This window comes from Macrotis lagotis, chromosome 5, assembly GCF_037893015.1.
Source record: "Macrotis lagotis isolate mMagLag1 chromosome 5, bilby.v1.9.chrom.fasta, whole genome shotgun sequence".
Lineage (NCBI taxonomy): Eukaryota > Metazoa > Chordata > Mammalia > Peramelemorphia > Peramelidae > Macrotis > Macrotis lagotis.
In genome coordinates, this window is record NC_133662.1 from 222,138,500 (window position 1) to 222,247,360 (window position 108,861).

The window sequence follows — 108,861 nt, forward strand, 5'->3', positions numbered from 1 at the left end:
AAAAACAACAGTAATCTGACCTTCAGGAGGGGAAAAAAGCATGAACTTAAAACATTTAAAACAAATATATACAAAATGAGCAGCTAGATAGTACCATAGTACATAGAGAACCAAACCTAGAGTCAGAAAGGTCAAAACCAATTTTAGACACTTGCTAGCTGTGTGACCCTGGGCTTCATTTCACACTGCCTGCCTCAGTTTCCTCATCTGTAAAATAATTTGGAGAAGAAAATGGCAAACCACTCCAGTTTCTTTGCCAAGAAAGTCTCCAATAGGATCATGAAGAATTGGGCATGATTGGGAGGCTAGGTGGCACAATGGATAGAGCACCGGCCCTGGAGTCAGGAGTACCTGAGTTCAAATCAGACCTTAGACACTTAATAATTACCTAGCTTTGTGCCCTTGCAAGGGCAAGCCACTTAACCCCATTGCCTTGCAAAAAAAAAAAAAACCCTAAAAACTAAAAAAAAAAAGAATTGGTCATGACTAAACAATGACAATATACAAAGAAAATAAAAAGGGATTTCTAAGAGAAGTTATAAGCAATCTATAGGCTTCTTGGAGGAGGAAGGACTTCTTGAACTGAGAGCTTGCAAATCTCAACATCTCTTATTAAGAAGTGAACACAACTTTCTATACTCACACAGGAAAAGAAGTGAAATAGGTTGAGAATGATTTAAGCTTAATAGTTCTCTCTACCAGACCACAGTGGTAGTAAGTTATTTTTGCTCTCAGACATCTGCCTGCCTTTCCCCCACAATCCATTTTCCTATCTCTTCCCTTCAGGAGATATTTTCAGCCTTAGACGCCAATGTTTTTGTGAAGTACTCTATGGGATCTCTCATACTCCTCTCAATTACCTACTTTCCTTTTAACTCTCTTTGCTCTTTTAGCATCCATCTTCTTGTCACTTTGCAGAAATTAATGAGTGTTATAACATTAAATTAGACCATAAGCACCATTAAGGCTGCAGTCCTGTCTGCTCTTCTATAGAACAACAGTCCCTAGTTTTGGTTGAGTATTTAAACTTTTAGGAACAAATTTTACAATTTTTTAAATCTTATTGTCTCTTCATGGTAACTTATTATGCCAGCGTTCTCTGCCCTGTGGAGGCTCCGTCAATATTTGTTGACTGGCAAAAGACAATTTTTGGCAGGTTTTATTTTGAGGAAGTTTTTTTGGTTGGTCTCCAGTTTCATGAAATCCTGGGGCTAGAAGCCTTCTAGAGAAGCCATCCGGTCCATCCTACACTCAAGAAGAATCACACGTGACACACAGATGATGTTCCTTCCTATTTTTAAAGCTTTTCTGAAGGGAATTCTATGACTTCTTTAATCATCTGTGCCAATATTGAATAACCCACTTAACAAGAAAGTTTTTTCTTTTTTTGTTTTTAATTCTTCTGTCATTCCAATCTTGAATTTTAGTTCATAAAGTTTGATTTAACTTGTGCAGCAATAATATACACTATTAAAGTGATTTCTGAGAGATTCAGAAGCATTTTTGTTTTTTTCCAATTACATGTAAAGATAAATTTTAACATTCATTTAAAAATTTTTGAGTTCCAAATTTTCTCCCTCTTTCCCTTATCTCCCCCTTCCCTAATAAGGAGTAATTTGATATTGGTTATATATGTACAATTCTGTAAAACATATTTCCATACTGGTTGTATTGTAAAAGAAGAAACAGATCAAAGGGGAAAAAAGCACGAAAAAGGTAAAAATACTATGCTTCAATCTGCATTCAGATTCCGTCAGTATTGTTCTCTAGAGGTGGATAGCATTTTCCATCATGTGTCCTTTGTTCATTGTATTACTCAGAATAGCTAACTCATTCACAATTCTTCAAACAATATTGTGTTACTGTGTACAATGTTCTAGTTCTGCCCACTTCACTTTGTATCAGTTTGGATAAGTCTGAAGAATATCTCATAACAGGGCGTCTAGGTGGCCCAGTGGATAGTGCACCGGCCCTGGAGTCAGGAGTACCTGAGTTCAAATCTAGCCTCAGACATTTAATAATTACCTAATTGTGTGGCCTTGGGCAAGCCACTTAACCTCATTTGCCTTGCAAAAACCTAAAAAAAATATCTCATAATAGTCAGAAAAGTATAAAGATGAATAAATACTTGATATTAAATAGATTTCTAGTCCTCCTCTTTCCCCACCCCCAGTTTCACTGTTCTAATATTAATTGTGCAAGGGAGCTTGGTTCTCCCGATCAACCTCCCCAGTGTTTCTGTTTATAGAAAGGAAAGTCTTATTTTGGCAGGGGGAGTCTTTGTAGTCAGGAAGATCTAAGTTCAAATCCTACCTCTGACACTTAAGGTACGACTATGGGCATCACTTAAACTCTCTGTGCCTTAGTTTCTATAAATTTGATAATAAATGTAAAGCATTTGCCAATGTAAAGTTAAATAAAGGTTAGCTGTTAGGTAGCTATAAAAAGAGAGGTAGCCATGGGGTGTAGTAGATAGGACATGGAAGATCTGAATTCAAATCATGTTTTGGTCACTAACCACCTGAATATCCTTGGGCAAGGCACTTAACTCAAGTGCCTCAGTTTCTTCATTTGTAAAATAAGGATAATATACTCACTTGCCTCCCAGATTGTTGTGAGACTAAAATGAGATAATATTTATAAAATGCTTTGCAAACCCCTAAATCACTATATAAATTCTAAGTACTATTTTTGTTAGCTATCATCTCTAAAAGAGCAGATAATTATCTTTGTTTTTAAGATGCCAATGTGAAAATGTATAAAGTATGCTATCAATGTCACTTGCTACTGTGGCAGTAACATTTTTAATCTGCCTTGCATTTTCTTGGCACAAATGTGTCCTGAATATTATGGGAAGCTGCTCTGGGTAGTCTGAATGACCCCACATGTTTGGCTCCAAAGAGAAACAGGAATTGGAGGGACAATAGGAAGAATATTGGATATTTTGTCAAACTTCATGACCTGTTTAGAAGTGATGAAGCAAACAGGAAATACCCTGAGCTGGGCCAGAATGATAGTCATTTTAAGATTAGAGGGGCAGGTGAACTCAAGATATCAGAGATTGGCAGAATCCATAGCTCAAAAGGAGTATCTAGGTGGTAAAGTGAATTTAGTGCTGTCCCTGGAGACAGAAAGATTCATCTTCAAATCAGATTACTTAGTAGCGGTGCAACCCTGGGCAAGTCACTTACGCTTTTTGCCTCAGTTTCTTCATTCGTAAAATGAGCTAGAGAAGACTATGTACAATATCAGTACAATATCTTTGCCAAAAATATCTGAAATGGGGTCATGACTGAAATGACTGAACAGCAATAAATAGAAACAAGGGGGCTTCTGTGTGGAAATACTCTGGTTTACAGGGAGAATCTATGTTTTGTCCAGTGATAGGGAAACTCCCAAGTTTATTAAAAAAGATGTACCTGAAGCTGTGTTGGAAGAAAGGTAAAAGTCTGGAGAAGGAATCAGCATCACCTGAGGGGGATCTAGGGAAATTTTCAGGAGGTATGACAGAGGAGACCATCTTTTAGAATTGACAAGATGCACCTTTTTGGCTACTAGCTAGTGATGGAGGTTCTTCTGACGGTGTCCAAATTGGGGGGGGGGGGCAGGTGTTGACATTCTAAGCTCTGTTATAAATTCTTATTAACTTCATATCATCCTTTTCATACTAGAACTGGCAAATTGTGTGCTTGCTGGGATAATTGGTGGCAATACATTGGGCAGTATCATATCATGAAGTTCCCAGATTTTCTGGCTATGGGGGATACACCAGAAAGATTGTGTTGGAATAGATCAGCAATATGTAACCCAGGCCTTCTGTTCCTGAAGCACTGAGTCAAGTTAAGTTTGTTTTCATGTGCATGTTTATAAACATTCTAATAATTTCGAAGCAAGAAAAATACCTAGGTCCTTTAGAAATTGCCTGGAAAGCTGATCATATTTAAGGGGTAAAAAAGGATTTTTATATATTACAAAGGATTTTTGTATATTAATAAGGACAGCCCTACCTAATCACCCTGTTTTACTAAGCTTTTCCATGGTTGAAATACCTGAAGAAAATTTGCATTCCCAGGTGCTAGTTGCCAGGAAGGTCTTAGCAGTCAGGGAAAGACACAAACTAAGAGTATTGATTAGATATGTTCTAGACTATAGGGCAGAAATTCTTAACCTATGGGGTAATGAATTTTTCTCTCTCTCTATCTTTCTATCTATATTCATATCTATATCTATACATACATATGTGTGTTTTGATAACTCTATTTCAATATAATTGGTTTTCCTTGCAATCCTATTTATTTTGTTTTATGTATGTATAAGCATTCTTCTGTCTGCCAAAGGGGTCCATGCCCCCAAAAGATTAAGGGTTCCTGCTGTAGGGAAGAGAAAAAGATAAAAAGAAAACCTTCAACTTAAACCAATTGGAAATGAGGACTGGGGACTCCAAGGGAAACACCAGGTGAAGCAGTGAGCAGAGGAAAAGAATAGATCTGGGACAGCTAGATGGCACGGTGGATAGAGCACCAGCCCTGGAATCAGGATGACCTGAGTTCAAATTTGCCCTCAGACACTTAATAATTGTCTGGCTGTGTGACCTTGGGTAAGCCACTTAACCCCATTGCCTCAAATAATAAAAAATTTTTAAAAGTTATTTAATAAAAACTTTGTGCTTTACACTGTCTCCACTTGATTTATAGTTCGTAGATTCTAGAGGTGGTGTGACCTCTGAGGTTATCGATTCTACTCAACATCATTTTACATATAAGGAAACTGAGTCCCACAAAACATAAGTGACTTGTCCAAGGTTCATATAGGTAGGCTGCAAGGGCTAAGCCCCAATATACCTAAAGTCAAAGAAGTGCTAGTAAGTGGCATGAGCTTTGATTGATGGTGGAGGAGAAGCCTCTTTTAGAACTGTGGAAGAGAAATGACTTCAGGTTAGACACTGTTGCTCAGGTAGAGTTGCCATGACTGACAGCTGTGGGGGTGGCGTTGGCACAGAAGCAGTTTCAGGATGCAGACGTAGAAGAAGGTGGAACTTCTGTGATTGACACTGAACCGAAGCAACTGAGATCCAAGCCAGGAGCTTCCTGGAAAGGGATTCAGTAACAGCAAAGCAGAGGAATTTGTTCTTTTTCCCTACTGGAGGCAGGAGCAGTGATTGTTTCTGTTTCATTTGTTAATGAGTTGAGAATGATTTTATTGTATAAATTTTCTTATTACTCATCTGAAAAAAAAAGCAGTTCAAATCACATCCCTGCCCTTTATAATCAATCTGTGTGACCTTGGGTAAATCACTCAACCTTTCAGTTGTGGAATTGAGAGACTGGATTTAGGTAACCTTTTCAATCCCTTTCAACTCTAAATCTATGATCCTATGACACCAATTTTTCCTGCTTATGACTTGCCTGGTCCATTAGTAGATTCTGAGTCAAATGTTTTCTAATATTCTTTTTTCCCATCGAATTCAATGTGTGGGATGCCCTGTTACCCATGTATTCAATTTATTCATTCCTTAAATATCTCTTAAGTGTCTCTACTAGCCAGTGGAGAAGACACCAAGCCTAATAAAACATATACAAATCGTAATAATATGGATTAATTCAAGGTAAGTTCATAAGAAGAGTGCAGGCTAAGTTCTCTGGTGAGTCATGGAGGAAGAGGAAAGAAGATGATTGCCAACTGGGGGGGGGGGTCAGGGTGATTTCATGGAGGAAGTAGCTTTTGAACTGAGCTTTAAAGACAGTGGACAGAGCACCAGCCCCGGAGTCGGGAAGACCTGAGTTCAAATTTGGCCTCAGACCACTTAATAATTGCCTAGCTGTGTGACCTTGGGCAAGTCACATAACCCCATTGCCTAACATTTTTTTTAAACTGAATAGAATTTTATAAGGCAGAGGAGGACTTTTGAAGCAGACTGCTCAAGTCAAGAACAAAGAAATGGGAAAGTGTGAGTTACATATTGAGGTCAGCAAGTAGTCCAGGTTGACTGAAGTTGAATGAAAGAGAACAGTGTGAGATAGAACTGCAAAGGTTGGAGGAACGTCATTGGCAGGTCAATGGGCAATAAGAGGCCACTGAAGGATCCTGAATGAAGGGGTGACATAACCATGCTTATACACACACACACACACACACACACACACACACACACACACAAAAAGATTAATATAGGAAAAGTGTGAAGAAAAATATTGGAGGGGGAAGAGAGTAGAGGGACGAAGAGAAGCTAAGAAGTATTAGCCACAGTCTAAGAGGATGATGATGGGGATCTGTATAAGTATGATAATAGTGAAAATGAAAAGGAGGGAAAAGAGGTAAAGTACCATAGCTAGAACTTGGCAACTGATTGGTTATATGGGAGAGGATGAGGTGATAACTCCAGTCCTTACATGGGAAAAGGGTGAATGATGTAATAAGAATAAGAAAAATAAGAAGGAAGACTCAGTTTTGAAGAAAAGATGGTTAAGATTCAGTTTGAAAAATACTAAGTTTGATATGATGTTGGAACAACCAGATAGTATTGGCCTATCTCCTATGGGGGTGATATGGGACTGCAAGTGGAGAAAAAAGGTCCGTGATGGAGATATGTATTTGGGCATCATCTCATGAAGAAGAAAATTGAAATGCCATATAAATACCGCCACAGGAGAAACCATAGAGAGAAAATGGGAAAGGATCAAAGCTGAAAGAATTCTGTTCTCATTGGTGTTGTTCTCCAAGGACAGTGCAGTGGATAGAGCATTGGCCTGGCAATCAGGAGGACGGGAGTTTGAATCCAGCCCCTGACACTAGCTGTGTGACCTTGGGCAGAAAGTGAGGTTGGTGACTTAGCACAGCTTCCCCTCACTCAAATCCAATTCATGTGCTTGTCATGGCATCACCTCCCTGATGCCATGGTCTTTTGGAAAATGAAGGCCAAATAATAATTGCCTGGCTGTGTGACTTTGGGCAAGTTACCTAATCCCATTGCTTCAATAAAAATTAAATTAATTTTAAAAAGAAATCTAATTACTACAAACATAAAAAATTATTTAAAAAAAGAAAGTGAAGGCCAAAGCATTATTGTTGCTCTCTAAGAAGACCACTACATCAAGTAAATGATGTCCTGATGTGCATGTAATTTTGGATTCAAGCGAGGGGGTATTTGTTATCAAACACCAGCATCAAGGGATAGGGAGGAGGAAGAGGAATTGGTGATAAAAATGGAAAAGGAACAGTTTAAGGATTATGAAGAGAACCAGAACAATGCAGTGCTTTGGAAATTAGAGAAGGAAAGAGTCCGGGAGGAGGGGGCTTTCAAATGTGTCAAATATGCAGAGATGTCAATAAAAAGGAACTGAAAAATATCACTGGATCTGGTAATGAAGAGCTCATTGTGGACTCTGGAAGAGCAATTACAATGATGGGAATAGAAGTCAAAAGACAAAGAACTTGCTCACTGAATAATCTCAGTTTTCTCATCTGTAAAATGGACTCCAAAGTCCCTTACAACTCTCCATCTGTGACCTTATGATTTTTTTCAAACATGTTTATTAGCATACCTACTGTGTGCCAACCATTCAACTTAGCTGCCCTTTCAAATATTACCTCATTTAATCCTCCCAACAACCTTCCAACCCTGGGAGGTAGGTGATTTTATTATTTCCATTTTACAGATAAAGAAGAAAGAGATTAAAATAACTTATCCAGAATCACACAACTAATAAGTGTTTTGAAGCCAGTTTTGAACTCAAGTTTTCTTGATTCCAAGTCCAGGGATATAATCATTGTGCTCCATAACTAATATCCAAATCTATGACTCATTGAATATATGGTGAAGAAAAAAAGGCATCTGGTCAAAGAATACTTTGAAAACATTTTTCTTTTTTATTGTTATGGATTTGACAACCATCCTCAAATAATCATTTCCATGTAAAAAAAAACAACAGCGGATTGTATATAGAAACAATAAATCTTGAGTACAGAGATTTAAGTTTTTTAAAAGGATGTATAATACATTTAACACAGCAGTTCCAAACTGCCTTATTTATCTGTCTTTTTTCTGAACTTTCTTTTGTTCTCATCTCAGTATTTTTAAAATGTCTCATTGATATTTTTTTCTTTTCTTTCTGTAGCACCACAATTACTTCCTCTAGTCTCCAATAATTCTCCCTTTCCCTCACCCCAAAGTGAATGTATGACTCCTTCTCTACCTCTAGTCTGTCACCTCTCTGTCAGGAGGTAGGAGTCTGATTCATCACAGCTAATGATGAATCATGCTTCTATGATGGCTACTTTTCCAAGGCAAAAAATGAAAGGAGAGATAGGTTAGTACCTTGATAGGATCCCATTATTGGATAATATTTTGTAGAAGGACTGAGGAAAAAAGTTTTTAAAATTTAGGATTAGGTAGATTTAAGGATGATATTTGAAAGGAGATTAGAAGAATTCAATGGAAATGGAATGATTAAAAATGCAGAAGAGAAAGGCAATGTCTAAAGGATTTCTTTTTTTTGTTGTTATTAAGTAAGATATTTTGCCTTCATTGAAGGCATTCTTAAACTTCAGTAAACAACACATTTAAATTTTCACATGCTTTTATTTCACAAGATTTTCAGGGATGACACTTTCCAGTCCTGACACCAATAATCTGGGTACAGTCAATCCTAATAGGGAAGCATTTCTGAGTGTCCCTACAAACAACTCAATGATGAGTAACAACAGCTGGCAGGGAGAGGCCTTCCATTACAGTATTGAGCAGGAAGAATCTTTTTTTGGGAGGTGGTGGTTGGGGGGGGTAGGGAACAATTATGTCAGATGGGATTGCTAAAGTAGTCTTCCTGCCCTGGAAAGGCCTTCGAATCAATGAGATGCAATAAAAAGGACTACTGAATAGGGTCTTACTTAAGCTAGTAAAAGATTGATTATCCTGCACAAAGAAGGAATAAACAAATACCCAATTCATGAATTAGCAAGTTGCTTTTTCCTGCTGGGGCCATTGGCCATAGCTCTCTTTAGTTGGTGATATATTTTATGCTGCAGTGGTCAGGGTCCAGCAAAAGGTGTGGCAGATGGGGCTAATAATTTGGAGGCATTTTTGTCCTGTTTATAGGAACCTATAAAAAAAAATCAGATTGCCTTTGATACGCAAGGATCACTCTGCAGACCTACAAGAAGTAGGACTTTCAGTTCCATTCAAGCCAATAAATATTTCATATGACTGTAGATTTAGATTTGGAAGCGATCTCAGAGATCAACTGATATAGGAGTTCTTAATATATATGCGTATGTGAGATTTTGTGTGTGTGTGTGTGACATTTTTGATAGGCTGAAAGGAACCTATAAATCCCTTCTTAGAAAAATATTTCTAAGTGCATAAAACACATAGGATTACAACCAATTATATTGAAAAGCTTATTCAGTGGTATCCGACAGTTTATGACACCATTTGGGTTTGGGTTTTTTTTTTCTTTGGCGAAGATACTGGAATAGTTTAACATTTCATTCTCCCGCTCATTTTTTTTTTTACAGATGAAGAAACTGAAGCAAACAGGGTGAAATGACTTGCCCAGGGGCACATTGCTAGTATCTGAGACTAGATCTGAACTCAGAAAAATGAGTCTTTCTGATTCCAGGCTTAATCCTCAATCCTCTATGCCCCCAGCAGCTCATATTGAAACCCAGCTATCAGAAATAGATATCTATATGTAGACACATATGTATATGCATATCTATATAGATATGTATGTAGATATATGTGTCTATAGACATGTATATACATACCTCTATCTAGATATGTATACAGATATGTTTGTATTTAATTTCACAAACCCCAGGTTAAGAATTCCTGATCTGTGGACTTTAGAGAAGCATTGAATAATGCTAGTGAAGTGAGCAGAATCAAGAGAACATTGTACACATTAACAATAACATTGTGAGGGGTGGCTAGATGGCTCAGTGGATAGTGCACAGACCCTAGAGTCAGGAGAACCTGAGTTCCAATCCGACCTCAGACACTTAATAATTACCTAGCTGTGTGGGCTTAACCCCATTACCTTGCAAAAAGTAAAACAAAACAAAACAATAACATTGCAAAATGATCGACTCTGATGGATGCAGAGCCTCATAGAAGTTCAGAGATCAAAGATAACCCTCCTATGCACAATGCCATCCACAGCCAGAGGAAAAAACTATAGCATCTGAACATATACTATGTTTACTTTTTAAAAACTTCTTTTATGTTTTTCTTTCCTTTCTCATGGTTTTTTTCTTTCCCCTTAGCTCTACTTCCTCTTTCACAACATGACTAATATGTAAATACGTTAAACACTAATGTCCATTGTGCAACTTTTACCAGACTATTCTCAACCATGGTGAGAGGGGAGGGAAGGGAGGATGATAGAAAAACGTGGAACTCAGAAATCTGCAAATGGATGAATGTTGAAAAACTATCATTCCATGTGATTGTAAAATTAAAATAACATTTCAATTAAAAAAAGACAAAAAAAAAAAGAATTCCTGACCTAGTCCAACCCCTTCATCTGAAATTCAGGAGGGTCAATGATTTGCTTAGGGTTACCAAAATAATAATTGTCTGAGGCAGATTTTGAATACAAGTCCTCCTACTTCTAAGTCCAACTTTCTATCCATCATCTTCCACAGTGTTTCTTGACTTTTTTTTTAGGTTTTTGCAAGGCAAATGGGGTTAAGTAGCTTGCCCGAGGCCACACAGCTAGGTAATTTTTAAGTGCCTCTGGTCGGATTGGAACTCAGGTCCTCCTGACTCCAGGATCAGTGCTCTATCCACTGAACCACCTAGCTGCTTCTTTCCACAGTGTTTCTTGTTCTTTCTAGGAAGCCTACATAGCAGTTTCTTTTACATCTTTGCTAACCTAATCATGAATTATTATAGAACTTTTGTGTATCTTATTCCCTTGCTGGACTGCAAGCTCCAAGAGACCAGGGATAGTGTCTTATCTAAAAATTGTCACTCTAGTTAATTGTATATTTCTCACATAATAGATGCTCAATGTTGGCTGAAATGTGTTCAGAATTATGAAGGGTTGCTGCAGATGCAAGAGAAGGTTATCTAGTAAGCAAAATTCTGTTCAACAAACATTTAATAACAAAAGCAAGCTATTCTTACCCTCACGCAACTTCCATCTTGCACTGACATTGGAGTCAGGAGGATGGGAGTTCGAATCCAGCTTCAGACATTTGCTAGCTGTGTGACCCTGGGCAAGTCACTTAAACCTGATTGTCTCACATCCAGGGTCATCTCCAGTCCTAATTCAGATCTAGTCACTGGATCCAGATGACTCTGGAGGAGAAAGTGAGGCTGCTGACTTAGCACCGCCCCCTCTCCCTCAAATTCAATTTACTTGCTTATCATGGCATCACCTCCCTGATGTCATGGTCTTCTTTGAGAAGGAAGGACAAACATCATCATCAGGATCTGGTGAGGCGAATCACAGAAGTCAGTCAAGAAGCATTTCTAAAAGGGGAGAGGGAATACTCAGAAAGACCATTGGGACTGGGTTCAAGAAAATGTATGTATAATAAAATGCTATATTACATGCAATCAAGTGACATAAGGGGGAGAAGGCTTGTATGAAATTACTCAGAAGGCTTAGCTGTAGAAGTGGATTTGAGGTGGGTAGAGGAGGATAAGAGATAGAAATGAGTTTTGAACTATCTTTTCAGCAACAACTATGAATTTGTATTAAACCACCCATGCTCATAACAGAAGTGGGAAAAGCTTAGGGATGATTACTAGACTTGGCTCAACATAATCTTTTTTTGTCTTTTTCCAATCAGTCACTTAGTCTATCATCAAGCATTCGAGTCTTTGTTTTGAGCTAGGCAGGACACTAAAGTTGGGATACAAAAGCAATAAAAAAGGTAAAAACAATGAACTCATTCTAATAGGAGCAAAACCATGCAAAGGGCTACGTACAAAGGAGACTTACTTGTCCTTCCTTTTAGAAGAAGACCATGACATCAGGGAGATGATGCTCATGCATTGGATTTGAGTGAAGGGTTTGTTCAGAAGGAAGGAATACAGTGATTTTTTTCCCTATTGTATTAATGAGGTATGGGGTTGGGTGGGCTCAGGCAATTTCCTTGATTCCATAAGTTTGACTCATCTATGAATTATTCAGACAACGAAAACTAAATTCCCCACCCTTCCCCAAGTGCTGGGCTTTTATATTATAATGGAAAGAATGCTGACCTAGAAGTCAAAATCTGTTACAGTCCACTGTCCCTCTTTTCTTGACACTGATCATTCTCTGGTTGTTATTATCAAAGGAAATCCCAGACCTATATTTTCTCTCATTTTAACCCTCTAATTTTAAGGTTTACAGTTTTAAGGTTCATACATGTATTGTGACCTTGGACAAGTTGTTTAATGTCTCTGGGGCCTTGATTTCCTTATCAGTAAAAATAGGCAATCTAAAGAAAACTTTTCCAGACTTCCCTTAGATTTAATACTCTACTATCTGAGATCATTCCATAGAATGTAAGCTTCTTGAGGACAGGGACTGTTTATGATTTTTGACTTTATATTCCCACTGCCTAGAACTGGATTTTGCACTAAAATCTTAAAACTGTACATCCAAAACATTGGTTTAAAATAAAAATGACAGAAAATATAGGTTAGGTATGAAGTTTTATTCTCTTGAATGGATTGTAAAGCTAGAGGTGAAGGCCATTATGGTGATGACTATTCCAAGTGAGGGAGATCTGGATACTTACTCAGTAGCAAGGATAAAGATAGGCAAAAGGTAAACCTTCCTGGAAGTCATTCTATTAAGTTATTCACCTTGGCTGAGGGAGGACTCATTCTCTCCTGAATTAAAGTACAAGGAAAGCAGGAGAAGTATGCCTTCCTAAGTCTAGAGGAGGACACATTCCATTCCTCGCAATAACTAAAAAAATCAGTCTTTGAATATAGTTGTAAAAAAACCTATACTCTGACAGTATATAGTAAGGGGTTTTTTTTAGGTGTTTTTTTTTTTGCAAGGCAATGGGGTTAAAGTGGCCTGCCCAAGGCCACACAGCTAGGTCATTATTACGTGTCTGAGGTCGGATTTGAACTCAGGTACTCCTGGACTCCAGGGCCGATGCTCTATCCACTGCACCACCTAGTCACCCCATAGTCAGTTCTTAATGACTGATGAAGTTTGTCCTTCATTCTGGAAGTGATGCCATGACAAACACATGAATTGGATTTCAGTGGGGGGGGGGGGGGCCGTGTTGGTCTCATTTTCTCCTCCAAACCATCTGGGTCCAGTGGCCAGATAGGAATCAGGAAGACTAGAGACGGTCCTGGATTTGAGACAATCAGGGTAAAGTGACTTGCCACACAGCTAGTGTCTGAGGCCACATTTGAACTCCTGTCCTCCTACTCCAGTATCTTTGACAAGAAAATCCTAAATGGGGTCATGAAGAGAGTCAGACTCCACTGAAAAATACTCATTGACAACAATCTTAGGTCTAATAGAGGTTAAGTGACTTGTCCAAGGTCACACAGCTAGTAAGTGTAAGTATAGTTAGATGTGGGGGTGAGCTGAAATTACTGAGTGGATCAAAGGAAACATTTCTGCTTTGGAGTAGGGGGCCAGGGCTAAGGGGTGGGGGTGGGGGATGTTCAAAGTGAAGGAAGCAGCCCCCTAGCATATGGGGTTGGATTCGAACTCAGGTTCTCCTGGATCTGTAGTCTCTGGATCTGTGAAGTAATCTATAGTGATGATGATATTTTCCTTTTTTTTTCCAAAGAAGACCATGACATCAAGGAGGTGAGGCCGTCACAAGTACATGAATTATGTCTGAGTTGGATTTGAATGCAGGTCCTCTTACCTCCAGGGCTGGTGCTTTGCCCACACACAGCACCACCTAACTGCCCTCTATTGCTCTTCCTCATATGACTTTACACTGCCAATTTGTGACAAGTGTCTGAGGCAGTAATTTAGAAATCAGAATTTTTGTTAACAAATTAATTTCAAAAATCCGATTTTCGGACAGAAAGCATATTTAGAACTCAAAATTTCATTTCTGAAATGGATTTTTGAACTCAGGATCGAAAAACTTGTTGGATGGGATTAGAAAAAGTACAAGAAAACCGCTCTATCCAACCCCGGAAAGTTCAAGGGAAATAATGATTACAAAAGAACTATACAAAAATAAGTCAGGAAAAAAGTAATTACAGAAAAAGTACTATCCAAAGGTGGTGCAGCGGATAGAGCAGTGCCCTTGGAGTCAGGACAGGAGGTCGCATCTGACCTCAGACACTTGACTCTTTTACTGGCTGTGTGACCTTGGGCAAGTCACTTCATCTTGCTTGCCATCTCCAAATGTCCCCATTCCTATCTGGCCACCGGACCCAGATGGCTCTGGAGGAGAAAGTGAGGCAGGTGACTTAGGCCAGGATCCCCTGACTCAAATCCCATTCATGTGCTTGTCATGGCCTCACCTCCCTGAAGTCCGGATCGTCTTCACAAGGGGAACACAAAACCTTGTCTTTAGGGAGAGGAAAGCCTGGCCGTCCTTGGCTCCTCTGCTGCGGCCGCGTGTGTCAGCTGTCCACGCCGGCCCTGGCCGGAGCCCGGAGTTCTGGGCTGCTGTGCCTGGATTTGGGATCCGAGGCTCCGGGAGCGTGGAGGGCGCGGGCGGGGATGCAGTCCTGCCCAAGGATCCGACCCAGCGGGCATGGCCCGGCTTGGAGAGCCCGAAAGTGGAAAGCGAGGCTGTGCGGATTTGGGGGGCACATGCGGAATCTCGGGAGGAGGCGAGGCTGGGGTCGTTCCGGGAAAGAGCTGGTGGCGCTTCCCAACTTCCAAAGGTCGGAGGAGGCTTGGCCCGGGGGCTGGGGGGGGGGGCGGCGGGTCTCCTCCCCTTTAAGCCCGCGCTTCCTCCCCGTTACCTGCGGTGGGGAGGGGCTTGGGAAAGTTTGTGTTTGGTGCTGGCCCAGCGCCGGCTGGGAGGCGCGGGCGGGCGGGCAGGGCTGCGGCTCTGTGTCGGGAAGCGGTCGGGGCTGCACACTGGAGCCGGGGCCAGCCCTGCCGCCGGGCGCCCCCAGCCTGGGAAGGAAGGAGGGAGGGAGGGAGAGGTGAAAGAGGGAGGCGGAGAGAGAGGAGGAGGAGGAGGAGGAGGAGGAGGAAGAGGAGGAGGAGGAGGAGGAGGAGGAGGAGGAGGAGGAGGACGCCCCGGCCGCTCCTGCGCGCCAACTGAAGGCTGTGGGTCGGGGGAGCCCTCGAGCGGGAGCCGGAGCCCGAGCCGGAGCCCAGGCGGCCCGGGCCGGCCGCGCCGCCCCTTCCCCGGCTGCAGGAGCGCCGAGCCGAGAGCAGGAGGCGGAGGAGAGGAGCCGCGGAGCAGGACGAGGAAGAGGAGGAGGAGGAGGAGGAGGAGGAGGAAGGAGAGGGAAGGGGAGTCGCTCCCGCGCCGCCAGCCAGCATGGGCCACTCCGGGGAGAGGCCGCTGCTGCTGGCGCTTCTGATCCTCGGTGAGTCCGGCCCCCGGGCCCGGGCCGACGCGGCGAGGAAGAGGGGCGCGATCCCGGGCGCCCCAGGTTGGGGGGGGGGCTGGCCCAGGCTCCGGCTCTCGGGGCGAGCTGACGCTGGGGGCTCGCCTGGCCGGCTTTGGGGGGCGCCCGCCGCGATCCTGGGGGGACCCAGGGGAACCTTTGGGTTGGGGGCGGGGAAGGCAGGAAGAGGCTGGGGTAATCCCCCTGCCCCCAGCCCAGCCCAGCCCAGCCCCTCCGGGGCTTGGATCCTCTGATCCCCCGCCAGAAGGCCGAGCCTTCGCCTGGTGCCCTCCGCTGGTGCCCGGCTCCAGAGCCGTGGGGGGAGTGGCAGCCGCCCGCCGCGGCCGCTCCCGCTCTACCTGTTGGCAGGCGGGGGAGCCCTGGGGGGGGGGCTGCTTCCTTCACCTTGAACACCCCCACCCCCACCCCTGGAGAGCCCTGGCCCCCTACTCCAAAGCAGAAAGGTCTCCTTTGATCCGCTCCCCCTACAGACTCCCCCCATCTAACCCCCCCATCACGTCCTACCCACCGCACAAAGCCGGGGTTCCTTCCTGGAAAGAGCCACCCCACAAACTTTCCCCTTTAGAGGTGACCGATGGGGTGTGCCGGAGCTGCAGTTTCACCACTTTCTCCTTGCTTTGTTCAAGTGCTGGGAGACTGGCTCTCCTGCCTGAGTCTTCCCTTAACTTTTCCTTATTCCTGGAGCTGCTGCCACCTCTGCACCGAAGGGCCACAGAAGGAGTCTGAGGCCCCTGGTTTCTCAACTAGTTCCCCCCAACCCTCTCCCAGCTCTCCCCAGCCCCCTTCTACCCTCAACCATTTCCACCCCAATCGCTTCCGGCTCCAAGTCCAGTCTTCAAGCTCCTGCAGTTTCTTTCTCTAATTTGCATACATCCTAGGCATGGCCACATGGGCATGGGCTACTGCCAAAGTCTGAGGCTGTCAGATGCTTGGGGACTCCTAGACAAGTCATGAGCATTTATTATGGGCTTCCCGTGTACAAGGTCACTTTGCTAGGGATCCAAACAAAGGCAAACATGGAAAATTAGTCTTGGGGACTGATAATTGGACAACTGGCTTCTCTCCTGAGTTTGGGAAAGAATATTTGATTTGATATCTCAAAACCTAGGTTGAAATTCTATATATATTTTTTTACCCTTTATCAAGTACCCTTCTCCAGATCTTAATTGCTTATCTGTAAAATGAAAGGGTTGGACTCCAAAGCTCTTTTAAGGCCCATTATATCTATTAAAACCTCTGGTCCCACAAACAGGGCTGCCACAGGATTGTTCAGATGGGGCCTGGACCAACCTAGCCCCAGATGCATCCCTGCTTGTCACACTTCTAGAAGGTTTAAAAGCCAGAGACTCCCTATGGATTCCCCTCCTGACACATGTAGCCTGTTTTTAACACCCACTACTAAAGCTGACTGTCCCTCCCTTCTCACCAGCATAGCCCTGCTGCCAGAGTAAGGTTCAAATGAGAGGGTAAGAGTGGTACCACTGGAGCTACAGCACAATATTTTCCCCATTTCACATCTGCTTGAGCCTTCTGGGGCCTTCCCTAAGGGAATTCATCCAATCACATGGTTTCAATTAGCCCTTATAGGTAGTTTGCCCCCCCCCCCTCTAGATTTCTTCCCTCTCTCTCTTTCAAACCTCTATCTCCATAGAAACCTCATTCAACTTTCTTGATTCAGTTTGATATTTGTTACCTAGTGGTACTAATTGTTGTGGATACAGCTTTATGGAGTCCTTGTCCTCAGGAAGTTGCTATTCTCTTAGGGGTGGAAGTGAAGGATATGTACAGTATATAGGAACTGAAGGCTTGAAGAATGTTTACAGTATATAGGAAACAAAGTAAAAGAAAATAACTTCAAGAAAGATTGCTAAATGTTGGGGTCATTGGGAAAGGCCTCATAGAAGAGGAGGTTCCTCAGGTTTCTTTGAAGTTTATGACTTGGGGCTACTTGAACGGACACAAGACAGGAAATGGATTGTCATTTAGAGGGAACATTAAAGGGATACTTTTAAGTAAAGGGATACGTTTGAGTAAAGGATGTGAGGTAGTAATATGAAATATGAAATAAAACTGGAAAGGTAGGAGGGAGCCAGTTCATATGGATGCTAGCCAATGGAAAGTCAGGGAAGATGTTTGATGGGGGAGTACCATAGTCACTTTAGATTGATGGTGGGGGAGACTAGAAACAGGAAGACTAGTTAGGAGATCATTATTATGAAGGGCACCACCATCAACCTAGTCACCAAGCCTAGCTGTTCAATCTCTTCTCACCTTCAGTATTCAATCAGCGGCCAAACTCTGTCAATTCTTGCTTCATACCATCTCTCATATGCTCCCTTCTTTCCTCTGATAGTCTCATTACCTCTATACAGGCCCTTATCACCTCATGTGTGGACTACTGCTCTACGCCAACTACTGCTCATGTCTTTTCCCTACTCCAATTCATTGTCCTTTCATTTATTAAAGTGATCTTCCTAGAGTACATATCTAACCATATCACTTCCCCTATTCAATAAACGACTACAGTCTCTTACAGGATCAAATATAAAGTTTTCTTGTCATTCAAAATCCTTCATAACCTGCCCCTCTCCTCCTTTTTCAGTCCTCTTGCACCTTTTGCCACTTCACACACTCTATGATCCAGTAATAATGAAGCCATTTCTGTTCCTTGAACAAGATATTCCATTTACCCACTCTGTTTTCATTTGTTGGTGTTCTTTAGTGATTTCACTTGTATCTGACTCTTCACAACCCCATTTAGGGTTTTCTTGGCAAAAATACTGGACTGGTTTGCCATTTCCCTCCCTGGCTCATTTTACAAATGAAGAAACTAAGACAAACAGGGTGAAGTGACTTGCTCAGGCTCACTCACCTCCTCACTCCAGGCCTACCACTCTTATCCACTTTGATACCTGACTTCTCCATGCATTTTTGTTTTTGTTTTTTGTTTTTTTAGATTTTTTTCAAGGCAATGGGGTTAAGTGGCTTGCCCAAGGCCACACGCTAGGTAATTATTAAGTGTCTGAGGTTGGATTTGAACCCAGGTACTCCTGACTCCAAGGCCGGTGCTCTATCCACTGCACCACCTAGCCGCCCCTTCTCCATGCATTTTCATTGACTGTCCCAAAAACCTAGAATTTTCTCTCCTTACCTTCTACCTTCCCTGACTTCTTGGAAGTTCCAGGTAAAACTCTACCTTCTGAAAGAAGTTTATCCTTTGTTAGTGGCTCCTTTCTATTAGTTATCCATAATTTACACTGGTATATGTCTTGTGTTCATAGGTTGTCTCCCCCATTAGATGTGAAATTTATCTTTTATCATTTTTTGTAACTTCGGAATTAATCAAATGCCTGGTCCACCATTCCTGGTGGTTGATGACTAGATCAGGGTGGTGAGGACCTGAACTACACTAATGAATATAAGGTAGCAAGTTTATAAATTTAGTATACATTTGAATCACTTTTCTCTCTGACCCCACAGTCAAGAGGACCAGAGTTCAAATATGGTCTCAGATACTTAATACTAACTAGCTGTGTGATCTTGGGCAAGGCATTTAATCCTATTGCCTTGCCTAAATAAATAGGAAGGATTTTGAAGTATTTAGGGCAGACCTTTGCAAAAAATGTTCTAGACTCTGGCAATGGAGAAAATGCCAGAGGAAAGAAGTTCACATTTGGTTTCTATAAGTCAAGGATTAGAAAAGAAGGTGAAACTTAAGTTTTCTATGACCTTCATGAAGCTCAACAATATCATAAGAGTGGGTTGGAAGTTCTGCTTAATCTACATTTGGCCTTTCAAACATTCTTTCCCCTCTTGCATGCTTCTCACAAAGATATCTGAGAACCTAGAATCCCAATGATAGTATCCTTTGTACCTCTGCTCCCCTAACATGCTCATGCTCATGTTCTCTCTCTCTCTCTCTCTCTCTCTCTCTCTCTCTCTCTCTCTCACACACACACACACACACACACACACACACACACACACACACATACACAGAGTGATAGATATGGTGTGAAACTCCTAATCAGATTATAGCTTTGTGACTCTGGCAATTTATTAACCCTTTCTGACTTCATTTTCCTCATCAGTAAAATGGGAATAATAATAATCACAGCGACCTGGCAGAGTTGTTACTAGGTTCAAAGATAATGGATGTTAGGCAGCATTGCTTAAAAGTGAGTTGCTATAATTATTGCTGTACTGCTCCTTGAAATTTAATTTTTTTAAAAAACCCTTTCATTAAGGTTGATGTCATTTAAATAGAGCTTTGAACTTAAGAGTGAATTTGAGAATCAACTTCATCATTTACCGGTTGGTGTCACATTGGTTAAGGCACTCCCTCAAATGGCTTCTCAGATTCTGTGGTTTCAGTTGAGATTGTTTCCTCATCTGTAAAAAGATGTTGATGGTGACAGTGTTGTCTGTCTCATGGGATTGTTGTGAGAATCAATTAAGGTAATATATGTAAAAGACTTTAACCCTAAGGCTCCATAGACAGGTAAGCTGTAAGTTCTTCCTCTCTTCCACCCCCCACCCCAATTCTCTAGTACTCCATTCTTCAATTGGGCTCAATCGAAGCTCCTGACTTTTCTGAGCACTTACTATGTTCAGAATAGTTTAGAGAGGTTGCAAAGATGAATAAAATATAGTCACTGCAATGAAGGAACATACAGTCTAGTCGAGGGGGATAAAACAGGAGTACATTTTAACACCCATCACTGTATAAACTCCATGAGAGGTGGAAATAAAATTCTCCAGTAGCTCAGAGAAAGCAATAATCCTAATCGTTCAATTCATAGCAGGCTTTTGGGTTTGCATAATATCTCGAATTCATTCTTTCATTTGAGCCTTAAGAGGCAGGTGCTATGAGTTTCATTATTTTATGTATGACCAAAGGGAGGGTTTGAGAAATGAAATGACTTGCCTATGGCCAGTGAGGATTTTTGATGACATTTGAATCCAGTTCATAAGCAGAGAAACCAACTGGTCCAATTTTGTCTTTTTAATGGTGAGGAAACTGAGTCCCAAAGAGATAAAATGACTTATTTAAGGTCACAAAAATATTAAGAAACAACTGGAATCTGAAGTCAGATTTCTCTAATTCCAAGTAAAGGCCATTTGGGAAGATAGTTCAATACTGATCTTTTCCCTCTGGCTTTCTCTTTGAAATCAGTTCACCATATTCCTTAAATCTCCCTCTTTCCTTTTATTTCCAGCAGCTTTTACCCAAAGGCAAGTCTGAGGCCACACTAGCTAGCATCCTGAAACTTCCTTCTGGTTCACTTACTCCTTCTAACCTCTCTTCTAAGTTTTTTTCATCCTTCCCAACAGGTAGCATGTTCTCTAACCATCATTTTGATAGCATCTTTGTTTTGTGGCTTTCAAGCTCTCCAACCCTATTTAAATACCTCACAATGTTGCTTTGGAGCCAACAATAACTTTCCCTTCTTTCTATTCACAGTCAACCCATCTCAACAAACCCCCAAGTTTAGGCTTCCTTCCCCCTTATGTCAGACAAGCCTACTTGCCATCCCTTGAATGTGCATTATTCTAACCTACAATTTCCCCCGAGTCACTTAATCTCTCTGTGTCTTAATTTCTTCATCTTTAAAATGGGGGAATAGATTGGACTCAGTAATGTTAATGCCAGCTCTAAATCTATGATTCTAATATCCATTGCTTTTTCTTCTCCACCAATCTATGTTCAAAATTCATCACCAAAAAGCCTTTTCTAACACTGTCAGGACAGAATAACATGGTCATAAGAGCATAGAATTAGAGCTGGAAAGATGCTTAAAGTTCATCTAGCCCAACCTCTTCATTTTACAGATGACAAATGGAGGCATAGAGAGGTTAAGATCAAGGTCATACAGACAGTAAGTAAAAGAGCTGGGATTCAAATTCAAGTCCTTTTGATAACAAATTCATTACTTTTCCCACTATATGGGAATTTCAGTGTCTCCTTTGCTCATCTATAGTTTCCTGTGGTATGATTGCCCAAGTTTGTGGCATTGTCTATTTCTGTCATCTCCCATTATATTATTGGCTTTTTGTGGACAAAGGTCATTCTTTATCCTTTTTTTTTAGGTTTTTTTTTTTGCAAGGCAAATTGGGTTAAGTGGCTTGCCCAAGGCCACACAGCTAGGTAATTATTAAGTGTCTGAGACCGGATTTGAACCCAGGTACTCCTGACTCCAAGGCCGGTGCTTTATCCACTATGCCACCTAGCTGCCCCTATTCTTTATCCTTCTTACATAACTTCCTGTTATGGGCACTGACAAAATGAACATTGCAGCCATTGCCTCTGTACTGCACTCTTGTTTGACAGGAGTTTGAATCCCACCTCAGATATAGCAGTGTGACTTTGGGCAAATCACTTAACCCTGATTGCCTCATATCTGGCCACTGCTTCTGGAGGAGAAGTGAGGCTGGTGACTCAGCACAGCCCCCCCTCACTCAAATCCAATTCATGTGCTTGTCATGACATCATCCCCCTGATATCATGGTTTTCTTTGAGAATGAAGGACAAACATTTTATTATTATTATTACTGCACTCTTGCTATTTGAAGTTAGGTGTGGGATGAAGGTGCTAGTCAGAAAATGATTGAGTAGGGCAAAGGCCTGGCTCAATCTCTGGCACACAGTAAGTGTTCAATCAATGCTTATTAACCAACTAGATAAGACTAGAATCAGGAGTTTATCCTCTTGAGTGGCAGCATAGAGACAGCATGGCATCCCTCCAACCACACAATGGGTTCCCAAACACCTGCTTTGAGAAACATGGGGTTTGGTGTGTTAACCAAAATGTAACTTCCAAAAAAAGCAGGAGTGGGGACAAGGGGGGAAACTTGTTTGAGAGCCAATGGTGAATCCATTCAGCTTATCTGTCTTTGAAGTGCTATGGCCTTCAGAGGTTCCCCGTTGCTAATTTTAGCCTCATTATCAGAACTCCTGTATCTGCCAAACTGATTAATGCCTCGTCTAACTATAATTATTCTTATTAGAGCCTGCTGAATAGGAATTCTGGATGTCAGTGATCATTCTTTTTAGAAGGCAGCTGTATGGTCCACATTCATTTGGCCATTTTAAAAAAAGTTGAACAGCAAAGCTGATTATTTGTCATAGATTTCCTGTGCTTTTCATATTGTTTTTGTGTAGTGTCAATGAAGATATGTGAGTATTTCACATTTCAGTTCTTTAAAAAGGGGCTTTGGTGCAAGGTAGAGAGGTAGAATGGGGGGAATTAAAAATGACTTGACTAATTCATGTATATAGCATTTAATTGTACTCATTTCCTAAAGATAAGGTAGAATCCAGTAATTTAGTCCAACAAATACTCATTAAATGCCTGCTATGAGCAAGGCAATGGGAATAAAATATATAATAAAAGGTAATACCAGCCTTCCAGGACTTTTACATTCTGCTAAGGGTTGGGGTGGGGGGGGCAATGTTATGTTTACACGTACTTATAAACATGATAATTTGAGGAGTTGCAGAGAATACTCACTCCTCATTAGCTCCTTGGTTTGTTGAACTAAAGTAACATGCTAAAATTCTTCCAAATTTATCTTACAGTAGATACTGTGCCCTAGTTGGCCAATGGACTGTGTTAATATTTGGAATTTTCCTCTTGCTTACTGATGGAGATCTTTTACAGGAACTTATAGATTAGAAGAATGTCAAGAGATGATGACTTTGTTTATACATGTGTGTTCTTAAAGTGTTGGTTTTTCAACAATTCTCCCAAAATGCCCCTCATTGGGTCAAGTGCTAACTTCAAGTTTAAGGACATTATTTGAGTATTTTAACCAGATCTATTTTATAAATTTGAAAGTAACTGGAAAGCAAGAGAACTTATTTTAGTTAGGCTTGACGTAGGTACACAATTTGCTTTAGATAGTACACTGTATCTATCCAGTCCCTGCCATGCTTCATTTTATGCCCCAGCCATCTTGACATCCCTCCTGATGGATGTGGTTGACCTTTTCTTAATTTCTGCTCCCCACCCTCCTCCCTGATCCTTTCCAGGTCTGGGAGCAAAATAAAATCCATACTGCCATTTCTAGGGGAGAAGGTGTATCAGTCTGCCCCCCCTTAAAGATCTACAGACTATTCCTGTGACTTTTTAAAAACCAAACACTCTTCTTGGCCATCACTCCATTTTAAAATGCTGCTTTCCCAATGGAATGTAAGTATGGAATATCTCACTTTTATTTTGGTAGCCCTAGTCCTTAACATTTACTAAATATGTTTTTGTTCCTTCATTTGAAGGTAAATGACTAGTTAATTGTGCAAAGATAAATTTTCATTGGAGTTGTTTTTATTATTAAAGCCCATTGAAATTGAAATGTTGCTTTCTCCTTGAAGCCCTTCTCTGACCCCTGGTCAGTAATAAAAATCTTCCCTCCTTCTACTTCCCAGAGTACCCTTTAATTCATTAATCATGCATTATCATGTATTATAGTTATCCATGCTTGTGTCTTAAATCTACTAGACTGTCAGCCCCATAAAATAAGCATGAAACTTTGAATCTGGCCATAGATGACCAGTCATTTATGCTGTATGGACTGACATTTGGTGAGTAATAGTGGGGGAAGTCAGGCTTGGATGTACTATGTTGTCTTAGTCTGATATCTCACTGATATGAGAGGGAAACCACATTCAAAAAGCCAAGGACTCCTGTAGCCAGACCATCATCAGAAGTCTTGTTTCCTATCAAAGCAGGTCAAAGGATGAAATGTTCTGGAAACGTCAGTGAGAAGGATGTCTTCCTATAACACTCCCCTCACTTTAATAAACAAAGTGCAATCATGCCATCATATATATGATGACATGGTCTGCTTTGATTACAAAGGAGAACTATTATTACTAAAATGAAAGCATCCTTGAATGCTAGTCAGCATACAAATTGCTACAAAAGATATGGACAGTCTTCTGGCTTAGGGGAGGTAGTTCACACTTATATAATACTTTAATAATATTAACAGTTCCCAGTGCTCTGTACTTTGTAGGTCACTAAGAAATTTCTGAATACTTTTGGACCTCTTTCTAGCTCTTGGGGGGGGGGGGGCTGAGAAGGTAGGGCATCTAAATCTTTCACTTTCCATTTCTCCTTCTCTACATTTAGAGCAGAAAGAAACCTAGAAACTCTAGAATTCAACTAGTCAGCCCCCTAATTTTACAGATAAAGAAACTGAGAACTAGAGAGATTTTATGATTTTTTGAAAAATATTAAATGAGAGAAGCAGAGTTAGAGTAAGGGTCCTTTATCTCATTGTTCTCCCACTGTGTCTTACCATCTGATTTATGGTAATTCCTGGCTAGATAACTATTTTATCGAACGACCATTCCATAGGTCTAGGAACATTGTTATATTCTTAAGAAATATCAAATGGTAGGTTGGAGGACTTTTTCAGGAAGGCCCACCATTTTTCCCCCTTGAAAGGATCTTAACATATTTGAAATCGTAGAGGTTAATTCTCTGATTTGCTAGGAAGCATCCATGTTTCCAAGCAAATCTTGTAATCATCATACCTCCTGAACCGGCAAATTAGACTATCTGCTGAAGAGTATTGCTGACACTTCCTTACCAAGGTCTTTTTTGAGTGGTCACTCTGATCCACTGCTGATAGCCCTTTTATTGATTCCAAGTCCAGGCAGATTTGTTGAAAGGATATTGGTTGACGTTATCTTATTATGTAATTTTGCTATCTCTTATACTTTATTTTTTTTTCCTTAAGGATATGATTTCTCTCTCATCACATTCAACTTAGATCAGTGTATACCATGAAAACAATGTAAAGACTAACAGACTTAGCTTCCAGGGTGTGGAGGGGGAAGCGAGATTGGGTGAAAATTGTAAAATTCAAAATAAATAATTTAAAAACAAAAAGAAAGGACATTGGTTGAACAGATGTCAGACCTCAAATTGGATTATGGCTTAAATTTCTTTGCCCCTTTGATCATTTCTGTGCCCATTTGGCTGTTCACCCTAGAATTATCAGAAGAAAGAATAATTTTCTAGTCTGGATAAAGGTTTCTAGTGTTGAGGTAAAAATGACCAATTATAATGAATTTTAGGGATACAATCTATATATTTAATCATTATATATGTTTATATATATAAATTTTCTATCACTATATCTTTAAAAATATCATTTCCTTTGTTAATGTGGATAGTTGTTGAAGAGATATCTGGCCTTGACATTGTAAAGAAAATGCTTGCTGACTGACTGACCTGGGTTCAAGTGCTACCTCTGATACATATTAGTTGTGTGACCCTATACAAATAATTTAGCCTTTTAATGTCCCAGACAACTAAGTCAAGGCCATCTAGGAGGTGTGGTAGAAAGTGCACCAGGGCTGGAGTCAGAAAGACCTGAGTTTAAATCCAGCCTTAGACATTAGCTGTGTGACCCTGGGCAAGTCACTTGTTTGCCTAACATCCTCTAAAATGAGCTGGAGTAAGCAATGGCAAACCACCCCCGTCTTTTTGCCAAGAAAACTCCAAAAGGGATCACAAAGAGTCAGACATAACTGAAATGACAGAACAACAGCTCTGAACCCCTGAGTAAGTCTCTGAATCTCTCCCTGAGCTGCTTAAAAATGAAGGGATTGAGTGAAATGGTCCCCCTCAACTTTTTATGACTAACACCTGCTGTTTACAACATGGACAACTTCTTGTATTTTGGGCCTCTCTGGCAGTTGTCCCAGCTTCCAAGGCATGCCTCTGTTCTATCTCTATTCTGTCTCACCTGCCTGGCGCCTCTCCACTAGGGCTTGAACCCTCCTACGTCATTTTTTGGCATCCATAGTCAGTTATTGTTACTGTTAGCCTCTTTCCACTCCTTTTCTCTGTTGGGAAATTGTAGCGCTTCTCTTGGGAGTCTTGATATTTCCTCGTACTTACCAATGTTGCCCTTCCAAGGAGGAGGAGAAAGAGGAGGTAAAGTCTGGACTGTGTAGGAAAGTAGCTGTAGCAATCATAAAGACTTCCTTCTCTGCCTGGCTTTTGTCTGACGCTAGGAATAGGGGGTGGAATTCACTTAGAGGAAGACTATATATCCCCTCAAGATAGGGGAATGCTTCTTAATTCAAACTGGCCCCAAATGGAATGGGTTGTTTCTGGAAGGTAGACTTGCCTCACCCTAAAGGATCTAGGAATGTCAGTTGTAGAGCTGGACAGGATGACCAGGGGTGGGGGTGGGGTGGGGGGGACAGAGAGATAGTGTAGACTAGGGAATTCCTGTGTTACAAGGATGGGTTGGACAATATGACCCCTCTTTGTAATTCCTTCTGGTCCTCAAATTCTGTATATTTTTCTTTTTGGTAAATTGTGGTTAATGATTCAGACTTTGAGCAACCCTGGGTTTAAATAAAGACAACAAGAACAACAAATATTTGTTAAGTATCAGTTGCATACCATACTCTGGGGGAGATAAAGACCTTAGATAATAATAGCTCATATTTACACAGGACTTTTAAGGTATACAAATACTTTTTTTTTTTTTACCCCTGCAAGGACTCTGAAAAAGCTGTTACTCTTACCTCCATTTTAAAATGAGGAAACTGAGGCAAATGGAGGTTAAATGACTTGTCCAGGTTTACATAGCTAGTGTTTGAGGGAATATTTGAACTCAGGTCTTCCTAACTCTAGATCCAACATTCTGTCTATTGAACCACCTAGGTGCCTGCTCAGAGAAGACCTGGTTTTGTCTTCATTGAACAAATAGTCTGATAAGGTGACAAACCTAAATATAAAACATAGCAACATATAATAAGACGTATAAGAAATATAAAACAAAGTGTGAGGTCTGTGGTAGAAGATCATCAGCAATTAGGAGGATTAGAGATAAATAAAATCTCCCTTAAAGATAAATAAAATCTCCCTCTCCTTTTTAAAATGCTCACCAAATCTCAAAGCTATATCACTTTGCCTTGTCTCCCCTGAAAAATGGAAGCTCTTTGAGGACAAGAACTTTTTTTTTATTTATGGTTAGTGCTTGGAACATACAATAATAAACATTTTTTTCAATAATAAGCAATTAATAAATGTTTGCTCATCGATTTCAAATTCAACCTGCTAAGTGGCTGACTGTACCATCTTTATGCTGGAATATATCAGGGACAAAGGAAACCGAAATTTAAAATAAATAAAGGCTCAACCTTTCTTTGTTGTGTCAGAGCATGTGAGCACTGTACTCTGAGAGATGGGAGAGTCCAAACTGAGACATTCGTTAATGAGATTTGTGTCTGGAGGAGAGAATCCGTAGAAGAGGTAGTTGTATATCCATGAAGGGAGGAGGTGTCAGTGTTGGGTGGAAATATCCCTTGGAAAAACACATTAATACACACAGTATTCCCCTCCAAATTCCAAAGCTGTTGTTAGGAACCTTAACAAAGATTCTAGGCTTTGTTAGTGACCTAAATGTATAAGGTATACCAGTCATCCTTGAGTATTTAATAAAGCTAGTCTCACACTAGTCTTATGGCAGCCTGGAGATGTTGCTTTTGGTGCTAACAAGAGTTACCTTACCTTACCTCATTTGCCCTGTGTCATCCAAATATCTTAGAGATGTACACAGAGTCCTGCAGGAGCAAATTGGTACAGGGCAGGAAGGGTGGGTGGTGATTTGTGCAGTCATTGCATCCTGAATGTGCTAGAAGAATATTGGTTTATTTGGTACCTGTCCAGTAGGCTGGCTTAGCTTATGCTGCACAAGGAAAAAAAAAAATCTCTTTTGGCACAGGTGTTCATTTTCCATTTTCTGAGTGCTGGCATGTTTAAAGGTTTACTTATTTATTAGCAGATGATGCGGTCCATCATTTTGAATCGAGGAATCTATAAAGAAGACAACACCACTATGTCTCATACTGTGGCTTGCACAGAGTAGGCCTACAGTCAACATTTGCTGAGTTAAGTCCTCATGCAACTATGGTACTCAGATGAGAGTGAATCTTTTTATTCCTATTAGTGCTCAAGGCAAACACATACTCTTAATCTTTTCCCCTCCTCTTAAGCCTGGTTTTCATTATCTTCTCTCCTTAGGGGAAATTCTCTAGGTAGAGGACACCACATTAGGCCTTCTGGGAAATAATAAAGGAAGTGGGAAAGAGTCCATCATGAGCCATAGTCCTGAGTGCTACAGGGTGGGGCCCCTGGAACTAGAACAATGGCAGCCAGATGGAATTATTCTAGAAAGCTTTTGTGGTCCATGTGTGCTTTGAGCAGTTTTAAAGGACTCCCCCCCCTAAAAAAAAGCCCCCACATGGTTTGTCCTGGAGAAGTGAAGGCTATCTCAGTGGACAATCATGGTTAGCTCAGGCCCACAGGAGTAGAACTAGTTGAACCACGTCTGGACTGTGCTTTTTGGTGATTAGCCGATGTAAGCTAGGAAAGCCAGAGAAGTCCAAGAGAAAGAAAAATTAATTATAAGGCTCAGGTCTCATGGGATATGAATATTAATTAATATATGAGGATGGGTGATTGGATCAAGAGGAAAAAAAATGTGAGAGAAACATTGGAATCCATTCAAAAGGATGTTGGTACTTTGTAGAGCAACCTGAGCCCATGTAGATGTCCTGCAAAGGCCCGTTGGGAAGGTACAGGATGTTATTCTGGGATATTAATGTAACGAGGCAGCTGCTAATCCTATTTTTATTTGTCTTTTATTGGAGAATCGTCAGGAAACAATTGCTGATGTTTCCCTGTCAGGTAGTTTAGTAGAACATTTCTTCAAAGGGCTAGCAACTGATAATCCAGATAGATCGGTTTTAGAGGAACGATAGGGATTTTTGGGTTGGTTTCCAATGGAAACAAGGTTTATCTAATTATGTTACCCGTTCATCTCTGAGTCCCACCTTAATAACTCTTTATCCCACAAGCTAATTTCAACCAAAAGAGAAGTTTGGGTCCAAAGATTAGTAACATGGTTTATGACTTAGTAATGTGCTGATCGTGACTAAAGGAACCAGGGTTCCCAATTATTTCTCCCACTATTTCTCCCAAGACATTTTGTAACATGGACCCCTGTAGGACTGTGCAGAGTTTACCAAACTGGCTGCCAGTGGATGGATACAGCTCCTTTGTGTCCTGCAGTGATGCATTGGTTAACACTGGGTAAAGTTTAGCCAACAAGATGAAAAATATATCTGAATAGCATTATGTTGTTTTCAGAGCCTAAATCTCAGATAACACCAAAATCAAGTAAGCTGAGGAACTGATTATAAAAAATTAATTGAAAAAGGTTCTGGGAACTTCTTTTTTAAAAAATCTTGATAATTATATTTCAATAGAATTGCTTTTTTTTGGTAATCCCATGTATTCTATGACATGTTTTTCAAAACGTTACTTTGAGAAGGCATCCCACAAGCTTTCTGAGACTTCCAAAGAGGGCCATGATAGAAAAAAAAAAAAAAACGATTAAGAAACTCTCCAAGAGGTACTCTATATGCATCTTGGATATATTTATTTACCTGTTGTCTCTACCAATAGAATGTAAGCACCTTGAAGGCAAGGATTGTTTCTTTTTCTTTATATCCTCAGTGCTTAACTGGCATGCTATTGACTCTTTGTTTAGAAGGTTTAAGAAGGATTGCTTCTTATATTAAATACAAACTTCAGTGGAATGTCTTGAATTCTCTTCTACCCCTGTGTTCCCACTATTCTCACTGACTAGCAACTAAGCCTCTCTTCTTCCAAATCAATTTTCCTAGACATGGTTCAAAACTCCTCTCCATGAAGTCTTCCCTAATTTCTTTTTTTTAAATTTTTATTTATTTAAGGCAATGGGGTTAAGTGGCTTGCCCAAGGTCACACAGTTAGGCAATTATTAAGTGTCTGAGGCCAAATTTCAGCTCAGGTCCTCCTGACTCCAAGGCTATGCATGCTCTATCTACTGTGCCACCTAGCTGCCCCAAGTCTTCCCTAATTTCTACCCCACACCCATAGTGCTTGATGATACAGGTAATACCCCACATATACTATTTGTTTTTGATCATATATTATGTTGGTAGTATCCCCATGTTGTTTTTATTTTGTTCTGAGAGTTAGCAGAATATAATATGAGCAACAGTGGATTGACAGTTGGGATCATAGATGGAGAAGCAGAGTAGACTTTAATGTCTTCTAATCCAACCTTCATTATTTTATGGAGGAATAAACTGAGTCCCAGGTAAATTGAATGACTTGTCCAAAGTCACACAGGACTGTGGTGATCCATGGTTTGTATCTCACTCAGAATCAGATTCAAAATTGGAAAGGATGTTAAAGTTCACTGAGTTCAACCCCCCCCTCCATTTTACATGTTGAAAACTTGGGTAAATGAGTTTAAGGAACTTATTCAAGATGATATAACTGGTAAGTGTTTGAGGCAGAATATTTGAATTTGGATCTTCTTGATACTGTCCATCACGCTATCGTAGCATTATCTAGGTCATTCTCCAAGTCTAATCCTTTATTCACCTCACCATACTGTCTCTCAGGGTTCATATCTCAGATTTGCAAGTTATTTCTCCTCTCTGGGCCTCAGTTTACTTATCTGGAAAATGAGAGCTTTGGATTAAATTAAATCAATCCCCCCCCCAGCTTTAACATTCTATGGGTATCATGCCTTCAGAAACAGATCATACATAAGTTTTCCATGATAAGAGATAGTATCTATTATATTTGTGTCTAGTATAACTTCTTAGTTCATTAATAAGGATCAGGTTGAAGTGAGTGAAGTGTAAGAGTGAAGAAGAGGCAGTGTTGTGCAGTGGGATGAGAGCAAGATTGGGAGCTACTTTCCTCTCACCCTGCTATTTTCTTCCTATATAACCCCCAGCAAATTCCTTTACCTCTCTAGGATTCATTTTCTTTTCTATAAAATGAGATAATTGGACTAGATAATTTCTCACATCCCTTCCAGCCCTCCATTTTTGATCCTAAAAAAAGGGTTAGAGGATAGAAAAAGAAAGGCTAAGATTTGCCTTGTCACTTATATGGATTTTCTAATTCTGTCTCTTGGCATCCCATATGGAAAGAGAATGTAACTTATCTTTCCACCTTCTTTTTTTGCCCAGGAGTTAAGGAGGCCCTGAGGCATCTTCTTTTTGCTTCCTCTCTCAGATTCAGCTTTTAATCTCCTAAATTTTCCTTGGTCCTTCATCGGGTTTTCTAATTCCAGTTCTTGTCTCTTTGGGAACAGGTTCAATCCATTCCACAGGGTATCCACTTCTTACTCAGTGTCCTTAAAAAAGGTCCTTGCCCTTGTCTGTGCCCCAGGCATTTGTATGAACAATCAGTGCCAATGTCCAGGCAATCAGAGGACCCTTTGTGCAGAACGATTACCAATAATTCTCTCAAATACAAGAAGCAACTATTGAATGGTGTGTACCAGGTGTCAGGCTAGGCCCTGGGGATACATTGACCTTCTCCTTTTTTCCAAGGGGTTTATAATCCAGCTAAGGAAGAGGTATCTTGTGCTAAATCTCTTTGTTTTTTGTTTTTAATGAATGTGACTTGAAATATTAAATGAGGGATTGAAATAATAGGTTCTGTAAAGAGGAGGGGAATGAAATCATTATGGGCCGGAGGAGAGAGAAGAGTGCCTATGAAGCATGTATGATGATTCTCATCTCATCTCTTCTCTTCTTTCTTCACCTGATTATATCTGCCTAAGTATTTTAAAAGGTAATAGTATGTCTATAATAGAAACCATTCAGTGGGAGCCAAAGCCCACAAATAGTTGGCTTTCTATAACCTTAAAGAAGAAACATTAATGAACTTTATGTTACTATTCTGGGGGTGCGGGATAACGAAAATGTGTCACTTCACAGATGTGTTGAGAACCATCCTACCAGAATGATTCTCTAGGTCTCAGCTGAGGTAACTCTGGAGTTCATTTTGGATAATGTTCTTACCAAGGAGCTTTTTTTGAACACTTCATTGGGAATTGGGGGCAGAGAGTTGTTTTCCTGAAATAAACAAGATTGAATAATTCTCAGCCGCTTGCAATGGTAAGATCTTGAATGGAGCTACCTTTATGACCATCATTCACCTTCCCTGGAATCATCAGATTTCTTCATTGATTTGATACTAGTTTTGATTTTTTTCATTGAAGGATTCCCTGCCTCATTTAGCATTAACCTGGCAATGGGCTGTGCTCACAATGACACCTTGATAAATGAATGTAATTTGAATAAGAAAAATACAGGAGATGGTGCTATTCCATTTGGGGCTCTTAATTGGTAAATAAAGCCAGACTCTTTTGTTGTGGTTGAATTGCCTGCAACATTGGATAACAGGGCAGTAGCCAGACGGAGCTCTGCTCCTTAGGTGGACGCATAGCTGTGGACATCAAAAAAGCAACATCCTTATCCTTGGATGTCACCTCCTGGCTAAGCCATGTCAGTTGGTGCTATGTTTAAGCCAAATGTAACAGATCAGGTAAATAATTGACATTTTTATATCATTTAAAGATTTACGAAGTACTTTGCTGTATCTCATTTGATCCTACAATAGCCTTGTGATGTAGGTTCTATCATTATTCTCATTTTACAGATGAGTGCACTGAGGGGAGGTGGGGTCAGTAAATAACTTACCCATGGTTACTCATCTAAAAAGTTTTTTTCTGACTGATAACTATAGCTCTTCAGAGTGGGGGGGAGGGAATATGGTGGAATAAAGGAATAAGCAGAATAAAAGACAAAAGGAATAAGAAAATGGAGGGGGGAAAAACCTCAGCAATGAATAGTGGAAAGTGTGGTAGGTTGCTACCAACTTTCAGTTTAGAACCAGCTCTTGTCAGAGGCTGCCTAATGTCTCCAAAATCACCTCTAATGATTTAGAGTCGTTTTTATTGAAGCTTTCTTTCCCAGAGAGTAGGACCAGACTGAACTGGGCACAAGGGACTTGGTGACAATCTGCATGATCACAATCTAGAGATGGCGAGTACTGAGAGTGACAAAGTGATAAGGGATATTGGGTAACTTCTGTAACCCCTATCAAGATGGTGATCAATTGAATCAGTCAAACAACTCCACCCCACCCACATAAAGTAACCAGAAGATGCTCTATGCATTGATTTCCATCAGAGGTATGAACTAGACCAAGATTTCACTTTTAAATCAATTGTTCAGAGGTTTTAGGCTCAGTGAAAAGTCTTTGATCAATTTAGCTCTCCTTTAGAGCTATTGAATAAAGTAAAATGGCATGACCCAGGAAGTTTGTTTGGATTGGATGAGGAGCCTAATCATACCCTGTGGTTTCCATATGAAAAAGGGCCAATTTCTAGTATCTAGCAGCATAACACTGAGAAGGAATCACTTTGTGGAAAGATGGAAGAACCCTGACTTTGGACTCTCTCTCTCTCCCCACATCCACTGCAGAAGTTGCTTGTGAATTTGAGATGATAGACTCGACTCAGTAAAGGAAAACAGATTCAGGGAACTGAACAGAAAACCTGAGGAACCATAATGAATGATTTATAGGAATTAGGACATTTAAAAAAATGTTTTACTATACATTCCCTTTCAGTTTAAACCCACATCCCTCTGGATTCTATGTCATTATGGGATAGTGTGTGTCACAGCCAGCATGGTTGTGGAAAGGGATCCTTGAATCTATTGTTCTTATTACACCCCTAAAAGTAGCTAATGGATAATCAATTGATGATCAATATGGAAAGCACATTGGTAGAAGCTTAGCAGTTATAGCTTTAGAAAACAATTTCTTATCCCATATTTGTAGAATCCAGATAGAGGAAGAAATAGCAGCTGTCTCTGTGGACCCTATGTGAAGGTACAAGGTGGGATGTTGTCAGAATTAGCTCAGTCCATATGCTACTTATCCTCTATGGATATGTCTTTCTTCCACTCCTTTTGACCTCTGGTATATGACCAGAGAACTGTTTTTTAAGAACTAGATGGGAGTTATTAAGCTAGTTAGGCCATCTGTTACTAATATTTATTTAATGCCCACATTGTTTGAATGCCAAATGTACGTTTGCCTAAAAGATTGTTTTATGGAGAACTCACATAAGAGAGGCACTCACATGGAAGTCAGAAGAATCAATACAAGGACTCTCCAGGTTAGAATCAATTGAGATATGGGAGACATTGACACAGTACTGCCCAGCATGGCATATCCATATCAAAGAAGGCATTGTACTTCATGAGCAAAACAGAATAGCAGTAACTCAAAAGAAATGTGAGATGCTCAAATTTAGAGACCTCTCCATCCCAAATGTTCATATGGACTCTATGTGCCCAATCTGTTGGTAGAGTCTTCTAAGCTCATATTGGTCTAACCAGCTACAATTAGACACACTGTACATTGAGCCTGACAATACAGTTGTCATTTTGTTTCTTTTTTGATTATGAAGAACAACTACTGAGTACCCATAAGTTAATAAGTATTGTTAGATATTTTGAGGGCATATATTAGGTAGGATCCCTGACTCTGTACACTTTGAAGTCTTGAATATGGAAGGTACCTCAAATGATCATCTGATCCAGCTCTCATTACCAAGCAGGACTGCACATAGCAATATAACTGGTTATCCTTTTCTTAATATTTTACACAAAGTTTATTGCTTGGTAGGTAGAAAGAGTTCTAAGGAACCCTTAATCTGAACCATCAGGTGCCATTTTCTCCCACATCTTCCCCCCAAGTTCTCTGTGTGATGGAAGGGGATATTACCAGGATTTGGGGGTGAAACAGAATCTCAGTTTATGAACCATAATGGTGATGTTTGTCCTTCATTCTCAAAGAAGACTATGACATCAGGGAGGTAATGCCATGACATGCAAGTGAATTGAATTTGAGTGAGGGGGGCTGTGCTAAGGCACCAATTTCTCCTCCAGAGTCATCTGAATCCAGTCACCAGATATGAATCAGGATGACTGGAGATGATCCCGAATGTGAGGCAATGAGGGCTAAATGACTGGTCCAAAGTCACACAGCTACTGTCAAGTATCTGAGGCTGGATTTGAATTCAGGTTCTCCTGACTCCAGGAATCTATCCATTATACCCCCTACTTCCATGATCCCATTGGCCACAGTGGAGATTAAAATAGAAACAATTTTAGCTCTTCCATTAATTCCCTATTGACTTTGCCAGATGTTTTATTATCCACTCATGTTTTAGCTATTATGATGATTTTATTAATGATCCAACTTTGATACAAGTGACCAAATATAATAACTGGAGACAGTACTATCAATAGAAATGGCTTAATGTCATTAAGGTGTTAAGCAGGGACAAAGTTTAGTGGCAGCTAGGTGGCACAGTGGATAGAGCACTGACCCTGGAGTCAGTAGTACCTGAGTTCAAATCCGGCCTCAAACACTTAATAATTACCTAGCTGTGTGGCCTTGGGCAAGCCACTTAACCCCATTGCCTTGCACCAAAAAAAGGAACAAAGTTTAAGCTCCACTGTGTTCCCACCAATCACCCTTCCTCATTACTTCATGCCCAGCCCAAGAGAGGGAGTGCCTTATGTAACCTGACCTCCTGAGAGAATAATAAACTTGACCTTATCTCAGGGCCACACCTTGGACCTTGTCATCACTTAGACCTGTTCTTCCACAAAAGATCTCAAACCCTGAAATTTCCTTCTGACCATAATCTTTCTTACCTTTCCTACCTACTCACCCCGATATACCTTCCTCTTGCTTTCATTAAGTCTCCTTGACCTTCTCTTCTCTATTTCTCCAATTTGTTGATCTTTTGCTTTTTTTTCCCTTAAGAGCCTTCAGAGTCCCATCTTCTCCCTCCCCTCCCCCAATTGTCATATAGGCAGCCATTTCAATTATGCCTTCTGTAATATCTCTTGGCCACTTCATTTTCCCCTGGTTCATTCCTGCTCCTGGGCTACTAATATTGATATAAATCAATACCAAAATAAAACCCTAGTCTATGCTCACAGTGACTACTAACAATGGATGTTTGATAACTTTAGCAAGACCCATACTATTGCTCATGACCGTGATAATCCAGGATATGATAAACTCAAGGATCCAAAGTTTTGGAACCAACAAAAAACCTTTATAATTTGACAAAAACTGGGAAAACTGGGAAGCAGTGTGGCCGAAACTAGAACAATATCTCACATCAAAATAAGGTAAACATAGGTACATGTGTGCTCCACAAACTTTTTAATGATTCATGTTGATTCTTTATTGAATTTTTATCTTACACTTTAAACTACTCACAGATCCTTTGTCTCTTTTATTTGCCCTCACTTCCTCCTTAATTGAGGTAGAGACAGTCCAATATGAGAACTATCATCTTCCCCTCTTCCTCAGCATTTCTGTGTCTTCACTGATCCTTCTCCCTTCCCTACTAACTTAAGAAGAAGTTCCCCTTCTCCTTTCCAAGAGTCATCTTCCTCTTGGACCCTTGATCCCTAATCCCTTCCTTCAGAATCTTGTTCCTATAAGTAGTCTGTCTGTCTCTTGCATCTTCAGTCTTTAACTCTCCACTTCCTCCTTACCAACTGTCTATAAATATATTCGTCTCCCCTATAAGGAAAAACCTTTCTCGATCTCTCTACCTCATTGAATTATTGATCCACCCCTTTTTTTTTGGCTGAACTTTCTGGAGAAAATCGTTTGCATTTATTCCCATTGCTTGCTTATTACTCACTCCTGTACCCCTTGCTTTCTTTTGATTCAGATAATTTTTTACTGAAATTGTTGTCTTAAAGGTCTTTGGCAACTAAATAGTCATCAAGGTCAGTAGGTTTTAATCATTCCTCATCCTTTCTGACTGATCTGTTACATTAGATTTTGCTTTACCACTTCTGCCTTCTTGGGACTCTTTCCTTCACTGGGCAATAGCATTTTTCTGTTTCTCCTATCTTTCTGGTCTCCTGAATCTTCTTCAGTCTCTTAAAAAGAAATGCTCCCCAAGATTTTGTTTTGACTCTCTTCTTTCTCTAGACTCTGTTCCTTACCAATCTCATTTATTAACCAACTAGGAAATATTTATTGTTTCAGATACTGTTCTAAATGCTAAGAATTTTTTTTAAATGAGTCATTCCCTGCCCTCAATAAGCTCTTATATAGATGACTCCCAGCTCTATTCTTAGATCAACTAACTTCTCTTTTGTTCATGTCTCAAATTTCTAGGTGCTTATTGGGTATCTCTACTTGGATAATTCACCAACATCTTAAACTCTCTATCTCTAAAATGAATTTATTTTCCCTCTGGGTCTGTGTCTTGCTATTCCTACTCAAAACAAATTACCAAGAAAAATCCCAGTTCTTACCTACTTCTCTGTTTGTTTTTTTTTATATGACCACTATCTTTCTAGTCACCCAACCTGGAAATCTTGACTTCATATTTAATTCTTCCTGTTTCTTTGACCCCCATAATGAATCAGTTGCTAAAGTACATTGAGATTATTTTAAAAATGACTCCAATGTAATATTCCCTTTAGTTATTCTCCATTTTCCCCATCCAAGTTCAGACCCTCTCTATTTTCTTTTTGACTTAAATCATTGCAGTATAATCTCCTTTCCTTTTAGTGTCTTCTCTTCCTTATCACTTCTGTATATTGCTTTCTGATTAATTTTCCTAAAGACTTTTCTAATCTTATAATTCTCATATGTTAGAATCTTCAGGGGCTCTCCATTGTCTGCAAAATTAAGTACAGACTCAATTGCCTGTCATTCAAAGGCTTGGTTGAGATGCTTCTAACTTTCCTTTTCACTCTTATCTCCCCTTCATTTCCCATACATTATCCTTTAGCCAAACTATATTACTTTGAGAACATAAATAACTCATGCTTTTCTAACTCTATGCTTTTGTTTCTACTGTTCCCTCTGTTCTGGTTTTCTCTTCTCTCCCCTTTCTTTATCTGTTGAAATCCTTCTATGCTTTGTGTCCTAGGTCAAAGGCTCCTTGAAGTCTTTCTTCATCCATCTCTATCCAAAGGCCTCTTTGCCTTACATAAAGACATGGTTGACATATTTATCAGATATGTAGATGACAGAGAGCAGAGAGGGACAGCTAGTACACTTAATTACTTGAGTTAGGATTTAGAGAGAATCCTGGATCATAACAGTTTAAAATGCTAGGCTGAGTCTACTAAAATGAAAAACAGTAGGGATAAATGTAAAGATTTATACTTGGATTCAAAATAGCAACCTTTGAAGTACAGGATAGGGGAGCCATAGTTAGCAGTTTGTTGGGAGAGAAAAAAACAACCTGGGGATCTTAATGGAATATAAGCCTAATATGAATCAGTAATATGGTATGGCAACTAAGAAAACTACTGTGATCTTGGTCGTGCTAGAGAGACGAAATCTGAAGAAGTGTCCAGTTCTGGCCAGCACAGTATAAGAAGAACATAGATAAGCTAAGGTGTCTGTTCAGAAGAGGGCAATCAGGATTGACTGAGTCTGTACAGGGATTACTTGAAGGAATTATGAAAATTCAGTTGGAAAAGAGGAGACTGAGGGCAGCTGTGACAGCATTTTCAAATATTTTTGATGGGGGAGAGGGTTAGAGCTTGAAGGAATTTCATAAGTCACCTAGTTTTTGCCCCCTCTCCCCCATTTTACAGGTGAGGAAATTGAGGCAAACTGTTATATGACTTGCCCAGAGTCCTACAGCTAAGCAGTGTCTGAGGCTGAATTTGAACTCAGGAAGATGAGTCTGACTCCAGACCTGTTTCTCTATCCACTGAGCCTCCTAGCTGATCTACAAATTTTAGATCTACAACTTTAATTGTTAGAAAGTTTTTACTAATTATTGAGACAAATTTTGCCTTTTTTGCAGTGTAGCAGTACCTTTTTTCCTTCAAGAGTGGAGGTGGAGGTGAGGAGACTCAATCTTCCTATCTCACTGGGCTAGAATAGTGCATTAGACTGCTCACAGATCTTTTTAATTTTTTTATTTATTCAAGGCAATGGAGTTAAGTGACTTGCCCAAGGCCACACAGCTAGGTAGTTATTAAGTATCTGAGGTTACATTTGAACTCAGGTCCTCCTGATTCCAGGGTTGGTGCTCTATCCACTGTGCCACCTAGCTGCCCCCACCCCATTCACAGGTCTTATCCAGTACTGGTTGGCATAGAAGCTTTGGTCTACTCCGTTTCCAACCTGTACAGGTTTACCTCTGCTTGGACAACTTAGGGACCCATTGCTTGGTGGATCAAATCACATTGGTCACAGTGCTAGTGTGAACACCGAATTGGCGTTAACACCATTTCATCTTAGAGCTCCCAAGTTCAAGGAGAACACTATTCTCCACCTCCCCAGTAGGAGGGATTCCAGGCATGTATTACCACACCTAGTTATATCATCCAGAGACAAGAGAATGGGAATGAAAAAGAAATACATCTCCTTCTCGAGATTCACAGTACCTTTACATAGCACAGAATTTTCAAAATAATATCATAGAATCTTAGAGATAATTCAGTTTTACATCTTCCTTTTACAGATGAGAAAATGAAGACCTAGAGAGATGGAATGATTTACCTAAATCACACAGCTAAGTTAACCAGACTAGGTTCCCATCTTCTACTGCAGTTCTCTTTACTGGTCCAGCCTAGCTCTCTAAATTAGAATAAAGAACCCTAGATTAAGAATTAAGAGGGGCAGCTAAAGCACCAGCCCTGGCTGGAGTCAGGAGTACCTGGGTTCAAATCCAGTCTCAGACACTTAACAATTACCTAGCTGTGTGGCCTTGGGCAAGCCACTTAACCCCATTTGCCTTGCAAAAAAACTAAAAAAAAAAAAGAATTAAGAGGATAAGTAGTTTTAAATCTGCTGCTAGCTAGCTGTGTGACCTTAGGCAAGTCTCAAGTCTCTGACAACTTCCTCTCCTGAATTCTTTAGTCTTAGAGAACTGATACTTTTTAGTTCTTACCATATTCTACATCTCATTCTTTTCCCACATCTTATCTTGTCTACTGTGGATATCTGTAAAGCCTCTTGAGGTTTGAGACTTTCTTTTATTCATCTTCCTGTCCTCCCATGATTCCTCTTGCACAATTGAAGCAGTCAATCTTTTGATATGAAATTTAGTCATAATTCGAAGTGAAGTCTAAGCTAGACTTTTTTTTTTCCTGGATGGGCTGTGACAAAACTGCTGGTAGTTATTTCAAATGATTTAGAAGAGGAAAACCAACTTGCTGCTTGTATGGAGGGACTTAATGGCCTAGTAAAACTAGAACAATGATTAAAAACGATTGCAAAGAACTTTTACAAGTATTATGGACTCTATAAACTGAATAAGAGTAACATTGATGAGAGTAGAAATAAAAATATATTTTTTAAAAATAGGGTTTAGAAAGGCAGATAAATGATTTAGTATTCCTTGATTTCAAATGATGTCCTTTGTTTGCCAGAGCTGAATATTAAGATTATTATTGTATCAGTAGTTCTTTGCCTTGGAATAAGATGCCCATTGCTTTTCTCTACCAAGGACAAAGTTTGTTGTTATTGTTCAGTAGTTTCAGTTCTGTCCAACTCTTCATGACCCCATTTGAGGTTTTTCTCAGCAAAAGTATTTGAGTAGTTTGCCATTTCCTTCTCCAGGTCATATGACAGATGTGGAAACTGAGGCAAATAGGGTGAGTGTCTGAAGGTAGATTCAATACCTCAATACCTTGAGTGTCTGAAGGTAGATTCAAACTCAGGCAGATGAATCTTCCTGATTTCAGGTCTGATACTGTGCCACCTAGCTACCCAAAGACAAGTTTGGACAAGGTTAATTACCTGATTATTCTAGAGGTAGCAGAAATAGGGACAACAGGTAGACAACTCAGCTTTCTTAATTTTCAGTATCAATAATCATAAGACCATAGATTTAAAGCTGGAAGGGATCTTAGAGGTCATTAAATCCAACCTCCTCCTCTATACAGATGGAGGCACAAAGAGATATCATGTGACTTGCTCAGGTTCAGCCAATCCGTATTTGAGGCAGAATATGAGTTCAGGTCAAGCCTCCTCCTTGCTGCCGCCTCACTGGCATGAATATTCCCCAAATCACTGATTTTTATTTAAAGGGGGACACATCTTCGTATTAAGCCTATTTGGGATATTTCATTTGATATAGCCAGTATGGAACACCAGACTCAGGGAATGCTTACTTCTATAACCATTTCTAGTGCTGGACCAGGTACAGCCTCTATGTTGAAGGTATCTAGAAACTCTGTGTACCTAGCGTTGCTTTATTGCTAGCATTCAGGATCCCTGAAGGTTCCTAATGCCAAGGGAATTTCAGATTTTTTTTCCTTCAAGTGTTTACTTGCTTCAGACTGTGTGCAAAGGAGTATATGCAGATACTATGAACAGAACACTTAAAAAGCTTTGCCTCACTTTCTTTTGCCTTGCCTCTCTGCCCACTGTTTCGCCTGAACCCATTATTGTCAAGGGCTTCACAAGATTTCCCAGTTGAAATGAATGGGTAGAATTCAGAATATAGACATCCTTATGAGTTACTTGCCTTTTATCATTACTTTTAGATAAGGGAGTCAGAGCAGACAATTAAAACACAGTAGGATCATCATATTTTTGACATTAACTATAAAACATGCCAGGGGACCATTGCTTAATCATTTTATTATTAGATATAGCTCTCAAGTTAAAAACAGTCATGAGTTAAAGAAAAATCACGTCCTGATTAGCCCCAGGAAATTGCTCTAAAAGAGAAGAGAGGTGAAGAAGGGTGGAGCATGGAGGGATAAATAATTGATGAACTGAATCCCTTCCTTTGGGCTAAAGTCTAAAGTATAGCAGGATGTTAGAGAATAACTGAGAAACTGGAAGAAAAAAACAAAGCTTTCCCAAAGGATATACTTAAAATCCTTTGTCAATCTTAGCAAAGTGAGTGTGTGGAATTCACTAATTGGAATGGACAGTTCTTGGTACAGTTCTTAAACCTTGATGAAATGATTCTTCTCCTATGGGGGGGGGGGGGGTTGTTGTAAGGCAATGAAGTTAAGTGACTTGCTGAAGGTCACAAAACTAGGTAAGGATTAAGTGTCACAGGTTGAATTTGAACTCAGATCCTCCTGACTCCAGATTCATTGCTCTATCCACTGCATCACCTACTTGCCCTTGAAATGATTCTTGAAAACATTTTTTCCTTATAGTACAAATTGTGGTTATTTTTATATTGTGAATGAATGAATGAAGCATTTATTAAGTGCTTACTACTGGGGTAGCTAGGTGGCACAGTGGATAGAGCACTGGCCTTGGAGTCAGGAATACCTGAGTTCACATTCAACCTCAAATGTTTAATAATTACCTAGCTGTGTGGCCATGGGCAAGTCACTCTAACCCTATTGCCTTGCAAAAAACAAAAAAATAAGAATATATAGTAAGTGCTTACTAGGTGGTTTAGTGGATGGAGTGTCTAGCCTGGAGTCAGTAAGACCTGAATTCAAATATGACCTCAAACACTTACTACCAGTGTGACAAGTCATTTAACCCTGTTTGCCTCAGTTTCCCCATCTGTAAAATGAGCTAGAGCAGGAAATAGCATATCACTCCAGTGTCTCAATCAAGAAAATTCCAAACCAAGTCACAAAGTGTTAGACACAACTGAAAATAACTGAGATGTAAAAAAGGTACTGGGCTAACCACCAAGGTTACAGATAGAAAAGACAGTTCTGCTTTTAAGAGGGGGAAGACAGTCCATGTAGAAGGTTTCATTTATAAGTCATATGGGAAGGTCTCTTGGTCCTTAAAATGCAAAGGCAAAGCAGATGGGCAGGCCATTTCTTAAATTCATGACCAATTTCCTTTGGTATGGAGGTACAAGAACATTCATGGGTTCATCTTGTTGATCCCTAGGATGCCTCAGTGACTGAAGGTCTCTCCTTCCATCTCATTGCAGCTGTTTGCCAGGGGCGCATTGTGAAGATCCCCACTAGAGACCTGGTCCGCGTGGAGGGAACAGAACTGGTCATTCCCTGCAATGTCAGTGACTATGACGGCCCCAGTGAGCAGAACTTTGATTGGAGCTTTTCTTCTTCTGGGACTCGTTTTGTGGAAATAGTGAGCACATGGGAGGCGGCTTTCACAGCCCAGCCATACCGGGAGCGACTACAGAGAGGGGAGATCCAGCTGAGACGGATCGGCAATGATGCTGTAGAGCTTCATGTCAAGAACCTCCAGACCACCGACCAAGGGCAGTACAAATGTTCCACCCCCAGTACAGACGCCACTGTCCAAGGCAACTACGATGACACAGTGCAAGTGAGAGGTATGTTCTGTGCAGGGAAATTCCCCCTGGGAGCCTTAGCCCTTGTCCTCTCAAACTCTGCTGTCTTGGCTAGCTATAGGAAATTCAGGTGTAACATTTGTGGACTCAAGCTCCCTCATCTTTTTTCTAAATTTTTTTTCTAATTTTATTTATTTAAAGCAGTGGGGTTAAGTGACTTGCCCAAGGTCACACAACTAGGTAATTATTAAGTGTCTGAGGCTGGATTTGAACTCAGGACCATCCTGATTCCAGGACCGGTACTCTATCCACTGCCTCACCTAGCTGCGCCCTCCATTGCACCACCTAGCTGCTCCCCTCCCTCATCTTTAAAAAGGGAATAAGAGGATTTTATAGAGATCTTGTGGTTCCCTGGAAAAAGTACTGGATTTGCATTCAGCATGAGTGGAGTTCACCTCTCATCTAGATCTAGGCCTAAAGGTTGCCAAAGGTAATCAAAAGAATGAGTTTTCTATATGGCCCATAAAGCAGGGTGGGCATGGGGGGATAGGCTCAGGCAATCCCTTGAGGTCTTTTCCAGTTCTGTTCTGTGAAGACACATCATTTGACCAATTAGACTCTATGGTCACTGAAGTAGATTTATGGTAGAGCACTGGACCTGCAGTCGGGAAGAACAGAATTCAAATCTAGCCTCAGACACTTACTAGCTGTGTGATCATTGGCGAGTCACACTTAACTATGATAGAGGAGAAGGAGAAAAATAAAGATGAAGAAGTTGTTTGACCCCGGGCATGTCACTTAATGCCTGTTGTCTCAGTTTGTCATCTGTAAAATAAGTCATAAGGTTTTCCATAAACCAGTGGGCTATATTTCCATAAACTACAAAGAACTAGGTTAATCACTTTATGAATGTGATCTCATTTTATCCTCACAAGTACTCTGGAAAGTAGGTGCTCTTATTATCCCCATTTTATAGGAAACTGAGAGAAGCAGAAGCTAAATGACTTGCCCAAGGTCACACTTAGTAAGTATAAAAGAACACAGATCTTCTTGACTTCAGGCCTGTGTTCTAGCCACTGCACCACTTAGTTGCCTGCCAAATAATTAAAATAATGAAAAGATAAAGGGATAGCATCATGGCCAGCCAGTCAATAAACATTTATTAATTTCCTACTATGTGGTAGACATTGTACTAAGTATGAGGGATATTGAAAAAGGCAAAAGGCAATCCCTGCCTCAGAGTCTAATGAAGGAGAAACAACATTGAACAGACTAGTTCTAGAATAAATTGGGAATAATGAATCAAAGACACTAGAATTAAAGGGGAACAGGATGGGCTCCCTGAGTAGAGAGGAAGGCTTGGAAGATGTGCATTTAAGTTCATTGGAAGAGGTGGAATTTTAAGAAAAAAATACTGATGTCCACTGACAATCGAATTTCCAATTGGATACAAGGAAGTGGATTGGGTAACATGAATGACTCAAGATGAAGAAACTATTGTGACTTTTCACCTCTTCTTTCTTCATATGTCCCTCCAAGCTACGTAGAAAATCCCACCAGGCAGTTCTAAAAATAGCTTAAAATAAATTATAGTCCAGAAAAAAACATCCCCAGGTGTCCAATCATCCAATCAAAATCATTTTTTTGTTTTCAACTCATGTTGTTGGCAGGAAACCTAGGAAATCTAGACCTCCTCCTTCTGACCCATGGAACTTATTCTCTTCCCCCTACCCAGAGTACAATAGACACACACACACACACACACACACAAAAGGAAGAGAGACAGACAGAAACAGAGAGAGGAAAGAGAGAGAGAATAGAGAGAATTGTAGTTTTCACCACACATAAGTTCATCTCAGTGGTCATTTAGATCAATCAGTTAACATTTATTAAGTGTCTATAATGTGCCCAGAACTCTACTAGAGGACAGGGATATAAAAACAAATCAAAAGAATATCTGTCCTCAAGGGATTTACACTATTCTGGGACAATGGCAGATTGTGAAGGGGTTCTTTCCCCCATATTCCTGGGTTTGGAGGTAGCATTCAGAGGGAGCAAAATGATAAGCTCAAGATTGGGGACTTTCCTAATCTTTTCTTCCATAATTTCATTCTACATTGTCTTTAAAAAGTCCCAAAGATGGAACCAGAGCAGAAACTTAAGATTATCATCATTGAAAACAAATTGAATTATTGTGGTTCCTCTTCCATCATCAGGACAAAAGGATTATTTTTTAAACACATTAATGAAATATCATACCATAAACAGGGTGCTTTCCTATAAATGGGGAGGGAATGAGTACTGCAAGCATAGGATTTGGAGTATTTGATTCAGGGAAGAAGAACAGGAAGTAGAGGAAGCCAGTTGCACCGTTAGAACTGTTGGAGCTGTGAGTGATGCCCAGTGGCTAGGACCCCTGGCCAGGACCTCTCAGCAAGGAAGGAAAGATAAGAGTGACTGGTGCTTGTAGAATTAGTCCTGGGCTTTTACTGAGGATGCTCGGTGATCCTAACGATTTTGTTTTGTTGGAACAGTGCTTGCTGATGCTCTGCAAGTGAGCTCAAAGTCCCAACCTGCTTCCTCCCTGCGCCTGAGGGACGGGGATTCATTTGAACTCCATTGCTCTGCTTCTTCTGCCTCTTTGGAACATACGCATCTCTCTGTGACATGGGAGCTTCATCGCGGTCCTGCCCGGCAGAAAATCCTCTCCTTAACACATGAGAATAGGTTCTATCCTGGCCCACAGTATGAAAGTCGCTACCAGAGTGGAGATTTGCGTCTGGATACCTCTGGAGAAGATGTTTACCGCTTGTCTGTGTCTCGGGTGCTGCCAGTAGACCAGGGTACCTACAAATGTGTGGTCAGTGAGTGGATTGGAGAGAAGGGTAAATGGCAAGAAATTCAAGAGAAAAGCGTGGATGTAGCCACTGTGACAATCCAGCCAATAGGTGGGTTTTCAGCATCTGTATATTTGTGTATTTTATCTCTTATTTGGGGATGATGTCATATCCTAGATCTGAGACCTCATTTTATTTTTTTAATTTTTCCCAATTATATAGATAATTTTCAACATTCATTTTCTATAAGATTTTAGTTCCACATTTTTCTACCTCCCTCCCTCCCCTCCCTTCCCCCATGTCACAAATAATCTGATACAGGTATACATACACAGTCATGCTAAACATATTTCCATATTCATCATATTGTAAAAGAAGAATTAAAACAAAAAAGAAAGAAAAAAACATAAATTTTTTAACAAGTAAAAAAGAATGTGCTTTGGTCTACATTCACATTCTATAATTCTTTCTCAAAATATGGATGGCAATTCCCACAAGTCTTTTAGAATTGTCCTTGATCATTGTATTGCTCAGAAGAACTAAGTCTTTCATAGGTGATCATCACAATGTTGCTGTTAATAAGTACAGTGTTCTGTTCACTTTGCTCAACATCAGTTCATGTAAGTCTTACCAGGTTTTTCTGAAATCTGCCTGCTCATGATATCTTAAAGAACAGTAGACTTCTATCATATTTATATTTCACAGTTTGTTTAGTCATTGCCCAATTGATGAGCATCTCCTCAATTTTCAATTCTTTGCCACTACAAAAAGAGATAACTATAAATATTTTTGCATCTGAGGTCTTTTCCTGTTTTTTTTTTTTAATGATCTCTTTGAGACATAGACCTAGTAGGGATATTGCTTGATCAAAGGGTATGCACAGTTTTATAGCCCTTTGGGCATGGTTCCAAATTGCTCTCCAGAAATACTGGATCAGTTCACAACCCCACTAATAGCATATTAGTGTACCAGTTTCCCCATATCTCTCCAACATTTATTAACATTATTTCCTTTTTTTGTCATTAGCCAATCTGATAGTTGTGTGGTGGTACCACAGAGTTGTTTGAATTTGCATATCTTTAATAATGATAATAATATTTTCATATGACTATAGATTGCTTTAATTTCTTCATCTGAAACTATCTGCTCATATCCTTTAACCATTTACCAATTGGGGAATGACTTGTATTCTTATAAATTTGACTCAGTTCTCTCTGTTTTAGAAATGAGGATTCACTTCTTATAATGATAAACTGTTTAGATTTTTCACTTAAAATTCAGCTTCTGACAATTCCTTTAAGCCCGCTGAGTCTCTTTATTTAGCTATGAAATGAGGCAGATTGAAATAGGTGACTCCTCTGTGTCTGTAATCCTGTGATCTCTTAAACTTACCAGATTTGGGGAGAGGAAAGTATCCTTGAGTATCCTTTTTTCTTTGGTCTTTCTTCTAAATCCCTAGTGGGGCTTGTAGAACCAAACATAGTATTTTACAATCAAGTTTGGAGCTGAAAGGGTTCTTAGAGGACATTTAGTCCAATCATTTCATTTTTACAAATGAAGAAACTAAGACACAAAGAAGGGACATGATTCCCAAGTTACCATTGGAGGTGGAAATTAGTGCTCTTTCCACTGTACCATGATGTCTCCAGAGTGAAGGTATATTAACCTGTTATCAAGATTAACTTTCTTGTTTGGTCCACTGACCCTTGCATTAGGGTTCCTGATTATATCTGTCTAGTTCTGTGGGGAAAATCTTAACAGGTATTTGAAAGTTCTTTATCCAAATGTCATTGGGCATGATATAGCTTTTTAAAATTATATATGGATTATTGTATTGGTAACACCATACTGGTAAATATAATTCAGTGCCTGAAAGTGATATCAGGGAAGTTGACATCAGGAGTTTCTAAATAGGCACAATTTTGTGAATGGTAAAACTTTCCTCTCTGGGAAATCTTTGATCCCATTTTGATCCTTGGTCTCATCTACTTTATGGATCAGGACTGTATAGAAAGAAGAATATATTTACAGAGGCTTCAAGATGCAAATATCCTTGGTACTAGCACATGTGATTTCTTGTAAGGCCCTTTTTAGGGCCCAGATTTTTATCTGTCTTTATCCCCCATGTTCCATTGAACATGAAGTTCAATCCTCAGTGATGATATACCCATAAAGACAATAAACCTCTCAATATATGGATTCTTTTCAAGAGATTTCCAAATATTTTTCAAATACAAGGTTATCTTAGCATATCTGGTCGCATGTCACTTGTATCTCCATAAAAGTTTAACAGTTTTAAGAGATGAACAGGACCTCATTGATGACAATCTATTCTAAAACATAACTGAAAAATAATCTTCCCAAGAACCCCCATAAATAGCTATGCAGCTTCTTCTCAAAGACTTCAAATGAGGGGAACCCTCTATTTCTCAAGCTAGTCTTCTCCATTTGATTATCTCTCTTTTTCTAGAACTCAAGAGATATCCCTCATTAGTCATTCCATTTTTTCTTTTAATTTTTTAATCTTGTCTTTTGTTTTTATTTCACCTTTATTTCTACCTGTATCCTTCTCCCTTGCCCTTCCTAGAGAGCCATTCCCTGTAATAGAGAATTAGAAAACAGTGAGAGGAAAAACCAATTCAATAGATCCAACAACACATCAACTAAATCTGACAGTATGTAGAAACCCTGACCTCTGCAAAAAAGAGAGGGAGTTTCATTTTTTTCATTTCCACATTAGTCATGTTGTAAAAGAAGAATCAGAACAAAAGGGGGAAAACCACAAGAAAGAAAAAGCAAAAAACACATAAAAAATGAAAATAGTATACTTTGATCTTCATTCCAACTCCATGGTTCTTTCTCTGGACATAAGTGGAACATTTTTCTCAACAATACCAAGCTTGTTCTTTTTTTTTAGGGTTTTTTTTTTTTGCAAGGCAAATGGAGTTAAGTGGCTTGCCCAAGGCCACACAGCTAGGTAATTATTAAGTGTCTGGGACCGGATTTGAACCCAGGTACTCTTGAATCCAGGACTGGTGCTTTATCCACTGTGCCACCTAGCTGCCCCCCAAGCTTGTTCTTTATGATGTTCACACTGATTTTGTTACTAACATTTTTTTCCTCCTCTCTTTACATTAATATATTCATTGTACATATTTTTTCCTGATTCTGTTTAATTCACTCTTCATTGGTTTCTATAAGTCTTCTCAAGCTTCTCTATATTCCCTATATCATTCCTTGCTGGGCAGTGATGCTATTACATTCATTTGCTGTGATTTGTTTAGCTGTTTCCAAAGTGATAAGGCCTCTTCTATATAGGTAGATAGGTAGTTACCTGCAATAGTGAAAGACTTTTCCATATTGGGAGTTCCTTATCTTTCACACATTCTGTTTATTCTAATGCTCTTTCAAGTTATGTGTTCACTCTTTTCAATGACATTTGGATTACTATTCACATTGCCATTACTATAATAATTTGGTCTCTTGATCTCATACTCAGCATAGTGTCATACCATCAAGAGGACTTAACTTTACTAAAGACTATTGATAGCATTGATCACCTTGGGCTCACTACATTCATTTCTGTGTTTGTACCCTGACTTCCCTAGATTATATTTTCCACCAAGGCTGTTTGGGCTTCCATGAATCTGGCTGTCCCAGTAACCTTTCACATCACATGGATTTGTCTAGATCTGTTTTAGGTCATGATCCAACTAAGAGTTCTTCAGACCAAGAATTATTCCTTTACCAGTCTTCCTACATAGCCTCTAATGATGCTCAACATGATCCTCTATATGGAATGATCTCTTATTCCAAAATAATGGATGCTCCCCATGGCCTACAGTGATCTATATAGTATACTTTGCCACTAGTGCCACCTTTAAACACTTTTTAATGGGGATGGACTGAGTCAGACTCATTTTTCTTTTTGCCAGCATGAGAGTCATATCGTTCAGACTTAGAGAGCAGAGACATGAAGCATTAATCAGTCATTGATTGCAGAAGTTCTCTTCCATGCCAGACCCTGTGAATGGTGCTAAAGATACAAATAACAATGAAACTTTTCCAACTCTTAAGGAGCCTACATTCTAATGAGGAATTAATGGGAGAGGCAGGTGGTTATACCAAATGACCTCTCAAGGCCTTTCCAAATTTTAAATTCCATTATTCTAAGACATTTCCTTTGGAGAAAGAATTGCACTAGCGCAGGAAAAGTCTTTATATGCTGGACCCAACTTATATTGGGTCATAAGTGCTAACTGAAATTTTCAGTGAGCATTTACATCTTGAAAATCAGCAAATGTTACATTGATTTATTGTTCTGTTGATTATGTAGATTTAAAATAATAGAAAAAAATTAAAAATTAAACTTAAAAGATCAGATCATAGTTCATAGATTTAGAACCTCAGGGATTATCTAATTCAACCCTTTTGTTTTACAAATGAAACTAAAGCTCAGAGAGGTTGGTCATCCAAGCAGGAAGCTGACAATGGTTAATTTGAACCCATATCTTCTGATTTCTAGATCTAGAATTCTCTCTACATAGTCTTTCCACACTATGGTCATTGAATTTATAAGTAGCTAATGTAGGTGGCTTTCAAATAGAATGCCTCCACCTAATTCTGGCTTTCAAATAGAATGCCTCCACCTAATTCTAAAATGAAATCTTTTGGAAAAGGAAAAAAGATGGTGGTTGACATGTGCAGCCAAAGAGGCTGATGTGATCTTAGACTGCATTAATAGAGGGTAATTGCCTAGAATTAAAGAATTGATAGTTCTGCCTCTGGTAGAACAAAATGAATTACTGAGGTCAGCTTTGGTCACCCCATTTTAGGAAGAACTTGGATAAGCTGGGAGTTTTCCACATGAGGGAAAAATGAGAAGGGTCTAGTTACTATGCCTCACTAGGAGGCCAACTGAAGGAGTTAGGGATGATTAACAAAGAAATGGAAAGACTCAGGGAGCACATTAGAGTTGTTTTATTTACAAAACTAAAGGGATTAGTCATCTTCTTTTGGATCCAAGAGAACAGAACTGGTAGCACATGATAGAATCAGCATAGATATAGACTTTGACTGGAAGTGAGGGAAATTTTTTCCTAATGGATCTATCTAAAAATTGAATGGGTTGACTTAGGAATGAGTTCCCCTTCCCTGGAGATCTTTGTGCAAAAGCTGGATGATCACTTGTCTTGGATGTTGGAAGAGAGAATTTCTGTCATGGTGACCCCTTATATCCCTTACAACTGAAATTCTAAAATTAAGTATATTGAAAAATATAAATAATTGGGTTTTGTAAGAGTTAAAGTGGTGGGTAAAATGTGACCCATAGTTGAACCAATATGATAGGCTAGTGAAAAGGAGGAGGAAGTGCTTAAACTCTTGGTGAAAGTGCTTCTGCTGGTTCTTACTTTATTTTTAGGGGAGGGGAGACATTTTCTATTCAAAGGAATGATGCTGATCCTCTTAGTAGTTATCATGACCCTGCCATCTGTGGATTGACTTTCCACAGATAGCTTTAATTTCTTCATTTCAAAACTGCCTATTCATATCCTTTGATCATTTATCAATTTGGGAATGACATGTATTCTTATAAATTTGACTCAGCCTCTCTATATTTTACAAATGAGTCCTTTATCAAAAATACTAGCTATAGGGGCGGCTAGGTGGCGTAGTGGATAAAGCACCGGCCTTGGAGTCAGGAGTACTTGGGTTCAAATCCGGTCTCACACACTTAATAATTACCTAGCTGTGTGGCCTTGGGAAAGCCACTTAACCCCATTTGCCTTGCAAAAATCTAAAAAAAATACTAGCTATAAAAATTGTTTCCCAGCTTTCTGCATTCCTTCTAATCCTGTTTGCATTGGTTTTATTTGTGCAAAAACTTTTCAATTTAATGTAATCAAAATCATCGATTTTGCATTTTATAATGTTTTCTATCTCTTATTTGGTCAAAAACTCTTCCCCCTCTACAGATCTAACAGGTAAACTATTCCTTGTTCTCCTAACTGGCTTATGAGATCAACATTTATATGTAAATCCTGTATCCATTTTGACCTTATCTTGGTAGAGTGTGAGATATTGGTCTGTATCTAATTTCTGCCATACTGTTTCCCAGTTTTCCCATCAGTTTTTGTCAAATAATGAGTTCTTAGCCCAGAAGTTGGAGTCCTTGGATTTATCTAACAGTAGATTACTATAGTCATTTACTACTGTTTCTTTTGTATCTAATCTATTCCATTGATCTACCACTCTGTTTCTTAACCAGTACCAGACAGTTTTGTTGACTGCTGTTTTATAATATAGTTTTAGATCTGATAGATCCATAAAATAGTTTTAGATACAGCAAGCCACCTTCCTTGGCATTTTTTTCATTAATTCCTTTGATATTGTTGATCTTTTGTTCCTCCAGATTTTTCCTAGCTCTATAAAATAATTTTTTGATAGTATGATTGGTACGGCACTGAATAAGTAATTTAATTTAGATAGAATTATCATTCTCAGTTTACCCATGACATTTTACAATTTCTAGATCTGACTTTATTTGTGTGAAAAGTGTTTTGTAATTGTGTTCATATAATTCCTGGTTTGTGGAGTGACTTTCTATATAAATAGAAATAGATCAGTCACCTCCCCTATTCTCCAGCAGACTACTTTTATTTCTCCCTGCCTTCAAGTCTCTCCTCCCCCCAATTCATCTTTCATTCTTGTTCAAGGTCATTTTCTTAAAGTGCAGATGTCATCCCCCTACTCAGTAAATTCTAGTGTTTCCCTGTTAACTCTAGGATTAAATATAAAATCCTCTAGTATTTAATGACCTTCACAATTTGATCTCTTCCTACTTTTCTAGTCTTAATCTATTTCCCTTCTTGTATTCTTGTTATTCATTCATTTCAGTCACATCCAACTCTTTATTGTGCCATTTAGGCATTCTTGGCAAAAAAATTTCTCATTTCCTTTTCCAACTCATTTTATAGGTGAGGAAACTGAGGGCAACCAGAGTCAAGTGACTTGTCCACAGCTAGGAAGTGTCTGAGGTCAGATTTGAACTCAAAAAGAAAAGTCTTCCTGACTCCAGGCCCAGGATTCTATCCACTTCACCTTCTTGTTCTCTACAATCCATCAGAAACGACTTTGCTATTCCTCCCACACAAAAATTCATTCCCTGATTCTGTGTCTTTGCACTGCAATCCTCCATGCTTGAAATGCTCTCCTTTCTAACCTCCACCAGCTTCCTTTTAGATTCAGCTGAAATCCCACTTTTTGCAAGAGGCCTTTCTTGGATTGCCTGTCTCTAATGCTTTACCACTGAGATTCCCTCCAGTTATTGGAAGCATGGATAAGTGTTTGTTTCCTGACTGATAGTATCATCTCTACCCTAGCTTTAATCTTCACTTTTCCCCAATCATTTGGTTCTTTCCTTGCTGCTTACAAAGCCACTCAGGTCTCTTTCATGTCTTTCTTAAAAGAGGGTAGTTTCTCTCTAAGTGTTCACTACCTTCAAATTTTCCCCTCCATCAAAGATTCTACACTCAGAGCAAGGAAGGGGCAGAGGCTCCCAAACCAATGGCAGGTAGTGATCTTGCTCTGTGGTTTGTTTATAGAAGACAAAATTCAAGAGGAAGTGGAAATCACTGTGTGGTTGAAGAACATAAATATAGGTTTATGTCTTAAAGTTGTGATTTTCAAGCTGGAGCACCAGAAGTTTTCCTATTCCTGCTGATAAGAGCTATGGCAGAAGATTCAATTTTCTGTTGAATTACTAAAAATGTTGCAAATGTATTAGAACTTTTGTCTTCAACATTTACTAAGTGTGACATAGATGTAAGGCAGCGAGCTAGGTGCTGGCAGTGCAAGGATGTGTGTGGGCTCTAGCAAGACCTCAAAGATCTCACTATCTCATAGGAAAGGCTATAACTTGTACATAAATAAGTCTTGAGACATATAGAACGAGATGCAGTTAAAAGAGGGTCTGGCAAGGTGTCATAAGAAATTTGCACATGCTTGTTTGAAACAAGACCATCTCTGCTTCTTCATTCTAGAAGGTTTAGTCCTATGATGCTTTCTGTCATAGCCTTATCTTTGGAGACTAGAGATCATTAGATGATTAGAGGCAGCTCTATAGCTAGAGCTCTGACTCTGGAGTCAGGAAGATCTGAATTCAAATCTGACCTTAGACACTTACTAACTGTGTGATCCTGGGTAAGTCTGTTAACCCTGTTTGCCTCAGTTTCCTCATCTGTAAAATAAGGATAAAAATAGAGGCACCTACCTCCTTGAATTTTCATGAGTATTAAATGAGACAATATTTGTGAATGCATGAATACTGTGCCTAGAGTTTAGTTCTCTTCTATTATATATAGGGGAGGGTAAAACCATAAAATAGATTGGGAAAAATTGGAGATTTTCATTTCTTCTAACCTAAGGCTACTTGTAAACTTCATTTAAGTCCTTAAATAGTGTGTCAGAGAGAAGGAGAAGGCATTTATTTATACATAGGTGTGCATCTGTATACCTAATATGCATATAGTCACATCCATAAACATATAGAGATATATATATGTGTATATTTATAGACTGAAATGGGATATAACCTTATGACATTCCCTTTCTCTAACTCTAAAGTTTATTTCTCATTCTCTCTTACCCAAATGGACTTTGAAATGAGCCTGAAAAGCTAGTTTGAAATGTATTTTAGGTTTTGTTTAGACTCAGATGAAAGTTATTCACTTGGGAGGGCTTGAGCTTTTTGGGTTAGGATTCCTTCCCTACCCCCAACTGGGCAACAACCTCACTTTGTCCTACTCATTGGGTACAGCTGTTACCACTGAATAACTTTTGCCAGAGAACCATAGAGATATGCTGAGCCATTAACCTCTTGGGAACAGTTAGTTATTTCTCATCTGTGTAATTGTTTCCAGATCATCATCAGTAAGCTGAGTGTTGTTGTACTTAAATTACAGATGTTCAACTTCTTTTAAAAAAAATAGACTGAAGTATCACTAAGTGGAAAGCTTTGGAAGCAAATAGTGGAAACTCCATCTGTGGGGCTGCCATTGGCTAAAGCAAGATACACCAAATATTATATCCAAATATAGTCAACTCCTGATTAACTACCCTATTGCATTGAAGCTGACTTAAGTTATAATAATTATTTATCTAGAGCTTTTTAATAGATTTTTATATTTGATTTCTTATGTGGGTATGTCTAATGTTTTTGGAACTGATCTTGTTATGAAGTCACATCGGTGAAGACTTACAAGGAAAGTCATCTGACTTCTTACCATTTTGGTCTCTTTGCTCTGAATTCTCTGTGCTGGAAAGAGAGAGCATCACTTTTCAGACTAATGTACAGTCCGAGCTTACTTTGGGTTCCTTTGTCTCTAAAGTTACCAAAGTTATGGTCCATACATACTTTCCCTGAGTTGGAGGAGATAGTTTAATCTTTGTTTTTAAAGGTTGTTTTCATTTTAAATTCAACCTTATAAAGGAGTAAGAGAACATAGTCCCTTTTATTTGACAGATATTTGGGGGTATCTATGACGTTTCTCAATTTTGTTAAGAAGAATTTTTTTTTGCAAGGCATATGGGGTTAAGTGGGTTGCCCAAGGCCACACAGCTAGGTAATTATTAAGTGTCTGAGGCCAGATTTGAACTCAGGTACTCCTGACTCCAGGGCCAGTGCTCTATCCACTGCGCCACCTAACTGCCCCTGCTAATAAGAATTTTAAAAATTATATTGATTCCCTTCAAAAGGAATAAGGGAGAGGAGAGAAGGAGAGAATTTGGAACTCAATTTTTTTCGGAGGGGGTAAGGCAATGGAGTTAAGCGATTTGCCCAAGGTCACACAGCTAAGTAAGCATTAAGTGTCTGATGTCGGATTTGAACTCAGATTCTCCTGACTCCAGGGCCAGTGTTCTATCCACTGCACCACCTAGCTGCCCCCAAAGAACTCAGAATTTTTAAAAAATGAATGTTAAAAAATTTTAACTTATAATTGGGAAATATTTAATGAAACAAAAACATTAAAAGTAAAAAAAAAGAAGCTAGAAATAAATTAATCTAAGGTTTGAATAGTTTGATTTATTCAGAATTTCCCAATATTGTTGTTTAATGTTTTTAAGCCTTAAGAGCAACTATCACCAAGAATAATGTATCTGTGACGGAAGGAAATGACCTGGATCTTACCTGCAGCATTGCAACGGATCAAAAGGATGATATCCAGACTGAGGTCACGTGGTACTTTAGCAAGACACCTGACAGCTCTTTGCCCGATGCTCACATTTTGGCAAACCTGGACCATGATTCCGTGGTGCACAGCCCATTGACGGTTACCTTAAATCGTGTGGATATGCAGTCATACCGCCTGCTAGTACGGGATGCTAACAAAGACAACTCTGGCTACTATTTCTGCCATGTGGCTCTCTGGGCACCTAGGCATAACAGGACCTGGCAGAAGGTGGCTGAGAAGATGTCTGAACCAGCTGCAGTGGAGGTCACCTTTCTGGGTAAGTGATAGAAGTCATGAAAAGGACTTTTCTCCTCTCAGACAAAATTATTCCCATGTAGCACTGGCATGGGCATATTAAGGGGATCTGCTTTATTTTGGCTTCCCACATATCAGCAGAAATGAACTTTTGACCAGGTACATCCTCAACCAGGGATGAACCCAAACTGAATCTGGAAGGCAAGGGAAGTGTTTGGATAATGAGGCCTCAGTTTCAATGACTTCATTGAAGGGAATTTAATCTCCTTTTGCTGCTCAGATTTATAGCATCAGGGTGTTCCTGAATGGCTCTTTGAAACGAATCCTCATCAGAGAAAGGATGGAGTATCATTCTTTCTTCCCTTCTCCTGCAACTCCTAGGAACAGTGGCAGGAGCTCTGAGTTTATCTTGGTGCTTTTCCAAAAGCAGAGAGAAAAAAAGAAGAGGATTTCCTTACTTAAGAGGGACCGGATTTTCCTTTGAGTTCCCCAGAATCCAAAGATAATTTTATTCCTCGATGTCAGATTCAGGAACCTCTATACTTTGTCAGATTTTTTTTCTAACATCCTTGGCTGGCCCCAGAGAAAACTAGATGAGGCAACACCGTAGGAAAGTTTAAGCATTGCTTCCAGAAGCATTCACTTCTCTATGTGGTGAAGAAGGAAGAGCAAGGGGCCAGAATGTATATCTTAGCCTGTGTAACTTTCAGCGAGTCTTCCATTTTCATTTTTCATCTGGATCACAATGTTTTATTTCCATTTCCTCATCTGCTTGTACTACTTAAATACAGGGAGATATTAGGGGAAGTGTTTTACAAACTTTAACGTATTTTAGAAATGTGAATTATGAGCTCCCATATGGCAGCTTTTAAGAAATGATTATTGATATCTTTTATATCACTTTATTTCTCAGTATATTCCTACCCCACCCAAAGAATCATTCCTCATAACTAAGAATAAAAAAGGGTAAGGGATGAGGGAAGAATAGGGAACAGTTTGACCTAAACAAACCAAATCCAACATTATAGGCAATATTTTACCTTCTAACTTTGTAAGTACACTAAAGAGGATTAAACTATATTCTGTCCTTTTCTACCCTTAATTTCCTTCTCTCCTCAAAGCGCTACCCCCAAACTACATCTTTAGGCTAAAATAATCCCAAACTCTTGAACTCTCCCTCCTAAATTCCCTTTTCATTGTTATTCCAAGTGAAATTAGCCAGGCTAAATGAAGCAGGCATTGAAAGAGGTCAGCTTGACCTTTTTATCTTTCCTCCCCTCAAACTGAAAAGGAGACTGTTCCAATGAAGGAGAGACAATGGTGGACAAATATGCTTCAGATTTAGTACTACTGTTCAGTCATATCACATTGATCATTTTTCTTTTTTTAATTCTGATAAAGAGAGATTAGATATGTCCCTCTGCATTGTCATATTGAAGGGAATCAGCCTACCCTAGTGCAAAGAGCACTAGACTTAGTGTGAGGAAAGAACTGAGTTCAGTGCAGCTGCAACATTAATCCAGTGACTGTAACTAAGTTGCTTCATTATTTTTGAGCTTCTTTTTTTTATCTGATGATAACAGTGCCTTTACAACCCACATTTCAGGGTGCTTGTAAGGACGGGCTTGATAAGCTCTAAAGTGCCATACAAATGTGGGTGGTTGACATTAAGCAAGAAACTCACATTCCATTATTTTAAGACCCTGATCAATGCTTTGAAGATCACATTAGCCTTTCCTCTGCTTGGTAGAAACCCCAGGACAGGATCATGACCTGCCTTCTAAGCAAAAGAAATTCAGGTAATCAAGGAAAATGCTCACTGAAGCCCTTTGGCATCTCTAAAGTCAGTCTTATCTCATTATTTATTCACTTGCTGTATGATCTTGGGGAAGTCAGGTAGAGTCAGGTTCCTCATCTGTAAAACTCAAATAAAAATCCTTGTATCGCTTATCTTAACGGTATCATGAAAAAAAGCAGGCCACATGGCAGTCTTTGATATGCTATGTCAATGCCAATTATTATCATTATAAATAATTAGGCATGCTTAACTTTTCCTCAGCTGTGTGATTCAGCTGCATAATTGTTTTCTAACCAGAAGTCTCAACTGTTGTCAATTTCTTGGGGGTTCAGACCCCTTTGCCTTTTTCTGTCCCTCCTAGACTTCTGAACATTATTGTCCCATGGGCCCACCTTCCCTGGGTGCAGTGGGGAATACATTGCTTTACTTTGCAAGCTCAGGCGTGTTCGTAGCTGTAGAGCTGAAAGTAACCTCAGAGGTTATAGAATCCAATGCTCTCATTTTACTATTGATGAAACAAGCCTAGAGAGGTTTGTGAAGAACTGCTACATGACAAGGAAATGTCTATGGTGGGATTTGAACATGGGTCTTCTGTGAGTGCAGTGTCCTGATCATGCTTTCATTGTTTTCATTTGAGAGGAAGATAAAAAAACAAAAAGGTAGGAGAGGATTGCAGCCTGAATGCCTTTCACTCTCTAAATCATCTTCAGCCTATGTGGTGTTTTTTGTTGCTGTTTGGTTGTTTTCTGTCATATCTGATTCTTTATGACCCCAATTTGGGTTTCCTTGGTAGAAATATTGGAGTAGTTTTCCATTTCCTTCTCTAGTTCATTTTTTGCAGATGAAGAAACAGAGGCTAACTGGGTTAAGGGACTTGCCCAGGTAAGAGTTGGAAGATGAACTGGATTTGAACTTAATGAGTCTTCCTGATTCTAGGTGCAACTCTCTATCCATTGTGCTGCCTAGTCACCCTCCTTAGCAGGGCAGTCCTTCGAGATCTGAAGAGCTCATGTTTATCTGGGAGCCTTTTTTCCTGCCATCCAAATCACGTGTCCAACACATAGGGAGGTACTGAACTGGAACAATGTTGGCCCAACCAGAACTCTCCTTAGCAACTCTTCAAAATAAAACAGATGTTGTCAGCACCAAAGGAGGATTTTTCATCTCTTGAGCTGAATTTGTTCCACAGCTCTGATCCCTGGGCATGTTGTGTGATACCGTCAAATCCCAAACACTGAGTAACCCCCACTCCTGAGTTCTGAATCACTGACTGAGCGTCTTGTTTTAAGTGGATTGCCTGCTTTCCAGTTTGGGAGTCTTTGAAGGCCCGATGCATTGATCTTAGCACATGGGGGCTGCGGGGCTGTCAAATTACAGGAAGAACTCTTGTGGGAGACGTTTGAGATTCTCTTTCGTGGAAGGGAGTGATTAGGGTCTGTGCTTTCCAGAGAGTGAAAAGGAAGGAAAAAAAGACAGAGAAGGAGGCAGCATGGCTAACAGGGCTGTTACATTCCTAAGGCTTTTGTGTTGTGTGTGTGTGTGTGTTTGTGAGCTGGGGAAAGGACAAGTGGCAGAATATTACTGTTTTTAAAACCATGTACAATGATTGATCATCTGATCATGTGTTTATGCATAGTTATATGTATATATATTATATATGTATGTGTTAACATGCATATATACTTAGATACATTCACATGCATATTTATATATACATGCATATTTATACATACATGCAGATCAATGCATATGTGCATTCTGATATATCCAGAGACACTAATAGATAGTAAGCACCATATATGCATATAAACATATCCCATATGGTGTGTGTACATATGCATCTAGATATCTCTCTAAATGTGAATAGATAATAAACATACATACATGGGAATAGTATAAAATGTATACATGCACACATGTGTATATTTGTAGTGTGTATATATGTGCATGTGTGTATAAACACTCATACAATCTAGATAGATATTCACATATGCACCAAGAGAGACTCTAATAGATTATAAATGATTTCTATTCATACATATACATGCATGGGTGCATATATGTGCATGTGAAGATATTCATACTCATAGACACAGAGAATATATACAGATATAGCAGAATATATAGCAATCAATGCCAAACCATAATAAACATTATATCTCCATACATGCAGATATGTGCTCAGAAACACATACTGTAAATAGCCAATTATATGCATATATGCATGTATGTGTGTGTGCACAACACACATTTGGATATATCCATAGATGCTAATAGGTAATAAATATGTATGTGTATACAGTGCTTGTGTTTTATATGTAATATATATCACACACACATATACATTCACACATACCTATATATATACATGTATTGCATACCCATGATCCAGATAGGTATTTATATGTATGCATGCATCAAGATAATCACCAATATCTATTAAACATAATCTATTCATATATACACACATGTGGTCATGTGTGTGGACATGCACACTTATAAAAATTCCAGATATACATGATACATAAACACATTCATCCAGATAGTTTGGCCAAAAATATTAAGAGATAATAAACATTATATGTCTATATGTATCATGACTGTCCCTCTAGGGGAAGGTAGCAGACCTATGACTTCCTTGTCTCAGAATTGCCTAGGCCATAGAAAGACGAAATAATCTGTCCTGCATAACTTAGTCAATATATGTCAGAGACAGACCTAAAACTTGGGTCTTCCTGACCCTAAAGTCTGCTCTGCTTTTCATGAGTCAGATGAGTTTTATAGTTGTTGAATCTTTTCTATGAGTCCTTTGGGGATTTTTCTTGGTAGAGATACTAGAGTGATTTGCCATTTCCTTCTTCAACTCATTTTACAGATAAAGGAACTGAAGCAAACGAGGTTAAGTGACTTGCCCAGGGTCACACAGCTGGCAGATATCTGAGGACAAATTTAGACTCAAGTCTTCCTGACTCTACTGTGCCATTAATTTCATGATTTACTAAGTATACAAGTATTCTAATATGGTACGGTATTATGTTTCCTATATATGGGATTGCCATAGTAAGTGAATTTGGAATGAAGAGGTCCTGCTTTCCAATCTTTTTTGTGCTAGGGTAAATTTACCTAGGGTAAATCGCTTCATCTCTTGGGCCTTGACTTCTTTGTGGGTCAAGTTTGGCAGTTGGACTAGATGATTTAAATCCTGTCCATTTCTGAAGCCTACAAGTAAATGAGCACACACACACACACACACACACACACACACACACACACAAATGCACATACTCACATACACAATGTCAGAGCAATGGTTGTAGGAGGAAGAAAATGTGTGTCTGTCGTCTCTGAGATAGCAGGAGCAGCAGTGATTTTCCTCTCATAGACTATTCACAGATATTCACAATAAGCAAACCCATAGGGAACACAAGGGAATGGAAAAAGTTGCTGCTGCTGTAGCAGCCCTTGCTGCTTCTGCATTCTCTTCCATAGACGTCTTCTTCCCCACCCCCATGTCCACTATATACTGCAGCTGCTTACACAGCTGGCCCAAGGCATGAGGGCCAGAGCCTTCAGGGATTTGCCAGTCTGTTCCTCTACCCATAAGCCTTTGGACCCCATCTGCTGATACTGGGACATCTGGGGTGTTTGCATTATGTAATAACAAAATAAACCCTATACCACTTAGGATAACTTAAAGGTGATTCAAAAGTACATTTTAAAAATGTATCCTTTGGAAGAGAGGTTTATGAAAAGTGTCTGGAAAGAGATAATCTTAAAGCACTTTATTCAGCTTCTTTCCCAATTATTTAGACCCATTGAGTCAGAGACCATCCAAGGCAACCAGCACAGCCCTTGCCTAGCTATTTCTGCAAAAGAATAGCTAGCAAACCTATGCTAAGGCCAATTTTCTGAATGGTTTGATCATCTTTTCAATATTGCCTTCAGGAATCCAGTTGCCTTCTATTCCCCTGCCTTCACAACTCACCTTTCACACTGAACCAGTCCATTTACAATAAACTATTTTTTTCTAAAATTTTATTTATTTAAGGCAATTTTGTAAAGAATAATTTGCCCAAGGTCAGACAGCTAGGTAGTTATTGTGTCTGAGGTCAGACACCTCTGACTCCAGGACCAGTGCTCTAGCCACTGCACTACCTAGCTGCCTCCCCCCAAACTATTTTTAAAAATTTGTTTCAGGACCTCCGTCTTCCCTGATCTAAGTAAAACATTCTCTTGCTAATTTAATGTAGGACTCACCAAGAAAAAGCCATTTTATTACTTTCTTCCTGCCCTGGGTGTTATCTCACCCATTCAGGATTTGAAGCAGAGTGGTATTCACAATAAGTAATATTCTAAACAAAGAGATTTCATGAGAAAGTGGATCCATCCTGAAGACATGATAGGGCAATTTCAGGATGCAGTATAAAATCAAGTATACCTTGAGGAAAATTTGTGGCTGGCCTTCTCATCGGCAGTTAAATGCCATGAGAGGATGATCATGAGGTCTTGCATTTATGGGGCAATTTAGAAAGTGTTCTCTTTCTAGTAGCCTCTTGAGATTGGTGGTGTGGTTTTTATCCCTGTCTTAGAGAGGAGAAAATTCTGAGCCTCAGATTGGGTGATTTGCTTGAAACCTCACAAACAGAATATAGTCGATTTAGGGACCCCAAGGTCTTTTACTTCAGCAAACTCTAGTTTAAGCCCTACCCAAGCCAGAATTATTGAGATATTCCTACTGTAGGGAAGGACATTGGGGTTCCCTGAGTACCCCCTAACACTTCCTCCTTCCTCCTTTACCCTACTTTTCCACAGAGTAATGAGAATAAATTTGTGTACTTAACTGTCAGTCCATTCTTCAGCTAAAAAGGATTAGGGTGTGGGCTTTGATGTACAGGCTAACTTAGCTCAGTCTCCCTGTAGCCTCTGGGCATAGGACATATTAATGAAACTTTCTTCTATTCTCCTATCCTGATCTTTCTCTTCTTCCTGACATTACAGCCAGATCTTTGAGAGATCCGCCCTTGGTTGTGGGTTACTCTCATTATACAGTAAGTCTGTCCTGATAATCCCTGGTCCAATTCACCTTTGGATCCACTCTAAGTGCTGCCAAATTTTTTTCCTTGACAGAAGCAATAATTCTTCTACATCACTGCCATTTGCCATTTTCTAGTTTAACCCAGATAATACTTCTTAGTATTCTTTTCTTTTCTATCAAGCAAAGGTTAGAAAGAAAATGGCATAATAGTCCTCACAGTTTCCCTTAAGCCAGGGAACCTGAGAGCTGTAAGAAAACCTGTGAAATCATTTGGTCTGACGGGACTCAAAATTCCATAAATCTAGGAACTTTGGGGGATGAATTAATTAAATTAATTAATTAAATTTATTTGTTAACCAAATATGGCAAGCTAATTTTTAAGTTTTGGCCCTTGTCATGGAAAAAAAAGGTTCCCCATTCCTGCCTTAAGCCTTTCGATTCTTTTTAATTCCAATGTAATCTTTCTGTTAATTATTTTCTGTTTTTCCTATTTATAGATTGTTGTGCATATATCTATTTGCATTTTAGCTCTCCCATTAGACTGTAGGCTCCTTGAAGGCAAGGACTGTCTTTTGCCTCTTTGTATCCTCAGCACAGTATCCACCACACCATAGGTTCATAATAAATGTTTGTGGATTGACTAGGTAAGTGGTTTATCAGACTTGTTGCTCTTGGAGCCAATTCTTGCCAGGCTGCCAATGCCTTCCAGTCATTGGCCAGTATACTGAAGGGTGAAAATAACCTCTTGGGAGAAGGTCGCTTTGGTGTTTGATTCAATGATTCATTTTGCAGTGAGGAAGGCAGGTTATAGCACTTTCCTGACAAGTCTGCAAATAGTAACTATTCATGTGTTATTTTTTAAAAGGCAAAGAAGCAAAATGACCTCAGGGATTTTTCTCCGAAAGCCAAGTTAGGAGTCATGACTGGGTCAGGATTCCTCCATCCCTTTGTCCCATACCACAGACAGCAGCACGTCCTACTTTATCTCCAATTCACCATCATAGCCAACTGGTGCTCACTCTGAGTCATCAACCAAAGAGTAAATTATGTTCAGCCTGTTCTTGAGAAAGGCAAAGAAGAATCTACTACAATTTTTTAAAAAAGAGATCCTGGGGGGCAGCTAGGTGGCGCACTGGCCCTGGAGTCAGGAGGACCTGAGTTCAAATTTGGCCTCATACACTTAATAATAATTACCTAACTGTGTGGCCTTGGGCAAGCCACTTAACCTCATTTGCCTTGCAAAAACCTTAAAAAAAAGAGAGAGAGAGATCCTAATGTAGAATTGAAAAATAAAAGGCTCACTCTTAGCTATTCAGAAACTAATTCTTTACTATTATTAATAACTGGTTGTTACTTTTCCTTTTAAAGTTCGCAAAATGATTTTTTTTCTGAGTCTCACAACAGCAATGCAGTGAGGTAAGATATCCCCATTTTACAGATGGAGAAATAAAACTCAAAGAGATCATCATCATTTATGCTAGCTCACATTTATATAATACATAGGTGGCACAGCGAATAGAGCACTGGCCTTGGAATCAGAAGGATGGGACACTTGGCACTAGCTGTGTGACCTTGGGCAAGTCACTTCACCCTGATTGCCTCGCATCCAGGGTCATCTCCAGTCATCCGGATTCATATCTGGGCACTGGACCCAGATGGCTCTGGGGAGAAAGTGAGACTGGTGACTTAGCACAGCTCCCCTCACTCAAATCCAATTCATGTGCTTGTTATGGCATCACCTCCCTGATGTTGTGACCTTCTCTGAAAATGAAGGCCAAGCATTATTATTATTCAGATTAACCTCACAATTACCCATGAGCTAGGTAGCACAGTGGATAGAGATCCAGAACTGGAGTCAGACTCATTTCCTGAGTTCAAATTTGACATCATGCACTTATTAGCTTTGTGACTCTGGGCAAGTCGTTTCACCTGTTTGCCTCAGTTTCCTTACCTATAAAATGAACTGGAGAAGAAAATGGCAAACCCACTCTGGTACCTTGGCCAAGAAAACTCTAAAATGGGATCATTGTGTCAAGATACAACTGAATAATGACTGGGCAGTGGAAGTTGAAAGAAGGGCTCTTATCTCTATTTTATAGATGTTGAAACTGAGGCTATGAGAGGTTAGTGTTTAGTATAGATATAAAACCAGAAGGTATCTCAAGGACCATTTCTTTCCCCTCATTTTATAATTGAGTCACCTTTCTCATGGTCACCTAGATAATAATATTTGAGAATAGATTGAAACCTCTATCTTTCTGACTTGAGGTCCAGGACTCTGAGCCATAATATCTTACATTCAGAAAGGATTTGCACAACCAATATTTTATTGCATACATATATATATATATGTATATGAAAAATGGCAGAATTTATACTCCTTTTTTCCCCATTTTTTAAATTGTATGACAGCGAAGTCCTGATTCATGTTGGGAGAGAGGGGAAGATAGATCTTGAAATTAGAACAACAGTTAATGGGTTACCATTGTGAGAGTAAGACTGGGGGTGATAGATGTGAGCATTATAATAAAATTTCCCTCTTTCCCTTTTGTGTTTAAAACACGTTAGAATAAGCATTGCATCTTTGAATGGCAATGCTCATGACAGAGCTATTTTTGGCACAGTTCTCCATCACATTTGGCATCACATACACCTTTATAGAATTTGAACAATGTATTTTGGAGACAGATGAGAGAAGTAGTGGATTCAAAAATGATCACACAAACAGAAAATATGAAAATATTCACTAATTTTTACCCCTGAACCATTTGCTTGCAAATTACCTGTTTGAAAATAGTCTGAAAATTCCTGCCTGTGGGCAGTGAAGGCTATAGCGCCATCCCTATCTAAAGAATTCCTTAACTCATCTCTATCTCATCTATTTCCTTACTCTCACATTCCTTTCCCCTGAGGATCCTATTTTTGCCTGCAATGACCACACTCATATTTGGAATAAATCTTTTTTTTCCCTTTATCCAGACAGTTTCTGAAATCAATTTTCTGATTTTTTTTACTGAATTTGTGATTTCTTCAACATTAGGAATTTCTTTTTTTACTTTTTTTACAAAAAGATAATCAGAATTAATTGATTTGCCCAAGGTCACACAGCTAGTAAATTTAAAGTGTCTGTGGCTAGATTTGAACTCAGGTCCTCCCACTCCAAGGCTGGTGCTCTATCCACAGCACCACCTAAACTGACCTAATATTGGGACTATCTAGTGAGAAACTTCTTTGCTAATGTAGTTCACCAACTTTTCTGCAATTTATAATCTTAGAGAATTGCTTGAGGCACAGAAAGATAAAGCAACTTGCCCAGGGTCACCCAATCACAATGTGACAGAGGGAGGATTTGAAGCAAAGCCTGCCCTTCATTATACTATCTAACCTTGAGCTGGGATCTTAACTGTTCCAGATCCATTTCCAATTATTCCAGCCCACACTGATTTTTCCCTTACCTGGTCCCTTTTTCAATCTTTGTACTGAACAATCTATCATTTAAATAGTTTCAAAAAGATCCTAGATCTGAAACTAGAAGGGACATTAGAGACCATCTGATCATACTCTTCCATTTTACAGGTGAGGAAACAAACCAAGATCATACTTGTAGCAAACATCAGAGGAGCAGGATTTTAACTCTGAACCTCTGACTCCAGAAGTCCTCTTTTTTCCCCCCTCTGAATTTAGTTGATTCCTTGTAATACACTATCATTTAAAAATAATGATTCCATATACATAATGTGTGCATATGGAATGTGTTTATATATATAAATATGCATATAAAATAACTGGCACATGAACTAGATTGTAACTTCCTTGAGGGTAAAGGCCATAATGTATTTCTTGCCTGTATCTTCTCAACTGCTGCTGAGCAAGATTAGCAAGCAGAACCTGCCAGATCATTAAGATCATTTTACAAATGAGGACCCTTGAGAAAGGTGAAGTGCTTTAGTGAAGGTCTGCAGGAATTGGTAAAGGGTTAGAGCTGCAGATTCCACTCTCAGCTCTCTTCCCCTTTCCTGGGCTTCGTCCATTCAGTAAACATTTCTTGAGGACCTACTTGTGTGCTGGTGCCACATTTACCACTCTCAGACTTTTGTTTTGGTCTAGACCTGGGATTTCATTAGTGTAGCCATTCACAGATGCAGAAACTATCTTAGTCAATGCAAACTAATGGCTGGCCTATAATTTTCAGTCTTTGCTTCAGGTATGCTCTGGGGTTACGTGACTTCCCCAGGGGCACCTTTCCCAGGATCTGTTAGCCTTCTGTCTGCCAAGTCCAGCTGCTTCTCCCTTTGGAAGATAAAAATATAAAAAGAACAAAGTCCTTGCCCCTGGGAGCAAAGGAGGGTCACACTACCCATCCCCCTAATGGTCTGGAAATTTAATAAAAATCAGTGTTCTCATTGCTTCTGAAAGGGCAAGATTCATCATTCCTCTGAATTCCAAAACCACAACAGCCTTTTCTGGAGAGGATAAGGCTTAGTATCTCTCTCTCTCTCTCTCTCTCTCTCTCTCTCTCTCTCTCTCTCTCTGTCCCTTCCTTCTTCCCTCTCTTCCTTCCATCCATCTTTTCTTCCTTCCCTCTCAAGTTAATAAAGGAGTTTATATAGATGCATACATCCAAAGACTAGAGAATTTCACCAGACTTCCAACAGCACAAATACCAGTCCTTTAGATCATGTTGTAGAAGAAAGAGCTCTCAGAGATTTGAATTTGAATTCCACCTCTGGCCCTTCCTAGTTGTGTGACTTTTCACAAACCAACTTTACCTTTTTGAAGCTATTTCCTCATCTGTAAAATGAGAACAATTGTACCTATCTCATAGTTTTTATGAGGATCAAATGAGAAAATAAAGATGTTAAAACTCTGATTTTACAAATGGGGAAACTGAGACCCTGAGAGGATCAGTGACTTGATACATGATTACAGTGATTAAGAGGAGTAATTTCTAAGACTCTGAATACTGTCCTTCCATTGGGAAGATAATCAGTTAGGCTAAACCTTTAACCAGGGATATGCTGCCAAATTTTTAGCAACCAGTGTTCTGGTATAGGTGAAAGGAAGGTACACATGGTTCATGGGGCATTCGGTGGTGGTAACATAGTTTGTAGAACACTGGGCCTGGAGTTAGGAAGACCTGAATCCAAATCCAACCTCAGACTTTAGACTAGCTGTGTGACCCTGGGGAAGTCTTTAACCCTGTTTGCCTCGGTTCTTCATCTGTAAAAAGAGCAGAAGGAAATGACAAACCACCCCAGTATCTTTGTGAAGAAAACCCCAAATGGGGTCATGAAGAATCAGACACAACTGAAATGACTGAACAATATTCGTAAGCCACTTTTGAATTTAATCTGCATCATTAATATTTTCTTCATCATTTTCTAAAATCTAGATAATTAATAAAACAATAAATCAAGTCCTGATTTGCAGCATTTGCCAGTTCCTGAGGTGTAAATGTTCACACTGAAAATTTGACAGTGATCTTTGTCTGTGTGTGTTAAGTGAATCTAATGGACCCCCACTTAGACTAGGAATACACAGTTCATTCCCAATCCCATATTCAAAGCCTTTCTAGCTTGATGAACTTTTGTGCATTTCTGCTCCATTGGCTTTGCTTTTAAGAAGCCTGACTGTGATGGGGCAGAGACTAGACCACAATTATAAAAACACTTGAAATAAGCCTGAATAAGCTATGTGTCTCAAGGAAGGTAGAAGCCAAATGTACAGAGCAAGGAGATACAGGGTAAGTTTTGTGGAAAAAGTTCAGGAAAGATGACTAGAATTTTGACAGATAGCAATAGGGGAGGAGATAGTGCCCCAGGCAGAAGGAATAGCATGAACAAAGGCAGAGAGGCTGGAAAGTATAGATAGTATATGTGAGAGTACTAAAGTATAGAGAGTATATGTAAGAGTATTAAAGCCGGAACATTCGTGACTGGTCCAAGGTCATGGGAGATCTGAAACTATTTTGAAGTTGGTATGACCTTGAACAAAGTGTTTCATCTTTCTTGAATTTGTTGAAAAAATGATCACAATAGGCTCGATGCTCTCCTTTCTCCCTCCCTCCCTCTCCTTTTTTCTCCCTCCTTCCCCCCCCTCCCTCCCTCCCTTGTGTCTCTTTGTCTTTCTCTCTCTCTGTCTCTCTGCTCTCTCTGCTTGCTCTCTCTCTCTCTCTCTCTCTCTCTCTCTCTCTCTCTCTCTCTCAATTTGACTAGAGTCACACTGCAATTAAGTGTCTGAGGTCAGATTTGACTCAGTTCCTCATGACTCCAGGGCCAGTGCTCTAACCAGTAGATCATCTGGTTGCCCTTAGATTATCTCTGTCTTTTTTTTTTTGATTGACTCCTAAGAATGAGATTCTGTGATATTTTAAAATGTATGTGCATCAGTATTCATCAGTATTAGCTTTCCCAAGGAATTAATATGGCCTTTCTACAGAGTGGCAGATTTTGCTTCCAAATAAGGAGAAGCCTCCTAATCATCAGAACTGTTCAAAGTCTTATAGGCTACATGGGAAGATAATGAGTCCCCCCATTACTGGGGGTTTTCAGCAAAGGTCAGGTGACTTGGGAGGAGTTCCTACTGCAGGAATAAGGTAGACTAGATGGTATTTAATATTGCTCTCGTTTTTCTCTGGGAAGCAAGTGACCCTGTTATTTTATTTTGCTTTGAATTGAGATGAAGCTTACAATGCATAGAAATTGGAAATCCTTAGGAAGATGATATTTCATAGAAAACTAAGAAGGAATAGGAACTAACTATATGATCTCTTTGGTTTAGAACTAAGGCACTGAAGGGGAAGGAAAGGAATGAAGGAAGGAAGGGAAAAGGAAGAAAAGAAAAAAAGGAGGGAGGAAGTGAAGGAAAGAAGGATGAAAGAATTTATTGACTATCTATTTTTCAGACATTCTACAAATAGTATCTCATTTGATCTCAGATCAACCCTGGGAGGATAGGTACTATTTATGATCTCCATTTTACATTGAAGAAACTGAGGCAGACAGAAGTTGTGACTTGCCTAGGATCACACAATTAATTAGTGTCTAAGGTTAAACTTGAAATTAGATCTTCCCAACACCAGAACCAGAGCTTTTATTCACTATCAATCTCTAGAGATTAAGTAATTTACTGGAATACACAACCAGGATATGTCTGAAACAGGACTTGAGCTGAGGTCTTCATAACTCTGAGACTAATTCTCTATCTACTAAACCTCACTACCTCTTGGCTAAATAAATTCAGCCAAAAAAAAATCAGTGAAGTAAATGTAAGTTTCAGATTCATAGCCACAAGTTTCAAAAGTACAAGTCTTTTGTTACTAAGAAAAATTTTGTTGTTGTTCAGTTGTGACCTGAATCATGGCCCCATTTGGGGTTTTCTTGGCAAAGATATTGGATTGATTTGCTGCTTCCTTCTCCAGCTCATTTTACAATGAGAAAACTGAGGCAAACAGGGTGAAATGTTCAGAATCACACAGCTGTTGAATGTCTGAGGCCAGATTTGAACTCAGAAAGAGGAGGCTCCCTGGCACCAGGACTAGCACCATCTCTTTGTGAACTATGCCACTACCTAACTGACCATTATTTAATAGCAATAATTTATAGCAACAAGATAATAATATACAATTTCACCAAAAAAAGTCATAAACATTTTGTACCCTTGGAAACATCTAAGAGAATTAGACATTGAGGTGGCTTTTCTCCAGAGGAGAATTTTTCCAGTAAAAGATCAGCTTGAATTATTGAAAGCAAAAATGGCTGAGGCAATGCTGAAAGCTTCTATTAGTCCAAATCAGCTCATAATGAGGAATTTTGGTAGTTTTCATCTTTATACATAGGGTGGAAAATGTGAAATTCTGTTCTATTTCTTGGTCCCTAAATGATTAAGTCACTTGGCTTGGTCACAAAGTTATAAATTTCATCAAATGTCTAAATCACCAAAGATGAGCACCATGACCTCAACAGTTTATAATTTAGATGATTCATACGTAAAACTAAGCTGTTTAGTCAAGGTGATTTGTACAGAGAGGGTGTTAGGAAATTGAACTTGATGTACTTTTAGAGAATCATGGAAGACCACTGCAAGGAAATGGAGGCTCAGAGAAATGAAAATAACTTGTCCCAGGTCATCTGGCTAGTAAGTGGCAGGACCAGGACTCAAACTGAGATTGTCTGGTTCCAAGTTCTGCTATCCTCATTAGTTGTTGTTCAGTTGTTTCAATCATATCCACTCTTCATTATCCCATTTGGGGTTTTCTTGGTAAAGATACTGGAATGGTTGGCAATTTTCTTCTCCAGCTTATTTTATAAAAATGGAAACTGAGGCAAACAGAGTTAAGCAACTTGCCCAGGGTCACCTAGTTACTAAGTGTCTGAAGGCAGATTTAAAGTTAGGAAGACTATCTTCTTGACTCCACACTCATCTATGTGCACTGTGGCACCACCTAACTATCCTTATAGAGCATCATGAATGAATAAAGGGGGGGAGTTTCCATTTCTATAGGAAACATTATAGTGCTTTGGAAGCTCCTTGATTATGAAGACTTTTATTTTATTACTTCCTGCATTGACCTAATATTTATATGGCGCTATAAGATTTGCACCTAGTGCTTTAAAAAAAGCTTAAATTCTGCTATTTGATGACCTGGGCTCAAATCCTACTTTTTACACCTAATACTTGTGTAACCTTGGACAAGTCATTTAACTTCCCTGGGCTTCAGTGTTCTCATTTGGAAACAAGAGGATTTGGACTAGATGGAATCTGATAGCTTCTGAAGTTTTTCCATCTGTAAGGCTCTCTGCAAATATTTTCAAAGTTCTGAGAAGCATCTTTATGCAAGCTTCATTTCTTGCCATGTTTGTCAGTATTGATGAGGCTTAGAAGCAAAATTTTTCCTATATCCTTCTGGTACAAGCAGATGAGCTTTTTTTGAACTTAACCAGTCAGGAGAAAAAGTGGTAAGACCAACAGCACCCAGAGGCCAGAGACCTGGACCCAAGCCCTGAATTTGCCCCTAGTTGAGCTCTGTGACTTTTTTGAAACATACCTCAGAACCTCAGCTGCTGCATCTATTAAAGAGGAGTTTAAACTGAATGATCTCACACCACCTCTAGCATTTTTTCATTTGTATATAGTAGAATAGTTGGTTAATGGACTCTTACTGAAATGTGTCACAGTGAAATGCTACATGGTGTGGAAATGAGTTCTGGATTGTGAGTCAGGATCAGAGGTCAGCTTTAGAAGATTGTGATTTATTTTTCTTTCATGCTTGCTTGCTTCCTCCTTCCCTCCTTCCTTTCTCTTCCTTCCTTCCTTCCTTCCTTCCTTCCTTCCTTCCTTCCTTCCTTCCTTCCTTCCTTCCTTCCTTCCTTCCTTTCTTTCTTTCTTTCTTTCTTTCTTTCTTTCTTTCTTTCTTTCTTTCTTTCTTTCTTTCTTTCTTTCTTTCTTTCTTTTCTCTCCCTTCTTTTTCTTTCTCTTTCCCTTCCTTTCTTCTTTATGTGTTTCTTTCTCTCTCTCTCTCTCTCTCTCTCTCTCTCTCTCTCTCTCTCTCTCATTTTACTGATGTGGATACCCTATTCAAATCAGAAAATTTTCTGCAACTCATTACTCTTAATAAATTGCTTGGAACACATAGTACTTGCCCAGGGTCACACTGTTAGAGTCTTGAAGCCAGGCCTTCTTTATCCCAAAGCAAGCCTTGTGATATCTCTTCCTACTTCTGATTCTAAATACCTGTGTGACCTGGGTTAGATCACTTCCATTTTGGTCCTCAGTTTCCTCATCTATAAATGGGAGGGGGGAGCAATTAGACAGACCTTTACTGGAAGTCCCTTGTAATTCTAATATTTTAGATTCAAGGGTCAGTTTTAGAGGAAAGTTGGGAAACATATCAACTGATACACAGTAAAGAGACCAGAAACAACAGCAACAAAATTGTAAATTTTGAAAGACTTGAGAATTCTGATCAGGACAATGACCAGTTGAGGTGCCAAAGGATGGATGTTGAAGTGTGCTGCCCACCTCCTGATAAAGGTGATACAGTCAAGAAAGAAGCAGATTGTGGAAACATATGGTTTTTTCAAACAACCAGTGTGGGAATTTGTTTCGCTTGATTCTGCATATTTGTTACAATGGTTTGTTTTTCTTTTCTTTTTTTAATTTCTTAGTAGCTAAATGATTATAGGGAGAGTGGGGAAAAGAGAAAAATCAATAACCCCAAAAAGGCGGGCCGTTGGTTTCTTTTTAAGACATGCACAGAAGAGATCAGAAGAAAAAACAGAAATTCACAAACAAAATGGCATCTTTGAACACTGCAGGTTGATTTTATTGAATTTATTGCAGATTTTAAAAACAGGTTGAATTTATTGCAGATCTTAAAAGAGATCTGCAGTTTCTTGTACAATCTTCACTTTTCTATTGTACTACATATATATACATATATATATGGAAATACCCATTTTATTTGATATTTAATCTTAGAATTAAATAAATAAAAACAATTCCATTGCATAGAAAATTCAAACCATTTCATTCTTACCTGTTGTGCTCTCTCTCTTTCTCTCTCTGGCAGGTTGCTCTTATAATCCTCAATTTTTTTTCCCTTTTTTGTTTCATAGAACCACTGTTTGATGTGTTGCTGAATGCTTCTAAGGTCCCTGAGTATCTGGATGATCCCACAGAACTGGAGTGCCAGATAACAGATGTGAGGAACACAGACGCCAATGTCCGCTTCACTGTTTCTTGGTACTACAGGATGGATTTACGCAGTGATGAAGTCGTGACTGATGAGCTACTTGCAGCCATGGATGGGGACTGGACGCTGAGATTTGGGGAGAGGAGCAGGCAGAGGGTACAGAATGGGGAGATTATTTTCTTCAAGGAAGATAGAGCCAGGTTCATTTTTCGTATTCAGAGGACTTCAGAGGGAGACAGAGGAAATTACTACTGTGTTGTATCTGCATGGACCAGACAGCGTAACAAAAGCTGGCTAAAAAGCAAAGAGGTTGTATCCAAGCCTGTCAACATTTTTTGGATTTCGGAAGGTAAGAGCACCATACTTAGTGATTCCTTTTTTCTTAGAGGATTAGCAACTGTCGTGATGCCTGCAGCCTCATAGATAGCAATGCCTCCTTACCAAGGTTAATGACACTTAAAGAACTTGCAGTAATTAATGTTTGAATGTCCAGCGGACCCCAATAAAAATGATGGGATTGGGTAGGGCACAGCTATGTTATGGACTTTCCTTGTTTATCATGAATTCTACCTGTATACTGTATGCCGTATGCTAGGAATATGACTTAACCTGAAGAATAACTGCCCCTAATAACAGTAACAGCAGCTGCCATCATAGCAGCTGCCATTGTAGTAGCAGCAATAGTAGTAGTAGCAACAGCAGCAGCAGATGGTAAGCAGCAGCAATAGTAGCAATAGTAGTAGCAGCAGTTGTACCAGCAGCAATAGTAGTAGTAGCAACAGCAACAGCCAGTAGTAATAGTGGTGGTAGTAGTAGTAGTAGTAGTAGTAGTAGTAGTAGTAGTAGTAGTAGTAGTTAGTAGGAGGAGGAATAGTAGTAGTTAGTAGTAGTAGTTAGGAGGAGGAGGAGGGGGAGTAGTAGAAGTAGTAGTAGTGGTAGTAGTAGTAGTGGTGGTGGTAGTGGTGGTAGTAGTAGTAGTAGTAGTTAGTAGGAGGAGGAATAGTAGTAGTTAGTAGTAGTAGTTAGGAGGAGGAGGAGGGGGAGTAGTAGAAGTAGTAGTGGTAGTAGTAGTAGTGGTGGTGGTGGTGGTGGTAGTAGTAGTAGTAGTAGTAGTAGTAGTAGTAGTAGTAGTAGTAGTAGTAGTAGTAGTAGTAAACATTCATATATACCCTCTAGTGCCAGGCACTGAAATACTCATTTTACAAATATTATCTCATCTGATACTTAAAACAATCCTGGGAGGTAGATGCTATTATGATCCCCATTTTGCAGATGAGGATACTGATGCAAACTGATGCAAACAGAGGTTAAGTGATATGCTCAAAATCACACAGTCCACATGTGAACTCAGGTCACCCTGACTTCGGACCTTCAAGTCTATTGTAAAAAAGGTGTCTATAGTGTTTTTTAAGATGGGCAAATTGCTTTCTTCTCAATGACCCTCTGAGAGTTAGATAGCATAATAATTAGTAATAATGACAACTGAAAATTGTATGGTACTTTATGATTTACAAGCTACATCCTCTTTTGAACTTCAAAGTGGCTTGTGATCAGATATAAGAACTTTTGACAGATGCTCTCATGGTAGCATAGTTGATGAGTATCTGAGTCTGAATTTGAACCCAGGTCTTTCCTGATTCTAAAGCCAGGCATTTTATCCATTATTCTACAGAGACTCTCATTCATAGTTACTTATCAGTTGGGAAATATCACCTGAGGACCTAGTAGACCATGACCCTGTTTTGGTATAACCAATTTGGTTATAATGCTGGGTTTTGATACAATTCCACAGTATTAGGGAACAATTTGAGTCTAATGTGAATTTTGCATTAACTTTGTATGATTTCATCCACAAGAAACAATAAGGGAAGATAAAAACTGCACCCACTTGAAAAGAGCTGTGTAGGAATATACAAAATAGCTACCCCCATACACAACTATTTCATTTCACCTCCTGTATGTTTTCCTATAAACCTGGGTTTTGTTATTCTTTAGCATTTGTGAATTTTATGTATATAGATGTGTGTACAAATATATATGTCTATTCAATACACAATATCTATATGCACACATGTACATATGAACTTATTCACTATCAAATACATTTAAGCATCTGGTTCAAAAATATCCATTAATACAAAAAAATTTTAAGTATTAGGAAGAAAGTGAATTAATAAAGTCTTTTGAAGGCAACTAGACCATCAGGATCAATGTTGCAAAAATAAAAGAACCATTATGGCTGGAGGTATTGTGCTCTTAACCCTATTTTTACCATAAGCTTGGCTAGTGATGTTTTTGAACAATTTTCATAATGACATGATTTTGGCAATATGTAATCTAGAAGCTTTTGGGTATCATATTAAAGAATATGAATTGTATAGCATGTTCCTAAAATTTTAAATTTTCATCTATCAAAACTTAAAATTGCACCAAGACTTTTCAGACACTGTATATAATTCTTTTTTCTTATGGTCAACTCTACAGGTCAGGGGAAGTCTTATTTTTTTATTCCCTGTAGTGCCTTTCATATAGTAGACATTCAGGAAGTATTTGCTGAATGAGTTTTCAGAAGCACCAAGAGGGGATCCCTTCCTCTTATCCTATCTTTGACCTCTTTTTCCACCTTCCTTGTGTCCCACCATGCATCTAGCATATCCTTTACCCCACAAATCAATCCAGTTCAGCAGGTAGCACGAAATGGATGCCCAGTAAGGCATAGAATCAGAATCTGGGGCATTTCAATTCATTCCAGTAAATATTTATTAAGGGCCTACTATGCGCAAAGCCTTGTACAGCAAGTATTCGTGATGAAAATGGTGATGACGATTTTCCCATAGTGCTTTCAGATTTATGTAGCATTTTCTTCCTATTACTTTCAGGCGAGATGGGTATATAACACAAGCATCACGATTTCCATTTTGCAAGTGAGAAAATTTAAGGCTCAGGAATTAATTGACTTGTTAGGGAGTTAAGAAATATTGAATTAGGAACCCAATAACCTTTACTAACAACGTGATATATTCTAAGCATTTCTAGGTATTATACACATGTTTACATATTAGTCATTTTGTGTATGAGGAATTAGAACTAAAGGAAAAGAAAGAAAATCATGGGAAGGTGAATAAGTCTTCACTCTAGAAGCTTAAATTCTAATAGGAGGCATATCACATAAAGGAAAAGTTTTGGATCTGCATAGCAAAGTGATTATGAGTGGAACTGTTTGGGGCAGTAGATTGCCATGTCTTTTCCAATAGTGGTTGTTATGGGAATGCTTGTTTTCCAGAGTTAGAGTTGGAAGAATGGGTTAGTGGGATGGGGAGGAATATGTAGAGGCAAGGCAGAAGGTAACGTGTCCATGCTACATTGGCATGGGGGCTGGGAAGCATGGGCTTTTCTAGATAGAATGGATTTGATGTGTTTTCACTTACTTGTCCATCAATCTGTAGAGATTCTAAAGGTTTAGTGAATGAGAGTAAGACATGATGTAGACTTAGGTTCTACCCCTGTACCCTATCATTTAGCAGTTTTTGTTTCCTGAACTAGATTGATCTGTGAAATGAGGAGGCCGTGTGCCAGCAGTGGGGAAAGGGAGATGACAAATCTGGGTAGAAAGCAGAAGGAAGTATCTTTGTACCATTAGTCTTGGAGCTACCCAAAGTCATCCAGAGTACCCTAACTGGGACGATAGTAGCCTCCTGAGACTTTACTCAGTTCACCCTCTTCTCCATCCTCCAGTGACCCAGAACTAAATTTTCCCCAACCTGTCTCTCCCCACCACTCTGTGGTTGGTCCTCATCCTGCCAGCTCCCTCATTAGTGATTTTCAGCTTGTCCTCCAATCCGCATTTTTTTTTTCCTCCTTGACTCTACAGCTTTGGGGAACAAGTGCATGTCTAGGACAGTGTTCAAATGAGTGAGCACCTCTTTGATAGATATCTGGGAGTGAAAAAGTCTGACTTCCATAAGTCCCTTCTGTAATTAATTTCTTTTGATGCTTCATTTCAGATTCTGTGCTTCTCGTGAAGGCAAGGAAGGCAAAGCCTTTCTTTGCTGCAGGAAATACTTTTGAGATGACTTGCAAGGTTTCCTCTGAGCACATAAAGACTCCTCGATATTCAGTTCTTGTCACAGCTGAGAAGCCTGCAGCAGATCCCTTCAGCCCCAATGAGACCAAGAGCATCATCTCCTTAGACCAGGATTCAGTGGTGAAGTTGGAAAATTGGACTGATGAGGCCCGGGCGGATGGAGTTGTACTGGAAAAGGTCCAAGAAGATGAATTCCGCTATCGAATGTACCAGACTCAGGTGTCTGATGCTGGGTTGTACCGCTGTGTGGTAACAGCCTGGTCCCCTGTGGGAGGCAACCTATGGAAAGAAGCAGGGACCAGTTTATCTAATCCAATTCAGATAGACTTCCAAACCACAGGTTAGTGTTGAATTCAGGTAGAATCATAGCAAAGTAGAATCATAGACTTCAGTGTCACCTTAGAGGTAATCTGAGCCAACCCCTTCATTTTACAGAAGAGGGTACTGAAGATGAGAGAGAATTGATTTTTTATTTTGCCCAAGGTTACTTAGTGGTTGACTTTGGGGTGGGGAGTCTGGTGTGGAAATGCACTATAACTTTTTTAGTCTGACTTATCAAGGCAGTATGGCATAGGAAATAAAAGATCTGGCTTTGGAACCAAGAAAACCTGGGTTCATATCCTGCCTTTGATACATCACAGTTCTCTAACATGGTCAAAGTTGCTTCCCTTTCTGAATCACAGGCCATTTTGTTAGATTCTAAGTTACTATTATGTAATATAAATATTATGTTTCTTATATTATTAGGTATAACATAATAACATATTATTATACCACAGGTGAGTGACTGATTAGAATCAGTGGAAGGAATTTCTCTGCACTGATAAAATGACAGGTGTACTTCCCCCTGTCCTTTCCACCCAAGTCACCCACCCCCAAAATCAAGGCAGTATTTCCATACAGGGAAAGACAGTTTCATCTTCATTCCTTTGGCATTGCGTCTGGCTTGGCAAACAACTCCCTCTTTGCTTGTGTGTTTGGCAGAGTCCCCAGGGCAGCTGTGTGAAGATGGAGTGTGTCTGTCTGTCTTTGCTAAGAACAGCAATGAGTAATAGATATTTTTTGGAAGAAAATTTGTAGGTCTCAAAACTCTTAGTGCAGTTTTTAGCTTTAATAGCTTAATACCTCTATATAAAGAAAAATGAGGCCAGTTCATTATGTTTCAAATTACTGATTTCCTGTTATATGGGACTAAGGATGGAGCACTGAAAATTTCTAATTCATTTTCCCCAGTCCTGGAATATAGGAGGGGAAAGTGATATGATATTTCTCGAAACAGTCATCTTGAGTTCTTTTTTTGGGGGGGGTTGCAAGGCAAACGGGGTTAAGTGGCTTGCCCAAGGCCACACAGCTAGGTAATTATTAAGTGTCTGAGACCGGATTTGAACCCAGGTACTCCTGACTCCAAGGCCGGTGCTTTATCCACTAAACCACCTAGCCGCCCCTTATCTTGAGTTCTAATTAGAAGTCATTTCCATGATAACTTTCATTTATTCCTTTATGTTTTCAAAACTATGCAAGCATTCTGTGTGTGTGTGTGTGTGTGTGTGTGTGAGAGAGAGAGAGAGAGAGAGAGAGAGAGAGAGAGAGAATACTCTTAAATTTCCCAAATAGGAAAAGAAGGTCACATGATACTTAGCTATGTTGTCTTTAGCTTCTGGGCTGAAATTAACCCCTGAGTTCTTTCCCCTTCTTACTAAACCTTTAGAATTGTTTGTTTGTCTTGAAGAATAGTCCCTTATTTCACTTAAGGTAAGGTAAGGTAAACCAAGTGCTCCCTACAAGGCTGTGGCTCCAGATAGCACTAGGTACATCGTGATAACAAAAGAGCTATCACTTTAGTGTTCAGCAAACCTTAAGCCACATTTTATAATGCATTTCTCCCTGGTGACTAATTTTCTCTCTTCCTCTGGCCTCATCTCATTTTTCCTTGGGTATTCCCTAAGGTGCTTTTCCATTGGTTACTACTTTGCTTTATTTTTAATGGCTCAGAGTACTGGTGGAGTGCAAAATCTATATTAATATGATCAAAAGTCATCTTTTTTCATATCTCTGTTGTTTGTTCAGTTCAACAGACATTTGTAAACAACAAGTCCAAAGGCACCGTGTTTTGTCCTAAGTATTCAAAGACAATAAAGAAATACTCCTTAGGGAGCATGATTCCCCAAATAAATGAACTTGGGGAAAAAAAGAAATACTCCTACTTCCCCTTACTCCCCAAAGAGAGTACATTCCAATGAGGTATATAACAAGGACATCACAAAATAAATATGAGAAAATTTGAAGATGAGGAGATCACTAACTGGAAAATCACAAATCAGAAAAGACCAGAGTCGCTGAGTCAAACCTTGAATAGAAACTAGAAATTGCTAATAGATGGAAGTAAAAAAGAAAGCATGTATTTCAGAGACTAAGAGAAGATAGATGGCATATCAGGTTTGGGAAAGAGTCAGTAGAAAGACTTACCTAGAACAGAGTATGTAAAGGGAGATATTATGGAATGAGTCTGAAAAGGTAGAAAACAGATGAAAAACCCTACATTCTAGGCTGAGGAGTTGATATTTTATTCTAGGTGCATTTTTTTAACTTTATTTATTTAAGGGAATGGGCTTAAGTGACTGGCCCAGGGTCACACAGCTAGGCAATTAATAAGTGTCTGAGGCCGGATTTGAACTCAGTTACTCCTGACTCCAGGGCCAGTGCTCTATCCACTGAGCCACCAAGCTGCCCCTTGCTATTTTATTCTAGAGGAAGGAGAAGTCACTGAAGATTTCTGAGCAGGTATGAGATGGTTAGACTGTGAGAGTAGAGGTGCTTTAGAAAGTTTTATTTGGTAGCTGTTTGGAAAATGGATTGGAGCTGTGGCAGCCTAAAAATGAATTGGTTGAGAGGTTCTATTGATGACTGTCAATTACTATTACCATTAGTTCAGCTCAGAGGTGATGAAGACTTAAATTTGGATAGTATTTTGAAAGGCAATATGGCCAGTAGACTGGGAGCGGAGAGACCTCCAGTAACTTGACTCATATCACTAAAGAGCATGCTTTAAGGAATAATGTCAGAGCTGGAAAGATTCTGTCTCTGAGATTTTCTATTCCACCTTCTGAATTTTAGAGTTTGGGAGGTTGAAGCCCAAATAAAGGATCTTTGATTAGAACTTTGGTGTCCTGATTCCTAGTCCAGATCCCCACTTTCCCATCTAGAAAATAAGTGGAATATATTAAACTAGGCATAGATAGACTCCAGAGTAAGAGAACCAAAGTTTGGATCTGGCTCCACTCTGTTTAACTCTAGGGTAAAGTATTTCAACTCCCTAAGACTTCAGTGTTCTCTTCTATAAAACTATGAGCTCAAACACCCCTTCAAACCTTTTCTCCACTATGCTCTAAGTTAATTGGTCAGATTCCAATTCAGGAAATACCGTTACTACAAAAATTCAGCATAATGAAAAGTATTTCGTAGCCTAAACAAAAGACCTATGGTAACAGTATTGTCTTCATTACTAGTAAATTGGTACCATACATAATTCATTGTTGCATATATCCCCACCCCACTCCCAGTCTTGTTCCTAATGTCAGAATTGTGATGGAAACTTTATCCTTCACCATGGCTTACGGGGAAAATGAGGAATACCAGCACCTTTAAGTTGAGGTTTCCTAAGGAAATCTGGAAAATCTGGCCTTGAGACAATAACTGTGTGATCCTGGACAAGTCATTTAACCCTATTTGCCTCAGCTTCCTTATCTGGAAGATTAAGCTGGAGACAAAAATGGCAACCCACTCCAGTATCTTTGCCAAGAAAACCCTAGATGGAGTCATGAAGACTTGGACACAACTGAAATGACTAAACAACAAAAATTTTGTGATCCCTTTCTCTCCTGTTTCTGTTAAGTTTTGAATAAGATACCTCCCCACACAACTTTGAAACACAACTTATCCGTGGTTGAACATTAGTAGGTCATGCTAGTTAATTCCTCACTACTACAGGATGGAGAGAAAGACCTAAAAAGAATCCAATAACTGCCTTGGGAAGGGTGGAAATAGGGCTGATGAGGCAAATCTGAAGGCGAGGTTTGTTTTTGGCACTTGCCTTTCTTTGCCTTTCTTACCTGCTGGACCACCCCTCTCTTCTTCCTCCTATAATTTTGGACATTGATGCTGTTTAAGGCCAATGCCCTAAGCCATAATTGTCTGTGCTATTCTTTGATGCTCCCTGTTCCTGAATTATTCTCCATATCAAAATTCTTAGTCCCTGAATATTCGTTAAGAAAGCAATATGGGGGGCAGCTAGGTGGCACAGTGGATAGAGCACCAGCCCTGGAGTCAGGAGTACCTGAGTTCAAATCCAGTCTCAGACACTTAATAATTACCTAGCTGTGTGGCCTTGGGCAAGCCACTTAACCCTATATGCCTTGCAAAAACCTTAAAAAAGAAAGAAAGAAAGCAATATGATTGAAATTGAATTAAATGGTATCATTACAAAATACCCTCCCCATATAAACTTTTTTTGTACTCTGCTGTCTTGGTGGACAAAGAAGGGTAGCCAACTTCTCTTTACTTCTGCTGTAGCTGCCAACTTCTCAATATGGGCCAGCTTTTCTCTTTGTGTTATCAGTGAAGAGAGAATTGCTTTTCATTGGCGTCATTTGATAAACCCAAGAATTCACCATTAGTAGCTGTGGTCTATTTTCCTTACTTCTTGGAAGTCAGGACAGAGTCTCTTTACACCTCTGGAAACCCTAGCTGATAGGTATACCTACCTCCAGGTAATAGGAACCTGCACGAGACAGACAATGAGATCCAGGGCTAAGGAGGATATGGGGTTGGACTTTATTCTTTCCTCAAATTAGAACAAGAGGGAACACATAAAAATTGTTCTGATAGAGGCTGAGGCTAGAAGCCACAATATCTAACCTGTTGTCCAAAATAACACCTTTCTTCTAGATGACTTTATAAATGCTTAATTTGAAAGTGGAAACAGTGGGTGCAGCTAGGTGGCTTAGTGGATAGAACTCTGAACCCTGAATCAGGAAGGCTTGAGTTCAAATCCTGCCTCAGACACTTATAGGCTATGTGACCTTGTCACTTAACATTTGTTTGCTTGAGGTCACTGAATAAGGCAAACCACTCCAGTACTTTTGCCTTACTCTAAGGAATCACAAAGCACCAGACAATAAAAAGAATATGACCATGAAAAAGGTTTGCAGTGGGGGTGAAGTGACCCAGGTGTGACATTTCCTGAATAAACATGAGTGAGTCACTTATCACCTGTAAGCATAAATTTCTTCATCTGTAAAATGAAAACATTGGTCTAAATGACCTCTGTGGTCCTTTTCCACTCTAAATCTGCCATCCTATTTTTCCATTTTCATTTATGTGAATGGTTTGCCATGTACACCTAATTACTGGATAGAACAGTGACACATGCTTATCATTAAGTATATGTCCAATTAATTTTGCCATTAAAATATTATTTAACTGCTATGCTCTGCTCTGTGTTATATGGGTTGCATTATAATACTATCATCCACCCACTACTAAGCAAATTATAGAGAACATTGTCTCCCATCTGGAGTTAACTTGTATTTGTATCTATCTATGTCACTAGATATCTATCTACATCTTAAGAATCCAATGAGAGAGGTAATATTCTCAAAGAACTACATCATTACCCTCTGTATTCTCAAGGGATCGGAGGGTTCTCAGAAAGACTGGTGGGATAATTATAGTCCCTCAAAAAGTAGAATTCTTAAGGGAATATTCTGTAACTTTCACTGCTAAGATGGCCAAGTTCATTACCCAGAAGTGGGTAATACCAATAACAATATACCAAGGACCTTCCAAATGAGCATGCTTCATTGGGCATCCCAGAAAGGAAAAAGGAGAAAAAAATGTTACTCCTGATTTTCAGATGCAATTCATTTTACAGAATTAAGATTTTGATATCTGAATGAAGAAAAGATCTTTTAGCTGACATTCCCAGACTAGTTTTAATTGAGAAGCCGTATGTTTTCTTTTTTTTCACAATTGATATTTTATTATTTCAGTTACATATTATGAAGGTTTTTCCAACATTCATCCACAAACATATGTATATTTATAAGTTATATAATTTCCTTCCGCCCTTCCTTTCTACCACCCTCCCCCCAAGGGCAAACAGTCTGGGGAACATTGTACATAAACATTTGTGTTTAACATGTTTCCAGATTAGTCATTTCTGTATGAGGAATTAAGACTAAGGGAAAAGAAAGAAAGAAAACCATGAGATAGGAAAGAAAAACATGAGACATTTTTTAAAAAGTGAAAGTAGTGTTCATTCAGACTCTGTAGGCTTTTCTTTGTTTTGTTTTGTTTTTCTTCCTCTAGATGTAGATAGTATTGTCCATAACAGGTCTCCCAGGATTGTCCTAGGTCTCTGAACTGCTGAGAGGAGCTGCATCCATTATGGTTGATCAACTCACAAGGTTGTTAATGAGTACAATGTTCTCTTGGTTCTGCTTCCTTCTTTCAGAAGCTGTTTTCAAACTCATGTTAAGATGTATTTAAGAGCCTGAATTGAATTTGGAAAAAGCAATAGGAATAATGGAACCACAATTATTTTCTTCCAGGGCCCATATTTAACGTCTCAGTGCATTCTGACACGCCAACAGTATACCGAGGTGATCTGATTAAACTGTTCTGCATCATCTCTCTGGAGGGAGCAGCCCTCGACCCAGGTATTTGTCCATTTTTCCTCTTCATTTTATTGGGAGTGAAAAATGATATTACACTGAATATAGCATGGCTTGAAGACAACCAAGAAGTGGGATGGGGGGCTTGGGACTGAGCAAAATGAGGTGAAAACTCCTGAATCAGGGCCTGGAATTCTGCTTTTGGTGTGAAGAGGTACCTAAGAAGAACCAAAATAAATATAAATTGAGTCCTCTACAAGATTAAATTATTGAAAGGGAGGAACTATGCTTTATGCCCTCGTATTCCCCAATTGCGATTGACATTTGCTAAGTGTTTAAAAGAATAATTGGGGGCAGCTGAGTGGCACAGTGAATACAGCATAGGTCCTGTAGTCAGGAGGACCTGAGTTCAAAGCCAGACTCAAACACTTAATGATTGCCTGGCTGTGTGACCCTGGGCAAGTCACTTGGCCCTATTGCCTTAAAAATAAAAAAAATTAAAAGAATAAATGAATAACCCTAACAGAAATCATTTATCCATTAAGTGCTTTGAGTCTATATCTAAAATGCAACTTCTTTCCCTCCTCACTTCATGACTAAAACTAAACAGGTCATAGAAAGGGTCTCTGTAACTTATTTTGCTTTATGCCTGTAGAAAGAAGAGTTCTGTTCCCCAGTCCTCTTGTTCCAATATTCCCTGAGTCCCATTTCTTCTTATCATGTGTCACTGCACTATTATCTTTAAATGTACTATAGCTAACCCATACAAACTCCTATTAAGGTCCATGATTGCAAAGAACCCAAGAAGCAAGACAAGTGGTCAAACAGAACCAGAGGCAGTGATCTGCCCTTTCCCCAGTCTCCATCCATCTGCTTGTATTGATAGTGGTTGCATTCACCCTTCTATCTAAACACCAGTTAAATGGTACCTTTCATATGGTGACAATATTCTTTTAATACAGCAACTTTTCAGAGCAACTTAAGGCCACAAAGAGGCTATGTTTTAGCTTGAGTTAAACTTGTTAAATGTTTCTTTCCTTCTTTCAATTAATAAGCAAGCCTTTATTAAGTTTCTTATATGCCAGACCCTATGCTAGATGTTAGTAATACAATGACAGAAAAGAAACAATTCCTGTTCCCAAGGATCTTACTTGCTATTGGGAGTGGATGGTGAATCTCAACACATAATCGAATACAAAATAAATAGAGGATAATTGAAGGGCAGCATTAATGGGGGGGGGGGGGGAAGACCATGTAGAAAGTTATACTTTGAGCTTTGAAAGAATTTTGAATTTCTAAAAGGCAGAGAAAGTAGGGAATGTATTCTAGCTAGGGAAAATAGACTAGGAAGAAGCACAAAGATGGGAGAGCCAATGTCTTATATGAGGGAACAGCAAAAAGGTCACTGGCTAGATTGTAGAATAAGCAAAATTGACTAGGGCCAGGTGAGGAATCTTTCTGTTATTTAGATGCTTTTATAATCACTACAAATGGTGGGACTAGTTAAAAGGGCAACATCAAGTCAATCTGCCCCTTTCTTAATACAGAGTTTTCCCACTACTGATCTTATCCCAAGTCTTAGATTTGGAACAAGTCTTAAATTCAGTTAATCACAAAATTTGAAGGTTGCAAAATATCTCACAGCCATCTAGTTTCCAACCCAGATACAAAACTGAATCCCCACTATAAGATTGACACTTGGTCATCCAGCTTTGACTTGAACCCCTCCAAGATGAAGTCTCTTTTCAGTCCATTCTACTTTTAGACTGCACGGGTTGTTAGGAAGGATTTTCCCTGGTATTGAGTCTAAATTGTTCTCTTTTCAACTTTTATCCATCCTTCCTGTTTCAGGGGCGGCTAGGTGATGCAGTGGATAGAGCAACGGTCCTGGAGTCAGGAGTACCTGAGTTCAAATCTGGCCTCAGACACTGAATAATTACCTAGCTGTGTGGCCTTGGGCAAGCCGCTTAACTCCATTTGCCTTGCAAAAAAACAAACAAACAAACAGAACTCATCATCCTTCCTGTTTCTTTTCTGTGTTTCTTTCATGAAAAGGAAACAGTGCATGTCTCTGTGTGAAAACAAAATTAGATGAGGCCAAATTGTGATAAGCGGAGGAATGTCTGTGGCCAACTCAAAGTGGAAAACTTGTTGAGAATCTGAGTAAAGATGTATGGAGGAAGAAATGAGTCAAATAATGGCTCACCAATACTAAAAACCAATCAACACGCATGATCATATTATTTAGAGTTTAAGGCTAACTTAGAGGTGATCTAGTTTACACTCTTCATTATCAAATGAAGAAAATGAGAATCATAGAAAGCATTGACAGTAGGATTTACACCTGGTGGTGTATGATAATATCCATGATAATTTGAAGAAGTAAGTACTAACAGAAAAGAGGATTTATTAATATTTATTTAACTATGTTCCAGGAAATATGAATATAATGGCAAAAATGAAAATTCTCTTCCTTGAAGTGACTTACTACATACTATTAGAATAAAAACAAGCATATAGTACATATAAGGGGGTGAGTCAAAGGTGCTAAACCCAGTCCTTCTAAGGACAAACACAGAACTCTTTCTGCTTTTAGAAGTTTCCATGGAGGGATGAATGGTGGGGTAAGTTGAAGAATTTAACTTTGAGATGATGAGGAAGAGAAGAATTCATGGGAAATAAGAATTTGAAAGACATCTGCCTTAGCTTCACTAGTTGGGTAAATACAATTCACAGAAATAAGCAATTTCTTTATTCCTGCTTCATTCTGGGTTTTTTTTCTGTCTAAACATGCTTCTCCTTAGCAGAGAAAATAGAACCAAAATAAGAGGTGAACTCTTTTCTCTCCATCATCCATTTTTGTTTTATCATCTACCCCACAGTAGCAGTTCCATCTTTGATCCTTTTCTTTTTCCCAGTATACCTTTAAAAAAATCATTTTTACTATCTTTAGCATTCAGCACTAGCCTTCTCATTCTGATTTTTTTTAGTTCTCCTGACACTATTCTTCCAGGGCTTGCTTTTGTATTCACTCTCAGTTACCTGCCCTGGTTTCTTTCTTCTGTGTATGTCTTTTAAAAATCTAAGTTAGTCAATGCGCTAACTCATCCATCTGTCTCTTTAGACAACTTCTCATTTTTTTCCTCTTTGGAAATATTTTTGTCTGTAATTTCAAATTTTCTTTCTTGAAAGCTTTGCATAACTCTTGGACTAGATTTCCTTGTAGAATTTTAGGTCAAAAATTCCACCTACCTTTTTTGAAGTCTACTTTCACCAAACCTAGATGCCCCCTGTCACTATATTCTTTTTTTCTGCATGCTATGGTTGTGAACCAAGTAAGAGAATTAAGAGAATATGATAGGATGAGAAGATTAAGAGAGTCTCCAGTAAGAAGGAGAGGGTTTTGGCCCATAGAAAAGTCTAGGAAAGGCAAAGATTGAAAAAAATCTTAGACACTGGGAGATCATTTTTGACCTTAGTACTGTTTAATGGAATGGTGCCGAAATCTACTTGCAAGAAATCTAACACAACTCACTTTCCTCATATGTAAAATGGGGGTGAATGAAATGAAATCTAGAGGAATGTAATCTTTATAATACAGGATATTGATAATTCTTTGTATCCTCCACATCTGTCATAGCTTTTTATGCCTAGTTGGCTCTAACTCCTATGATCTTTTTTTTTTTTTGCAAGGCAAACAGGGTTAAGTGGCTTGCCCAAGGCCACACAGCTAGGTAATTATTAAGTGTCTGAGACCGGATTTGAACCCAGGTACTCCTGACTCCAAGGCCGGTGCTTTATCCACTACGCCACCTAGCCACCTCCCCTATGATCTTTTTCCTGAACTCCTTATCTGGTTCTTCTTTCTGTCAGGCTCCTAGATTTCCTTCTATTAGGATATCTTCTTAATATATAATACTTTCTACCAAATCTTTATCCAGTTACAATCTTAAGTCCCATCCAGACAGTTCTCGATATAAAGTTGAAATTGTTTTCATGCAGTAGGATTTCCAGTTGACCTTGTTTTATTATGCATAGTTACTCAAGGTCATGATCATCTTACTAATTCTACTTTGATACTGTCTCCTGTAATTCATTGGTCCTTCCTATTGCTAATCTTCCTATTGTTCTCTGTGTTAACTGTTTTGAAAGATATGTTCTCTCTACCCATCTCTTTTCAGTTTTAAGTCTTTTAGACTGGATTCATAAGACTACTCCAGGGAAATTTATTTTTTTTTTTGCCATCACTTCTTAGGTGAATCTATTGCTGGCCAAGAGCCCATCATTCCTGTATTCTATTTATTTTTTTTTAGTTTTTTATTTTAGTTTTTTTGCAAGGCAAATAGGGTTAAGTGGCTTGCCCAAGGCCACACAGCTAGGTCATTATTAAGTGTCTGAGTCCGGATTTGAACTCAGGTACTCCTGACTCCAGGGCTGGTGCTCTATCCACTGTGCCACCTAGCCGCCCCTCATTCCTGTATTTTAAACTGTGGTCCAGGCATCTATTGTTCTTAGATACCAGCCTGTTCATGTTTAAGTTCTAATTTCTCATATTCTTTTTTAATAGAATTTTTCCCCCAATTATATGTCAAGACAATTTTTAGCATTCATTTCAATTTTTCTCCCTCCCTTCTTCCTAAATGGTAGGCAATTTGATAGAGGTTTTTATGTGTGCTGTCATGTAAAACATTTCCATATTAATCATAGATGTGAAAGAAGAAACAGATCTAAAGGGAAAAAAACACAAAAAGAATAAAGTAAGTGAAAAAAGTATGTGTAGATCAGCATAGTCTTGCTGCAGGTAATGAAAATACTATTCCAAGCCTCTAAAATTTTAGTTAATTTTTTTGATACAGTAATTTTTGTTTTAAATCAGTGTTTTCTGTTTCTTTTTTTTCCAATAGAAATAATTTTTATTGCTATTTTACTTTTTTTACACCACCAAAAGCTTTCCCAGTATCTCTCCCCTTCTCTTCTCCGAGAACCATTCTAAATGACAATATTTTTAAAGGAAAAAGATCAACAAAACATCAATATTTTGCAAAAAATGTCCAAAAGTAAAAGAAATGAGTAAGTGGAAGGATACTCTTTTATCTGATCTTTTGAGCCACTTTTGTTCTTTGTAATGTTTCAGTATGTGCAGTTGATTGTTTGGTGGTGGTTCTTTCCATTTCTGTTGTTGGGGTCATTGTGTACATTGTTTTCTTGACTCTGCTTGCGTCAGGTTTACATCAGATTATGTAAATCTTTCCATGATTCTCTGAATTTATCATTCCTATGATTTCTGAAAGCACAAGAATATTCCATTACATTCATGTATCACAATTTGTTTAATCATTCTGTACTTGATGGACATCTTGTATCCTAATTCTTTGCTATCAGAAAATGTGTCATTCTAAATATTTTGTAGTATATTGGGAACTTATTTCTTCTCCATGGTCTCCCTGAGGCATATTTAAGTTCCTTCTTGAACTACAATTTTCTCCCACATGAAAAGCCATCTTGAGTAGCATTCTTCAGTTTTGACAAGACTCAGGAGTTTCTCATTTACATCTCAGATATATGCCCCAGAGAAAATAGTGCCCTTCTCAATTATTTATATAAAATAGATAAACTGCCTGTATAACCTATCTGCACTACTATTCATTTCTTCCATTCCAATTCAATAGGCATTATTAAGTGCCTACTATGTGATGAAGTAAGCAGAGAATAGGAAGACATAATCAAAAAAACTTTCCCTCAAGGAGCTTATAATCTTCTGGTGGTATATGATAATATCCATGATAATTTAAAGAAATAAGGACTAACAGAAAAGGGGATTTATTAATATTTATTTAACTATGTTCCAGGAAATATGAATATAATGGCAAAAATGAAAATTCTCTTCCTTGAAGTGACTTACTACATAGTATTAGAATAAAAACAAGCATATAGTACATATAAGGGGGTTAGTCAAAGGTGCTAAAAGGGACTTTAGGTGCACAGGTAGGGATTGAGATGGAGGGGATGGGGTGATAGCACATGAACTGAGTTATGAAGGAAACTATGAGTTCTAGGAAGATAATTAAGTGGCTCAGTGGACAGAGAACCAGACCTAGAGTCAGAAAGACCTGAGTTCAGATGTGACTTTTGACATTAGCTGTATGACCCTAGGGCAAATCCCTTAACCCTGTTTGCCTCAGTTTCCTTATCTATAACATAAACTGGAGAAGGAAATGACAAACCACTCTAGCTTCTCTGCCAAGAAAATTCCAAATGGGGTCACAGAGAATTGGACATGACAGAAACAACTGAACAGTAGCAACAAAAGGATTCTGAGTGGTCAAAGTGAGAAAGGAATATATTACAAGAATTGGGGACAGCATATATAAAGACATAGAGGTAGTAGATTCAAACTTGGGGTCTGGCAGGTCATCCACTTTTACTGGAATGTAGAGTATATAGAGGAGATTGAAGTGACATAGGCTTGGAAAGGTGGAGCTTGGTTGTGAAGAGCTTTCAATGCCACACTGAGGAGTCTGTACTTTAATGTAGAATATGTAATGTAATGTAATATAATATAATATTATGTTGAGGTTTCTTAGGAAAGGAGTGGTGTCTTAATTTTGCTTTAGGAAGCTTCTTTGGTCACTTTTGTGGGAGATGTTTGGGGAGGGGAGAAACTGGAATCTAGGAGTTCAGCTATAAAGGAAAGCAACTAGGGGCAGCTAGGTGGCACAGTGGATAGAGCACTAACCCTGGAGTCAGGAGGATCTGAGTTCAAATTCGGTCTCAGACACTAATTAATTATCCAGCAAGTCATTTAATCCCATTGTCTTGCAAAAAAAAAAAAAAAGGAAGGAAAGGAATTGGGATGTCAGCAATATGAGGGGAAAGAAGGGGACAAATGGGAGAGCTGTTATGATGGTAGAACTGCCAAGACTGATCCTCTTGATGACAACTGTCATCAATCTATGAAGCCATGATGCCACTTCCTCCTAAACTAGTCCAGCCCTCACTACTATGAGCCAGGGAATGGTTATCACTGAACTCCAGACGTTAAATATTCCCTTCTCTTCCCATCCTTCTCTGTCACAATCTTCGACCCTCCAACCTTTTGACACAGGTCTGAATAGCTCTTCAAAGTCTTCTTTCTTAATTCCCTCCTCAAAGCACCTTCAATTTCCAAGTAATTATCTTTAATTATCCAAGTTATAATCATTTAAATAGGAAAGGTGAGGTGATATTCATGTAGTACTAGTGGGAAGTTTTTGGTAGAAATATGGCCAGACCCCTGGATTCTTTTCCTTAATTTTTTTTCATGTAATACTTTATAGGGTCACTCAGGTCTTTGTTCCCCTGACCCCTATAGGACCACTACAGTCTAGTGCTTCCTTTTGTCGAACCTTATGCTTAGTGACTTAATTCAGATTGGCATGTCTAGATACAACTCTAATGGATAGAAAAGATATGTAGTGTGTGATATGGATCATTGAGCCCATAAATCAATAGAAAATTATTTTTTCCCAAGTCAGAACTCTTAAAATGTATGGACTCTGCACTGTAAGCTGATATTATCTAATCTCATTTGGGCTCCTTTTTGTACTTCCTGCCCCCATAATATCTTTCTCCTCTTCTATCCTCTGTTAGCCCTTACTCATTGGTAAGTTCCATGTTCTAAGTTAGGGTCCTCATTACTAGAAAAGGGAAGAGAAATCTCTGAAAATAACAAGGAAGTAGTTTGTTGGGGTTTTTTTTGGCCAAAAGCCCCTGTATAGATGTACCAAACTCAATATTTTCAGTGTGGTTTCTTTATATAATTCTGAGGTCTTTGAACAGTTAGGCTAAAACCTCTTCTTGGGGATACTGAAGAGGAATGCTCGGTGAGCATTAGAGCAGTTGAACTTCCAGTACAAAAACTGCATTAAAAACTTTATTCTCCAGTATAATTGCAACCAGCTCTGGCTGGGTGTTATCTTGCAGGTCAAAGCCCATGGAACTTTGCCCTTTTGGTTTGTATGTGGGTGGAAGAGTCTGACTAATTAAAAACAAATTATAATTAGGTTTCTTCCAAGTATCCTAAGGGTTTTTAGGGGATTCTTTTTGCTGTGTACTCCTTTGGCATTGATAAGGCTGGTGCCATAGCATCTCAGCAATGGAAATAGGGAAAAAATGTACTGCCTGACCCTACCTCAAAGATTACATTCCTTTTGTTAGTGAAGGGTATATCTTTGTTACTTTTTAGTAAGAATAATAATAACTAATATTACAAATGTTATCACTTGATCATTATAATTCTGTGAAACAGATGCTGCCATTATCCCCATTTCATAGATGGGGAAAGTGAAATTGAGAGGGGTAAAGGGATTTGACCAGGGTCACATACAGATAGTAAGTATCTGAAGTAAGATTCAAACTTAGCTCATCTTGGACTCTGAGTCTAGCAATTTATCTTAATGTAAGTTGTAAAAGGGATCATCTAATACAGGTGTGTTCAGGCCATAGCACATATGTAGTCTTCAAAACCCATTCATGTGAATGTTATTACATTTTATTATTATACCCATTGGTAATATGGGTTAAATTATAGTCATAAATAAATGTTAAATTCTATATGTGACTTGACAAGTCTTTGTTGGGTTATGTGGCCCAGAAGAGCTAAAAGGTTGGACTTCCATGATCTAGAGAATCTTCTATTAGAAAAAGTTCTTTTAACTAAAAGAAGACATAGACAACAAAACTCTACTGGTGGGAGAACTCAATCTCCCACTCTCAGATTTAGATAAATCTAATCATAAAAATAAACAAGAAAGAAGTTAAGGAGGTAAATAAATTGTTAGAAAACCTAGATATGATAGATTTATGGAGGCAATTGAATGGGGATAGAAAAGAATATACTTTTTTCTGCAATACATGACACTTACACAAAAATTGACCACGTACTAGGGTATAACAACCTAATGATTAATTGCAGAAAGGCATAAGTAGTGAATTCATCTTTCTCAGATCATAATACAATAAAAATCATATACAATATTGGGCCAGGGAGATATAAATCCAAAACTAATTGGAAACTATATAACCTCATTTTTTTTAAAAAAAATAAGTGGATCAAAAGTGAAATAACTGAATTCTGCAAAGTTGATAAAGGGCTTACTCAGGGACAGACAATTCGTTAATTTTTTGAGATAGGATTCAAACCAGGTCTTCCTGACTCCAAGTCCAATGTACTGTTTGCTTCATGATATTGCTTCTTAAGACATTTAGTTTATCTGAAATTTGATTATTTGAATCCCTCTATGTACCTCAATAAATAGGGGTAATGTTTGTATTACTATTTCACAGATTTGTTGCATGAAAATAGCTATATAACTATTGGTTATATATATATATATATATATATATATATACATATATATATATAAAACTATTGGTTAGATAAAATTACATATATATATATATATATATATATATATATATATATTTCACCTACATAACAGCATAATTCTTTGGCACTTATGAAAACTATTTAGAAAGAGCTATGGGGGAAGGATTGATTAACAATTTTTGATTTAGCACTGAGATTTAGTTTACATTAAATACAAAATAATTAAGAAGCAGCAAAAAAAAGAAAAAGTTCTTTTTAGTGTTATCCATGAATTTAACACTTAAGAATCTCAAAAAAATCAACATTGCTAGGGTGCTTTTTCTCTAACCCTTAGTACATTTTGCTAAGTTAACAAAAAATAATGATTTTCATTGTTTAGAAAATTACATATTTAAAATAAATAGCTTTGTGAGGTGGCTTAAAAAAAATCCATTGGCTTGACCAGAATCCTTCCTGAAACTGTTAGCAGAATTGCCTCTGATGTCAGTGACATCTTAACCTGAAGAGGCTAAAGTCTCATACCTCTCACTGTTGGCTGAATTACCAAATTGTCAGAGAATTGGTACTTGTCCCAAAGACTATTTCTCTTAGACCCATGCTAATTTATTTGCTTCTATTAGAATTTAATTTTGCAAAGTGCTTTTCAATTCAGCACCATTACTCTCTGGGGTTGTTTGACCATCCCCAATTTCCTTGGTCTGATTTTCTAAAAATTATTATTAAACATTATAAACTTAAGCATTTTTCCAGAAGAAAAAAGAAATGCATAGCTATTGAATTCCAAACTGTTCTCATTTCTTGGAATTCTCTTCCCATCCATTTCCATGTTCAACAAATGAATTACAGCATTGGAATCAATGTGTATATAACTGTTCTTTAGCCTGCTGTTTCAGAGGTACCATTCATTTGACTTTGAAATCAATGCTACTCCCCAAACTTGAAGGACTTTGACTTCAGAAATGTCAGTGGGGCTAAGTGGCTGGCTGGGTTGGTTGGCTCTCTCTCTCTCTCTCTCTCTCTCTCTCTCCATCTTTGTCTCTCTTTCTTTCCCATCATCCCGCCTTGTCATTTGAAAAAGATATTGCATAGTTTCCCATTAAGAATAGGAAAGTATGAATGAGTAATGGGCTTTTTACCCATTTAATGGCTAAAATTTATATAGTGTTTCCAAGTTTGTAAAGCACTTTTTATATATCATCTCATTTGATCCTCACAAGTAGCTGCTATTATTGAGCCTATTTTTTAAACAAAGAAACTGAGCTGAACAAGATTAAGTGACTTTCTCTGGGTTAACCAGCTATTAAGTGTCTGAGGAAGGATTGAAGTTTGTTCTTTCAGACTACAAATTCAGTGTCCCCTCCACTGCCTTGCCATCAGACTTCTTTTGGTTTTAGGGTACAGTTTACTAAGGTGGTTAGAAAATGATCTGGCCTGAGACCAATTTTATGTTCTGTGCTAGTCACAGGAGCATTTCTATATTGTGGTAATTTTCTTACTGTGTTATTTTCCAGGTTTGGGTATAGGGACCCTGATCTGTACACAGCACTGACTTTGCTTTTGATTTTCTATTCTAGATGACATGTCCTTTGATGTATCCTGGTTTGCTGTCCATTCCTTTGCCATGGATAAACCTGCCGTCCTTCTGTCTTCTTTGGATCGCAAAGGTGTTGTGAACAAGGCTCGGAGAACCTGGAAGAGTGACCTGAGCCTGGAGAAGATCAGTGTGTTGGAGTTCCTCCTTCAAGTTCATGGTTCTGAGGACCAAGATTTTGGCAACTACTTTTGTGCTGTGATACCATGGATCAAGTCCACCACAGGGTCCTGGCAACGGGAGACAGAGATCAGATCTAAGCCCATCTTTGTAACTGTGAAGATGGATGGTATGGACCTTACATACTCACTTTTCTTGGTATTTGTGAATTGCCCTCAGTCTTCCTTAGGGTAACCAATAGCAAGGGGACTGCTTACTTTGAAAAATTCATTGCAGCAAATCTTGTTTTCTATCTAGAACAAGAATGATTTAATCTTTTTTTGAATAACAGTCTGGTGAAGTTTATGGAAGCCTTCTCAGTATATTGTTTTTTGTTAGAGGTTTCTTAATGTATATAATAAAAGACATGGGGTTTCGAAGGAAACTATCAATGCCAGAATATGACAAAATTTAAAAAGAAAATACAAATTCAAGGTCCCCCAGAAATTTTGTTCAGGGCAGATCTATGAAGCCTAGGTTAAGAATCTCTGATTTTGACATAGGCCTAAACCTAACTACAGAAGAAATAATCAGCAAAAGCCTATTGGTTCAGATGTTGGATATGTTCGTGCCCTTTAAACTCCTATGTAAATATTCTATTGCTTCCACCTGGTCTTAACTTGGATTTTTTCCCAGATGTAATGGGAAGGGGAAAGGAACTATTTAATTAAACAGATGATTATCAGGTTCCTATTGTGTGGGGATCATGGAGCTAGACCCTGTAGGAGGGAGATATAAGTCCAAGTGTTCCCTGTCCTGATGGATTTTTCAATGGAGGAGGAAAACAATTAAGGAAAAGATGTCCATTTTCTACATAAGGCCACTATGTAGAGACACCCACCCCAGACCCTTTCCCCCTACATTTGACTCAAGATAACACTGGCACCCCTTTAATATTGGTTACCTCTTAGAATCAATACTAGACCAAAAACTGACTGCCCATTTCCTTTCTACCAGTCTGCAGGACTGTCAGTATATGGTGGGGTGGGGAGGTAGGCTTTCATTTTTCAGTAGTCATTGTTGAGTTTACATAAATTAACTACTGGTGTTTTGCCTATATTTGTGAATAATGGTGTAAAATGCTTACTCCATGTATGAAAATGTAGCTTTATTGAGAATATTAAGAGATTGATGATTCACTTTGCAAAAGAATTCACCATAGTATTTCTTTAAATTGCCAGTTTTGATGATATTTGACTTACAAACATCTGGTTTTTTACATAAATTTTGGGAACACATACATTGATATAATGTAAAGTAACCTTCATTGGGGTGAGGTGGATTCACCAAGGATATGATTTTCTCAGCAGAACTGACACCTAGTGAAGAAATGATTTCCAGTCCTATACAGTGCCATCTCTTCCATGATCTATAATCTTAGAGAGTTGCCAAGGATATAAAATATTTAAGGGTCTTGTTCAAGATCATACAAACTGAATGGGTCAAAGACAGAATTTGAACCAAGGTCTTCCTGACTCTGTTTGACTCCTTGTCCATTATGCCACATTCACTGCCTGTAATAAGGCATCCTTATACCCTACCACCTTCCCCCTAAAAAAATGATACTCAGAGATGGCCAAATGAGTCAGGTTGTTTGGGTTTTTTTTTAACCTCCTACTCCTCACTTGAGAGGATGGAAGGGCAGTTTTAGCTAGGTGAAAGGAACACAGGCTTAGATTCTGCTGTGGACTCTTAATCTATTTTCCTTACCCTTGGATGATAGGGGAGAGTCACTTATGTCTTTCCTCATCTACCCATAAGATGGAAACACTGACACCCTCTGTCTAAGTCATAGGATATTTTGAGATCATATACAGTAGTTGCTTAGTTTGAATCAAATTGAATTTGGGAGAGGGACATTAGGCTATAATTAAAAGCAAGTCATTAAAAAAATGTTCACACATTTTTGCCACATGAATTATTGTCATCAAGATGAGAACCGGCTTGGTTTGCTTTATTCACCTCATTTTTCCTTTTCCACACAGTACTGAATGCCTTCAAGTATCCTCTGTTAATCGGTGTCAGCCTCTCTACCATTATTGGACTCATCTCATGCCTCATTGGCTACTGCAGCTCTCATTGGTGCTGTAAGAAGGAGGTTCAGGAGACAAGACGAGAACGGCGGCGACTCATGTCAATGGAAATGGACTAGGCGAGTGCCCAAGAAAGATGAATTGTCTTTCTGGGAGAGAGAGAGATGGGTGAGAAGAGGACAGTGACATTTTAGAGGGACGTGTTTTACACTAACAAAAGAAAAGTCCTCTCTAGTCTCAGGTGGGACTTCCGACTCTCTCTTTTCTGCATGTTAAGAACCGAGAGCACGGGATTTGTTTACCAGTACTGACTCTTCCAGTGGCACTTTCTAAAGGGACGCTCTGTTCTGGATATATTGGTTGTTGCGTAGGGTGTAAGTTTTCCCAAGTGGGGCTTTTTCAAAAGTGAACTTTGTCTGGTTTCTTTTTTCTCTTGCTGATTTTTAGAGCCTCTTATAAACTCCATGTTATTTTTTTTTTTGTCTATTGAGAGGGGGTTGTGGAGAGAAGTGGGGTGGCAGAATTTAGAGACCCTTATCTTGGATGAATATTTACTTGCTCACTCCAATAAGTTGCTGTCGACTTCGAGGCACTGTTGCTAAGTTCTCCTGAATGAGATATTCTAGTACTGCTTGGAGACAGCGTGGCACTGTTGCTAGTTGGCTTTTAGCCATCATCCCCCTATTTTCAGGGGCTTATGCTACACTTTATATGGAAACTTAGTTTCCAATTGAATCAAAAAGCATTTTTGCTTCTTTGTTCCCTCTCTGTTCATTCAGTGTTAGAATATTGGCCACCCTACAACCTGATGCTCCACCGAACACCTTACCTTGCCACCTCAGCCTTAAAATGTAAACTAAGTAAAATCCCAGTAAACACCCCACCCCCTTTACTAGTGGCAATAGGTAGACCTGTGAAGAAATGCTAGTTGGGGGCCAGAGGTAGGGGAATACCATTTCTTAATATATAGGCAGCACAGAGTATTCCTTTCCCTCAAGCAAGCAGTCGGTTGAGCTAGGGAGCCAGCTTCTGAGGCTCAGGGTAGGAGTGACAATGAGATGAAGGGGACCCAGGTTGGCATGCAGAAGAAGCTGCCACTGCTTCCAATCCTGCCCACTAGACAGCCACTTTGGCAGCTGCTCCGGTGGGCCCCGTGGGAACACCTGCAGAAACCTAACATTCCAGTCTTGCTGCTTTGACTCCCTAGTCAGGAAAGGGAGTAGTTTTGCCAAGACCGTCTCACCTGAAAGGAATCAGAAATGAGGCAGAAAAGCCATTCTTTTCCCTTGGCCTTTTTCATCCATCAGGTCTTTTTTTTTTTTGGAAGCTCAACAAGATGTTAAGGGAAGAGAATATGGTTAGGAAGTGGAATGAAACCATTGCATCTATATATTCTCACGTAAACAGCCTGCTGAATGAATACCAGTCTCTTTTCTTTGATTGTGTCCATCAGGGCTGGGACAGTGGGTCAAAGCAGAGAGAAGGAAATGTTATTTGTCCTGAGGCTCTTCCCTCCCCCCACTTTTAAAAGATTTCCCCTAGCACTCTCCTGCTTTTCCAAAGTGTCTCCGTCTCGGCATGGCCTTTCTGAAGCATCCCAGTGGGCTTTTCTAAGGCCCATTGATGACTCGTGGCCTAGATTCCTGTCTGCAGTGCTTTCATTCTCACTCTGAAGGAGCAGTCACTGTGCTGTCTTCCAAGGAATTGGGGGTGGGGGGGATTGGGGGAGAATAAATTGTTTTGAGCAATAAAGTCAGGTCCCAAAGAAGAGCATTCATCTATTCCCATTTCCTCATAATTGGCAGGATGAACCCTTCCCTTCCCCGCCTCCCCCAGGTTCTTATCCTCACCTATTCTCACTGATGACAGTCTCCATGATCATGTGGGTTTCCACATTGATTTCCCTCTGTTCTACTAATAGAGAGGGTTTGCTCATGCAATAATGAGGGCTCTCTCGGGGACTTGAGAGTCAAGAATATGGGGCAAGAATACTCTCTGAAGACAGTAGCAGAGCCCTGGCATTCCAGGTCTGCATATCCCTGAATGGAAAGGACCCCCCACATCTGTGCTCTTTGTAGAACAAGAGTGGGGATGACCAAAGGGAGAAACTGTAGGATTTTAATAGCATTAAAATTTTATCTCTCCCACACCACCCCGCAGCTCCCTGTCCCCCAGTCCCATGCTAATGCTAAAATAGATGCCATTTTTTTATGGTATTTTTCCAAGGAGAGAGAGATTCAGCTCTTCTAAAGACAGCAGTTCTAGAATCAAGAAGTTGACATTGGGACTGTTCCTAATTAAAAGCCAGCATACTCTGAGCACTTTGGCGTCTACCATTTTGCTGAGAGAAAACTCAGGGTTTCATGACTCAGGCCTTTCTTGTTAGTAGAGAAGGGCGCCCAGCTATTGGTGGGGGTGGGGGTGGGGGGGAGGTTGAGAGGGAGGGGAACCTTGCTGCCATAGTAGGGTTGAACACTACATAATGGATTGGTTGGCCAGTGCCACTAGCATTAGCAAGGCTTTATGGGGTATTGTGCCCAGTACCATTTTCTTTACGAGCTAATGCTGCCAGTCAGAACTCATACTGCAATGTTAGGAACTGCCCCAAAATGTCTGCTTCCTTAGCTTTTGCAACAGAGGTAGACCCAGGACACCATGCCAAAAAACCATGCATCAACTTGGAAAATAAACTTTGCTGATCATTTGTCTGTCTCTCTATCCATCCTCTCTCTCTCTCTTTCTCTTTCTTTAGTGTGAAATGTGTTGGTGAGGGCGCTCTTGGGATATCATGTAGGGGTCCTTGTGGAGAGGTTCCTGCTCCAATAGCAGTTGGAATGACTGGGGCTCCTAGAATCCCTGTTGCTGACAAGCCGTCACTTATATTGGTTTATTTGAGCAACTGGACGTTCAGAAACATATTTGCTAGGAAAAGCCTAGGGCTTGTCCACATGCGTGAATCTTGAATAACCAAAATTTATAGACATGCTGAAGTTGTTGTTATTGTTGTTGTTTTTCAAAAACTGACACCATAAAGTCTCTTGGGACAGTGCAAATGCAGAGACTCATCTATCACATTTAAATATTTCTAAAGTTCCCTTCCTTCAAGTGCTAGATTTTTCTGTTCTTCCCACTCTCCCAGCATTCCCCTGAAGTCCTAACCCAGGAAGACTCCCGGCATCAAGACCCTTCTTTCTCCTTTCCCTCCTGCATTTTGTTCTACAGACTCTTGGCAGCCATTACTTTGTCACTGAAGTCAGTGACCCAGAGACTGAGCCTTCCCAGCAGGGACAATAAGCAATATACAATTTGCTACTCGCAGAAAAATCTGAACTATTTTTTAGCTTTGCAACTGACAACAGAGGAAGAAGGGAACCAGGGCCCGGGTAAGTGCATTCTTCTTCCTCTGATCCACCAGGTTCCTAACGACACACCCGGCATGCACATCACTTGGGGAGAAAGTATAGACTTTTTCCGACACAAGAAACAAGGACCGGAAACACCAGCTCACAAATCTACAAAAACTTGCTTAGACAAATGGTTTGCATATTTTTGTCCATACTCCGTGTCATTTGAACTGCTTATATTGTGTTTTATACTGTGATCACAAATAATATGCAATACACAGTCTGGTTTTTTTTCTAATTTCATTAAAGAAAGTTTAATTTAAAGTCAAAATGTATTAAAAGCTTGGTATTTATTGGGCTTTTTCTTTCCTCCCCTTCTGTGGAGGGATGAATGTTGAGTGGCTGTTTCTCTTTATTTGGCAATTTTTTTTCCCCTTTGAAACCTGAAAACATTTTAGATTGTTCTCAAGGATAATTTAATAGGTCTTAGTGAAACTAATATGTCTTGATCCCTCACAGAAAGGAAAGAGTAGACACATACCTCCCTTTTAAAAAAGTCTTTGGGTGCTAGGCAATCCAGTTTGGTGTACCCCCTTGTCTCCTACTTATATTACCTCTTAGTTGACTGAGCTACAAGATGAAAGTGGGAACTATTGTTCTGCTAATTTGCAACAGAGGAAATAAGTATATGTGTTCCGTGACCTGGTTAAGGCTAGAGAAGAGTTTTGGGACTTGTGAGCCCATGGGGAACTAAACACGTCTGTTGGAATTTAGCCCATTTCAGTCGTGGTTTGTAATTGAGACGCAGGGATGCCCAGCACCACCCCTTTTTCCCCCACCCAAGGAATTCAAGAGAGGTATTCCTCCTCCAGGTACTCCGCCTGGAAGTAGCAGTTGTAAAGAGTAAGCAGCATCATAACTGGACTTGGCTAGACCATCTTATTGCCTCACTCATAGTCTTTCTCTCTCTTAGGAGAAAGCCACACCTGTTTTATTGCTGTGAGTGGATTTGGGTAATAGGATCATAAGCTTTATGACTAGAAGCAACCTCAAGCCATTTAGTCCAACGCCTTCATTTTACAGATGAAGAAACAGAGATCTAGAGAGGGAAAATTCGTTAATAAGCTAGTAAGGAGCAAGGGCAAGATTCAAACTTAGGTCAACTGACTCCGATCGTATCATTCTTCTCATTACATCATTTTGACATCTTAGAAGGGAGTTAGTTTACATGTTCCAAAAAAGCACAGAGAAGGTTAATTTTGAAATGGATTAAAGTCTATCAAAGACAAATGTTGTCTATTAACATGCCTTTCCTTCCTCTCCCATTCCAGTTCTAATTCCCAGTCTCTCTATTTTTCCTATAAATTAATCCCTACTAAGGCAACTGTATGTTACAATGGAAAGAACATTGAATTCCAAGTCAAATTTCAGTCCTGAGTTTGAAGTCAGTCTTCACTACTTTTTGCCTATGTAACCTTGGGCAAGTCACTCTTTCCTGTTCAGTTTTATCAATTATAAAATCAAGGGGACTGTACTAGAAATCTAAGGTTCCTTTTAGCTCTAAATCTGTGATCTTATTAAATTATGATTTAGCCCAAACTTCCTAGCCCAAACTCATAGTAGTATTTTGAGGTAGGTAGCACAGAGCCTACTTAGTAATGGCTCTCTCCCATCTGCCCCCACTTTCTCTAGCTCTCTCTATTCTAAGGCTCACTCTGAGTATGTCTCCCCACTTATGGCTTTGCCATTAAACTCAAAACAGTTTACCCACTTCCCCCCATCAAAGTAAGCTTCAAAGAACCGGAAGCCACCTCCAAAAGGTTTTCAATGTAGCTTCAATTTAGTCCATTACTCAAACTTGGAATTCTGGTGAAGCCCAGAGTCGAAGAGGTCTAATTCTGTTGCTGTTTGCTTGATCTTTTAGAGTCTCACTTCCTCATTCATAAAATGGGTTTATAATTCTCCGGCACGCAGCATAAAGGAACAAAGATTTATTAGAACTCACCGAATCTAATCCCCACATTGTATAAACTAAATCTGAGAGTTCTTTCCCAATAAGGGTCATAAGAAGGTCTTAAACACAGACTTTCCTGACTCCAAGGCTTACCCTCTTCCCACCAGGTGACTGTCATGGCAATTGGATCCCAATCTATTGTTCTCTTGGCAACAGGCTAGTCTGGGTCTAGGCCTTCTGGAACATCCAAGAGCCCAATAAGTTATTGAATTAGATTTCAAGAGTCCTCAAGGACCAAAGGGGAAAGAATTACACAGGCTCCCTTATTCTATCTTCTAGCTCTTTTCTCCTTCCTCAACTTCAACTTCACTTTCCTTGCTAAATCAGGTTTATTTATCAGCATTTATTAAAAGGGCCTGCTGTGTTCTAGTCAACAAAGACCCCTTCCCCAAAATAGTGATCAAATAAGTTAGTATATGAAAAGCACTTTGCAAACCTTAAATCACTATATAGATTAGAGTTATTATTAGCTATTGTAGTTAGGTGGGGTAGTGGATAGAATGCTGGACTTGAAATCAGAAAGACTCATCTACCCAAGTTTAACTCCAGCCTCAGAAACTTACTAGCTATGTGACCCTAGAAAAGTGACTTAACTCTGTTTGCCTCAGTTTCCTCATCTGTAAAATGAGTTAGAGAAGGAAATGGCAAAACCATTCTAGCATCTTTGCCAAGAGGACCCCAAATGGGGTCATGAAGAGTTGGGAGCAACTGAAACAACTGAACAGCAATCAAATTATCACTTAGTATGTATGAGATTCTGTGTTAAACACTATAACAATAATAATAGCTATTATTTATTTAGAGCTTACTGTGGGACAGTACTAAGCATTTTATTCTCATCTGATCCCCACCACAACCTTGAGAGATAAAACTATCCCATTTTACAGATGAGGAAACTGAGGCAAACAAGTTAAGTGCCTTGCCCAGAGTCACTTAACTGATTTTGAACTCAGGTTTTCCTGATTTCAGACCTGGCATTCAACTCATTGTGCTACTTAACTGCCTTTAATTATGACTTATTATTGTTAATAAAAATGAGATTGTGTGTGTATATATATATATATATATGTATATATATATATACCCTAAAGGAATTTACATTCTAAGTAATTTTTTTTAGATAAATTAAGAGTAATGGGCTAAGGTCAAGAAAGCTGACTACAGGGAAAGTCAAGGCAACATAACAGAGTAGGGAATGCCCTGAATTTGATTCCAATAAAAGAACTAGAATTCAAATCTTGGCTCTGTTCCTTATTTCCTGTGTGATTCTAGACAAGTCTCTTCATTTTTCTGTTTCTTTGTAAAATGAGGACATCGAATTTGTGTTCTCAGAACCACCCCCGCTCTATCTAAGACCCTCTGATCCTGGCACTTCAGATAGTTATCTTGAAAGGTCAGTTCATATGAAGAATAGAAGGCAGCTCCAGGAGCCATTCACAGGCCTCATTCATAAGAATTGTGTATGTGAATTGTATGTATTTTACAAGCTTTGTAATGAGTCAGATCTGAAAAAAAACTCTTTCATTTTCCCAGAACTGGCACAGAATTATTCCAACAAAACCCTTTCCCCCCCATTGCTTTGTCCATTCATTGATTTTGTTCTTGAAATCAAGGATTATGTTTTAACATTCCTTTCAATTGAAACATTTGCAAGTGATTCCCAGGCTAATAGAATAATTGTCTCCTGTAAGCACTATGTTTATTTTTAATGATGCCAAGAACTCTCTCTCTCTCTCCTCTCTCTCTCTCTCTCTCTCTCTCTCTCTCTCTCTCTCTCTCTCTCTCTCTCTCTCTCTCTCTCTCTCTCTCTCCCCCTCCTCATTTTTCTCCCCCACCTTCCATCAATATAAAGTTCGAGTATGAACTAGCCACTAAAATGGAAAAGTGAGATTGGGATTTATTTGGAGGATAAGTTGAGTTAAAATTGCATGTGGGTGAAGTAAAGAATGACATCCCATTTGAAGCAGAACTTAGATCACTGAAGTGGGGGGGCAATTTTTTAAATTTGTTTTTATGTCCCTAGCATCTAATATGATGCTGACCTGGACGGGATCTTAAATTTCATTTAATTAAACGCCATCATTTAACAGATAATATCAGAGATGTTAAGTAATAAGATGAAGATGCCATAGTGATTTCCCTACAACATAGGTCTGACCATGTTACTTTCCCCCAAATACAGTCAATCAATTTTAGTGGCTCCCCATTACCTCTCGGATAAAAAAAAATATACTCAGTTGGCATTTAAACAACCTCAAAACCTGAACCTTTTCTTATTTCAGTTTTCTTACATATTAGTCCCATACACACTAAAATCTAGCCATAGTGGTCTTTGTATTCTTCCTCACACACAATACTCCATCTCCTACTTACAGATGTTTGCACTGACTTTTCCCAATGTCTGAAATGCTCTCCCTCCTCACCTCAGCCTAAAAGAATCTCTGACTTCCTTCAAGAGTCAACCCCAACACCAAATTCCGCAGGAGGTCTTTTAAGGCACAAGATGGACCAGACTTGAAGCCATTCATCAAGAATGTTTTCATTAATCAAAAACAAAGGTCAGAGGTTCAAACACCATCAGATACCATCAGAGTTCCAACCTTAAACAATGCTGTCTAGTAATCTGGTGGTGTGTTTTTTCCCATGACCTATTGGCAGCTATTATATGCTAAAGCAAAGTCTTTGAGTTCCGAGACCAGCATGGTTATAGGTGGAAGGTCTGAAAAGAAAGGCTATATTGGCGATTAGTCCATCAAGAGACAGGTGTGGATGTATCAAGTTGCCACATACTATCACCAGAAATCACATACTAGTATTTGCCCAGTATTGATGGTGCATTGAGGGGGAAGGCCTCACTGATAAGGAAGGAAGAAAAATGAATTCAAAAGGTCCTGCAGCATCTAAGCTATCACCAATAGTCCTATTTCCTATCAAATGAGGTCATGGGGTGGTTCTGGAAAAGGCAAGTGAGAAGGATGCCTTGCACATAGATTCCACTTTATAAACATAATTGTGCAAGTCCCACTACAATTAATTTGGTTGGTGTGGTCATCTTCAAAATTGAAAGACAACTCATTTTTCTTGGAGTCAATCAATAAGGAATTATTAAACACTTAATCATTGTTAAATTCTGGAAGTCCAAAGAAAGGCTCAAACAATTCTTGTCCTCAAGAACCTTATATTCTGTTGGTCCTAGTATCTCTTAATGGTTTTTCCAAAGTTATCATTCCTACTTTAATTTCTTGCATATGCCTAAATATTTACATGCTGCCACTGTTGAGGGAAGGGACTTTTTACTTTTTATTTCTCTCTCCAATAGATGTCCATGAATAAAGTTTCAAACCAGGTCGCCTTACTCAAAACCTCTATGTTCTCCACTGTTGCAGACTGTTACAGGAAGCTGTAGGCAATAAACATTTATTAAACACCTATTATATGCTAGATTCTAGACTAGGTATAGAAGACACAAAGAAAATAAGACAGTCTTTGCTCTTAAGGAGCTGATAGACCATTGGATAAACATTTATTGAACTGAATTAGGGTAGAAAACAGGTCTGTTCCTTTTAGTATCATATTATTAAGTGCTTAGAGGAATCTTGGGGTTAATCGAATCTAGTTTTCTTATCTTTACAGATGAAGCCCAGAGAGGCTAAGATTATATGGTTTAGAGTCAGGATTTGAAGCCAGTTCCTCTGTCTCCAAATATATCCACTGAGCATTATTGTCTTAAGAGCATAAGGAGGGGGCAACTAGGTGGCACGGTGAATAGAGCACCAGCCCTGGAGACAGGAGGACCTGAGTTCAAATGTGGACTCAGATTCTTAAAAATTACCTGTGTCACCTTCGGCAAGTCACTTAACCCTACTGCCTTGCAAAAAAGCCCAACAACAACCAAAAAAAAAGGGGGGGATAAGAAATATTGATCCAAAAGATCTCTATCTGCCCTAAATAAGTCCCCAGAATGAACCTGGGGTATGAAGATAGGGAATCTGAGCTTCAAAGATGATCCTGAGCCCAAGACAAAACAAGCTCTTGGAGGTCTAGACCAGCTTAGAGAAAAGAGACACCACTCCCTTCATCCCAAGGATTGCATTCTACATGAGAACCATGGGTCATAGATATCCAGTTTAATCCAACAGATGCTTATCATCCAAATATATGCAATATACTATGGTAGATACTAGAGATACATAACAAAAATGAGATGGTCTCTACCCTGGAGGAGATCAGAAACATCAGTCATGCTACTTAAGTACAGGATTGCAGACCACCATGGCTCTGATCATCCCTGGCTCCAGCCCAGAAAATGCTCATAAGCAGTAAAACTTTGTTCCCTAATGGGACTATATCTTCAGCATGATCATGGTCATAAGTGGAGCAGCTCTTTAGAGAGTTGTATATTTACCTTCCTTATTTCGGTCTGGGAGAGCCTAACCTCACTTCTCCTTCCTTGCTTCACTTCCCACCTCTCTTCCCCTTCCTTTCATGCACTTTATTTGGTCTTGGCTAATACTAACACAACTCACAGCTTCAGTCATCTAACTTATGATGGATGTGTTGTTGGGCAAATCTTTCAAATCCCTGGGCTTGTTATTCATCAAATAAGGGGTTTGAACCTTATGATCTCTAAAGTTCCATCCAGCTCTAAATCTATGATCCAATCCTATGTCCTACCCAATAAATATGTATTGATAGCATAATTTATGAAGCTCATTGTACTAAGACTGGGGGTGGGGGCTCCCAAAAGATATCAAAGAGCTTTCCAGTGGAATTGGAGAAACAGAATTTATTGTTAATTTTTCAGAGATACAATGTATATTGGTATATAGGTATCAAATTTGTGGCAGAGAAATGCTGTTGAAATTTCCAGGAGGGAGATAGTACCTTAGGCTGGGTGGTCTGGGAAGGTAACATAGAGGTAGTATTTGAGAAAGGTAAGAAAGTATGTTACATGCAAAATGATGAGTGGATACAAGTCAAGTCAATAAGCATTTATGTATCATATTGTGCCAAACACTGACTGTGCAAATATAAGCGGAAAGAAAATCTCTGCCCTCA

At 39.2% G+C, this 108,861-nt stretch overlaps 1 protein-coding gene across 3 annotated transcripts; it reads left to right on the forward strand.

Annotated features, from left to right (window-relative positions):
- Window positions 1-15,399: 15,399 nt before the first annotated feature.
- PTGFRN (prostaglandin F2 receptor inhibitor) lies at window positions 15,400-98,855 on the forward strand. 3 transcript variants are annotated; one of them, XM_074188538.1, is made up of 9 exons: window positions 15,400-15,481; window positions 43,364-43,732; window positions 46,225-46,638; window positions 56,653-57,036; window positions 74,464-74,889; window positions 78,545-78,964; window positions 85,233-85,340; window positions 96,237-96,542; window positions 98,398-98,855. In XM_074188538.1, exons 1-9 carry the CDS (start codon window positions 15,433-15,435, stop codon window positions 98,562-98,564), a joined length of 2,643 nt encoding a protein of 880 aa, XP_074044639.1. In that variant the 5' UTR covers window positions 15,400-15,432; the 3' UTR covers window positions 98,565-98,855. The 3 variants fall into 3 exon arrangements, with proteins under 3 accessions (XP_074044639.1, XP_074044641.1, XP_074044640.1); XM_074188539.1 differs by lacking the exon at window positions 15,400-15,481 and adding an exon at window positions 22,155-22,700; XM_074188540.1 differs by lacking the exon at window positions 56,653-57,036.
- Window positions 98,856-108,861: the final 10,006 nt, after the last annotated feature.

Bases quoted from the DNA above. Each gene is read 5' to 3' on its own strand.
- PTGFRN (XM_074188538.1), top strand. From the start codon at position 15,433: ATGGGCCACTCCGGGGAGAGGCCGCTGCTGCTGGCGCTTCTGATCCTC. The intron at 15,482-43,363 runs GTGAGTCCGGCC...ATCTCATTGCAG, and splicing joins GCTGGCGCTTCTGATCCTCG to CTGTTTGCCAGGGGCGCATT. The intron at 74,890-78,544 runs GTAAGAGCACCA...GCTTCATTTCAG, and splicing joins CATTTTTTGGATTTCGGAAG to ATTCTGTGCTTCTCGTGAAG.